The sequence below is a fragment of the Saccostrea cucullata genome, unplaced genomic scaffold (genome assembly GCF_032062105.1).
Source record: "Saccostrea cucullata isolate Sc308-1 unplaced genomic scaffold, CSIRO_AGI_Scuc_v1 ctg282, whole genome shotgun sequence".
NCBI lineage: Eukaryota > Metazoa > Mollusca > Bivalvia > Ostreida > Ostreidae > Saccostrea > Saccostrea cuccullata.
This window is the reverse complement of record NW_026933043.1, coordinates 353,570-497,748: the sequence shown is the minus strand read 5'-3', so window position 1 is coordinate 497,748 and position 144,179 is coordinate 353,570. Positions and strand designations below refer to the sequence as shown.

The 144,179-nt window shown below is 33.2% G+C and overlaps 8 protein-coding genes across 15 annotated transcripts; 4 read left to right on the top strand and 4 right to left on the bottom strand.

Annotated features, from left to right (window-relative positions):
* Positions 1–23,023: 23,023 nt before the first annotated feature.
* LOC134237097 (mannose-P-dolichol utilization defect 1 protein-like) lies at positions 23,024–26,821 on the bottom strand. The gene is made up of 5 exons (XM_062719199.1): positions 26,702–26,821; positions 26,139–26,204; positions 25,084–25,216; positions 24,048–24,252; positions 23,024–23,279 (listed from the first exon to the last, which is right to left on the bottom strand). The coding sequence occupies exons 1-5, from the start codon at positions 26,802–26,804 to the stop codon at positions 23,058–23,060; spliced, it is 729 nt and encodes a 242-aa protein (XP_062575183.1). The 5' UTR covers positions 26,805–26,821; the 3' UTR covers positions 23,024–23,057.
* A 1,783-nt stretch (positions 26,822–28,604) lies between these two features.
* On the bottom strand, positions 28,605–30,908 carry LOC134237082 (uncharacterized). Its single transcript, XM_062719168.1, has 3 exons — positions 30,736–30,908; positions 29,374–29,501; positions 28,605–28,940 (listed from the first exon to the last, which is right to left on the bottom strand). The coding sequence occupies exons 2-3, from the start codon at positions 29,435–29,437 to the stop codon at positions 28,690–28,692; spliced, it is 315 nt and encodes a 104-aa protein (XP_062575152.1). The 5' UTR covers positions 29,438–29,501; positions 30,736–30,908; the 3' UTR covers positions 28,605–28,689.
* A 3,284-nt stretch (positions 30,909–34,192) lies between these two features.
* Positions 34,193–36,015, bottom strand: LOC134237096 (uncharacterized). The gene is made up of 3 exons (XM_062719198.1): positions 35,779–36,015; positions 35,395–35,488; positions 34,193–34,825 (listed from the first exon to the last, which is right to left on the bottom strand). Exons 1-3 carry the CDS (start codon positions 36,013–36,015, stop codon positions 34,443–34,445), a joined length of 714 nt encoding a protein of 237 aa, XP_062575182.1. The 3' UTR covers positions 34,193–34,442.
* Positions 36,016–38,134: 2,119 nt separating this feature from the next.
* Positions 38,135–42,940, top strand: LOC134237070 (renin receptor-like). Its single transcript, XM_062719152.1, is given in 8 exon segments — positions 38,135–38,173; positions 38,732–38,872; positions 39,035–39,133; positions 39,679–39,867; positions 40,192–40,293; positions 40,296–40,343; positions 40,856–40,966; positions 41,481–42,940. Coding segments are annotated over 8 exon segments (921 nt in total). The 3' UTR covers positions 41,673–42,940.
* A 3,973-nt stretch (positions 42,941–46,913) lies between these two features.
* Positions 46,914–59,100, bottom strand: LOC134237095 (growth hormone-regulated TBC protein 1-A-like). The gene is made up of 10 exons (XM_062719197.1): positions 58,958–59,100; positions 58,480–58,634; positions 55,723–55,769; positions 55,380–55,491; positions 52,628–52,746; positions 50,899–50,995; positions 50,621–50,684; positions 50,302–50,410; positions 49,659–49,844; positions 46,914–47,105 (listed from the first exon to the last, which is right to left on the bottom strand). Exons 1-10 carry the CDS (start codon positions 58,993–58,995, stop codon positions 47,022–47,024), a joined length of 1,011 nt encoding a protein of 336 aa, XP_062575181.1. The 5' UTR covers positions 58,996–59,100; the 3' UTR covers positions 46,914–47,021.
* Positions 59,101–60,070: 970 nt separating this feature from the next.
* Positions 60,071–64,765, top strand: LOC134237069 (E3 ubiquitin-protein ligase TRIM71-like). Its single transcript, XM_062719151.1, has 7 exons — positions 60,071–60,076; positions 61,175–61,267; positions 61,587–61,982; positions 62,156–63,590; positions 63,753–63,785; positions 63,887–64,015; positions 64,110–64,765. The coding sequence occupies exons 1-7, from the start codon at positions 60,071–60,073 to the stop codon at positions 64,763–64,765; spliced, it is 2,748 nt and encodes a 915-aa protein (XP_062575135.1).
* A 4,473-nt stretch (positions 64,766–69,238) lies between these two features.
* LOC134237087 (cell death abnormality protein 1-like) lies at positions 69,239–82,547 on the top strand. The gene is made up of 8 exons (XM_062719181.1): positions 69,239–69,308; positions 75,744–75,947; positions 77,789–78,040; positions 78,159–78,296; positions 80,297–80,434; positions 81,006–81,158; positions 81,410–81,524; positions 82,398–82,547. The coding sequence occupies exons 1-8, from the start codon at positions 69,245–69,247 to the stop codon at positions 82,507–82,509; spliced, it is 1,176 nt and encodes a 391-aa protein (XP_062575165.1). The 5' UTR covers positions 69,239–69,244; the 3' UTR covers positions 82,510–82,547.
* Positions 82,548–84,638: 2,091 nt separating this feature from the next.
* LOC134237084 (multiple epidermal growth factor-like domains protein 11) lies at positions 84,639–143,859 on the top strand. 8 transcript variants are annotated; one of them, XM_062719172.1, is made up of 13 exons: positions 84,639–84,759; positions 87,048–87,248; positions 88,791–89,039; positions 89,168–89,305; positions 134,457–134,591; positions 136,358–136,498; positions 138,153–138,293; positions 140,415–140,552; positions 140,787–140,927; positions 141,065–141,193; positions 142,788–142,940; positions 143,135–143,249; positions 143,444–143,859. In XM_062719172.1, the coding sequence occupies exons 1-13, from the start codon at positions 84,663–84,665 to the stop codon at positions 143,628–143,630; spliced, it is 1,965 nt and encodes a 654-aa protein (XP_062575156.1). In that variant the 5' UTR covers positions 84,639–84,662; the 3' UTR covers positions 143,631–143,859. The 8 variants fall into 8 exon arrangements, with proteins under 8 accessions (XP_062575156.1, XP_062575155.1, XP_062575159.1 ...); XM_062719171.1 differs by having other exon boundaries at positions 143,132–143,249; XM_062719175.1 differs by lacking the exons at positions 88,791–89,039; positions 89,168–89,305; positions 134,457–134,591; ... (6 more) ...; positions 143,135–143,249; positions 143,444–143,859 and adding exons at positions 108,283–108,528; positions 108,626–108,763; positions 109,662–109,796; ... (6 more) ...; positions 122,327–122,447; positions 122,883–123,865.
* The last annotated feature ends 320 nt before the right edge of the window (positions 143,860–144,179 follow it).

Below are 144,179 nucleotides of genomic sequence, written 5' to 3'. Positions count from 1 at the left end.
TTTTAATGAGTCTTACTTAGCTGTTTATGTTTTTACAAGATGGATTTCGTTTACAATGATTGTAAATATACTGAAAGGAAAAAGAAACGCAGGGTAAACTTTTAAGGTGAATTAAATTTGTTTTTCGTAAAATATGTTTTATTTTTTATATCTAACTATTAAAATCATCTTTCAAAAAGATATAACCAAATTCCCATTTGATTTTGTCTGATAATTCATGAGTTACTGAAGCTCAAATGACGATACCCCCCAAAAGTGAAAATCGAAAGTTCTTATTATCTTTAATGTCTCTCCCGTGCATCTGTCAGAGCCTTATTTTTCCTTTGCATGGAATTTCATTAGGGTGTTAATTTTTCAGACCCGGGCTATATTTGGCATGGGTAACCACGCAAAAAATTAGTCAAACTGCGCGCGCATGCGCCAGTGAGAGGAATAAAACAATAAGTTGACTTGCTCAAACAATCAAATTGAGGAATCGTTTTCTTTCAAATTTTGTTTGAATGTAATGATTATAATCATCTACTGTATAAATGGCTGTTTTTGTGGTATTACGGTGGCGATAAAAGAGATGGCAGGACAAATAACCCGCTCGTAACATGGCTCTGTTTCACATTTACGTCATCGTCACGGTTGATTGAAACCATTCCAGGCCCTCTCTGACAACGGGTAATAAGTTTTATGTGGGAAAATTTAGAAGAAACTGCTTAGATACCCGTTGTTGCCTTCTTCATTAATTAGGCAATTCAAAAACCAGACCCCATGGAACTTTCGCAAACTGTACCAAGATTGCAAGAAATTCATAACGTCTCTAAATATTGAAAAACAATGTGCATACCTCAGGTGCATCAAATGGTGCAACAAGATTTGTTGACAAACTCGTCGTTAAAAAAATGCACGTGTTTTGGGCTTCTTAGCGTTTTCCCTACGTGACGTCATAAATTTTACGGTTGAGTAATTCTGTACACTGATATAGGTGCACAGTAACTAAATTTCTCTTCTGACCAATTTTGGTAATTTTCGGTCATGTGGTCAATTATTTTTCGAACATTATGCTACCCTGCGTTTCTTTTTCCTTTCAGTATAATAATAAAGTTGGACATGAGTCATTTTGATTATTGGGAAAAATGAATATCTTAAAATATTAGGGTTTTCATACAGAATAATTTTTAAAAGTAGATTTCTTTTACTTTTTAGTCCATATATATTGTATATATAGATAGACGTTCAGTTTTTTTTACCATATCTTCCAGATTTACAAATTATGTGAACATTTGTCTAACGAAAGAATAACAACAAAATATAGATGAAAACAGCGCAACCTCGAGTGGTAAAAACAAATTCATGCATTTACATTTAACACCTGCCACAATAGACCCTTTCCTAGAAATAAAAATCCTTTATAATGATATAATTATTCACAGTTATTAAAGGTCACGAGTCGCAGATAACTAGCCTTTAATCTGAATATCATTTATTTTATCTAAAGCGATTCATTTTAAATTTAAAAAGAAGAAAGTATATTAAAAAATAATTTTTTTTTCAAAATCACACTTTTTTGAATATTTTTAATTAATAAATAAATTTACGTTTATATTTATAAAACATAAACAACAGTTTTGTTACAATGCACATAAATAATTGTTATCGTAAATATACAAATATGACTAATCATTAAAAAAAAAATCAAAAAAAATGTTTCAGTTATCACTCTGCTAGAAGTACACTAAGCGTATAATTATAAATTTTTCGTACATCCAAAAAAAAAAAAAAAAAAAAAAAGAATATCATAGGAACATAATTTCTTATGTCTTTGTTTGTTTACTTCAGATGAAAAACTCATCTAAACAGTACTTAAAACTGTGAGAGTAATAGGACATTTTCTAGTCTTCTAGCCAAAACAAATGCAGTTACTTTAAAATCACAGTTTGTAAGGCCTATGGGTCTTTAGTTTTTTTTTTTTTAAATTACCTTTATCACCCTTTTTGTAAATAAAACTGATAACAGTTAATTTCTGAGATAATGATAATTCACCATATTCAAAAAATTTTAAAAGTGAATCATGAAAGTAATTTTTTGTATCATTCCAAAATATTTTGTGAAACTCGACTGGTATGCCATCTAGACCAGGTGATTTATTGCTATCCATGTTTTAATTGCCTCTTCACACTCTCTGACCGTAAGAAATTCCTCTTATTTTTGTTGTTCTGTACCAAGTTATGTTTTTAATTTGGTACTCTTAAAATAATTTCTTACGTTTTCAGTTTTGGGGTTTGTGATGTGTACATTTTTTTTTTATAGAAATTACATAATTGTCACAAGATATCATTACTACTAAAGAAAGTTTGGTTATCTTGGTCAATTTTTTCAATATCATTACCTTGTTGATGTTTATTTTCTAGTTTTAAGAAGTAAGAAAATTATTTCTCTCCACACTTAACCCAGTTTGCTAAAGATTTAAGATATACTCATTTTTATCATTTATTCGTTGAAATTCTCTTTCTGACTAATATATTTCTTGATTATTAATTTCATTATAAGGTCTACTTTCAATATTTGTAATTCTGTTTTCAATTTCTTTTACAGTCTGTTTAAGTGTTTGGAGTAGATTGTAGAAAAAATCTTTAACAGTAAGCTTAACCATATTCATCTTTCTTGTGGACATTTTATATTTCTAAATTCAACATATATTTTTTAAATTGTCTTTTAATTGCTTACAGTCTTCATTTACTAAATATGAATGCTCATTTTCCAGTATCCATAACCTCTCTTGTTTTTCTGGAGAATAAAATCTATTTTTTAGCCCAAGATGATCACTCAATCTACCAATATTAACTCTGGGACATTTTCTTGAACAAAAGCAATCTATAGATAATGGAAAATTTTCTGTAAAACCAGGTTTATTTTCATGCATTTTTCCCCAGCCATCTATCACTTTTAATTGTTTAATTAAAGAGGTTTATTGCGTTTTGTTTGAATCGGTACTCTGATTATAGATGTCAATATTACAATTTAAATCTCCACATACAATCAAGTTCTCAAGACTCTTAGAATTTTTTTTTTTTTAGGGAAGACTGTTGTGCTGTAAAAGCCCTTCCATCGGCTACATTATTTGGTGCATAGAGATATGCTTTTGAAAACGTTATATCATTAATTTTAAGATTTATCAAAATTTTCTTTCCGTCAGAAGATCTGTGATAATTTATCAATTTATAACAAAAATTTCTTCTGATTAATATAGAAACACCCATACTAAAAGCTGAGCTCGAAAAGCAGTGAAAACTTGAGTCCATCCATATGGCATTATATTGATACTTTATTGACTCTATATAATTTGTTTCTTGTAATAATACAATATCTATGGTTAAATTTTGAGCCAATCATATAAAACCATTCTTTTTTGTATGAACTCAATCCCCTCGCATTTAATGAGAAAACACTTAATAATGGGTTAAGCATAATAAAATTTGTTTATAGAAAAATGAATGAGAGAAGAAAAGTTAATCATAGATAGATTCCGAGAAACAAATGATATTAACCTTGCTCACTAGTGTCTGTGTCATGACCACTTGTATCGTTGACATTTTCTGGAGATCTCTGATGATCCTTCCTTAAGCTAGCCTACGACATCTGTGATTTTCTTCTGTGACGTCCGAGCAGCTACGGTATTTGGTTGCCTCGGGAGAGACCAGCTTCTTGGTTTGTGACGGTAGTTTTTCGCTACATACTGTAAACCAACTTTTATTCGCAACGACTTTATTTCGCAACTTGACGGGGGTTACCATGTTCGCAATGATTAATTTTAGCGATCAAGCCTATTTTAAATTTGTTGTAAATAGACACATAGACGTTAAGTACCGGTTCGCGGCGAGAAATATTTGTGATGACTAGGCTCACGCAAATTTCGCGAAAATTTCTCTCACGCGAATAAAAGTTGGTTTACAGTATTTGATTATAATACCAAGCATGTTTTTACCTGGCCAAGCTTCATGATTTGTAATCACAGTAGTTGATACAAGTCCCCCAGTTATCATCGTACGCGGCTTCCGCTATGATAAATTTTGGGCCACATTTTTGTAGAGCTTCCCGAAGTTAAAAAAGTTTGTGTTATACTTTATAGCGCTGTTTCCAAAAGTTAGGATATTCAAGTTTTGAAACCTTTGAAAGGTTTCTCTTAAGAAAAAATATTCAGTTTGTGTCATGTTGCAAGCTGCAAGCTCTGTGCTTTAAAACTTGGTCCATGTTTGTATCTCTCGATCAGCGGTATTTTCACCCGTTGCTTGCACATATTCACAATTTAGAAAATCATTTCAAGAAATTTATTCTTAAAAGGTAAGAGCTTGTTCTTTTTTTAATATCTACAGAATATGATTATACTATCAGTTAACGTTTTACTTCATTCCCTGTAGTATGAGTCGTGCTCTTTAAATAAACAAATAGCTTTTTGCATGTGAAAGCGAAGCCATTAGCAGTGAGGAGAGGATGGAGCTATTACTGTCACTATCACAGTATTAAAAGTACTGAATCGAGGTGACGTCCTCAGTAACTGGTATATAAAAAAAAACTTTAATATAGGAGAAACCCCAATGAAATTCATTGGAAAGCAAAAAGTGAGCAACACGACAAATGCATTTTGTAACTTTATATTTGATATATATAAAAAAAATTTAAGTAGCTCTTCCGAGTACCCAAATTCAGTCACCATAAGCGGAAGACACCCCGCATTTCTCTTCCAATTGTATTTTGATTTGTTTCTTGTTACATAGTAATAAAGATGAACATTATATTTAATGATATGTACAAAAAGTGCAGTTCCTGGTCTTATATAAAACAACTAAAATGTGTATCCTGCCAGTGTCATTTTGTCCAATGTACCCTAACTCAGGCACCAGGGTCCTCTAAAATATGACAACGTATTATAAAAATTTCCCTGATTAAACTTTTCATAACTTTTTCTCAACTTTTGAGCACAATTTTTTTTAAGATAAGAGATAGTATAATTTAAATTGCATTTTCATAATGGCATCAGAAATATGTACAAATAACGTTATTATAAAGTATTTTATATGTAAAACAAAATGTCGCGCTAACGTTTTCATAACGCGTGGTACATTCTTGCAATTGTATACAAAAAATCTTTTTTGATAATTTCGTTTTTCTTTATTTAATAATTTCGTTTTTTTTTTTTATTTAATCATTTCATTTTTCATTATTTAATAATTTCATTTTTTTTCTTTTTTTTTATTTTTGGTTTGCACTATTGGATATATTTTATGAAATTCCAGCCCATAAAACTTAGATGAGATCACTCTTTATTTCTCCTCACTTTAATTTTCAACTAAAACTAGTAATTCCTTAGGTAAATGTGAAATTAAATTAAAAGTGAGCTCTTCAAATTTTATTGCTCGGTAGGCATGAGACATTTATCATTTATGCAGGTAGCTTTAATACGATCAAAAACCCTCTCTTTGGTATTTTACTGTCAAAAGCGGGCCCATATAGACATTTTTTAAAAAAGATGAAACTGCATTCTAAAATTTGACTTCCCAAATAGTAGATTAGGGAATTTGTAATTTTTATTAGTGATGGATTTCGTCCAGCAATTCAAAATCTATTTAGCTCTAAGGTTTTAAATGTGACTATCAAAATACTTACCATAAGTGTAAAGAGTGGACAAAAACGTATGTAATAATTATTTCACATTTATTTTAATTTTACGGAAACGACATGTGAAATGCAACATTCTGTTTTAATGCCTGTCATTCATTTTTTTTTTTTTTTTTTTTGAAGATTTCACCTTTTGTTGAAATGTTTGCTTCTTCCTCGACTGAAGATTAATATTTTTTAGAAATATAGGGGAAAAAAAAATAATTTACAAGTTTGGTAGACCGATTTATGAATACACACAAATGTGTTATCTCAAGGACCAAATTTCGGGAGACGCCACTTAGAAGGTTTTAAATTCAAGGGAATCTTCTATAGTGCTCAGTGGTCATCAATTAAACATTAAAAATTAAATACGGTCAATATATTCAACTTAAGTAAATTTACACTTAAGATACCTCTCCATATCCTTCTTCTGAAAGAGACAGAAAGGTATATTTATTTTTTTTTAATTTTCGGATTTCCAATTAAAAGACATAAAATTATAAATGTATAGCTAGAAAATAAATTATTCGTTATTCTACCACGATTATTGAAAACATCAAAGGAAACCGCCGGACATTATTCTCCAATAAATCACGAACGTCATCAAAAAATTATTAGATCAGAAACACGTTTCAAATCTAAACAATTTAAATGCATGTTTGGCTGTTGAATGAAATACTTGTTTATACCGCATCGATGTGTCGTCTTTCCCAGTATAAACACTGTAAATTGCATCAAATTGCTGATGAATGTCGGTTTTTATAGCTAAGCGGGGCTATTCAACGGACCTCCCTACACATTAAAAAACGTGTTTTAGCAGTAAAACAGGAACATGATTTTGTTATTGTATATTCATTTTAACTGATCATTTGGAATGAATTGAATTGTTGATCAAATAAGTGGCTTCTTATATTCAATTCATCCCAAACTATGGTTGTTTATTTCAGGAAAAATATTTTGGTTATGTTAAAATTGTTTTTTTAAAAGCGATAGACTTGAGGGCGTCCCAGTTCATCGCCTTTTGGGTTTACTATTATCACAAAATCTTACTTGGTCAGAATATATACATGTATATTGACTAAGTTGAAAACAGTTCAAATAAAAAACTAGACTTCTTAAAGATAATGGAGTTCAAAATGTGTAAAAAAAAAAAAATTAACAAAATTGTATATAACATTTATCAGACCTATGCTTGAATATGCTTCGATTGTTTGGGATGGCTACTCGAAAGAAGATTCAGGAAAACTTGAAAAAGTACAATTAACTGCCGCTAGGATTGTAAATGGACATCCTATTTTTGTGTCTAGAGAAGCACTTCATTCTGAAAATGGGTGGGAAACTTTAAAAATCAGACGATATATTGCTTAAAAAAGACTACTCTGTTCAAAATACACACGGGAAGAGTACCGGAATATTTGAACGATATTGTTCAAAATAAGTGTTAACATATATACATATATACATGTAATACCCGTAACAAACAAGTTTTATCGTGCTAGGGTGTAGATTACAACTATTTAGAACCTCATTTGAAATCGTATCTAATGTTAGAAAACAACGGGACTTATTAAAAAACCGAGATCAGAGAAGCCATCTCAATCATAACATCCCCAAAAAGTTGATAACAGAAATTAATAATCCAGCATCATATATTTTTTTCGGTAAACGATGCACAAATATCATTCATATCAAGTTAAGACATTACTCTATATATTCTGTATATATACGAGGGCCGTTCAAAAATTACGCGGACTTGTTGCACAGAAAAAATATTTGACGACATAATCGGGCAAAATGTCATACATAATATAAAAGAATCTTTACTTATATAGTCTTCAAAATTTCATATCAAAATGTTGTAAATTGGTATCAATTTTGACTGATTTTCTGATTTTTCAGGACATATCATTAAGTCACGGAGCAGCAAAATCTTCGACGTCAAAGGCATTATAAAAAAATATGTGATTGAGTTTTCATTTCCTCAACATTTTCCCAACAGTACCTGTACAGTTTGAATTACCTTATCTACTCCACATCCAAACAACATTTCTTGTCAAGCTTCAAATCTATTAAACAAGTAAAGAATATTCTTTTTTGTTTTAAAACCAAAAACTGCATGTTTTCATGAGATATAGTGTGATATTTGTGACTCTCAATCACCTTCTTTACAGTCCGGATCAAGTTTTCGTCGATAATCTTCTTCCCGTCCTCCCGTATAGCCTTTTTACAGAGGTATAATGGTCTAAAATTTCAATTTGCTATTTGTGGACGAATGTCACGAATATACCCTAGTTTACTACATGTTTTATTGTGCATATTGGATCGATGGTGGCGATATCTCGAGCATTACACATAATTTAACAAAAGTGTGGTCTCCGTCAGTTCAGATGACGTCATTTTCCCAGTCGTTTTCAAAGGAATCGCATCAGAGAAAAATCACTATATTTCTTTTAGTACTTCAAATATCACGCCAGAAATCTAAATACATAATAATAGAACAATTTAAAGATACATTTGAGAAAATTGTCGAAAAATATCGCGAATTATAGAAAATAGATGAGTTAAATTTTGGATTCCGCATGCTTTTGCTTCAAAATTTTTGTCGTGCTCCGTACCTCTCCATCAGCGACATCAACATACCGATAATTTTAGCAAAAATTTTTAAAAATACAGATATTTTGCCCAAAATTTATTGGAATCTTTAAGATACATATTTCTGTGAAATTTCATAACTATATGACGTCTATAAGAGTAAATTATAGCACAGTCCGCGTAATTTTTAAACGGCCCTCGTATTACACTTTTTAATCCCTTTTTTATGCCTGATTTGGTTTTTACCAAATTATGACTATAAACGAGACTGCTAATATTCTTGTTTCATCCACTTGTTTGTCAATAATTTAACTCGTTTTAGAAATTGTTCATACGTAGAGCACGCTCTTGCGTATCGAACCATCTGAGAGATATAAACTCCATGCGCAGTCGATGAAATTATTATGCTGCACAAGTAGGGGAAATGATATTGACGATAGAAAAGTTAAAGTCACTCGTTCTTTGAATTTTGGTATACTTTTAAAATGAGTTAAATGGAGATAGTGAACATGAATAAAACTCTCTCGGAATTCTATTGCCAAACCTGTGGTGAAAAACCTGATCTCTTTGCAAGGGGAAGCATGTGAAAGACTTAGACATCAAACACCACGATGTAGTGATTGACTGCTTAAAGAATAGCGACCATGTTATACCTGAGTGTTGTGGGAGGCATTCAAACAGGAAATATATGCAATGGTGTCGGTCATGTCAGTGTCCAATCTGTATCAGATGTAGTGGTCACTGGAGTCATCAAAAAATGGTTTTAGAAAAAACCTTCAAGACTTACAAAGAAGAGCTGAGAGACAGAATTATCCACATCAGAAGTGGGACTGTACAGTACAATGGTGCTCTACTGACACAGATTAAGTCTGATTTTACAAATTGTCACTCAAAAGTATGTAACCTTCAATTGGAGATGAATTTTAAAGTCCAGAGCCTGAAGAATTATGTTGCTTGATATACATTTCTTAAACATAAATATATACAAAGTTATGAAAAGCTAGGAAACAGGCTAGTTCATTTCCTTTTCTTCATAAAGAAAGTCCCTTTTCCCAAGATGAAATGCATTCCAGGTACATTAGTGTTATCTCTTTTCGACGAAATAAAGATAGAAAATATTGCATTGTTGTTTGGAAAGATTCAGATCAATGATTCAGGAAAGAGAAAAGTAGAAAAGGAGGATTTGTTTGAAGTGATGTCTAGCCCCGTTTTACAGAGATCTTTTACTGAAGAGGTGATATAAGTTACATTTCCTTTGTTTTGCCATACCGAATCTGGGTCAATGATAATAAAAATCTTATCTTGACCAATACAGTAGGAGAATCCCTTTCCTTACTGCTTACTGAAAGATATATCCAATACTCATGGCATTCATGCAGTTACAAAAGACGGTGATCTAATTTATATAGATAAAAATTCAAATGTTGTTGTAATGTCTGCCAAGAACAAAACAAAGACCCCGTTGTGTTTTCTGCTCCCCGTCTAATGGAGATACTCTTGTAGGAGCGATTTGGTATAACAAAATCAAACAGAGATATTCAAAGGCTAGTATCACCCGATACAATAGCGAAGAACAAAAACTCCAAATTATCCAGCACAACAACATGGTTGGGAATCTTTATAGCGATCCCATATATACCACGAAAAATAGAAATGGAGATGTTATCGTGTCTGACATGTTCCGTCGTACAATAGTAGAGACAGACAGAGGAGGAAGATATCGCCTTTCCTACAATGGATCCCCATCAAATCCAGGATTCTTCGTACCGTATGGAATTTGTACAGACGCCCTGTCAAAAATCAAGGTGTGTGATGGATACTCCAAAACCATATAGGTGATTGACAAAGATGACTGCTTTCTGTCACTGCTATTGACAGAACAAAATGGGATAAACAGACCAGGAGGATTATGCTATGATGATAAAACTCACCTACTCTGGGTCGGGTCTTGGTAGGACAACACAATGTGTGTATATAGATAAATGCAGTCAAAAGATTTCCTCAATAGTTCTGATTAGTTAATTAAATACTTCATACATACGTGTCCATACATATCTGTGAAATTATAAGATTTTTTTTATAATACCCGGTATATACTTGGCTTTGTAAGGTGTGACAATTTCTCCCAATCACGAATTTTTAGCTCAGGCTGAATTTAAGCAGGATTTTTTGTAAATAGCTGGAATGGATACACGGTAATAGCCACCGGCTATTGTCATTCAGTTTCTAACATTTAAACTTTTAGGTTGTGTATTGTTGCTGAATGGTTCATCTAACTCGATTAGGTTTTGCAAACTCCCGATGATATGAACAGGGTAGCAGCTTTTAGACGACATGGCACTTTTTTTCTTACATGTGCTGATGAAATCCGCTCAAGTTAAGTACTCAGAACTTTCCAAGAGTGTAGTAACCTTAGTTCATAACAAATTATCCCCGTTATAATCCCAAACCACATTGCTTTGATTTTTGTCTCACTAAAATTACCCCCACTGCCTAATTTAGCGTCTCCGTAATCTTTGTTAAATGTATATCGTGATTCATTGTTGAACAGTCTGAGTTTTTATTTTCAGAAAGACTGGCATCAACGTTTCATTTTTCAAATCAATAGATACCTCATGAAACATGGGAAAAAATAATCCTTTCATTTTGAAGCAGTGTAAACTCTTTGATTTCCAGTTCCTTTGTCTATATCTCACCGCGTCAATGTCATACCATCTAATTTGGTTAATTTCTTGTTTGCGTGTCAATTAACATCTGAAAAAATGTTTCATGCATATGGAGGCACCATACTTGCAGGTGTAGAGCTGCAGATTTTGTCCTATACTCATCACTTACTGTCATTGAGCAGTGAGGGGTCTTTTTCCTGCCAGCACCTACTGCGACACGGGACCTCCGTTTATACGTTGAGTACTACATTTTACTGATTTCTTTCTGGGTGTCTAACCTACGCAGCTAGGAAATAATTCATCGTTGCAACATTTGCTCTGTTTAATATTTTTTTCTATATCAGTTTTCAGAAAGCTGTACATATTTGATGAGATTAAGCAGTTTGACTTCCATGCATAAAGCACGCATGTCTAACAAATACAGTTTTAGCTATTAGATAATGAAATCTAAATAGATTCACGGCACTTTTCACGAAGTACAATTTACAAATAGCGTTGAAAAGAATAATGAATTAAACGAAGATATTTAACTTAGTTATGCCCTTGTAATATTAAAATTTACAGATGACCTCAAAAGTGCAAGCATATTTGCTCAAATCACGTGATACCGACATCATGTGACAAGTCTAAATAAAAAATTTAAATGTCCCCAGTGATGTAGATTTGAACTACATTACATTTTCCCGATATCAGTAAGTTCTTAAACAGAATCGCCCATTCTTGTAAAGGATGTATTTTTATGCGCCCGAATTTATAGATTGGGGACGCATACTGTTTTTGTTAACTCTTTGGTTGGGAAAATTATCGTATCAGCAAATAAAATATACCATGAATTTTAATGTGGACTGGCGATTCTTATAGAAATTAGCTGGCTATTATTTTCACAGTGAATTGTAGGCGGATTTTTTAGATGTTTGCCCGATCATACGGTAACTGGTCAATATTACCTATTCCCTTTTTAAAAATCATTTGCTATTATTGAAAAGAATTTTTCAGATTTTTCCTACATGTTTCTATATAAAACTTGGATTGCATGTTGTGCCCCCGCCCTACCTCTAGGGGTCATGGTTTGAACAAAATTGAATGTCCACTACCAGAGGATGCTTCCATATAAATATGATCATTCATGCCTGCGCTTTTCTTGAGAATTTTTAAAAAGAATTCTCCTATACATTTTTATGTAAAACTTTGATCGGCCATGCATTGTGGCCCCGCCCTATCCCCAGGGGATCACATTTTCAACAAACCTGAATCTACACTACCTGAGGATGCTTCCTTATAAGTTTCATCTTTCCTGGCACTGTGGTTTTTGTGCAAAAGATTTTAAAAAATTTTCCTTTATATTTCTATGTAAAACTTTGATCGGCCATTGTGGTCCCGCCCTATCCCCCGGGAGTCATGATTTAAACAAACTTGAATCTACACTACTTAGCTGGGAATGCTTTCTTATAAGTTTCATCTTTCCAGGTACACTGGTTCTTGAGAAGAAGATTTCCTATCTATTCTTATGTAAAACTTTGATCGGCCATTGTGGCCCCACCCTATCCCCCGGGGTCATTATTTGAACAAATTTGAATCTACACCACCTGTGGATGCTTCCTTATAAGTTTCATCTTTCTTGGCACAGTGGTTCTTAAAAAGAAGATTTTTAAAGAATTTTCCTATATATTTCTATGTAAAATTTTGATCGGCCATTGTGGCCCCGCCCTATCCCCCGGGGTCATGATTTTAACAAATTTGAATCTACACTTCCTGAGAATGCTACCTTATAAGTTTCATCTTTCCTGGCCCAGTGGTTCTTGAGAAGAAGATTTTTAAAGAATTTTCCTATATATTCTATTTAAAACTTTGATCGGCCATTGTGGCCCCGCCCTATCCCCCGGGGTCATGATTTGAACAAATCTGAATCTACACTACCTGAGGACGCTTCCTTTTAAGTTTCATTTTTCCGGGCACAGTGGTTCTTGAGAACAAGATTTTTAAAGAATTATCCTTTATATTTCTTTGTAAAACTTTGATCGGCCATTGTGGCCCCGCTCTACCCCCGGGGTTCATGATTTGAACAAACTTGAATCTACACTACCTGAGGATGCTTCCTTATAAGTTTCATCTTTCATGGGACAGTGGTTCTTGAGAAAAAGCTTTTTTTTAACATACCATCAATTTTTTCATTATTTCTTAATTATCTCCCCTCGAATTCCCTTCACCTAAGGATACTTTGTGCTAGGTTTGGTTGAAGTTGGTCCAGTGGTTCTTGAGAAGATATCGAAAATGTGAAAAGTTGACGACAACGACGACGACAACAAAGACGACAGACAACGGACAAATTGTGATCAGAAAAGCTAACTTGAGCCTTTGGCTCAGGTGAGCTAAAAATGGAAAATTCCCAAAACTTCAAAATCCTATTTCGTGGGCAATTTTTTCTATGCTAATTTTATTTATTTATTTATTTATTTATTTATTTATTTATTTATTTATTTATTTATTTATTTTTGGCATACATTACTACATTTCCTTGACATCACTTTACTTCAGTAACCAGTGGGAGGCCAACCAGCCTTTCATTGATCATTTTCAATAGGAAAAGTAATGTTGAGAAGAAAGTGGAGGGGGACAGGATCCCTCTGCCCCCCCCCTCCCCTGTTGCTACGGTCCTGAATCGTCACTATTTTTCTTGTATTACATTAAAAAACAGCGTACATTTCAAATGTCCAGGAAAATTATGCCATAAATTATGGAAAAGCAGTGAAATCTTTAAATAACTCTATGATAAATGGTGATTTAACTTCAAACATATTCATTTTTGATTAAACATTTTCTAAGCACTTGTCTACTCTCTGACAGTTTGTATACCGTAGGACCATATTTAAGGATAATAAAATCCGTTTTCATCGCTACTATGAATAGTATATTTTACCACAGGAAATTAAGTTTTACTCAGATACATGTATATTAGATTGAGACTTTGTGTTTTGTTTAGCTAAATCTGTCCATTATTTTCATTTAAAAGGTTACATGTTAAAGTTACATGTATTCACGATTTTTCAGGTCAACCGTTACATACAAAGTTCACAAGTAAATAAAAAATAAATCCATTTTTCAAAATTTCTTGAAAATCATAGACTTATTTTCAAAAAAAAAAATTGAAGAATGGCATATACTGGTGACTTTTATTCCATTACCGTATATGTATTATTTTTATACAAACGTCAACGTTTAACGATGTTGAAGCATATTTTACTTATATTAAAAAACCAGACAATTACAATTTCCATTAAACTGGAATTTCTGGTAAAAAAATTTGTTATTTATAGCCAAGTCTTTTCAATCCACTTACTAGTAATTAGAAGAAGTTTATTGAGAACAGGTTGATTATAAAGACGACACGGTAAATTTTGAAAATTAAAGCTTGGAAGAAAGGGTAGGGTTTTATTGTCGATTGAATGAAAAAATAATGAAAGCGGAGGTATGTCTCTTTGAATAACGATCGATATTTCCATACACTACATTTAATTAGAATATCACTATCTGCCAGGTATTTAAACACGTGACCTGATATCAGGTAAAAATGTATAAAACAAGACCAATAAGTTGATTTTCAGTATCCATGGACGCTAAGTGGGGAGGCCATCTTGGATATCATTTCAGGTAATTTTAGACATTTGTAGAAATGGTAATTCTATCGATCTACACGCACATGTGCAAACGTTGACAAATGAAATTGACAGATGAAAAAAACGTCAAATTTAATGGTTCAAATTTCTGTTTAACAGCAGTGTGAAATATTACATTGGAATTGGTCGATACAATGGCGTTGTCAGCAAGTACAATTTGTTGTTGACTCAAGTGCTGACTAACATTTTTCATACTGTGTGTTAGTCCATTATTTATTTACAAAATTGACTACTTTGCCGTTATTTCCAAATCAGGGCAGGAAGTGCGCGGCGGGTGTGACCGGTCGGTAGGGGATTCTCACTCCTCAATGGCACCTGATCCCACCTATGATGTTTTCGAGGTCCTTGTTTGCTCTGTTCCTATTTTGTATTATTTTGCGGATTTTTTTTATCTTGAAAACTGTTCATTATCTCCTTGTGTTTCATACAAAAGTTGTCAAACTTTCAGCCTTCTCATATAATCATTTCTACAGCTATATTTAGTAATATTATGGTGTTTATGATTATTTTGATTATTATTATAACATAATTCCATTAATATCTCAACTTCAAATCTCAATTGTATGACTACTGATTTGCCAAAAATGCTGAGTGAAAGAAAGATGTCATAAGAACTTTTAAAAGCATTATTCACTCAAAAATAAATTCCACGGAACTTTTGGACAATTTGAAATCAGGTTTTACCACAATAATCGACTTAGAAACATATACGACTTTTCAACTTTATACACAAGTATTCCCCATGATAAATTTAAGTTCAGGCCATTTAATACCATTGCTGCTTTTTCAATAAAAATGGAACTAGTAAAGTTACTAACCTTTTCGGGTCATTTGAAAAATCATTGTGTTAAAAATCGCTCTGATTGCATACACAAGTACTTTGAGGTTGACATATCTATGTGGATTTTGGAGAGGATGTCTTCCAGCAATCTATTGGAATTTCCATGGGTATTAGCAGACCTATTTTTGTATTGTTTTGAAGCAGACTTTGTCCAATATCTTACATGCGTGAAATGTCATCGACTCTTTTCATACTGATTGTTAGGCTATTTTGTACACAATGAATTGTCGACACCTTCCTATTTGGGTTTAACAATATTCAAATATTTCTTTTACAGTATCATCTTCAACATGTGACATTGATATCTGATATGCATTCCCTGGACAGAGCTCAGGTACTTCTCTTCTGTGACCTGTGTCAAAGAGATGCATTACAGAGTCATTGTGAACTTTGTCAGATTAACCTGTGTAAGGCCTGTGTAGGGGAGCATCTCTCCGATTCATCTCAAACACACAAGGTTGTGCCATACAAACAAAGAACTTCTACTCCTGACTACCCTAAATGTTCACACCATTATCAGAAAAATTGTGAACTTTACTGTGATAAATGTGATTTTCCTGTTTGTTCTACCTGCATCTCTTCTGGTCAACACAAAGGGCATGATTTCTCAGATGCCCTGCAGACACTTAGTTTTAAAACAAAAAATTTAGAAAAAGATTTAAAAGAACTAGAGAAACGAATTTATCCTGCATATAAGGAAATTGCATCCCATATACAGTGTGAAAAAGAAAACTTGGAAAAACACTATGAGAAACTGACGACAGCTGTAACTAAACAAGCAGAAAACTGGCACAAAGAAATTGACATCATTGTCAATAAACAGAAATCTGAAATTGAAAAGATGAAAACTAAACATCTGGTTGCTCATAATGAACAGAAGAATGAAATCGAGCAAAGAATTTCAAAATTAAGACAGAGTATCCGCAAAGTAAAGAAAACATTGGACTCCAATGATGTCTCCCTCACTATGGCATACAAATCCAGAAATAACGAATTCAGAAAATTACCTACAAAAGTCAATGTTTCATTCCCAAGTTTCTCTGTTCCTCAGATCAACACAAAACAGCTACATCAAATGTTTGGCACTCTGTCAGCATTATCAATAACAACCGAAAAACATGGATTCACAATGGATTTACTAGAAGCTGTATCCTGTCCTCTGGTCAAACCACTGCTTAACGAACCAGAGCTCATCGCCACCATAGACACGGGGTATGTACCACTGTGTAGTGTAACCTGTCTCACCGATGAAAAAATCTGGACATGTGGAGATAACAATAGTATTAGACTCTACAAACTACAGGGCATAGATAAACAACTGAAGTTAGTAAAAACCAAGTCAGGGGAAAAACCACATAACATTGCCATGACAAGAAGCGGAGACTTAGTTTATACCGATTCTGGTAAAAGAACTGTAAACATAGTGAAGAGTGAACAGATACATGAAGTAATTAGACTGCAGGGGTGGGTACCTTACTATATCTGTAGTACCTCCTCTGGGGACCTTCTGGTTACCATGGTCAGCGACGATGATAAACAATCAAAGGTTGTCCGTTACTCTGGGTCTACGGAAGCACAAACAATTCAGTTTGATAGTAACAATAAACCTCTATATTCACCTGGTTTCTTTAAATGTATCAGTGAAAACAGGAATCATGATATCTGTGTGACTGACAACAGAGCCAAAGAAGTGGTGGTGGTCAGTCAGACAGGAGTGCTCCGATTTAGATACACTGGTCATCTTTCAACTAAAATGGGGCCTTTTGATCCATTCGGCATTACAACAGACAGCCAGAGCCAGATCCTGATATCAGACTATAACAACGACTGTATCCACATCTTAGATCTGGATGGACAGTTCCTCTGTTACATCGGACGGTACTACCATTACAATGACAGCTGTGGTTGTTATCAAGGGTGGGGGCTTCATTTAAATCACCCAGGAGATTTGTGTATATCCACAAAAGACAACCTCTTTGTCACTGAAAATATCACTGGTAATGTAAAGAAAATCAGATACATGTGGTAGATCCTTTAATATTGTCAACGATTCTCTGGCTGTTTGTAGCTACTTATAGTGATGAAAGTGATGAAACTCACCATTTCACTCATCCGAGCCTAAGAAGGAAACGTCACCAAGTACCATAGCAAAACCGCTACAACACAAATTTCGCATTATCTCACTCAACTAACAAAGCATACGTGCAAAAATGCGAGCTTCAGGTTATGTCGTCAAAGATAGGAGGGATCGTGAAGATGGTTATGAAGGTGTCATAATCATAACAAATGCAAATATACCATGCGATGTACTCCACATCTCTAAAACATCAGAGTGAGGGACACACACCACTGAATACCAGGTATATCGGGACTATACAGACCGCCCGGTAGCAACCAAGAGGAAACGGAACGAATATGTGACGAGCTCCATAGCATCATACAAGCACGAAAAAACCTCCCCATTTGGCTGTCTTGTGTCTTCAATCTACCGAATATCTCTTAGTCAACAAACTCCATCAGTGGGAATCAAAATCTAAAAGGGTTGAACAACGTTTTCCTTAACTTCTTTGCTGATACTGTCCTACTGCAAAAGGTGGAGATCCCCAAAAAAAAAAATAATTCGACCCTCGACCTAGTCCTTACAAACAGACCACTAATAGTAATTCGTCTGAGACCACTCGCAGGCATGAGCGACCACGAAGCATTATTTTTCGACAGTGATGTCCAGGTTAAACTTCAAAGACCCTTAGTCAGAAGTTGTACCTGTGGAACAAAGCAGACCTGGAGGGCCTTAGAAACAACATAACTGCCTTTAGTCAACTATTCACAGCTAGCTATGACACCTTACACCCAATCGAGAATCTGTGATCCAGCTCTAAGAACGGATGTCTTGATGCTCTGAATAGGAATGTTCCATCAAAGATGACAACGACAGGCTTCAACTAGCCCTGGATCACAGGAGATCTTAAGCACCTGTCAAGAAGAAAAGATCGTGCCTATAGGCAATAAATAAAAACCAGATCTACCCAGGATCAGTCACGGTATAAGCACTTTAAGAATTCTGTACATGTTCAGTACAAACTGAGATATCATGATGCTTGCAGAAAGGGACCACTAAACCGCGATGGGTTAACATACAGTGATGCCAAGGTGAAGGCAGATATCCTTAACCAACAATTCTCATCTGTTTTCACTACTGAGAATTCCAGCAACCCAATTCCAGACATGGGACCCAGCCCACATCCAACAGTTCCAAGCATCAACGTTCATCAAAATGGGGTGGAGAAACTACTGCAGCAGCTCAACTCCCATAAGACCACAGGACCAGATGAAGTCTCCACACGATTACTAAAAGAAACTTCACAACAGATAGCACCAGCCCTGACCCTATTATATCAAGCTACATTAGACTAGGGCAGGGTGCCAGATGAATGGAAGTCGGCTAACATTACACCACTTTTTAAGAGGGGAGATAGGAGTGCAGCAGTCAACTACCGCCCAGTGTCCCTGATTTCTGCTTGTGGCAAGGTCATGGAGCACATAGTCCACAGCCATATCATGGGTCACTTAGACAAGCATGGGCTCTTGACTGATAGCCAGCATGGTTTCAGGAAACATCGATCTACTGAGCCACAGCTCATCCTACCAGTCAATGACCTTGCACAGAGCATAGGCATCGGAGAAGAAATGGATTGCCTACTCCTGAATTTCTCCAATGCCTTTGACAAGGTCCCCAACAATCGACTTCGGATGAAACTACACTATAATGCCATTTTAGGTCAAACACACCGTTGGATCTCGAGTTTCCTTACCGGACGTAACCAGCGTGTTGTACTCGATGGTCAATCATCAGCAGCCACAATCATTTCATCGGAGTCCCCCAGGGAATTGTCTTAGGCCCATTATTTTTCTTGATCTTTATCAATGACTTTCCATCAACAGTGTCATCTACCACCCGCCTCTTTGCCGATGACCGCTTGTCATATAGAAGGAAAAGGACAACAAAAGACCAAGCCATTTTACAGAGCGACTTAAATAAACTTCAGGAGTGGGAAGACAGATGGTCCATACAGTTCAACCCGGATAAGTGTGAAGTACTGCGGGTTACAAACCGGAAATCCCCATTTCGCGCCGACTATACCATACCCAGCCAAGTCCTAAACACTGTCGACTCTACCAAGTATCTTGGTCTCACAATCCACAAGAACCTTAGCTGGGATACACACATAGATAAAATCACTAAGAAGGCCAATTCCACCCTGGCCTTCATCGGCAGAAACATCAGTTGATGTCCAACTAACATCAAGGCACAATGCTATTCCACACTGGTATGACCCATGATTGAGTACTAGTATGCCTCCAGTGTGGGGAGCTTAGCTAAGAAGGAGAGTATCAAGAAGACCGAGGCAGTACAACGAAAGGCAGCTAGATTTGCCATTGGAGACTACCAGTACACAAGCAGTGTAACATCAATGCTACAGCAGCTCCAATGGCAGTCACTTCAGATCTGTCGGGAAAGGGCCCAAGTTATCATGAGATATAGGATAGTTTACCATCTTGTAGACATACGGTGGAGAGCTTCTTACACCCAGCATCTTGAAGGACCAGTAGCCACATCCTGCGATTCCTAGTACTACACACAAGGACAGAATTGTAATCGACCTCCTTCGTCCCTCAAGCCATCCGGCTGTGGAATTCCTTACCAGGAGGAATGGTGAAGGCCAAGACCCTGGACAGCTTCAAGACCCAGCTTCTCAGTGCCAGCCACTAGATTTCACATCTCTCCGCTTTTAATCTTTTAATTTTATGAGCACAGTATATATAGACACTCATCCCCTCAGGCAGAATGCAATAATACTTAAGTGGTTTTGCACTGCATGGGAAGAAGAAGAAGAGAACTATGTAGTAAATTAGTGAATTGTTTTTTATTGATAAACTGTTGCATCAATCTTGAAGACACAAGGGAACAATCAAAGTAATGAGAGTTTTCATGGGAGTTGAACATTGTTATCTGAAAGATCTCATAGGAAGTATAGGAACAGTTTCATGCTTTCAGATTCAAGTCAGCTAGAACTGATTTGTTAGAGATACAACACGAAACATTAAAAATAATTTCTATTGCATTTGAATAGCCAAGATCATGGGACTGCTATTAAATTAGCTGCAGAACTGTAGCTCCTCGAAAAAAGAATTTGAACGACCGCAGAGCTACAGTGCCATCCATAGAAAAAACTGTATATTTATAGTGCACGAACAGTTAAGTTTAGTTCTGGATTTATTCTTTCTAATTCTTACCTCAACAATTTGACCAAACCAAACAAACAACCCACCACCACCAAAAAAAAAATTTCCAAACTCTATTTTGTGGGTAGGTTTCAAACTTCTTTCGGTACCATTTATTACTCAAACTCAAACACAACCCTTATATTTCTGACGCATTTGAATCAAAACGCCCCCTACTCTCTTTAGAATGTGTACATGATATTTGGTCCCAAGAAACAAACAAACAAACACTCTTTATATTCGATGTTACCATCACCAGACACTGATTGTCATTTTTCTTCCTCTGATTAAAACATGTATTTGCTATTCTCTTTTGGGTATGAATGTTTCTTTTCGGACACAATAAATTTTTTTATAGAACTCCGTGCTTATCTATTTTATCAAATGTATCTATCTTTATAACTTAATCAAGTTTTGTTATTCCATAATTTTAAATTTCATTTCAAGTAATTTCTATATAGAAGTAAATATCTGAATACTTTACATTTTGTTTGTTTGACGTTCGATAATTTTTCAATCATATTGAGACACTACCACTTGTCGATGGAGCCAGCTACATGTTTACCTATACACGACACTCAAAACCATGAGTAGTGAGGGATTGTTTTGTGCAAGCACGTGTTACTGCGACATGGGATTTCGGTTTATATGGTCTCATCAAAAGAATCTCCAAATGCAACCCACAGGATTCGAACCTGAATCTCTAGAGCAAACTATTTTAACAACTACGCTTCGCGAATGACACTTAAAGTTTGTGATTTTGATTTGATTCAAATGTAATTAAAAATCAGACATAGTTTAACGAGCTACTACAAGAAAAAAACAGTTGTAATCATGAGGAACGATCTTTCTCACAGTTCGATCATTGGGATTATTAAACCATTGTGTCCGTGCATACGCATGTATTCATTGATTTTAACTGTTTTGATTATATAATAATAAAATCAAATGATACATTTTATAAGGAAATACTGTAATGCAAGTACATACACATTTTTCAAGTTCAGATTTGGTGTTGTACACGTGACCAGCTGAATGCTGATAAATTCATGAAATTAAGGATGCAAAATTAATGTCATTTGAAATTGTGAGATCGAATATCAACAAACTTTAATGCTATTATTATTTCCCTATACCAACGTAAAACAAAATGAGTTGCATTTATCTGGTCTGACAAAAAATTTCCAGTCTAACAGATCATTTTACTTGTCAGAGCAAATAAATGTCTGACTGTGATATTTTCCATAGTATTTTTTTTTTAAGAAACGTTGTTCTGTCTCTTTATTGCTGAAACAAATTGAAAAAGTTGGGTTAAACCATAGGGTTCCTTTGACCTTACATCTTTGTTTACATCTCTATATTAAGACAATCCCGTCATTGTCAAACCAGTTAGACCAGTTGTTGCTCCTTGGATGACCTCGCACTTTTTGTAATGGAGCGTAGCGGAGTCAGCCGAGGATTGCCGAATGATAAATGACGGAAAACTGGGACTTTTTTCATACAGAAATCAAAATTTACGTGTCATTTCTTAAGAGAGATGACGAAAATATGCTATTCAAATTAAGTTAAATAAAATTCTATTTCATTTACTTTCAAATCATTTATGAAAATTAGATTACTTCAGAAAAATGAGATGGACTATTTTTATTGCGGAAGTTTCTTCGAGTTTATATAGACTGGTTCGAGTTTGTATTTAATATCACAGGGGAGTAAATTGGCCGACACAGAAATACCACGACGGCCGCTATATAATTCATTGTAAAAGTACTGCGCTAGAAACCGCGTGGCGACCTAGGGAGTCTGAACATAGTTCAACTCCCAAAAAGGGATCTTAGCTTATCTAGTCCTTTTATGTGACACACCGTGATGTACAAGAACAACTCAATGATATTTTATCAGAATCTGTAATGTTATAATTGTCTTGCTACTTTTTACAATAATATAAAATTGTTTTCAACAATTCAGTAATTACTATACATTAAATCAACATGAATCATATTCAAAAAATTGAATATAGATAACTGTTAACAAATAACTGTTAACAAATAAATCAAATGCAACAAGTGTGATACAAAAATAAACCCTTGAACTATTGAATCTGTTTAGTCTATTTTTGGATTATCAACAACAGAACAGTATCTGGTTAAAGCATGGCTTTATACACCAATTATGGTTTACATTAATTTTATTGCTTACATGCTGCAGTTACTTGACTGTAATATAACATATGAATCTTACTCTTTTAAAAGAATACAGAACCCACTACTTCAAAGACTAACAAAACAGTTTTACATGAAAATTCCATGGATTATTTTTTTCATACTGCTGTATTTCAGAAATGGATTGATTTGCGTTTTATTCCCTCTTGGGTTTGGCATTCCAGTAATATAAAATCTGAGCAAATATCAGTCCATTGAAGACCGTTGATACGATGAATGTGATGATAATTAGATTGTCTCCGGTCTCCTGGATGGACGTGAAGACTCGGGCTAGTGACCCTGCAAACAACAGGAAGACCGTCACCACAGACAGCTGACCCGTACCGCCATTACGATAATTAGTCACGGCCTGCAGCATCTGGAGGGAGAGAATCAATAAATCAATAGAGGATACAAGTGTCCGTCTTAGGTACAATATTAATGTTCCTCTGATAAGAGAGATAACTCTTTTTGGGGGTAAATGACTATCATTCTGTAATAGGCTTAAAAAAAAAATATGTTTGTTTCCTGTAACATTCCAAAAAAATTAAGGGTCGGTAGGTCGGGAATTCTTTTTTTTTTTTTTTTTTTTGGCTTATGAATGGTTAAACATCCCCGGACTGAATATACCAGGTGTCATATTTACAGTGGACACCCAACATGGCATCCAAAATGGCTGCCAAGGGGCAGAAAACGAACTTCAGAAAGTTGTAGGGGAAATTGTTGTTACAATAATAATTATTACTCTTTATAACTAAGGTAAATGTAAACTAGGTTGACATATTTTATGTCTCAAGTTAAGCTACAAGCGAATTTTTTTTTAATAAATGGAATCAGCTAATTGATCAAACGAAGTTTTGCCATTTGTCAGAAAAAAAAAAATCCACCCGGGGGTAATTTGAATGGGTCAGTCGGGTTACAGGAAACAAACATATTTTTTTTTTAGGCCATAACGTTGTCAATTTAAAATTACCTTTTCAGTCAAATTGTTAGCAAAATGGTTTGTCCAAATTTTTGCCAATCCTTATTATAATGGTCAATTTAATGAATTTTTTTTTTTAAACTTGCATGCATCCTTTTAGAGTCAATATGGAGCAAAAATAATTAAGGTTTCCACTCCAGTATATATATTTGTTCCATCACTTACCTTACTAAGTATCACTATTGGTATATTAATGCTCTGTAATGCCCCTAAAATTGGCAGCGGACACAGTCCTGACAGTAGATAAGCCATGATTCCTATATAGGAGGCTGCAAATAGCAACGCCGCAACAGCATTACTACCCAGGAATAGGATTAGGAAGGCAATTGTACTGGTCTGTATTGTCAGGAATAGACCCTCACCATAGGCACTGAAAAATAGAGATCATTTTTGATAATTATATATATCAGGAACAGACATGCGAAATAGAGATAGTTAGAGACATTGAACATGCAAAGACCTTCTCCAAGCAAAGACCACAAAGCTAACCTCATCATTTTAACATAAATACAAAATTATATATCAATAACTAGAGGAGACAAAAGGAGTTTTCTCATCAATGTTACTTTAGTTTTCTCTTTTACAAAAATACATAATTTCTGGAACTGAACTTGTAAAATAGTCAGAGAACATTTCAAAAATAATGTATTTATAATTTAACAATAATTAAAAGCCAATACTTTTTGCAAAATGAAGAAATAAAAAATCCTCCAGTATAATTAGTAATTTACAGTAATTTTATGAAACACTCACACTCTATATTTCATACCTAGCCAATTGCTAATGTGAAAGCCCTGAACTTATTTGTTGTGCTTGAGACAGGCTCACAACCCCTTCCCACCTACATTAGCTCATATCTAATGGTTTGTGAGTTTAAGATAGACTTGCAATCTATTCAAACTAAAATGGCTAAAAAGGTTGAGACAGACTTAAAGTTAATTCTAACCTAAATTCGGAAGCCCAAGGCTAGTGAGTTTGAGACAGATTCATAGTTTATTCACACCTGAATGGAAATTCACGACTTGCATGTTTGAGACAGATTCTCTGTCTTTTCACACTTGAATGGGAAGCTCAATCTATACTAGTGAGATCTAGATAGAAGCTCAATACTAGCAATTTTGAGAAGACTCACGGTTCATACACACTTAAATTGGTAGCTCATGACTAGCGAGTTTGAGACAGACTCATAGTCTATTCACACCTGAATGGGAAGCTCATGGCGAATGCGTATGTGGTGGTGGCTGAGATGGCAAAGAGTTCACACAGGACAGCGGCCAGACTGATTCCTTCCCCACTACCTGCCTTCAGAATCTTCACAATCTGGGGAAGCTTCACTGAAAGAAATCAATTTTCATTAATCAATACAGTAAAACTCGGTTATAACGAAGTCGCTGGGACCTATGAAATTACTTCGCTATATCCGTAATTCATTATATCCGTATAAGAAATTAGTTCAATTTACAGCGAGCGCAGCAAGGCAGCGCGAAGCGCCGCTCGCGTAGCAAGCTCAATAGACTAACGTGTACGAACGGAGGAAATTCGGGTTGAAATCTGCACATTGTTCCAAGAAATTTTTATCTCACCGCGTGAAAAAATTCCAAACTCTCAATAATCCTTTGCGGTGCATAGCAACATGGTGGCTATCTCCATGCCACAAAACTATCATTTGCGTTCAGAGTCAACAGGACTTTTTATTTGACGTCATACTTTCGTCACTGAAACGGCTTGGGTATTTCTGATTTTGTCAGAAACTTCTGAGAAGTTCGGAATCTTGATCCCGATGCCTGGGAAGTGATTTTGGTTTTTTTTTTCTTCTTTTTTAATGAACTGAGGATAGGCAGTGGAAGTCAAAGCTGTGTAAATGTTTTTGATAGTAAATAACTGCGCTCGCCCCAACGGTCGCATCGTAGAACATATTATAGTTTGGGAACCAAGATAACTTCGCTATATCCATGAATTCACAATATGCGTGTTCGTACTAAACGAGTTTTGCTGTATTACAGTACATTTACTAGATATTAATAATTTTACATTAACATTTTTTTTTCTGTAATTTCAATGTTAATGAGATTCATTCCTCAGAAATCATGAAATTCTTGTGGATCAATCTCATAAAGGAGAATAACAGAACATAATGATTGCTTTTTAAGAAAGCAATGAAAAAATATGATATGTCAGTTAATCAACAAAATTGAACATGCATTTCCTTTAGGCAATGGGCCCCAACCTGCTTTAAACTGCATTTGAGTTACATACCCATAACAGCTCCTAAGATAATACTGTATCCTAGTGCTTTGCTAAGCACTATGTTGAAACATTGGGCTGAAAAAAGAAGGAAAACTATTTAAACATCATGATGATTAATACTGAGGAAAAATAATGAGTGTAAAAATGCAAGTGCATTAATTTCTATAAATGTTGTCAAAATATTCACTGACATCGTCCTACATGTAATGTGTTTTAGGAAAAGTAAATCCTAGCTGTATGTCCATAATTATGTTCCACTTCTTGAAACCTTAGATCTCAAAATGAAACATGAGAAAATTTCATATAACTAAGTTACTAACTAACTAACTAGCATATCTCTTTTCAATATTTGACAAAATTTTAAACTCTGTCAACATTGGTCAATCAGGGACCTTTAAAAATAGGTTCTTGGGCCAATGTATATCTATCAGTCGGAAGTTTGTCTACTTGCAAAAATGGATCCGAGGAAATTCGAGTGCAGAGGACTTTGATCACTGTCGGTTTTTTGTCTTTTGTAACTAAATAAAGCATAGTGTCATTCAAATATGCATAGAATAAAATAAAAGTCGTACCGTGAAAGAAATTAAATTTCACAAAATACTCATCATAGCATGGCTGAGGGAAAATGAAGTGCAAATAATTTTCCAAACCGGTGGATGTGTTGTCACCCGCCATGTTTATTTCTGTGAACTGGTCCTCTATGTTGACAGAAGGCCACCAGTTTAAGGTGTTTGCTAAATCTTTCAGATATTTTTCGTGATGTTTGTTAAAATATTTTCGGTTAGTTCTATCAATTTATATGTAGAAGTTGCTTCCTCTTATGCTTAGAAAGGTATAACACTTCTTATGTAGATTTACCTCTAAATAATTTAGGTAAACATTCGATCTAGGCAAAAGAAAACTTTTCATGATTTTAGAACATTGTTCCAAGATGTCAAAAACGATATTTGAGAAATTGTTTACACAAAATGTTAAGAAGTCCCATATTTACTTAATCACTGATAATTTTGCTGAAAATAGTAACTCACAAGGGGAGGGGGGGGGGGGGATTAGAGTGATTTTCCCAAAATACAAAATAATTTTCCACCAGATAGGCCTCACCCTATTTCAATTTCTACTTGTTTTCTTAGTCTGTGTTAACTATTTGAAACTTATAGTATACTTGATTTGTTGATAAGACCGCAAAACATTTACTGGAAAGATTGGAAGTATGAAGCTTTCGTAATTTCTATCTGTTACAACGAAAACATTAAATGATAGACTATGAAATGGGCGGGACGTACAATTCGACGCGGACGAGGGGAAAACATTGGATTGAAATTCTCATAGGCGTCGGAACCGGGGGGGGGGGGGGGGGGGGGGGGAGGGGGCTTAGCCCCCCACTTTTTTTCTAAATATATAATTAGTATAGACATTGAACATATCTTCGTAAGTTTAGCCCCCCCCCCACCCACACTTTCCACAGATACGTCTTAGTAAAGGTTAAAAATGGGGAAAGTGGTGGTGTTTGGAAGAAATTTTTTGGTACTGGAGTTCGAACCTAACCACACACTTAACGCACACATAACACGTACGCACATGCATAAATTTTACCATTATATCAAACAGAAATCATATATTAGTCCCTTCATATATTCCTTTAAAACGCTGGGCAGAAAATTCCCATTTACAATATTGTATATATTATTTTCAAATTATACCGAAATTGAAATTATTTGTTCTCTGGTTCAATCGGTAATACTATGTAATGTGCCTTCTAGCGTAGCTGAGGTGGATTGAAAATGAATTTCAAACTAGAATTTCAATCCAATGTTTTCCCTGCGTCCGCGTCGAATTATACCCTTCCATTTCATTCTTTGTCATTGAATGTTTTGATTGTAACAGGTAGAAATGACGTAAGCTGCATATTTCCAATCTTATGTTCCGCGGTCTTAATTTAACCAAAATGTAAATTTCGCCTACAAATAGGTCAGGCCTCGTGTTATTTAAATCTATAATACATGTGTAGTCTACATTTTTAAAATCTAAATTTAAAATATTTTATTCCATAATTTTTAACGAAAGGGAAATAAATTATAAGGAATCAGCAATTGCCGCCTGTTCTGTAAATTATCCCTCGTTTCCAACTATCGTTGATGCCCTTGCATATTCTATTAACTAGACAGTGATCCCTTAAATATATACATGTAGTACTATTCATCCTTTTGTCATTTAGTTTTCATGTTGTAAATTTTGTATTTACCGCCACCCGGTCATTAAATTCAAAATTTACAACATGACACTTTAATACAGAGGAAATGCAGAGTATATAAATAATTTATCATAATGAATATAATAGATACTCGTATAACTTATAAATATATATATTATTTTTATAATTTATCAGAAATTTTTTCAATTACATAAAATAAAACAAATTGTGTTTCCAAAAAAGGATCTCCTGCTAAATCAATATAATTAAAGCACTCTGAAAATTGATCTCAGTGCCAAGATTTCATCAAGTTTTTTAAAAATTGCCCCCACAAATGAATCCCTCCATAAACTCCAGTCCCACGCAGAATCAGTAACGCTCTTCCGACATTACGGTTTCTTCTCTCTCCTTGTAAGTGGGCGGGGGAGACATCGGGGGGAGGTTCTCCTCGTATTCCGGCGGGGGACATCCGTGGTGTTTGGGAAATGTCTCTGCGTCAACGTCACCGTGCCGGAAGTCTCCCTGGAGATGACTCGGAGAGACTGGAGAGTTAAAAGGTTCACTTCCGGTTTGATATGGATGCATATCACCCATAACCTCTAATTCGTATCCAAACTCATCTGTTAAGAAAAAAAATCAAAGTCCAATCATCAAATACTAGTTATCAATGTTGCTCCTGTCTCCCAAATGATTTGATAAGAAGAGCAATATTATGTTTTGAGTACAGTCAAATGTAAATCTAAAATCCATCAAAGTAAGTGACAAACAAGTTGATGTTACAGATTTTCTAACAATTTCGCTTTTAATTAAAATTTATCCCTCTAATATGGCATCTTTTTAGTATCAAATGTGTGCAACAATAAAGATACATGCTTTAGTTTCACAACACAATATCCCCATTTTTAAATCGAATAAACATCTATTTCAGCTTTTCAAAAGGAAATCATGAAGCTGGGTTGCAAGTTCAATGTAATTAACCCATAAAGATACTTTTTTTTTCTCCTGTAAGGTACATTTTGTACACTGTCTATATATTGATTTGTGTATACACACCGATTTCGGGTTCCACGTCGACAAGCTGTTTGGATTTCTTGTTGCTTTGCCAACATATGAACATGACCACGGAGACAATGAGGAAGAAAACCAGAGCCCCAACCACACCCCCGACAATGGCGCCCGTACTGTCAAAGAGAATGCACAGGTGTTATTGACAAGACTAGTATATATCTAGATCTTCCTTGCTTTATAGTATAATTAAAGCAAAAAAATATTATAATTCATTCTTCAACAAGAGGCCTTTTTGCCATATTGCTCACCTGCATGAGCACTCTGGCTAGGAGATAAATTGAATCTATAAAAATTATTCCGAAACAAGTGCCTGTGCTATAAAAAATCCGAACCTACAACCTTAGAGGGAGGGGTTAGTTTGAACAATTGAAAGTGAAATTAAATCTATCCTTGATGAGGATGTTTTTGTATTCAATTCTTTGACTAATTATCTTTTGTACGTTTCTTTGCAAATGTTTGATCTTCTATTGTAGCCCTGTGCTACCTCCAGGAGACAAGATCTGAATAAACTTGACTCTACAATACGTAGTCTTTTTTTGAGTTTGCTCCAATTTTGATATATGACTAAGCTCTTGAGAAGTATATTCTGTTTAAAAGATGAATCCTATATACATGTACATGTAGTTTCATTTGTAAAACTACCGGAATGTCATGATTTATACACTATTTATTAGCAAGCCTTCACTAAAGTTTCATTTTTCCAGTGTTTTTTTTAAGAAGAATACTAACTTGCAATGACTCCACCAAATTTTCACTATTCCATGATGTATAGTCTGTAAATTCGTTTTTTATTTTTAGTTTGTCTATCACCTCTAACTTTATTTTTACAGCACTACATAGAATAGATTTTACTAACTGTCTTTTCATCACTTTATTTCTTTTATTATTTTTAATTTTTACGTCTTTTAAAAACACCTTCTAGGGTGCTCCTTATACATAGGAGGGAACTCCATAACTGAACTGAACTGATAATTAACCCCCCCCCCAACACAGTTGCCATTAATTTGACCAAATTTGAATGCCCTTTAGCAATTATTAATACTCTGTGCCAAGTTTGATCAAATGATTCTGGGAGAAAGGAATGAAAGTATGAAAAGTTTACAACTACGACGGACTTCTGAAGGCGAACAAATTTTTTACCAGAAAAGCACTAACAGCCTTTGGCTTTGCATCCTCACATTGTCAAGGTTTTGTGACTTCGGAACTCCACAAGCGGTTACCGTTATGTTGAGTTCCGAAATTACAAAACCTTGACATTGTGAGGATGTTGGCTTTGGTGAGCTCATAAAACACAATAGTTAAAGCACTTTTAAAAGCAATAAGTCTCAATACATTACTCAGACTTACTTATCCGCGGAGCAGCATTTCCGACTTCGTTCTGATCCACAGCAGCCCACCGAGCAATACTCGTAGTAAAACAGGGAACTATTGGAGGAGTAGAAAGTCTTACACGTGATTGTCAGGGCCCCTATAACAAAGGAGGGAAATTAAAATGTGAGGGACTCGTAGTAAAACAGGGAGCTATTGGAGGAGTAGAAAGTCTTACATGTGATTGTCAGGGCCCCTATAACAAAGGAGGGAAATTAAAATGTGAGGGACTCGTAGTAAAAGAGAACTATTGGAGGAGTAGAACGTCTTACAGGTGATTGTCAGGGCCCATATAACAAAGGAGGGAAATTAAAATGTGAGGGATTTATAAAACAGGGAGCTATTGGAGGAGTAGAACGTCTTACAGGTGATTGTCAGGGCCCCTATAACAAAGGAGGGAAATTAAAATGTGAGGGACTCGTAGTAAAACAGGGAGCTATTGGAGGAGTAGAACGTCTTACAGGTGATTGTCAGGGCCCCTATAACAAAGGAGGGAAATTAAAATGTGAGGGACTCGTAGTAAAACAGGGAGCTATTGGAGGAGTAGAACGTCTTACAGGTGATTGTCAGGGCCCCTATAACAAAGGAGGGAAATTAAAATTTGAGGGACTCGTAGTAAAACAGGGAACTATTGGAGGAGTAGAAAGTCTTACACGTGATTGTCAGGGCCCCTATAACAAAGGAGGGAAATTAAAATGTGAGGGACTCGTAGTAAAAGAGAACTATTGGAGGAGTAGAACGTCTTACAGGTGATGGTCAGAGTCCCTATAACAATGGAAGGGAATTAAAATGTGAGGGACTCATAGTAAAACAGGAACTATTGGAGGAGTAGAAGGTCGTACAGGTGATTGTCAGGGCCCCTATAACAAAGGAGGGGAATTAAATGTGAGGGACTCATAGTAAAATAGAGAACTATTGGAGGAGTAGATCGTCTTACACGTGATTGTCAGGGCCCCTATAACAAAGGAGGGGAATTAAATGTGAGGGACTCATAGTAAAATAGAGAACTATTGGAGGAGTAGATCGTCTTACACGTGATTGTCAGGGCCCCTATAACAAAGGAGGGACTCATAGTAAAACAGGGAACTATTGGAGGAGTAAAACGTCTTACACGTGATGGTCAGAGTCCCTATAACAAAGGAGGAGAATTAAAATGTTAGGGACTCGTAGTAAAACAGGGAACTGTTGGAGGAGTAGAAGGTCTTACAGGTGATGGTCAGGAACATGCACAAAATTATGATAAATCAATTTTTATATTGAAAAAAATGTAAGTTATAATACCTCAAAAATATAAAATTTCCCCGTCGAACACATCTATATGTCGTTATATGCAAGCAAATTGAACTTTTTCTCACGTTTAAAGAATGGCCCTATTCGGTATAATAAATACCGAATAGCTAGGGCCATTCTTTAAACGTGAGAAAAAGTACAATCTGCTTGTATATAACTACATATAGTTGTGTTTGACGGGGAAATTTTATATTTTCGAGGTATTATACACTGTTACATTTTTTTTTCAATATAAAAAAAAAGGGGGGGTATTATCCATACTTCAGGTGCCTGTGGGTCAGGGCCCCTATAACAAAGGAGGGAAATTAAAATGTGAGGGACGCGTAGTAAAAGAGAACTATTGGAGGAGTAGAAAGTCTTACACGTGATGGTCAGGGCCCCTATAACAAAGGAGGGAAATTAAAATGTGAGGGACCTCCTCAAGAGTAAAACACACATCTGTTAAAATAATAGAATTGTACAGGTGATTGTCAGGGCCCCTATAACAAAGGAGGGAAATTAAAATGTGTCAATATTTTTCTATTGGAGGAGTAGAACCTTACAGGTGATTGTCAGGGCCCCTACACACACACACAATTAAAATGTGAGGGACTGTAGTAAAACAGGGAACTATTGGAGGAGTAGAAAGTCTCTGGTGATTGTCAGGGCCCCTATAACAAAGGAGGGAAATTAAAATGTGAGGGACTTTTTTAAAAACAGGGAGCTATTGGAGGAGTTTTTTCTTACAGGTGATTGTATCACTATTACAAAGGAGAGGAAAGGGAATTAAAATGTGAGAGATTCGTACATATAGAGAGAAGGCAAATTTAAGGACCAACAGCCCTCGCAAAGAGCCAGACCAGTTCCTGGGGCCAGAAAACATAGACCAGATCTTTTTTGATCTCGTTCTCCTTTTCACTATCATTCCTCGGTTAAAATAGAATTGAGATTTAAAGTTAGTTTATCTAAGTTTCATGGCCCCGGAGCCAGAGAAAGGACATTTGGGATACGAACTTCAAAATTCCACCCCAACCCATTGCGCCTCAAAATATGATTATCATACCCCCTATTAAAATACTAGTAATAAGAGTTGTAATCGTTTTAGTCAAGAATTTTCCTTGTCAATATTTTTCTAATAATTGACCCTTCCACCGACACCCCCCCCCCCCACACACACACACAATCTTAGATCCATACAAGAAGGTACGTATGATAGTAAAATAGATGTATATTCAAAATAGTATCAATTTTTAAGTGAATTCAAGGGTTCAGAAGGTAAAAGGTAGTGAATTTAAAAGCCAAATATGAAATGTATCGATACCGTGGAATTATATGCAGGAAAACTACGAGTTTGTTGTAGTTTCGAAAGATGTGTATCTCACAAAAGTTTGTACATCAAAAATTTTGTGCAATTCACGCTCAATTTATATTAAAACTTACCTTCAAAAGAAGTCAGTATAAAAATCAGCTGTAGCAGACAAAATCTACATGACCACAGCCCCATTGTTGGTGCCTACACATAAAGCTTGTGTCCTGATAAATTACCGTATTCTTTATACTTATTTACTTCATAGAGAATATAACTTCAACTGGCAATTTAATTATTTTCTTTTAAGTTCGTTACAAATTTTTCTGTTTTCTTTTTGGATTTATTTAAATGTCAGAGTTCTCTCGTTTTCAACTTTAAGTCTGTTCATTCTTTGGTCATGCTCGTCAATACATTTAACAGTTTAAGATTATTACAGTACACCCCTTTAGGAACCACAGACGGACTATATGTTGAAAGCACGGGCACTTGCTAAAATAAGACTCCTAAACCTCACATATAAAACTACGGTTCAACACCCCTTAACTCATAAAATTGTAATTTAATACTGATCTCCCATTTCAATTTTTTTTTTAATTCTGCATCCCCAGCGGTTAATGAGAGATCTCTGATCACACGGCTTTTAATTTTAAACAAATTCTGATTTCAGCTGAATCCATTTTTTTCTTTTTAAATTTGTAGACATTGTTTCCTTAATAAGATTCATCTGTCTTGATTTTCCCTCAAGTCAATTTATATGTTTTTCTCGTTTTTCTTTTTTTAGAAGAATATCATTTTAATTTATATGAATAATAAATACAAATTAAAAGTGCTTGACTGTGATTCATGCAATTCAAAATTTATTCCATCGATCATATCATATACTTCTATAAGCCACTTAAGATATACATGCATGAAGTTTGAACAAAAGTCAGATAGGATCAAAGATGGGCTTATACAATTGCATATAATGTGATAATGTGTATTGTTATCCCTATACATGTAACAAAAAGCATAAATAATGTATGAAAAACTATATTTTTGAAAAAAGTTTGCTAATGACTTATATAGAAGATTGTTAACAAAGGCTTTTGCACTACAATTAGATATGCTATCTAATTAGTCGAATAACAAAAGCATTTTCTGTCGGGTTGCCGTGGATAAGGGATTTCGTGGACTTTGGTGCCAGCGTCACGCCGATTCTCTCCCCTTTCTCTAACCACCTGGACAGCACTAAGACTTCGCTATGCCCCGCCCATCCCTTCTTCTGCCTCATTCGGTTACAGCCTAGGGTAATTCCTGATGACGTCACAATGCAGCTGTAAATCGTGACATCGCCCATGCCTGTCTTGAGTTGCGTCTCGATGCTCAGTGTCGAGTGAAGGTCATAAAAGCCACTCTTGGGGATGATAAAGAATCCCTCGGAGTACACAAACCCGCCTCTGGTGTAAGTCTGGTTTTTGAAATTTTTCCATCTTAGAATCTCATGGCCATCTACGGTTATAAGAGAAGTAATTCCCCAATTAATTAATTCGTTTTTAAAAATGAATGGAAAATACCCAATGCCTTTAAATACCTACTTTAATGAAAAATTTTAAATATCTACAATAAAACTCTTTGAAGTGACTGGGGTACAAATGAAGTGCCATTTAAATCACAATCCGATTAAATTAATTCAAAAACGCTATAAAAAGTTTATAAAAGATATGCGGGTGGCTTTTAAATTAGCTGTTTAAAAATGAATACAGGAAATCCCCGCCACCACCCAGATATTGATATGTGTATATTTTGAGAAACTTCTTACACAGCTAAGATATGTATAACACAAATTATAATTTATCTTCTCTGATAAAACATTCTACATAGTTCTAGCTCAGAAAAATTATTCACAAACTTACATCATCAATTTTTAAAAGGTCTGCATTGTGTTTGTTTTTCAAACTTCATTTGCATAATCAATTAATCGATGTATATTATATACATAATTATATATATATAATTATGTTGAAAAATCAGTTATATGATATATATGTTAAAATAATTCTATATATAGATTTACTGACCTGTTAATGAATCAGTGTCCAGAACCATGTACGCTACAGGAAAATTTCCGTGGAACGATTCGTTCCGAGAATAAGCTGGCGGGGTGATGTCTGTCTATAAAAAAATATATCATGTATAAATATTTATAATTCAGCATAAAATTTTATGTGATCGGAAAATACAATGAATTTTGCAAAATCTTGTTGCATGTCCGTCTATTAAAAAAACATCATGGTTAAATGCAAATGAAAAAAATTTAGGGTTCTTTTTGGTTTTTAACGAAATGTTACATGTTTTTAAAAATTATATAAAATTGAATCTAAGTGTTTTAAAAATTAATTATAACTTAATTAATTTAACTCATCATATTTTCCATTTCAAACAGGAAAATAAAGAACACTTACCAATTTCCAATATTCTTCCAGAGGGGTTTTAAAAACATTTCGGGCGTAGACAAAAACTCCCACAAAAGCAAGAAACGTAACCATAGAAACTGCCGCTGACGTGCCAGACACAAGGATGGACTTTCGGCATCTTCTTGAAGTTCTTCGTCGTGGTTTTAGTTGTTCTAAATCTGGAAGAGTTTCTTTTAATCTTTCGTCATTTGATAACGCTAACTCCTCGTCAACTAGGAGAGTCATGTTAGGTTGTACTGTAGAGGTCCCACAAGTCGAATTTTATATACCGGTATATGTTTTTAAAACGTGCAGGAGTTATAACAAGAGCGCGATCTATATTTAAAGTTCTAAAAATTTCAGTAGCAGTAAAGAATTAACCAATCAGTTTTCAAAACTTATTTTTGGTGTATTGGAATTTCCAAATCTAAAAATACGCACACATAAATGGGGGTTTTATAACGTGTACATATGAGTTCGCATGGTTGTTTTTCGAGGAATTTTATTTAAAATTTTTATTTGCTGCGAAAGTTGTCAATGACATTAAAATTTATTTTTGAATAGAATTTAGTTGGAGGACAATATTTTCATGCGAACGTTTTTTCTAAATATTATATTATACAATTGTAAAGTTGTCTATGTATAGAAAGACAAAAGGTCAAAATGTTTGCATTTCTAGATCTGTGCATGTACCAGCGCAACATGTAAGAAACTAAATTGATATTCAAAATGTCTTGAATTAATCATCATTATCGTTAATTACAGGATATGATTTAAAAAATAAGCAATATTTTCCTATTTTCCCCTTTTTATTAAAATAAGATGTGCTTTGAACAAATTTGTGAACATTGGTATTTAATTCAGAGTCCAAGTACATGCATGTATATTTATATAGCTATAACTTTGGCCACACATGCAGGTATATATGCCTTGGCAGAAAATATATAACTTCAAATGGATGTCTTTTTCGAAATGTACGCAAAGTTCAGGGCAGAGAATTTCCTAATTATAGCCCATGAACCTCTACATATTAATGTTTATATTATAAGCATTTTTATAAGCATTATGTAATAAAAATCATATATTAAAAAAAACTATACTTATTATCGAATCAGATTATTAGATAAACCGGGGGGGGGGGGGGGGTCCCCATCACGTTTTTGATTTAGTTTGAAAATGTATATTGAAGAGCATCTATACAATCCCACCCCACCAGATCCATACATCCCCGCTTTTTTTTTTTTTTTTTTTTATTTTTTTGTCATTTTGTAAAAGACCCTCAAAATTATTGTTGTCTGAAAAGTTTTTAAGCTTATGAAGCATTAGAAGTGAAAAGTCACCCCCACCCCACCCCAAACAAAATAGGTTTTTGAATATTTCTAGTTTGGATTTTTGTTTTGTTGTTTTTTGTTTAAAACAAATTTTAGTTGTTTGTTGTTGTTTTTTTGGAGGTTTTTTTTTTCTCTCTCCACTTATTTTTTTTTAATTTAGGCTGAATATGTACATTAAAAGGTCGCCATTCAATCCCACCAATCCGACCCAATACTTTGTTGCAATACTTTTAAATTTGTTTTTATCGAAAAAAAATTACTTTACCCCCAGCCTGCATCCCTACACCCCAACCACCACCTCACTCCTTAAATATTTCTAGTTTGGATTTTTTTTTAATTATAGATGTATACATGATTAAATTCTTTCGTTAAAAGATACTTTGATATCTGAGAGGTAAAAACTTTTAAAGAAAAAAATTAGAAGAACAGAAACATGAAACGTACGAGTTATCATAAATTAATGACATTTGGTCACATGACACACATTCACAGTCAAAATGGCGGACAGGGAAAGAGGACTATTAGTATTGCAATTTTACATATTGATTTTTATAGGTAAGATTTGCATGGTTTTACGATAATTATTTAAGGGCGTTGTAAATAAATATTCTTGGTATTTTTTCCAAGAAAAAAAAATTGTCGATGGAATACTTTTTTTGATGAAAATTTTGAGATGTAGATCACATATTTTGGTTGTCACGATGGCATCACCTGACCCGGTTCTTACTGAAACATGTGTTTTAGCATTGCTAGGTTGTAAAGACTTTTGATTTTAGTCAAGTTAGAAAATAAATTTCTGATGTTGCATTGCTGTTTTCCTGAATGGTCCGTTTTCCATTGATTTGTTTTCCCATGTGTATTTGTTTACAATAGCAGGTTATATTTTCCTGGTTTATTTAAGGAGTGTGTTATGGACAAGAGTTAGTGTTTACACATGCATAGGTTAATTTTCTTCTTGATTTATTTAAGGAGTTTGCTGTCCACCAGCAGTGTTCCTGGTAACACACACACTCGGTGTTATGTAACATTCCAGGATGCAGAAGGAGCCTCGCTTTATTGATCATGTTGATATTGTCAGTGCTTTTCACTCATATTATAAAAGGGGTACAAGTCAAAACGGCACCTGGTGAAAACGGCACTGATGAAAGACAAAAGTGCATTACTGATATTGTCAATGCTTTTCACTCATATTATACATGATTATAAAAGCAATGATTTTACTCTTTAATGGAAAGAAATTTGTAGGGAGAAATCTTTTTCCTGTCACAACAAGTTATTGTAAACAAGTTTTTGAACATGATCTCAAAATAAATTTTAGAAAATATTAAGTATTTTGAGGGTAAAGAGACCACATTTCTGATGGGTCATGAAAAACACTGTAAATTGAAACAGACATGAGATTTACAAAAGAACAAAGTACATAGATGGAAATTCTTTAAGATTATGGTACATTATTAAAATATATTCAAATCTTTGAGAAAATATTTTTTTTTTTCATTCACCAAAATATATTGTTGCTAATCGGTGAAGTTAGAATGTAAGTTATTGATTAATTGCAGATGGCTTGTATGTACAATGACTTTATCATTCTGATTTCCCACTATTTACATGATTTATGTTTTCTATATTAGGATGTCAACTGGAATGGACTTACCCAGAATTCCTTCTTCAAAAGACCGAAGGCCAATATACTTGTATCAATTCTTGGACACAATGACTTAAAAAAGAAGCCGCTAACTGTTAAAAACATGGCCCGATTTCCTGTAAACACAGTAAGTCTTTGGTGAAAAATAGAAATTATCTAACAGTCATATAATGCTAATTCATATATAATGCACAACTTCTATGTTTAACCTTACTAAATTTTACAAAGATATTTGAAACATCATGTAGATTGATTTTCTGACCAATAAAAGTTCTTCCTTTATTTGTAGGATATTCCAATGGTGGACATTGCCTCTCTGATGAACACACTCCAGGGAGCTTTCTTTGATCAGAGTCCACTGTTACTTGATGCTGGCATGGATAACAATGTAAATACATAAAGCTGTTTACTCTGTATTTATGATAATGTAATAATTTTGAGTATGGGTCGAAGTTGCCATAAGAGCATACAGTCCAAATCAATTCAATTCCATTGAATATAGTAATATTACTATGATTTGTATTCGTATTAAAAAACATACATTTAGAACGAATACATTACAAGAAAAATTCAACAGAATAAGATTCAATTGAAATGATATGCAATTATTTTTGCAGTGGTTTCATATACATATTGAAAATAAATATAATTGACCTGCAGTTTCACTTTTGATTCTCTACTATGAAACATACATGTGCATACAAACTTCAAGCATCTTTTATGGTTTACTGCTTAAATAATTGACCTCCATGTTTACTTTTAGTTTTTTGATGTGCACTCTGACTTTGATGTTTTTGATTGAGGTCTATGTTTATTTTAGTTTTTGATGTCCACTCTGACTTTGACGTTTTTGATTGAGGTCTATGTTTATTTTATTTTTTTGATGTGCAGGGCGACTTTGAAGTTTTTGATTGAGGTCTATGTTTATTTTAGTTTTTTGATGTCCACTCTGACTTTGATGTTTTCCGTAAACTTCCCGACACGCTCAGGAAGATGTCTGACCGACTGCTGGACTCAGACTCCGTGTTACAGAGACACTCCGTGGGGTCACTAAATGCCAGCAAACCCAGCCATCTCAGACTGATGGGGGAGTTGCAACTCATACAGGATGTCATTAACACGGTAAAGGAATAGTGTAATTAAGTTTAATTGATTAATGCCGGAATAAAAAATATTTTTCACATAATCTTGACAGTTGACCAGTCTTTTATATGCTTATTCTATTTGTTTAAAAAGTTGTAAAAAATGAATATGTAAGTTTGCAGTTTATTTTTTTAATGAAATATAGAAATGTTTAAGTTATAGCACATGAAGTTTAAAATGAAATATTAAGGGTAAATGAAAAGTTGGCTAACCATTCATATTAATATTTTTTGTAAAGGTACTGTAAACATACAGTACAGATGTCTAGATAAATAAAACTTAAATCTTTGATTATATTTAAAGGTGAGTGACCGTCCAGAAATGCTGAAGAGTAAGACCCCCGACCTCTTTTCCTTCACCATCACCGGTCTACATGACATCGTTAACAAACATGGAGGGAAATCTTCCCTCAGACAGAGGACGCTCACAGATTGATATCAGACTTCATAACAAAGGTAAGACATAGAACACACAGACTTAACAGGCTTTTCATAATCATACAGGGTGTACTGTACATACTCAAGTGTAACTAGAATTAAACTAATAGCAGATGAATAGTTAATCAAAAACAGAAGTTTAGTTGAACATTTCTTTGGTTGTTTTTTATACCTTGTCATTTTTTTACCAATTACACTGTTCAGATGAAGGATATGGAGACAACGAACAGTATTCAATATTGTAGTCCATTAAACAATACAAATTAGGAGCAGAGCAAACACGGACCTCTAAAACATCAGAGACACGCAAAAATTTTACTCTATTTTAAAATTTGCTTCGACACAGTTTAAGGGAGATAACTCTGTCTATTGATTTTTCCCCCGCTTTGAATTCACCAACTGACAACCATTATAGGTGGTAAAATAGATTGTGATAAAAATCTCTCATGTTAGGTTCAGACTGTCTGAATCAAAGAAAGTAAAAAAAAAATACCACTACAGATTTCTTAATGGAATAAATATGATTTCAGATGACAGAAGATTTCAAGAAGTTATACAAAGACAATGTGGTGGTGGAAGTTCTGTCAATTAATCCCGAGGAAAAATATGTCAGGAAAACAAGGAGTCTGATGGCCGTGGAGGTAAATAACAGGGGAGGGGGGACCTCACAGGGGGTGAAGGTCAAACTACTGTGTTGCTCTGATCATTCAGAGCACTTGTTGGATGGGGGCCACATTGAGGAGTGAAGGTCATACTGCTGTATTGATTTGATTATTCAGTGATGACAATATATGTTTGGAACAAGGGAGGGAGTATAAGATAAGTCACACTGCTGACATTATATGGTATTGAAGTTTGTAATGTACAAGGGAAGTACAAATGTAACTCGGTTGTTTATTAAAGTCACACAAGATGATTGATAAACAATTTTCATGTACATGGCTTTTATTTCATTTTGATCGGTGAGATGCAAAGAAAAAAAAGTTTTATATTTGAAAATATACAATGTATTCTATATTCATTGACAAAGGAAACGTTTTAGTATTTAGAGGGTTTGAAAATTATAAATCAGTCAATTGTTTATCAGGTCTGCTTTGCTGGCCTTGCTTCTGATTTCAATTTAAAGATTGTCTATAATTCTCTCTCTGATTTTAGGACTCTGATGTGGACATCAATCTCTCCAAGGACTACGATGAGAATTACCCCGCCATATTTAACATTATTCTGTGGTTTATGATTGCCATGTTTGTCATCCTCTTTGCGGTGTCGTACGGGATGTGGAACATTGACCCAGGGCGGGACAGTATCATCTACAGAATGACCACGACCCGACTCAAGAAGGACTAGTCATTTCCTGTCTCCAGCTAGCTCCTGTGATTTAACTATCAGATGTTTCTCTTTCTCTAAACATTGTGCTAATAACAGGGAAATTAAGAATTGAAAATTTGTATTTATGAAGTAAAGCAATATACTGTCAGAGCCTTTATCCACTTTATATTGAAACTAAGCAATGCAAAGGATTTTTTTAAATAAAAGGCTACAGCAGTGAAATAGAAGGAAAAAATAAATTGTAAAGCTTAGGTTCTAAGATGCTCTGTGCTATTACATGTAAATTGTGAAAATGATATGAACAAATCTGCTTATTCAGGGAGGGGGCTCAATAATGGGCCATTTTCTCAAGCTCCCCGTATACGATATTGAATCATGAATTCCACCATGTTAGTATGTTACAAAATTTACCATATTGTTTGTAGAATGTGTTTGTATAATCAATTTTTGAAAAGTTCTAGTCTAGCTACTAGTGAGGGTATTACATGTATTGTATGTTCTTGTAGTTAGTCAATATTCTTTTATAGATAAGGATTGATAACAATATTATTATTATGGATTGAAATTGGGGAAAATTGTGATAAATTTTGAACATTTTATTATATCTTAACTAGGTATACAGAAACTTGAATTTTTCAAATTTTGTCAGCTATTTTGCTTCAAACATTGGATAAATTGGTTTTATTTTAAGTAAACCATATCCAAATTCTAAAGCTTTCAAGGTACTTTTAAAATAGTCAGCTATTTTGCTTCAAACACTGGGAAGAATGATTAAGTTCTATCCTCAATATACAATATTTAAAAACTTTCAAGGTACATGTACTTGAATATATAAATTACAAGCAGAGTGCTAAAAATGAAATTGGTCAGTGGAGCTTAACATTCCATTCTATGATACGTATATAGTAGAAAATGATTGTAATGTGATCTTGTTCCTAAATTAATAGTATATGTTAGATTGAGTATGTATTAAGCATCTCATGGCATTGTCTAATTATGTATCACTGCTGTGGTATTTGTGTGTACATTAGAAAGTGGGAAATGTTAAAGTAGTATCATGAATTACATGTCTTGTCCACCAAAACTAACTTTTGCAGTTGGAAATCAGTGTGTGAGTGGGTGTAAATTTTGATAGAGAATATTTGTGTTTATTAGGGTTTGTGTGAAAGTTCTGGGTGTTTGAATGTTGTGGTAATTTGATTATCTGTTCAATGATGTAGATACTTCCTAAATATGTTATAAACAAGAGTATAAACAGAATAAATAAACACCTATGTAAACTTAAAGCTTGGATTTTAGTTGTCATTTCATTGGTCTAACTCACTGTACATTCCAGATTGTAAACTCAAACCTTTGATCTCTCTAGGTACTGCAGCAGACTTATTATCTGTATTGTATATATAATAAACCAACTTTTATTCGTGGGCGAGAAATATTTTGTAATTTTTGCGACCTACTTAATTTGTGAATATTAATTATCGCAAAGTACATGTATTTATTTTGCTTTATATTTCTAGAGAATGTTTCAACATTCATAGAAATTAATCCTTGTGGATTGATTTCAAACTGACGAATTTCAAATAAAAGATGATGCAAATAATAGTTGGTTTACAGCCAGTATACAGTAGAATATCTACTAGAGACTTTACACATAACCAAAATGAACTGAAACTCTAAGCCAGTCTCTCTCATCTGTAAACAACACACGAAACAAGATTTTTTCAATTCTTTATTGCTAATTAAGCTAGATGATGTGTATAATTACATAAAAAGTATTGCACTGACAAAAACCAATCATCTTAAACAAAAAAACTTTCTTAAAAAATAAATACTGAAATGATAAGTTTTGCATCTGGCATTAAGTACATCATTGTATATACATGTATATCTAATTAAAATTCTTTTATGATTGGTCCCATTTTCTGATATGGCACAAAAAATCTAGATATGCTATTAAAATAACGATGACAATTTTTGTGAAAAAAAAAGTTAGAATAGTACTGTTGCATCATATTATAATTTTGGTATCTTACACATTGATATCTCCAGCAACATAAAAATGTAGAAATAAGTTTTCTTCAAGTATTTTATTCTGAATATCTGAAATGCTTTGAAATATATCGGTTTTCTTCTCAATGGGACATAAGCTTTCACTGTGAATGTGTTTATATTTATTGATAACAAGACAAGAATCAATTTATTAAAAAAGTTTAGTAAAAATTATCCTTCTTATTTAATAAATCTTTATCAATTTCATTCATAATCATATGCCTTGCTATCTGACATAATGATTAGATCATCAAATAAGAAGTAATTAAAGCATGCTTCAGGAAAAGTGAGGTCATACCCCAGAATTTGCATGTAAATGTACTGGTGTTTTAATAGATCAATCAGATTATATCTGAACAGGAATCATAAAAGGAATTTGTTCACCATATTCGATTATTCAATAACTACATCCAAAAGCACCTACCTGTATATCTTAGTCACTGTTCAGTGTAATTAGTTGTTACCAGTGTAGATGAATGTATGCTTTACAGCATTCCATTACGACAAAAATAACCAAGTATAACTTCAATGCAGGAGAGTAAGAAACCAAAGAAATTTACAAGAGTTGCACAGGTCAGTTTAGTATACATATAAAAACAAAGACAGATACACGAAACTGCAATAAAATGTAAACAAAGATAATGCAAGCTACCGGTAACCAGCACGAACACGGGTTGCCATTCCACACCAATAACCATGACAATAAAGCAGTCAGGTGTAAATGAAGGGTTTACCTTGGTGCCAAAATCATAGATAGCACTATTGAAAATGGTTCTGTCTATTTACGGGTCGTATTCAGCTTTACTGTATGAGCTCTATCTTCATTTATAATCATGAGTAAATGCTGATTATACATAGAAAGTGAAATTCAATCAAAATTAAAAGATTAACAATGAATAACGGAATGTATCAGATTGAACAAAACAGAAGTATTAATCAAAAGTTAAACATGGGCATGACTTATAAATCTAGCATAATGAATATCAATTTATACAAAAACAAACAGGAGATGGATTTCAGAATTGAACAAACTGCAAAAAAAGTATTGTTAGAGGTGTAGTTATCTGTTAAATAAGCTGCATACAAATCTAATTCACTGAAAACATTTTGCAATAAAAAAATGCTTGGAGTACAAAATAAATTGTGTGATTTGATGAAGACAACAACATAACTTAAATTTTTTTTTTCAGGAAAATAAATGTATTTTGTGTGACATTTTTTTACTGCATGGGAGTACAGAATCTTCCATATAAATGTGTACATTCTTTATTTTAATTAATACTAGTCTGACTGATGGGGATGGGTATCGCCAAAAATTTCATATCGCGATATACTAGTATCACAATTTTTTCCAAAAATATAATAATACCATGATTTTTTTTTACAAACAATTTTTACAATGATTTTAAATGAATAGTCATTATTTTTCTTAAAAGTATGCAGCTAGAAAAACAAAATTTCACTATTTTGAAATTTTTATGTACATAAAATAAATCATGTTTGGAATATATTCTTTTTTTTTTAAAAAATGTGAAATATTTAATGAATATAAATACATGTACCAAAATCTTTTTGGTCTCAAAATTTTACAAAAAATTGTTACCGATATTAAAATCGCACATCCCTAGGACTTTTATAAGTACCATTTTTTAAAATTCATTCTATAGAAGATATTTGTTTTTAAAGTCTTTGTGAATTTTTATAGGTCTTTTTACAAAATGTTAAAGTTGATAAACTACTAGCGCTTTACAGTTGGTGATATAATTGACATTAACATAGAACAACTGTACATTGTCAAGAAACTTTTATCAATAGGGCCATTCCAAGTTTTTTCTATGTTTAGCGTCTGCGTGCGCCTTGGTTTTTGACACACCATGTCAGAAAAATCAAAAATTAATTATTCAAGTCAAAATTAATTATTTTCGGCAATATCTCTAAATATTTGTATAATATATCATTATTGGAGTAGTTTCAGTATTTAATACCTTGATTTTGCTGAAGAAAATAACTTTCTTTAAGAAAAATGGATAAATGAAATCATATCTTTTGAAATACATCATTCTTATTACTATAAAATATGTGTTTTATTTTTTTTTTGACTTGTGTGTTTTTTGAAATTTAGGTTTTTGAAAGATGTCAAACATTGGGACTATTCATAAACTACAAAAACTGCTGAATATGAGCTAAACTTTGTGTCCAAAGTACATAGTAGAAATGTAATTCTCTGCAACCTATGAATAAATTCCATATAACTATTAAAAGTTTTGTGTCAAACAAGATACATTCTAGAGTACTTTGCAGTAGTTGTGTTTGCTATAAATGTAATTCTGCTTCTTTTGTAAATTTACTGAATGCAGACATTTGCAGGTAGATAAGTTGTGTATATTAAGTAAGATATGGGCATTTATGGACTGGAATAACATTAAAGGATACCATAAATCAACATTCTGTTTGGATAGATTTGTGTAAGATATGTAAAATATTTCAAATTTTTTTAAATTACAAAAAAAAGGAACAAATATTTGGCCCTTTATAAATTCAGTACAATATTGAACTGAAATTAAGAAAAAGTATTCATTCATTGAAATAAATAAATAATGAGATCAGAAAAAAAAATTAAAATTGTAAATATAGTATATTCTTAATATATATACCCACATTTCAACAATTCTAAATGATTTTGTGTGATGAAATAGCAGGAAAATCATATATTGTTTTTCACGATACTTTGTTCAAATAGAAATGATACCCCAAACATATTAACTAGACCCCAAGGCCTTTCTGACAGCCAGCTGCATGAAACCCCTGATATATCCCTTTGCTAAAGGCAAAGTTTTCAAAATAAACTTACAATGACTGTCCATGACAGTCACCTGAGAATACTCAGATTATAGTGACTTTCATAAGAGGCTATGAAAAAAAAAGACATCTGGTGACTCCAGTGAAATGAAAATACTGAATAAAAAAATAATAATCATCCCTGCTGCAGATAAGTAGTATTAGTAGTATTAGAAACATGGGCTGACAGGAGTTTCATACACTGGAATTAGGCCTTCACTGAAATCGCCATAGTAACAAATTAATCAAGATTTTTTTTTGAAATAACTTTTTGAAATTTTCACGTTGATATCATGGGTTCTGTTTTTTTTTTTTTTCACTTCACAACAAAGATAATCAAAAAAATTCAACATGACATCAAAACCACTCAGTAATCTTTATATTAATTCCAATGCCTTTCTTGATTATTCCAGATGAGATGATATGAAGGCTTTTCTGAGAGACAGTGAGGGACGCCTGAGGTCTCTACTTCTGTAGACATCAGTCCCCGACTCTAGCCAAACACTCCAGCCGCATCTTCTCAATCCGAGAATGAGGAAACGAACCCAGTCTCTTAAAACAGTGCTGCAACAGAAGTTATTCTCATCAGTAAATAAAACTGAATTTGTGAATTCCATTTTACATTGGAGAAAAAAAGAACAAGAGTCCTATAACGGTCACCTGAGTAAATTTTATCATGCTGTTCTCCACAAGATTCCCCCGTGTAATACCTCTTGTGACCCCCCCCCCCCAACCCCAAAATCAAGTTTAAGTTTGAGATAACAAAGTTTGACTGTTCAGAAATCAGGTCTTCATTCATACAGTGTACACATGTACAAGTACAGTATCAATTAAATGAAACATCAGTGAATGAAATGAAGTAGTGTAATTATACAAATCATCTATGATCATTTCTATCTCACCAATTGGACTGCTGATTACTCCATTTACCTATTAAGTAACAGAGGACTCATGGTGTTTGTGACAAATCTACAAAAGATGCTTACTTATCCTTGGTACCTGATCCCACCTGGGAGTTGTCAGAAGTCTGTGCTTTGTTTTTTAATTTTGCCCTGTTCATGCTTTTGCATTTCTAAGTTCTTAACTGATTGATCACTGTTTGCTATCTTCACTTTAAAAGGTACTAGCATACATGTTAACCTATTGCGATGAAAATTAGGGAGATTCAGACCTCAAAAGCGGTAGCATTGTGCGTGCGTTGTTTTACGCTTGGATTACCGACATATTTCATGTAATATATACATGTATGTAGCCTTAAATGAAACCTACAATAATTAATCTTAAATATCAACTGCAAAGAAGAAGACAGAAACACCTTAAGTTTGACATAAATTGTACATGCTCATCTTTTTGCTAGAATTGGCTGTTTAACTCAGCCTTTTGAAAAGTGATCTTTGCCAGTATAGCCTAGAAGCAATAATTCTGAATGTTCATTCAGTTGTTAAACAAAACAAAAAATCTGTGAGCTAATGCTCACTAGGTATACCCCCGCTCTAGTGTGAATAAACACTATCATGTTAATATACACAAGTTCAATTATGGACAGATGCACAGAAAAATATGAAATTGACATCAGATTCATATCAAAATTAATCCCACCTTATGGCATACCTCAGAGAAGATTGTGTTATAATTTCAAGCATCTGCAATGAGTAGTTGCTGAGAAAACTGTGACAAAAATTTGTTATGTATGAAACGGACAGACACAAAGACAAACAGGAAGTTAACATTGGATGTGATCAAAAATGTATCCCATTGTATTGCATGCCTCAGAGAAGATTGTGTTAAAATTTCAAGCATCTGTGATGAGTAGTTGCTGAGAAAACTGCGACGAAAATTTGTTATGCATGAAACGGACAGATGCACAGACAAACAGGAAGTTGATATCGGATCGGATTTGACCAAAAATGTATCCCACCGTATGGCATACCTCAAAGAAGATTGTGTTAAAATTTCAAGCATCTACGATGAGTAGTTGCTGTGAAAACTGCGACGAAAATTTGTTACGGACAGACAGACGGACAGACAGCTAGACAGACACACAAGGGTAAAACAGTATACCCCCCTCTCCTTCGGAGCGGGGGTATAATGATGACATGGTTTAAACTATATCTAAAACAAGTTCCTATCTTTCGCTATATAAATCAGATTTCCCACGATGATCGAAAACGAAAGTAGAGATGTACCACATGGCTTGGTCAATCGAGTGATTTCTATTGACTTTATTGATAAAATTGGGAGCTCCTGTGCTTTTATAGACGATACCAAACGTTTTCATCTAATTATTAAAAGCTGTATCTCCTTTTTCATGGCAGTGATGTTGACTAAATTTATCATAACGAGTTTAATCACTGGTAATCTTGTGCTGTTTTTGTTGTCAAATTCGTGCTTGAAATCTATGTACACATCGGTACAAAAAAAGCATTTGTATGCTTCTGAGTCAAATCACGTGATATCTAACAAGATTTTATGAGAGTGGCTTCAAAAATGGATACCCAAGCGAACCAAAAATACTTTAGATGCAACTTTTGTAGAAAAGCGGTAGACTCCCGCCTAATTCGGTAGAGTTAACATGTATGGTACTAGTCAATCTAATTAAAATTATATGTTGGATCCCCTCGCATACTCGCTACACCAACATTGAACAACATCCCATAGAGGGTCACGTCAGGGGTCAAAATCTATCAACCAATCAAACTGTCGCTGGCAAAATCATCGGATATTTGTTGACGAAGTGATGGGAATAAGTCTAGAGTTGTTCCGAATTTGACCTCTGACGTGACCCTCTTTGGGATGTTGTTAGATGTTAGTGTAGCAAGTACTGTAGATCACTTAATTTTCGCGACACCTTATTTTCGCGAGATAGTCATTGACTCTTGATTAGCGAGACAAAATCTTCACGAATTATGGTTATTGCTCTATATAATCTTAAGGAATACTATTATACGCGAGAATTTAAATTTCGCGAGCACACTGTCTCGTGTAATTACGTGAAAATAAAGTCCTCGCGAATAAAATGTGATTTACAGTATGCGAGCGGATACTAACATCTAATTTTAATTAGATTGGGTACTAGTAACACCAAAATATTAACACACCATCTCTTAGTTGTCTTACCTTCATTAACTTGTGACAGTTCAGACTCTGTGGATTTTTGATGATGGACTGTAGCTCATTCACCATTGACGTGAAGTTATCACAGGCCATTAGGCGTTCTTTATTCTGAAGGATTAACATGGCTGACACCCGTAGTAGAACTTTACTGCCCTCATAAAACATACAGTCCCAAATACGTAGAACAGTCTAAAAAAGACAATTACTCACAAATACAGCTATTAAAGAGAAGATAATAAATGAAGTTTGAAGAAAGCCAAATTTGCTAATCTAAAGTAGAAAGGTACTGATGAAACCCCCACCCTGACCTCAGGGGTCATGACTTGCACAAATCTACACTACCTGAGGATGCGTCTTGATCAATATGACTAATAATGGCTTTGCCTTAACAAGAGATCTATATCTACAATAATTTTGATCAAATTATAAGATTCAGATACTTTCCTTCTTTACTTGTAGTTGTACTCATTTTCATTTTACATTTATACTCTTCTGATAAAATCATCAAATGGATGAATATTCTTAATACTTCATAAATTATTTACAGATCTATAATGTCTCAGATCACATATGAAGGACCAACTTTTACATGCTTTTCTTTCACAAACTGAAGTTATTCATTCATTACCGAACCTACAATAAGTACCTCTGTGGGCAGCACATCAGCAAATAGACACATGAACCACTTTGTTCCCACAAGACACCAGTGGACTCCCACTGTCTCCATGTGTTGATATAAAGCAGGGTCCTTCCATCTGCAAACCAACAAAAAAATCTACATGTATACCTAAGAAACTCCTCAACCAAGTAGCTAGTTGTTCTCTCTTCATTTTGAGCATACTACATGTACATACATGTACTTATAATTCACTCTATTTTCTCTATATATTTAGCACAGAGTTTACATGTACAGATGTTAACCTGACTTCACTACAAACTTTTATTAAATGAGAGCACTGGCTTACTTAATGATTTCTCCTAACAACTCTTGTTCTGCCTTGACTGCTTCCATACCAGGGGAATAAAAATCTGTAAATACATTTTAAAATCATGCAGGTACACCTAAAACTCAGGAAGTATGCATAAATAAAAGTCTGACTCATAGTTGCTGTTAAAGAAGCCTGTTGTTTGCACCAAGTTGATAAATGAAGTTTCCACTATGATCTCTAATGTTACCCTCTAATCTCTGAGACATTGTATACTACATCAAGAAATTCCGCCTCATTATCATACATATACTGACCTGGTAATATTTTATTCATCAGGCAATCCATCAGCCAGAACACGCTCTCTTCATCCTTAACAATGAGGAGCAACAATCCAGCTATGAAATTAAGTCCCTGTAAAAAAAAAAAAACAATTTGGCAATAGAATCAAGTCCCAGACAATGCCTTTTCAGTAAGCCTAGACCAGACAGTGACTTGTTCATCCAATGGTCAGCTTGAACCAGAACTTGACTTGATTGGTCTGTTTGAATCTTACAGAGACTTGATTGGTCAGTTTGAATCAGACAGTGACTGGATTGGTCTGTTTGAATCAGACAGTGACTGGATTGGTCTGTTTGAATCTGACAGTGACTGGATTGGTCAGTTTTAATCAGATAGTGAATTGATTGGTCAGTCTGATGGACAGTGACTTGATTGGTCATTTTGATTAAGACAGTGACTTGATTGGTCAGTTTGACAGACAGTAACTTGATTGGTCAGTTTGATAGACAATGACTTGATTGGTCAGTTTGATTAAGACAGTGACTTGATTGGTCAGTTTGATAGACAGTGACTTGATTGGTCAGTTTGATAGACAGTAACTTGATTGGTCAGTTTGATTAAGACAGTGACTTGATTGGTCAGTTTAAATCAGACAGTGACATGATTGGTCAGTTTGAATCAGACAGTGACATGATTGGTCAGTTTTCAGTGATTTTTTTAGGGCCAATTGACTTGAGTCCCAATTGTAAATATGCCTGTTTTTTCCCAAAATGTAGTGGAAGTTTTCCCAAAGAAAAACTTACAAAATATTTGATCAAATTCAGTTTGTTTATTGCATGTTTTTCAATGAAGTTCAAGCAGGTTTTGTTGTTCAGCCATGTTCGATTTCTTCACAATTAGATAATTCATACCCCAATTGTTCTTGATGCAAGTAATTAGATAACTCATACCAAGAATAGTCTTGATTTGTTATAACAATTGCCTGTTAAAGGTGCATTACACAGTTTCGGTTATAATTTCAACTTTTATTTTTCCATTTTTAGAAACATTTAACTTAAAAAAGGGTCTTTCTAATAATCATCAAAAATTTTAACATCAGATGTCGAGATACAACAACGATTTATAGCTATAAACCTTTTGTTGTGTAAACAAAGTCCGTGTAATGTTTTTGTTTTCATAGGTTAAAGTACTAATATATGTTCGTTCGAAGTAGATAATTTCAATAAAAAGTTATTTTTAAATACGATTCTACAGTTTCAGTAGATTTGCTGAATTTCATTTTGTTATAAATATGATATTTTCTATTTGTAAACAAAAACAAGGCACGAGCCTTGTTTACATTATGAAGAACTTTAAGTTCTGTATCTAGTTTGTTAACCAACAAATCATTAGATGATGCCTTAGGTAGGAATAGTAAACATTAAAATTGGTTTAAAAAATTCAGTGGAAACTGTGTCCATGCCCCTTTAAAGTCATACAAAGACAAAAACAATGCTTTTTGACAATGCTTTTTAAGTAACAGGGTTTTCTTGGAGATTCCCAATTTAGCCATATTGACGCTGACATTCCCAATTCTGAGGGCCCCAGCCCCAAGTCCCAAAGTACTGAAAAAAAAACACTGGTTTTAAAAAGACAGCAACTTGACTTCTAAGTTTTAACCACTGACATGATTGGTCAGTTTGATTCAGACAGTGACATGATTGGTCATTTTGATTAAGACAGTGACATGATTGGTCATTTTAAACTAGTGAATAGATTGGTTACCTGACAATACCCTTTGTCTGGGTTATGATGTGATACAGCTATCAGGACGTTACTGAGGGAGTTACGTAGACCATCCTTGGTAGAGAAGTATATATTCTCAGGAAACGTCCTGTGTAAATCTAAAACAGAACAGACAACAATTCATCCATTGTATTAAAATATAAACAGAGAGGACTAAAAACTTCGCTGGGAAATATTTCCTTCAATAAATCAGGTGTAGTTAGTTTGTATGATGCCCTTAAATTATTACGTACAATAAATTGTAGGTTCCAATCAACTTAAACTCAATATAATGGTCTACTTTATGTTCTAATCTTATAACTTCCTTATCTTTTTTATGATTGAAAGGCATACATTGTGTTTGCACTTGGTGTATATAATTTTATTGAGTAAATTTACAATTTATTACAATTCAACACTTAGATCAAAGCTTCTATTTATAATAGGGCTGGGTATTGGCCGAGATTTTGTATTGCGATATTTTAAATGTATTGGGCCAAAATAAAATATACCTTTGTTTCCCCTAACGCGACCGACCCAACTAAAACGCGCCGACTGAAAAGATTTTTTAAATAAGATGATTCAACTTTTTTTTTAATTGTCAACCAAGTTTTATAAAATACAATGTCATCAAAATCATTTTTTTTTAGAACGGCCGACATTGTTCTACTTTGATTTTCAAGTATTTGATGGAAACAAAATAGTGCCAAGAAGTGATTACATGCACAGAGAAGTAGTTTTTCACAAAACTACGGCGATGTCTCAATCTTATGCCTTTAGCTGACTAGAATTCTTCACTCTTGAAACAATTTGAGAATAAAATTTATCATGACTAATTAAGAGTGTTTCGGAGGTGTCTTGTAGTCTCCATGTGAGTGAATAAATTTTCGAAAGGGACGGTAAACAACGAACAATCAAATCTGCCTGTTGAATTTCAGGTACGTAATACATGGAAAAGCCAGCCTCATGAGCAGATCTAGATGAGGGGCCCAGCTGATGAACACATCATTCAGTTTCACTGCATTTTATTTTATTTGAGTTTTGACCTACTAAAACAATTCATCTATGTTCCTATGTTAACTATATGCCATTATGGAATCATAGGAGTTGTTGTAAATATGTCTGCATATTCATCCTGATAAATATAATTCAGTTGTACTTTTTCATGCCTTCATTTACTTCGTGACTATGACATTGTTTTATATAGCATTTTTATCATTTTGTATAGATTCGGTTTGGTTCATTTAAATATTGTTTAAATACTCTTTCCAAATAGTTTTGAAATTATAATTCAGCTTCCTGAGACGTCCAGTGTTATTTTCTTTAATTAGGTCCTTGAATATGGGTTGTTTCTTTGCTCTTAATCCCTTCGAGATTTGTTGGGACGACATTTGAACATTTCCCCATTGCCCCAAATTTAGACATACTACGCACTTTTTTGCCATTAAGGAGTGTGATCTTTTTTGAGCCAGCATCTTTTGCGACACTGGACAAAAGTTTTTATGGTCCCTTTTGAAGGACCGTTTTCGACATTCCTCATTGGTATTTAAACCTGCGACTTAAAATTAGCCACTTACGCCTTAACTCCAAAGCAAAATGCTCTAGAACCACTGCAAATATCATGGCCTTCAAAAAAGTACATTGACTGTCTATACATAAGCACTGGAGGTTGATTGAAGGTTTGAAAAATATATTCGGTTGTCCAGTATTTGCGTGTTTGAGAATCTTGTCTTTTTTATTCGATTTATATAAATGTACTCTGGCGTGAGATATTTCACAAGTTCATCTAAATCACAGTTGTGAATTAATTAATCATGAATTTTGCTTTTGTTCACAAATAACTTTATTTGGTACTTTTCATAGTTATAAATGTAACTTTCCATTAAATGTTAGAATGTCTTTTCAAGGCTGCTGTCAAAAAATAAAATTGTTTACCTACCTACCGACCCAACTTGAGAATTTAGGGTCGGGTTAGGGGAAACAAAGATATTTTTAATTCCGGCCTTGCGATATGCAATATTTTCTATGTAATTTAAATGGCATTTTCTCACTATATTTACTTTAATTTACATGCAGAATGTACATAACTATGATAAATAACCAACACAGAAAAAAAAAATCTTGTGTTCATTTCAATTAAATTATTCTCTGAAATGTTCCCACAAAACAACTTCTGTCTTACTGTTTGGATTAATAACAATCTTTCAAAAGTGCATTTTTATATTTAATGACAAAATTCCTTAATCTTAGCATATTGCGAAATATCGATATTACAAAATCATTTTGCGATATGATATTTTTTGTCACTGTATTGCAATATATTGAAATATCGATATTATTGCCCAGCCCTAATTTATAAGCATTGCCAAATATTTTCATTTAATTTTAACAATTGTATTTTATTTTCCTTTCTGATTTATTTCAGAATCAAAGGTTTTGTTTCAATATTAATTAATCCAATATCTTATGTTACTGTAATTTAGTTATACAGTGAAACATGTCTTATCCAAATGTTGTGTATTCTGAAATCTTGCCTTATATACCGGTAGTCTAGACAAGAACTCCTTTCAAAAAATTTCATAGTTTAAAATTTTGTCTAATCCATACTAAGTATTGTTTAGTTTGGCCAATTCCTCTGGTTTTTGAATGAGTATAAACATGGTAAAGTTCAAAAGAATTTTTAAAAAACCCAGATTATTGATTAGAATGAATTTTAACATTAACATAAAGATGATTAAAAAAACAAACAAACCTAGAGCTATAGTTTCTACTACAGTTGTGTCCTTTTCACCCAGTAGCAGTAATTTATATGTTTTAGGGTTCATCCTCTTTTTTTCCTCTGCTCCACTCAGAAACATCCAGACCTTTTATAAAATTTATAAATTCTCAGAATAATCATTAGTATTGACAATTGTGGCATAACAATAATACATGACATTGACCTAATACCGGTATATATATTGTAAAGGTTTGACAAGTATTTCTGTCCTACTTTGAAAATAAATATATCTATGAACTGAAATACAAAGATTCTAATAAAAGATTAACTTTGAACAATCATTATCAAACTCTGAAAATAATTCAAAAAGACTTACATATTTTCTATGTTCATTTGGAATTCCCTTCCTACAAAACCTCTTAACTGAAATGGAAAGGTATATAAAATACATGTAAACTCATCTACCGGTATATGAACTTTTTAAAACTAGATTTGAAAAGTTTTTTCTAAACTGAAGAACATAAGATCAAATGTGTTCATATTGTAAATGACCTCCCCCCCCCCCATTCCCTACATCAGCTACACATAGATCAGATAAAATTAAAAAAAAAAAAAAAACATTTGTGGAATAAAAAAAATAAAGGTATCCAAATTCAGGAAGAATTTTATTGTTCCACTCCTTAATGGATAAAGAATACTCTGAAAAATATAGTTATGTTGAGATTGCAAATTAAGCAGATCATTTTTTTTCTTCAATTTATGGAAAATCTGTCAATGAAACATTATATATACAAGCCACAACAGTACACCTATCCCTAACCTGTATTGTTACATGTGGATCCCATGTAGATGCCTAACAATATGGGGATATTGATCTGACTATCTATTTTGATCATTTCTGAAAACTCTGTTTTCAAGCTGTTGTCTGAATAGAAATGACAAACTTATAGCAGATACCAAATATATTTTTATGATGAGATTTTAACCATTTTTATGACATTGAGTCAAGATTTAAGCACTAATTTTTTTTTTTTTAATTTCTAAACAGTTCCACAACAGGAAATAATTTTAAAAACATATGGCTTATTTATTACATGGCATTCCTCTCTCATTCAGAAACCCTGTCCACTTCCTAGTATTTATGAAAAATTAAGCAGCGATAAGGAAGCAGTATTTAATACTTCTAGTTAAAAATAGCAGCCATACAAAATTTAACATTTAATTGCAGAATTAACAAATTTATACATTTGTCAAATCTGAGTTGAAATTTCATGTGCCTATGGGTAGTAACTGTTAATGCAATAATTATGATCAACATTGGTGCCAGGCACAAGAAGAATTAACTGTCTTGGGGCAGGTCCTCAAAAATTGCATTCCTAGGCTGTTAGTGTGAAATCACTTAATTTTTTTTTTTTTTTTTTTGGAAGTTGAATTTTCACTGTTTTTGAGGCTGGAGAGACCTAAAAATTATGACCACCAAGAAATTAAAAATTCCATACGAATTCTATTAAAAATTCTCCAACCCATGAAATCAAGTCCCCACAAACCAACAATTTTTCCTCAAACCTTGAGCATTTTACACCATGAAAATATGTGATTTTACAGTACTTTTATAAAATGTCAAGGAATATAATACCTAAACTAATTGGGATAAAAAGAAAGTCACCTATTGGAGCATTGCAGATAAAAATTAAATGTCCATTTCTGGAGTTTGTATGAATCAGATTTAATTATTAGAGTGTACAAATTAAACTCACAGGATTTATTCTGTTCATGATTTCATTGGTACAATACAAACAGTACAAATTTTAAATTTGCTTTGCTCCACTGGCTTTGGAGTTTGCAGAAAAAGGTTATTTAGTATCCATACATCCCCCCGCTCTCTTTCTCTCTCTCTTACAAGTTTGAAACTTAATGTATAAGTTTACATTTTTATCATGCCATGCTTCATGGTGCTTCATGTCTTTATACTAAATACAACTGCACTTCTAAAAGAAGGGGAAAATGTGACAGACTCAAACTAAGAATACAACCTAAGTCCCCTGCTTATTCTGAAATAAATTCCAAATATAGCTGTGGCAGTCACAGGGTTCCAAATTAACTCATGTCCTTAAGTCCGAGACTAGTAAAAATTGTGTCGGACTAGCAGACTTTGTAAGGTATTAGTCCGTACGGACTAGTGCAAATCCAGATATAAGTCTTGAATTGGTTCACATTTTATTAATTTTATTTCTGAGTCTCTTAGATGTTTGAAAATAAATGAGAAACGCAACCGCGATAAAGCGTTTTCTACATTGTGATCAATAGACAAAGACGTGACCATGTGGAGATTTCTGAAAGTTGAAAACCCTCTTTCTTCACCACATGCTTCTAACTGATGTATGGACACATATTTCATTGAATTAATTGATAAAATTTTAAGATTTATATTATTCTTTTTACATACTATAGGGCGGACTAGAGGAATAGGTTGCGGACTAGTGGAAGCTAGAAGTCACTAGTCCGTGCGTTAAAAAAGTTAATTTCAAACCCTGAGTCAGCCAGGTTCGATTGCCTTTGGCCAGTAGAGCACTTGACCAGAGATTCAGGGGGCCCAGGCTTGAATCCCGGTCTGGTCCACTTCATTGCCTCCTCTCCCTTTACATTTGTTGCCATATCATGCCATGGAACTTACAGGTGAGAGGCCTGCCAGGGATGTGCCTGGGTTGGGGTCTTTGGAGACCAAAGAACAAAAAGGAGGGTGGAATGTTGCTGTAAGCCAGGTTCAATCGCCGGTGGCCAGATAGCTCAGTTGATAGAACACATGGCCGGTCTGGTCAACTGTATTTTCTCCTCTCCCGTTACATAGCAAAGGAAGCTGATTGACCATTTTTATTTTCATTACATGTTATACTGTATACAGGGGTGTTTTTGCCCTGTGTTATATTTGCCCTTTTGCACGTCTTGCCAACAATTTGCCCCATTTTAAAATCATGCACCAGTAACAGTTTTGTTTTAGAAATAAGACAATGTAAATTGAATTCACCCTGTTTTAAATTCTCCTCATGTGATAAGGTCAAAAGGGGCGAAAATAAAACAGGAGCAAAATTTTTCCTGTATACAGTAGCTGTCAGGGACCATTTTGTAAACTCACCTTTCCTATTCTTAGCGATATCCCCTCCCTTGGACACTAATGACTTCCAGCGTGACTCTCTCCGAGCCAGTACAGGGAGATAACTTGCCATGAAATCATCGTAAGCATCTGAGTTAGGGTCGTGACTCCTGTCAAAACCGTACCCGTCCACCTGGCTTTTAAACAGAAATAATAAGGGGAGTCATGTTGTACTACATGGTACACATGGTCAGCTGCATATAACAGTGTATAAAGTTAGTTACAGACACAACAAATAGAAGGGACATCTATATAAATATAGGTCCCTGCAAATAGTAATAAAGGTGTAAGATAAAATATGCTGCTTCTAAAATTACTTTGAAAATTTTACCTGTTGTTAACTTGCGATATTATAGATCAAGTAATAAATTATTAAAGCCCTCCACCCCTTTTCAAAGACAAGTCTCTGCTTCTACTCAACTACAGACATCAAAAAATAAAAATTCGCTGGAACACGAACCTTCTGAGGGTGTTGTCAACGTCTTTTCTCTCCCCCATGTCATCCCAGACCCGGTGTTAAGTCTCCTATCGATTTTATCATCTTCTCTACCTACTCTCACAACGATCTTCGAACCATCATCTGCTAGAAATGAACAGGAAATACGCTAGCGACACCTGCCAAGGACGATAACTCCTAGTGCCCAACACTGTTTGGCGGATCAAACATTCAGGGTTGGAGAGCTTTAAAACAATCATTAAAATAATCATTTTTTTTTTTATGTTAGAAAAACCAAAGGCTAAAGAGTAAAACAAACTTATATACATACATTATCATGATTATATGGGAACAGTAAAGAAAATAAACGAATGACACAAAAAATAATTAAATATTTAATACGTCAGTCTAGTAAATGAATGACTAAATAAATAAATATTTTAAATAAATAAATAATAATAAATAAATAAAATAATTCGATTGATTTGTAATAAATAAATAAATTATCCAAAGAAATGAATGAATAAATGAATGATGAATAAATAAACTAATTAATAAATAAATATCCTGACTGATTAAAAAAAAACAACAAATGAAAAAATTGATTAATAAATACTAAAATAAATAAGCAAAGAAATAGAAATAAAAAAAAAATGACTTAAAATCAAAATCTTATTTGATTCAATGTTCATAGTTAGTTGATTTAGCTGAGTAGCTCTTCGACAAAAATTTCTCTATATATCAAACTCAATAGCTGCACAGTAGAAATACTATAAATCCTAACAGATAATTACTCTGATCATTACACTGTACAACATGTACGGTCTACTAGAACCGCTAAAATCTTATCTTTTCTCCTGAATACACACGGGTATATACGAAGGGAAAGGAATTTAATGCCTTAGAAACAACAAGCCCTATCTTTATAATGGAGGCATTGGTTCGGATGATCAGACAGGTGCGCGCTTTTTAATTTTTTCCAATAAACACTTTCCGTTTGTTCATTAGTGATTATTGGGCGATTGTCTCTGAGCCCTCGTATCTATCAACAAACAAAGAGACACACACAGTAAACGCCATTCCCACCTCTTCAAATTTTCGACCAAAAGTTTTGGATAAGAGAGAATATCATTTAAAATGCAGGTACGTTGTTAAATGTATCAGGTTCTATTTAAGTATATGTAACAGATTCCATTATGCTTATACATTATGCATCATCCTTCCTTCATTCATGAAAAAATTCCATCGAAGTTCTAATTGTATCGAATATTTTTGTTTGTTACTTTCTGAACTATTTTATAGGTTACATTTCAAATTATGCAAATATAGCAAACACACACCCGACATTTTCTTTTTCAATGCATACAGATAAGATGTAAAATGCGTTTTCTTTAATTAAAGTTAGATTATATAAAACAAATTTGTTCATTAGATTAAATTCTACAATATTTATTAACACTCTTTAATCACTTTACATATATGCATTGCACTGAACATTTCAAGATAGCCAGGGAGTTTTATGACGTTATTGTTTCAAGAGTGTCATAAATCAACGACGAAGAGTAATATATACCCGGTACATTTAAAAACAAACTTGATAGTCTTGGTGACCCCTCAAACACTTATATACGTTTTGAAATATAGGACCTAGCAACGAACAATGGGTCCTTTTCACCAAATTATAACACCCCCCCCCCCCCATTTCCAGGCTGATGCTTCAGTACATGTAGAATACCCTAGGGTGCGAGTCAAAGAAAACTTTGATGGTTTGTAACATAAAATTACTGATAATTGATGTATATAAACTTATTTTGTATTATCTTGCTCTGTTGTGCCTTGATTTTCTTCTGCTTTTTTCTAACCATTTTCAACTGCAACAAAATTTCTAAGAACGCCTCCCTGCTTAGTGAGTAGTAAATTGTAATGACTAGCGACTAAAATAGTTAAAATTTTATTCTCTTTGATAGCATAAAAAAACAATACACTTAAATTTCAATAAATCGGATCCTTTAGCAAAAAGCTTAGCTATATCAATTCATTACAGTAAGGTATACATGTATACCTGTGTTTGTTTCAGTCAGAGCTTTTATTTGGTCCAATAAGAAAAAAATGCATGTTGTTAATACAGTTTCAAAGTGTATTGCTCAGTTATTGCTGAAACCATATCGGAATATCTATATTTTAGCGTAAATTCACTTACAGTTGTATAATCATCGATGTTATATATGTTACTATTTTTAGGCTGGATACCTGGTCCAGCAACGCACAGACACCCGGGATTTAACCGGACTTCCGGGGTACGCCAGGGTGATGCAGGCTACAGGACTAGAGAAGGTACATGTAAGACTCGTACAAAGATGTGTATCACAGTGTTGGTTTACTGGTTGGCAAAGATTAACTGTTCAATTTGACAAGCACAAGCTACTATCATGCATGGCATGGAGCACACGGCGAATGTGACCGGTCAGCAGGGGATGCTCACTCCTCTATGGCACCTGATACCACTTCTGATTTTTTTGGAGGTCCTTGTTTGCTCTGCTCCAATTTTGCATTGCTTATATTAGACTTTTGAGCGTGAATACAGTTCGTTATCTCATGTTTTTCTTTTTCTTTTTTACGAATTTCAAAATTTTAATTTGTATTTTATTTAAAGACTCAAATTATTCATACAAGAAAATCACGTGAATCCCGAGACGAAGGCTATCACAGCAGTGAACGACCTAAGACGTACACGAAGGAGAGAGAACCAAAGACATTCCGAGAACCAATCAGTTACAGAATTCCGGAACCCAGATCCCGAGTTATAATGACAAACAAAGGCAAAAAACCACTCACAAACGGTCTGATTCCTTTACCGGAAACAGATCGGTCAATTGAGGCACCCAAAGATGTCGAAAAAGTAGATTTCAGAGCAAAGGAACCCAAGGAAAAGAAAGAAAGAGAGCCGATTAGTTTCAGGGAACCAATCAAAAAGAAGGCAGCTGAGAAGCCCAATCAAATGGAAGGGAAAACACCACGTGACGCGCCTCCAGCAGCAGAAGTAGCTAGGGCAAGTAATGCATGTATCCGAAACAAATTTATAACGTCTGTTGCAAAATCATTTGATCATAGAAATTTTCAAAATTGAATCTTTATATTGACTTTATAAATTCTGATCAAAAAGGTTAAGAAAACAGAACGGGAAAATAGGGCTTTGAAAGTTAATGCCATATTACATTGTAGAATATTCCGGATTTGCCAATTCTTCCCAGAGCTTCTCTTAGGATTGATGACCTTAAAGATGACTTCTTAACTTGTGAAGTGTGCAAGTCTGAATATGACGAAAAGGAACACACGCCACGAGTATTGCCATGTCTGCACACGTTCTGTAACCGTTGCCTCGAAAAACATGTCAGGGATTGGTTCATATATTGTCCAAGCTGCAAGTCACAACACACCTTGCCAAATGACAGCGTTAAAAACTTCCCTAAAGAAAATACACGCCGAACACTACGAGATTTTGTTCAGCTGAAGAAGAAAACGAAAATTCCTTGTAGGGATTGTCCGGATGGCGGAATTGCTGGATTCTTTTGCAAAGACTGTTATTCCTTTATGTGTTTTGAATGTCGAAAAGCTCACTTAAGGAATTTCATGTCCCGCAGCCATACCATTACCCCAGTCGATCAGTTGACCAATTCAGGCATCGAGCCTTTCCTTCGACAGCAGACCTGCGATATGCCTGGACACGAAGGGCAGCAGCTTGTGTACTACTGCACAAGAAAGGGATGCGAAAAGCCTGTCTGCAAGATGTGCACCGTCCTAGACCACGATGAGACATGTGGACATAACACCCGACGCCTGGCTGATGTTTACGAGGACCACAAGGCAGTCATAAGCAATCTGACGAAGGACATGGAAGATCGAATCACCTTCACGAAGAACGTGATGTTTGACACAGAGGAAGAAATGAAGAACCTGGACAAGAAGTACCTGGATATAACGAAAGACATCGACAAAGAAATTGACGAGAGCATACAGATGCTGGAAGTCAGACGACGAGAACTCAAAGACACCTTGAAAGGAAAATGCAAAGATAAACGTGCCATATTACAGAAACAACGAGAGGGGTTGAAGTACACCCTGGTGCTGATGAATGCTGGGAAAGAATTTTCCAGCCATATTATGGCTCACGCGATGCCTGCAGAATTTGTCATCCTGACGGATACAATTTCAGCAAGACTCTCCATGTTAAAAGACAAGCAAATTGAATCCTGTCCTCTAGAAAACTCATTTTTAGCTTTTGATAAGAATCATATGGGATCTGAATTTAAAGTTTTTGCAGTGGGAATGGGGAAAATCAGATCTACCGCCATTTATCCTCCTAAAACGATGGCGGAGGCATTCGATGTCCCAGTCGACAACGAGGCAGAGGTGATGAAGCTCTTCTTATATGACAGCAAGGGTGTCCCCCAGAAGGACTCCTTTGATTGTGTCCAAGTAGAGATCAGAGATCCAAAGGGTCGGATGAACTTGGCTTCTGTTGAAGACGCAAGGACAGTGGATGGTTGCTATAGAGTTTACTATACAGCTAGTCAGCTGGGACAACATCGGGCCTTAGTCAAGGTGTTAGATCGCTTGGTCAAGGAGGATGGTTATTCATTCATTGCCAGGACTCCAGGTATAATCAAAATACCAACACGTTTTGTACAGATTGCAGAGTTGAACATCATTTCATTAAACTTTTGTAGTAAATTGATTTGAATTTGTTTTCCTGAAATTTTTATGTCAAAGTTTCTGATACAACGATGGTGTCCAAAAAACCTTTCATTTTTCATTTTAGGTGAAATTGATAAAAGATATGGGGACATAACTTGTAAGTATCATGTTTTGAATTTCAATTCATATGCATGTATGATACATGTTTTATCCAAAACCCATGGACAAAATTTGATTTATTTTTTCATTAATTTATAGGCCCTGGCTTTACCTTTGACATTGAAACTGCTCATGCAGAACGTGATGTAGCACCTGATGGAAGGATTCTTCGCTCTGACGTGACTACACTAAAACGGAAAACAATACGCGGGTTAAAGAAACCCAGAGGTATGAACGTAATTTCTTTCGAATAATTCATCCTCTAAGAAGTTTTGCAACCTTTTTTTGGAAATATTCTTGATGAAATACATTTTCTTTTCAGTTCGATCTTTCCCTTGGGATGATAATGGACCTATCAAACAGGACACCGCAAAAGCACAAGGTAGACCGGAAGCCCTGTCACTGGACGCGCATTTAGACATCGTGACTAATGACAAGACGTTTGAAGGGAAGAGGTTAAAGAAATACTGTGGTGTGGTTGGCACTAAGCCCTTCCGAACTCCGGGGCGCTATTATTACGAAGTAAATGTGTCCTATCGCATCCACGTGAATCTCGTGCGTAATGCCCTGATATTTGAGATCGGGATCGGGCGATGGGAAAGCATACATAACAGTTTCTATGTAGGTGCGCAAATGTTCGCTTGGTCTTTCTCTGCAGAAAGATGCAATGAACACAAGCAACTTTGCCACAAGTTCCGCCACAAGAGGACACTCTTGTTGCACAGTCCGATTTCTGCTGATGTTGCTGGTACTAATATGTCGATGTCCTACGGGTTTCTTCTAGACACTGACAATCGACAGTGGACGGTGATTGATTGCTCTAGCCAGAAGGTCCTCTACACCTTCCGGAACTTGGACTTTACGGAACCCCTCTGGCCCGTGTTCGGAACCTACAACCCATACTCTGCGCACGTGGAAATGCATCTGAGATCCGGAAGTTCAATAGCAAAGATTCCCGCTATTGCAACTCTAGTGTGATGGAAGCTCCAGATGGGTTGCCTATATAATTTTGAACATGATTTTTTCATTTTTACTGTAGCAGTCTTCCTGATAAATCACTATCTTACATGTAATTCAAATGGTAAAAAAATTGAGATTATGGTAAATTGGATGTTAAAAAATTATAAAGCCCCAGTAATATTCAGATTAAGTGTGGCAAGTGTTTGGTTTTTAATCTTCTAGAAATTTTCGTTTTCCTTTATTGTATAGATAGGCAGATAAATTTATTATGTTTGGAACTTAAACCTCTCCTCAATACTTCACGGAGTTAGTCACTTTGAATTTAACCGGCAACAAGTTTGTTTTTGATTTGAACTTTTATGACGTTTACATATGCCTATATTGATAGATAATTTGTTGGCATATGTAACCAGTTATCACTAATTTATATACAAACATTGTAGAATGGTCTTCCAGTGACTTACCAAAGACATTTGGAGGAAGCATATTATTTTTGGAAATATTTTTGAAATGACACTTTGGAGTGAAGTGGTGAAGGTACATGTTCTTAATAAATTGTTGATATAGTTTCTAAGAAGTTTTTTTTTTACATAAAGACTGCTATATTATAACTGAATATTTTTAAAAAACCTGGCGTTGCTTTTGGGAGGAGGAATAAGCAAGAGGGTATTAAACATATATCTTGACAAATGATAAAAAGATTTTTTTTAAAAAAAAAATTCCTACATGTTCTCATGTGAAAATTTGTATCCGCTTTTGTGACCTCATCCTTCTTTTGAGGACAATGATTTGAACAAATTTGAGACTGCATGCAATTCTTGCATATTCGAATCACTATTTTCTGCTGTTATTGAGAAGTTAATCATATACGGTACAAATTGTGATGCATCAAATGCACATTTTGACAAATTTTGTCTCTTTAGTGCTGCTCATACCGTCGAAATATTTAAATGAAAAAAAATAAAAGTTTGTAGAATGAAATATCGTAACCAAATACGTCGAAGGGTAAGAACTACATGTATCAAGTATGCATGATGGATATCTAAATTATACATGCACCGCAGCAATTAAATAAAATTCCGTATTTTCAAGCTAGTATTGGGCAGTAGAGATTTTCAATTTTTATATATATCAACAGTGAAACGATATAAATTAGTCAAAATAGTAAAGTAAATTAATATTTTTCAAACTACGAAATGATATTAATAGTGTGACAAATCTCGAAATTTCCTTTCCTTTCTGCATTGTTCAGAAAATGTTTAAAAATCTGTACTCCTAAATAATGCATGTATTTAACTCTTCTCTTCGGGGGTGATTTATACATGTTATAAACTAGGACTTGATTTCAATTGATATACCAGTATATTCTGTTTTTATTATTAAAAATGCATGTTGATCTAGAAATCTTTTGTAAATTGAGGAAAATGTTCAAATATTGCCATTCATCATAGGTGACCGATTTACAGTCATAATATCAAAATTGATCAAAACCAACCCCTTCGATAATTTAGATAAGCATTTCATTCAAATCCGACAAATAAATTGTTTTTACCAAGCAAGCTTTAGAGGACATTGTTAGCTTAAAAAAACTTACCTAAAAATAAAATCGATATTCATGAACGCACATGACTGGAGAAACAAGCTTACAAGATGTATCTTTTTTTCAAATGTTTATTTGTCAAATTTGTGGTCATGGATATTTCTCTAGGATACGGTTTGTATAACTCTTTTTTAGACGTTAAACAGAATATCAGTATAGTTCTGCTTGCTTGTTTCATTTATTCTTAAACATTTGGTTCCGGACCAGGAAGTGTATTTCTCAGGAGAACGACATTCAAAGGGCTGGGGGAAACAGAATACTGATCAGCGTTCTTTTTTTTCTTCTCAAAATGCAGATATAAATATTTAATAATAAAATACTTTTGAAAACTCATTAAAAATAATATGTATCAATAAGAATAATGTTACATAAAAAAAAAAACTGTTGTGAATTTAATGGAATAAGGACTGTAAAATTACAAGTTTACTACAGCCATATTTATTAATTAGTCCCCAACCGACGAAACCATTAATTTATTTTCTTACATCAAACAAAATAGCAGATCAAGTTTGCATTTCGTTCCGCTTTTATGACCTCTGACGAGATCACGACCTTTCAAAATTTCAGGATTTTCAGCAATTATTTTCTAAACGCTTGAATATGGAACGCCATGGCTGTCTTTGGTGAGTGTTCTACTATATGCTGTACATAGGTCTATTAACTATATACTTTGGACCTTCATGTATTAATATTTTCTGTGGATTCATAATTATTTGATGTGTGTTCATAATAATGTACTATGGTTTCATTTTTTATAACTTGTGGTTTTATAATTATTTGCTGTTAATTATAAATGTCCCTGATATGAAAATATGATATTTTATGCAAATTATCTGCACATGAATTCCACCAAGAAAAAAAAAACTTGACCCCAAATAAAAAAACAACAACAACAACAACAACACCCCCCCCCCCCCCCCCAACTGACGAGCAAATGAAAAAAAAGAAACTTTTTCAAACCTGTCGCCTGAGAATTACAATGTTCGATATTTACTACTAGGATAATTCTACTACGATTTTCTGTTTCATTTCATTGAATAGATAGGCGGGAAAAAGTATTGTGTTTTGAACTTAAACCTCTCCTCAATGCTACGTGCAGTTACTTAATTCAATTTAGACGACAACATGTTTTTGATAATACAATTATGACCTTTACATGTACGTATGCCTAAATAGTAAATACTATCAGAGAAAACTAGTTGGCATATGTTATTATGCAATTAATTATCAATGGTTTATAAAGAAATATTGTAGAATAGTCTTCCATTGAAGTTACCAAAGACATATTGTTTGTGGAAATACTTCGAGTGAGGTGGTGAAGGGTCATGTTCTTAATAAAGTGATAAAAAATCTCAGTGACCTTTTTTAACTTAAAATTGCTATATTATTACTGAATGTTTTTATAAAATTGGGTATTGCTTTTGAAAGAATGGACATGCAAGAGAAAGCTAAATTTCAAATGCATAATAATATAATTTACATATGTATTAAAACAAATGATAACTTGCTGTTCTTGGGAATTCGAAGATATTTCAAAAAAAAAAAAGATTTTCCTACATTTTCTCATGTTAAAATGTGTATTTTTGTGGTGGTCTCCTCTTTTAAATGACAATGATTTGAATAAATTTGAAACTACAATACTTGGATATTTAAATGACTAAGCTCGGCTGTTCTTGAGATGAAAATCGTATGCGGAATCAATTTTGATGCATCAAATGCGCATTTCGACACATTATGTCTCTTCAATGATGCTCATGCCGAAACGTTGGAAATCCGAAATATTCAAATCAAAAATGTAAAACATTGAAGAGCGGAATATTGAAACTAAATACGTCAAAGAGTAATTAAGACCTATCAGGTGAGCATGATGGATATCTAAATTATACATGTACCACAGCAATTAAATATATTTCCGTATTGGGCTGTAATATTTATTTATATCAGCAATAAAATGATATGAATTAGTCAAAATAATAAAATAAATTGATATTTTTCACACTACGAAATGGTATCAAAAGTTGTAATATTATGATAGAAAGCTAGTTTTGACAAATGTTGAAATTTCCTTTCCCTTTGAATGTTAGAAAAACTGTACCCCTAAATTATAGTCTGTTGTAAGATAATAGGAGTTTATAGAAGGATATGGAGATAACGAACAGTATTTAGTCTCAAAGTCCATAAAACAATACAAAATAAGAGCAGAGCAAACACGGACCCCAGAAACATCAGAGGTGGGATCAGGTGCCATGGAGAAGTGAGCATCCCCTGCCGACTGGTCACACCCGCCGTGTGCTCCTTGTCATGATCAGGAAATAACGGAAAAAAATCCGTCGTCAATTCAGTGTATAGAGTATACATGTAGATAATGTGAGGCCAATGAAAAGGTAAACAGAATAGAGTTTAGATGACAAAATCCTTCTTCATGCTCCTCATATCTCACATTGTCTATCCAATCTCTGCCATTAATAGAAAAAAAAATCACATGATAATTAAAACCTGTCAAAAAGTAAATAATTCATTTAACTCCTCTCTACGGGGGTTACTCAGTATATGTCTACATGTAATAAACTAGGACTTTATTTCAACTGATATTCCAGTATATTCTTTTTAATTAAAAAAATGCATGTTCATATAGAAATCTTTTGTAAATTGAGGAAAATGTTCAAATATTGTCATTCATCAAAGCTGACCGATTTGCAGTCGATATATCAAAATTAGATAAAACCCACCCCTTCGACAATTTAAATAAGGATTTTATTCAAGTCCGTCAAATATATTTCTGTACCAAGCACGCTTTAAAGGACATTGTTAGCTTAAAAAAACTAACCTAAAAATAAAATCGATATTCATGAATGCACATGAATAATAATTGATAACTGGAGAAAGAAGCTTTCAAGATGTGTCTTTTTTTCATATGTTTATTTATCCAATTTGTGGCCGTGGGTATTTCTTTAGGATACGGTTTGTATCAATCACTTTTCATCATAGAATATCAGTACCCAAACAAAAACTTTTCTTAACAAATCATGCCAAAATCACATACAAACCATATCAAACTCACAAATTCATGATTTTGAACTATGATTTAGACATGATCCATTAAATGGATCATACTGAAATCATAGATGACAAATAAGGAAGTATGATCCTGATGTGGTTTGTTTCTGGGGAATGAGTCTGCTGTGATTTTCTTGCGATTCTGACATGTGCCGTTAACTTAGAAAACAAAGAAACATGAGTTTGAAATGATTCGTTAACTTTAACTGCTAAAAGTTTGTGATTTTGATATGGTTTCTTAACTTAGTCTTTAAACTCCATACGAGTTACGCATGATCTGTTAACTTCTCTGTTGAGAATCATGAGTTTTATATGATTTGTTAACTTTGTCAGAATTGGTTGTATGATCCTGATATGTTTGTTAACTTTGTCATCTATGATAGGTGAAAATGCAATGGAGAATCAAACAACATGCATACATCAATAAAATTCTTATTTAAAAGAGAACAGGAAAATTAAGTTTTAATAATTAAAATGCACACAGCATGTACAGGTATAGTTACAAAGACAATATTTTTTTTGAAGTTGAATGAAATGACAAACAAATTTAATACAAAAATTCATATTAAAATTAGCACACATGCATTTTGTTTAAATAACACAGCTAGGATTTTATAATTAAAACTCTTTCTCTTCATGTAATATTTGTGATCCACTCCCAATCTAACTTTGAGGCATTAGATTAGGATTGGCTCACCGGTCAGTTTCAGAGTCATAGTAACCTTGTTATGCAATTCTCCTGCTGGGCAGCACGCTGTAGTACAGTGGTTTGCAGCTGATCTAGGTCAGAATTTGAATTCTGATAAACAAGATGTGCGCGTTTTCTTGTTGCCGATTTAAAAGAAAAGCCTTTGCATCATATAAGCAATAAAAATTAGGTCTGGACTATTAACTTCATACTCGGTGAGTATAGTTCATTAATTGTTTTATTGACCTTTTTTAATATCTATAGTTTCTACCAGCAAGTGCATGATTTATTTTCTCTCTGTAAATGTGTAGAAGAGACATAGCAAAGCTTTACATGGATTTGAATTGAAAACTAAATTTAAGCATCAAATTGACCTCGTTGATTCAAATATTTGTTGTACATGTACATGTTAATCGTTATATAAAATGTTTAATTATAAAAATGAAATTCTTTTACAGCTACCGACATTTCCATCTTCATGATTAACATCTGAGTTGCATTCAAATTACCAAATTCAAAAGACCCGCCTTTGGTGAAGACAAAATTTTTGTACGTAAATAATATTACATTTCAACAATAGTATTCTTTTGGTGATTTATCTAATTCTTTTCACTAATGCAATGGGGAAAGTACTTAAATATTTCATATTTTCATGATCTAAAGATAATGTTATGTTGATCGATGAATAAATACCACTTTCTCTACGTTTCTTTTCAGGGTGCTTATATACACATATAAAGAGACTATATCAGAGGATAGACTACTTCATTTGGAGCCCTCTCGGTGTTTGTGATTCTGAATAAAAGATCCACCACTCTGCTGATTCTGTAGTGAACAAATGTTGTAATTATATGCTTTTGCAGAATCATAAATAAGCAGTGATATCAGAGAGTTCCGGTTTATTTTTTAAGAAGAATGGATTTCTGTGATTCTGTTCTTATAAAATTCAGTGAATAGTTTGGATAATGTTTTATATTTAAATCTTCATCTTATTAACGGAGATCATTTGTTGGGACTATATTTATATGACGTCATGGTTCATGTGACATATGTGTATAATATTTTTCTTAATTTTTGGTAACTGAAATTATTTATCAAATATTAAAGAGAACTTTATTGCAAATATCAAAGTGTTTATAGTTAAATTGTATAAGAAGTAGAATTTTCTTATGAGTTGTTCAATTTAACAGATCATACCAGGATCATGATTTTGATACGAGTTGTTAGCTACAACAGATCATACCAGGATCATGGTTTTAATGCGAGTTGTGAGCTACTACAGATCATACCAGGATCATGGTTTTAATACGAGTTGTTAGCTACAACAGATCATACCAGGATCATGGTTTTAATACGAGTTGTTAGCTACAACAGATCATACCAGGATCATGGTTTTAATACGAGTTGTTAGCTACAACAGATCATTCCAGGATCATGGTTTTAATATGAGTTATTAGCTCTACAACAGATCATACCAGGATCATGGTTTTCTTGCTAGTTGTTTAGTTTGACAGATCATCTCAGAACCATGATCCATTAGCTCATTTGCATGTGAAATTTTCCTATACCGAAATCATATCAAAACCATGATTTACACATGAGTTGTTAGCATGATCCGATAGGCTGTTTTTTCTGTTTGGGTAGTTCTGCTTGTTTGTTTCATTTATTCTTAATCATTTGGTTACGGACCAGGAAGTGGTTTTCATGAGAACGACATTCAAAGGGCTGGAAAAACAGAAAACTGATCAGCGTTCTGTTTTTTTTTTTTTCAAAATTCAGATATAAATATTTAATAATAAAATACTTTTGAAACTCGTTGAAAATAATATGTATCAATTAGAATAATGTTACATAAAAAAACTGTTGTGAAAAACAACATTGTTTTTAATGGAATAAGGTCTGTAAAATTACAAGTTTACTACAGCCATATTTATTAATTAGTCCCCAACCGACAAAACCATTAATTTATTTTCTTACATCAAACAAGATAGCAGATCAAGTTTGCGTTTCGTTAATTCCGTTTTAATGACTTTTGACGAAATTTCGACCTTTCAAAATTTCAGGATTTTCAGCAATTATTTTCTAAACGCCTGAATATGGAAATTTCTCAAGGTTGATTAGAAAAGTATTTGAAGGTATAAATTTACACGTTATATGGGGGGGGGGGGTCAGTACGATTGTTGAAAAAAAAAATTCTGCATGATCCGTTTTTGATTATACCGCAAGAACAGGGGGAGGGACAGCCTTCAATAGTATAAAGATATGTGTGCAAATACCTGATGCTACGTGTTTACGAATAAAAGTGATTGGATTGGAATGGATGAAAAAATAAATGTGAAACAATGTGGAACCGTAAAGCTTTAAAGGAGTGTTTTAAATATAGAACTGTAAAGCCTTAAAGGATTGTTTAAAATATAGAACTGTAAAGTCGAAAAAGAGTGTTTTAAATAAAGAAATGTAAAGCGTTAAAGGAGTGTTTTAAATATAGAACTGTAAAGCCTTAAAAGAGTGTTTTAAATATATGGAAATGTAAAGTCTTAAAGGAGTGTTTTTAATATGGAACAGTAAAGCCTTAAAAGAGTGTTTTAAATATAGAACTGTAAAGCCAAAAAGGAGTGTTTAAAATATGGAACTGTAAAGCCTTAAAGGAGTGTTTTAAATATAGAACTGTAGAGCCTTAAAGAAATGTTTTTAATTTGGAACAGTAAAGCCAAAAAGGAGTGTTTAAAATATGGAAATGTAAAGCCAAAAAGGGTAATACTATACAATAATGGACTCGGACTCTTTTGGTGTTGAATATGATTTTTCATTCACCAGAAAAATATTCATATTGACCGAGGCGAATTCAACACCAAAAGAGTCCATACTTGTTTTATTATATATTATATATATTGTTTTATTATAGAGTGTGAATAAACAAGACATAATCGAAGGCTGCAGGACGACACCATTTGGCATTTCATTTGCAAACATCCGTCGTTGAAAAAAATGTCCACTTTACAGTTTGTCACCTCCGTGTTTTCCTCCCCGATTTTCGCTATGTGTAAGACGTCCAAATGTTTAAAATTAATACTGCAATAGGTTTGTATAATATTTTTCTTGCTCAGATACGTAGCTCGCTGCGACCGTTGCAACCATTGTTTACAACGTTGCTATATGTGTTGATTGTGACGTCACAATGCAGCTGCACGCGCAATGACCCTCCGGTGAATACGGCCTCAAATCCAGTGAATATTTAAGAAATAAGGTGCCAACCCGTTTTACATCCCAATAAAACTCAAAAATGATACCTTATTACTTATCTTTACATTTGTGACTTATTCATACTGTAAATTTGCCTGATTGTGACTTTTAACGTGTGAAATGCATTATTTTTCAAACCCAACGGCATGTATATGTATATAATTCCAACCTTAATTTTATTTATCGATTCCTTGTGTTTTGATTGGACGAGAACAAATTCAAGAAAAAGTTTACACATCGATGAATTTTTCAACCAGAACTACTTTCTTGACTGTTGTAAAACAATGAAAACAGATCTTTCTAGTTCGTTATTACAAGAAACTTATAATAAAAAATGAATGAATTAATTAATGAATGAAAAGGAGATAAACAGGACTGACAGACGGGAATATTATATTTATGTCACTGTCGGATCACGAGTGTGAATTTTTGAAATCGCTGATCATGCTGTCATTTTTTCGACGTTCCATATCAACGCAGTTGGTATCGTAATGTGATGTGATAAAAGAAACGTACCTCAGAATCTTGCCTTTTCACCATCAAATTCATATATTTAGCCTACATCCTACAGATCCCATATTCTCTCTAAATCTTTGAACGAACCAGAGCAATTCGAGGACGTCGTCGATCTTCAACTTTCGTCATGACGTCAACATGGCCATGGTCAAGGACGAATTAATTATTGATCGTTTTGACAAATAAAGTTGGATTTTATCTATATTCATCTTGTATACGTTTCTTTGCGGCATAATGTATTCCTACGCCGTACAAAATAACGGATTGTATGGCGGCCTCAAAGAGAAATAATTTTAATAATTAAAAAAATTCGTAATTTTCGCACTTTTATTCAGTTTGTGAGTAAAAAGGCAGAGTTTACACATCGATCAATTCTGAAAAAAGAACGTTTAATCCTACAGTAATCCACTGAACGCGCGTTGACCCTTGATGACGTCACTGAGAAATTATGTCGAACGTTTTTCCATACGAACATCTATGACCTCTTGACCCCGTACCTGTATTTATACAGTTATAAAAACGCTTGCTTTCAGTCGTGTTATATAAAGGAAAACATTTGCAAATGTAAATATGTAGTGTTATGAACGGTTTGCATTTGTATAGATTATATAGGGAATATAAATAGACTATATAATTAAGCATATTATTATGAATACCATATAAAGAATAGACACACAGCATATTATATTTGACACAGAGCATATAATAATAAACCCACATCATAGAAATATAACCCCAATTCATAAAGCAATGAAGCCACTGCACTATGCACCACAGTATAAACTATAATTATTATATTACAGCATATAATAATGGAACCACAGCATATAATAAAAACCACAGCATATAATAAAAACCAACCACAACTAATAAAAGAAAAACAGCATATAATAATAAAACCACATCATATAATAAAAGAACTACATTATATAATAAAAAACATAGCATATAATGATTGAAGCACGGCATATAATTAAAAAAGCCCACATCATATGATAAAAGAATCACAACATTAAATGATAATACAACCACAACATATAATGATAGAAGGACAGCGTATAATAATACAACCACAGCACATAATGATAGAACCACAACATATAATGATAGAACCACAGCATATAATAAAAGAAGCACGACATATAATCATATAGAACCACACCAAATTATTATAGAACCACAAAATATAATAATACATGTATAACTTACCACAACATATAATGATATAATCAAAGCTGATGATTATGACCCAGAGTATATAATTATAGAACCACAGCATATAGTAATAGAACCACAGCATATAATAAAATCCTATAACATAAGGCAGTCATGTCATATTATACCTGTAGATATCGAGCTGTTTTTTGGTATATTACTATATATATTTTAGTTATAGATGAAATTTGAATTTCGTCCCGCTTCATTGATTTTTAAAGGAATTATGACGTTTTCAGTTTTTAACGGGAACCAGATTACACTAGTCAGTATATTTATTCTGCAAAACTCTCAGAATGCCTGTTAGTCCCCTACCGGAAAAACCGGAGAGGACTCTATGTTTCCTTTGGGTCTGACCGTCTGTCCGTCTAGCTGCCCCTCTGTCTGTCAGTGTGTCCTATTCGGTTTTCCGCACTTTTTTTCTAAACGCATGCAGATACTGATCTGCTGCTGATTTTTAGCATGTGAGTGAATCTTGATGAGTTTATATTTCGGTCTGCTTCAGTGATTCATGAAGTTTCCACGACCTTTCAATTTGATGTTTTGGAGGTCCGTGTTTGCCCCGCTCCTTTTTTTATGCTTCAAAGCTAGGAAAATAATTGCAGATATTCAGACTTTTGAGCTCGATTGCTGTATTTCATCATGTATCAAATCTTTTTGTATGTGTATATTTTCAGATGATATATCGGCATATAAACCAACAGGACAAAGGACATACTTGGGTAAAAAGGGTTCTCCTCAGAAAGCTGTAGATAGATCTTTATCCACATGTTCCACCAAACATTTCACTATACCGGAATGGTGGTATGTGGATCTCGGAAAAGTAAAAAGTATTTACGACATACAGATTTACTTCAGGCTATATAGAGCCTTTGCTATTGGTAAGTAACAATTAAACGCACACATTCATTCAGTATTATAGTAAAAAAAAATACGTTTGCCATAGCCATTTCAACTCTTTGAAAACCACGAACATGACACTTGTAAAAACAATTTTTTCTGTATCTCTATAAAAAGTGAACAGATTTTGGAGAAGGAAAGCTACATGTATTATTTCAAGTTCTTTTGCTGACAGAAGTTTCCTATGTATAATCAGGTGTCATTTTTATTCTCAGGTGTCGTAGGACTTTTAACGACGTTCGATCCTGATATTTAAAGTCTTAAACTTTTTTTGCCAAGTGTATTTTTAGTTTCTACATACATAGCTTAATTAAAATTCAAATCAAAAAATGGGGTCAATACGCTTCTTTTGGCGCTACAGTACATTTAATATGACCTTTCTGCACTGAAATTTGTGTCTTAATTAAAAATTAAACTTTTGAGGTTTTCCTTCCAATATTTTTATCCAATTAAAGCATGAAACAAAATGAACTCTAAGTTTGTTTATAAAAAAGACACTTAAAAATTGTGACTAAGAAAAAGTTTCAAATTGCTTCGCATAATCAATTATTTGACCTTTCTGCACTGATAAAAAGTGATTTTTCTGGCATTGAAAATTTAATAAGCAAGAAAATTATTTTAAAGTCTTAAACTTTTTCTGATCTTAAGCAAAAAGGTCAAATTTATCTTGAATATTTAGAAAAGAACATCAAAAGTGGGGGTATATGATGTAAATTCTTAGATATTACGAAAAAACTGTCAATTTTACGTTAAAATTGGCTCAATTTTTTCCCAGATTTTCTGAATATATTTACCATATTTGTCACACTTTGTTGATAGAATTCATAAGAAATGATTAAATAGACATTTCAGAACCAGCATAACACATTTCACTGCAAAATACAGTTTTGTGTACAACCAGGATGGAAAAATAGGAATTTAAAATTAACAGTACTGTTATAGTTCAAAATGGAAAAAACTGATCATTTTCGTCTAAAAAACCTTCCGCCACAAAATATAGTCCCTAGCTGAATTCTACTTGACTGGAATTTACTCGCGGTTTTTTCATTGAATATAGTTAAATTTGCACTGTAGAATTCAAATTTAATGTTAGAACTTATAAATGATGCAAAATTTTATAAATAAAGGACCTGACCAAAATACGCTCAAAATCTCAGGATCGAACGTCCTTAATTCAATATCTTCTAATTATAACACATCGTTGAAGGTGAAAATAACGAACAGTGATGTATCTTATGAATCGAACTAAAAAAAACCAAAGCTAGCAAAATCTTGCATTATCGGACTTAGAGCACTCTATTCGCACAGAATCAGTTGAGCATTATAAATATGATAACACCTATGTAGATTACAAACTTGCTACATGAAAAAGAACCTGATGATGGAAAAGCTGAAGTCATTCCTGTTTTCAGCCAGTGAAGTTGGGAGTTGAACTTTATTGTCTTCAATCTGTTAAACATCAAAATATGATAAAAGAGTGTTAGACTATACAATGAGTCAGTGTTTATACTTTTTTCGAGTTCACTCGGTGTGTGTCAAAAAACCTTTTGAGTTAATGATGAATAAAAAAGATTACTTGTTTTGTTAATTCATAAAACATCTTTTTTTCATATATCTAAATGTTGAATTTAAGCCATATACAATTGTGTCTCCTATATCATACCTAATTTCTAAAAAAGTAAATTCAGATCTGCTTAATTAAAAAAATAAAATATAGTACCTTATCTATTAATAAAGGCACGATTTCTACTCTTTGGAATTCAAAATAAATGTAACGGTAGTAATCTGTGTTAAATGTATGAAGTCTTCTTATGTTATATAGACTTGGTAGAGGGACAGCAGCGTGTATATGGATACGAACTCTTCATTTCTAACAGCACTGATATCAGTTTGTTACACGAGGCTTATCAATGTTACAACCAAACAAGGCCGGAAGAAATCGTACCTGATGTAACTCATATATGTGTTTCGTTTGGTCGATACGTGATTTTCTACAACAAAAGACTCCGTGGCGAAAATTATCCATATTTTCATTCAGGACCGTACATACAGCTATGTGAAGTAATTGTGCAAGGTAATGTCATATCTCTCTAACAGATCCTTCTTGAAATAGACAACTATAAGTTTTTAATTTATTAAAATCGTTAAAAAAAGGCAGGTAAAAAACGAGACATTTTGCAAATGTTTCAAAGGTTGTGAAGAGGATGGTGTTTACGGAAATAACTGCAATAAAACCTGTCCTACTAATTGTCAAGAGAGAAGATGTTACATAACTAATGGAACTTGTGATGGATGTAAAGACGGTTGGACTGGGGAAAAGTGTCTTTTTGGTAAGATATTTTACATGTATATTTGGCATTCTAAGTTATTATTGTCTATTTTTTCTATCCATGCTTCTTTTTACATTTTACTTTCCAATTGGTACTTCTTAAACTCATCTGCCGGGCAATACAATGACCTTGTCAGCAAATACAATTCATCTTTGAGTCAAATGCTGCCTGACGTTTTTCAAACTATTTCTTAGTCCATTTTTTATACACTGAACTGACCACGCATTTTCCGTTATTTCCCGATCTTGACAAGGAACACACGGCGGGTGTGACAGTGTCAGCAGGGGATGCTCACTCCTCCATGGCACCTGATCCCAACTCCGATGCTTTGGAGGTCTGTGTTTGTTCTGCTCCTATTTTGTATTGTTTAAAGGAATTTTGACCTTAAATAATGTTCATTATCTCCATATGTTTGATCAAATCAGTCTCCTTAAGTTAACACACCTCTGCAATGGATCGCATTCAAGAGACCAAGTGAACGACCATAAAACACATATTGGAAACGTTAATTTGGAACATGATACTGATGAAATTATCAACTATTTGTATCATTGCATATACCCGTATATTTAGTAATTCAGATTGAATTTAATATATACTGTGTACAAATTAAAAAAAATTGCATTTTATTTCTCATTCGTCAGTCGCCCGCGTGGCGCAGTGGTTTCACCGTGTCAGCCCTAGAGTCGCAAAATAAGTAGGATATGGAGATAACGAACAGTATTCAAGATCAAAGTCCATAAAACAATACAAAATAGCAGCAGAGCAAACATGGACCTCCGAAACATCAGAGGTGTGATCAAGTGCCATGAAGGAGTGAGCATCCCCTGCTGACACTTGTTCTCTTTGTCATGATCAGGTAATAACGGAAAAATCCGTTGTCAATTCGGTGCATAAATAATGGACTAACAATTAGTATGAAAAACGTCAGTCAGCATTTGACTCAATGATAAATTGTATTTGCTGACAAGGCCATTGTATCGACCATAGAACTAACGAAACGATGACTTTAAAAGAGTCTGCTGATATTCTTGTTTCATCAACTTGCTTGTCAATAATTTACCTCGGTTAAGAAATTGTTCATACGTAGAGCATGCTCTTGCGTATCGAATCAGATGAGATATATATACTTCATTATGCAGGTGATGAAGGTATATTGCTGCTTAAGTAAGGGAAGTTGACGATAGAAAAGTTAAAGTAATCACGTTTATCATATAGCTTTGTTGTTAGATTCCCATTAACGTCTTTTCAAGTAAAATATCCAAGTATGAAACAGATGTGTCAGACTCTGTGGTATCTTTTATCTCAAGCTCATAGGATATATCGTATCGACGTACGAATGGAAATTACCATTGTTAATTGACAATACGTCGTCGATATATCTAAAAGTCGAGTTGAAGGCTACAGCAAGTGTTTTCTTCTTTTCACGCATAAGATTTTGCACAAATTCTGCTTCATATGAATATAAAAATAGGTCTGTTAATAACGAACGCAGTTGGTACCCATGGGAATTCCAATAGATTGTTGGAATACCTGGTCTCCAAAAACCAAATGGATATTGTCAATCAGAAACTCATTCATCTCTTTGATGTCAACTTATTAGTACTTGTGTGTGCAATCAGAATGTGTTTTAACAAAATAATTTTGCAAATGACCAATGACCAGATAAGTAAATTTACGAGTTCCATTTTTATTAAAAAAAGCAGTTCGAATTTCACTGTGGGCCGTAGAGACAGGTCCTCCGGATGAGACCGTATAAATCGAGGTTCCTTGTCGCAGTAGTTTTTGACAATAAAAAGACTCCTCACTGCTCAATGGCCGTAAGTGCCTAATATCGGACAGAATTTGCAGCTCTCCACAACTGGTGGTGTCTCAATATAATTGAAATAAATATTCTCGATAGGGACAACATTCAATCAATAAATATCATTCATTTTTTCACAAGCTGTAATTAAATACAGAAATATTTTAGCAATGTTTTCCGTTAAAGCCTTTTTAAGCCTGTCCAGCTGGAAAATATGGAGCCGAATGCAAGAATTCATGTACAGACCATTGTGGAAATAATACTTCTTGTAATCACGTGACTGGTCAGTGTGAGGGCTGTTTATCTGGATGGATGGGATATGATTGCAATGAAAGTAAGATGTGTGTTAAGAATATCCTTGAGTTAATTTGACACAAAGATAAGAATTTTTCATTATACCAGACGATGAGAGTTTGATGATAATATTTTAAGTTCATAAGCATTAAACTAAGAACACTAAATCACTGCACATTTTAAATTGATTGTCAATAAAAATGAACTTATATTATGTACAGGAAAAGGTAAATCATGTAATTTTCTAATAAATGTATCTATAACCATATATGAACATATTTTCACAATTAGAAAAAGATCATGTTTATATCGTTTTTGTTATTTTTATATTTTTACAGCCCTTAATTTTAAATGTATAATATACAATGCATAAAACGAGAATCTGTTTTGCATTCAAGCAATTGTAGAAATATTATACTTCTGTGCATAATAAAAAGTTTATATTGTGAAATATGCATTTTGAGGAGTTTCATAGTTTCATGGCATAACAAAGGACCAAACTATGAGCCATTTTAAGTTATAACGTGGAACGTGAACATACATAAGCAATAACTACGTACTAGTTTGCCATTTAGCACAGACTGCTTGTTTTTTTTTTATCCCATATTTAGGGGACCCCCCTTGCACGTATTTAGCAGACCACGAGAAATTATGTAGTGTAAACTGCATTAACAATGACACCTGCTACAATGTCGATGGTTATTGTCCTCGGAGTTGCCGTAATGGATTTCGAGGAAACCGCTGCGATGAACAAGGCATTGATGGTATGTGTGTTATAGTAAGCCGTTTCCGTATGTAATTCACACAAATGTACATCATATGCAGTTAACCATCATCCAAAAAAGAAATTCCTTCATGTCAGAACATTTATTCATCAATTTGTACACGTTCCTCAAAACATTTTTGATATTCTAACAGTACTTTTGAAAGAGGATTTTAAATACGTTGTCCAAAATACAAATATTACGATTTTTTCAGTGTAAATGACAATTAATTATTTCAAACTCAAAAATAGATTTTAAGGGCTCCTGTCAAGACCAAAGAAACAACGTTGCCGGATTAGTAGCGATTTTGGTTATTTCTCTCTTGATCGATGTTGGACTTTTCTTTATAGTGCTTTACTTCATCAGGTATGTTTATTTTTACAAATGAAATCTCAAATTCATATATTTATATCCGCTGAGTAATTTTTGTTTTATTTCTTAAGAAGACATTTCCCTTTACTTTTTGTAGCAATACCGGTATATCCTTATCACTTTCATAAGAGTTATTGTCTTAATAATTCCAATGACTCGATACGCAAGAACATGCTCTTTGTTCGTTTTTCTCAATGAGGCAAGCTATTGATGAAACATGGAAAACAAGATTTGCTTGAAGTTATCATTTTAAAAGTTCTATTGTCGATAATATAGCCTTGTCAGCAAATACAATCTATCGTTGGGTCAAGTGCTGAATAATTAAGGCCATTTTGTACACAACACAATTTCTACAAATTTTCTCGCTTACCCCATTCTTACAAGAAGCACACAGCGAGTGTATAGATTGTAAGGAGATTTTTACTCCTCCATGACACCTGATCCCGCCTCTGCCCGTGATTGCTCTGCACCTGAAATGTATTTTTATTTAGACCTTGAGTATGAGTATTATTCGTTATCATCATATTCATTAACACATTATTGCATAAAAGAAATTTGTTTTGATTTACGCGATTTCTTGTTAAATCATTATATTCACAAGAATGAAAAAAAAAGAAATATACGTCTACTTTAATTTTGAGTGCAACATTTTCATAACTGAGGCCTAACCAAGAAAAGTTTATTATGAAATTACTGCTCATTTTCATTGGCAATTTTTTACTTACTTAGACATACCGTGAATGCATTCTTGAAAAAAATATAAATAGGATATATATCAGTTCTTTTTTTTTTGTTTGGTTTTATATAATTTAAGTCAAAATACGAGTTTATTATATGAAAGTAAAATAAAGAAATTACTCGCTGTAGGAAGAAAGACAACAAGAAAGAAAATGATCAGCCTTCTTACAAGGTCAGCGACAGAGGGCGTTCTCAACAAAGATCAACATCTGGCGGCCATCTTGAAAATCATAAATCATAGGATCTGAATGCCGTACGAACCACAGTTATTTATGTTTTTCAAAATATCTCGCTCAAGGACACAACAACAATGTCTTCATAGCAAAATTAGATTTAATTGGCTAATAAAAGAATATCATATCTAGAAGCCTATGATTTTGTCTGATGCACTCCACTTCTAGTGCTGGGCTTGGCGAAGGAACAGACACTGCCTTTCTTTAAATTCTAAGGTTTAACTTTGACTCGAATATGAATCGAACTTGGTACCTCCTAGTAATAGACAGAGCAACCTTAAAATATATACCGGAAGAGCATTGAGACATTTGCGCTGTTTTAACAGAAACATGTATATACTCGCCGGTTGTAAAGTTGAAGTCATCATGAAATTGGAGCTTAACGTCTGTTATTGCAGTGACTGTTTATTCTCATTAATAGACATGCTTTATGTAAGAAATGCTCGTATGATTGCGTAATCGGACAATGCATAAATAATTCAAAGTAAAATCCAGATATCTTTTTCTGAAATGATTTCAATGAATGCAGCAATTGACGTATTTCCTCTGTAAATAACAATGGGAATGCTATGAGGGCATATACCCCTTTATTGTATTTCTGTTTGAAAATTTGACTACAAAATGAGTATTTTTTAAGGCATTTAGTAAGAAAAACTTGCAGAAAATACTTCATCAATAGTGGTACACAATTCTAGAAACGAGTTTTGAATTTTTTTGTATTAAGGCTATTACGTGTGCAAAAAGGGGAACAAATAACCACGAGATATGAATAATTCTGAATTCGGCTTTAATTGACGAAGCAAATGTCTTTGAAATCAAAAAGCCTAGTAGCTATTTAAACGATAATAATAAGTCAGATGACACACACACACACACACCCACACAAACACACACACAACAACAACAACTGCAGTATCAACAGTCTCGTATCATTTGACAAGTTCTATGGATGATATAGTGAACTTGTCAGCAAGTACAATGTATCATTTAGTGAAATGCAATGCGGACTGACGTTTTTTTTTTATAGTAATTGCTTATATGGATTTCACCGTTGTTTCCCATCATGTCCTTGCCCTATGTGCAAGCGGGCATAACAAGGACTAGGTGAGGTGAGGTTCCCGATCATGACAATGAGCACACGGTGGTTGTGACTGGTCGGCAGGAGAGGCTCACTCCTCCACAGCACCTGATCTATGACGTCCGATGCTTGCTCTGTTCCTGATTTGTATAGTTTAAATTGAGTTTTGGGGCCCTGAATACTGTTTGTTATCTCTACATATCTCATGTTCCCATGTTAAACTTTTTTTATATCTTTGTGACCCCACTGTACTCCTGGGGACCATGGCGAACAAAGTCGAGACTGAAATAATTGCAAAAATATTCAAATGATTTAGGCCTTCTGTTCTTGAGATAGTTTTGATTTTTCATATATACATATTATACAAATATCAATAGTGAAATATTGTTATTTATTTAACAACATACACACTATTAAAAAACATCAAACGTAGAGATTCCATTAAGTTATAATTCTTAGAATCTTTAGAAAAACTGCAATCCAATTTGTAGATGATAATAGTTTATATATAAAGTTAGTAAAGTCTTGTAAACTACTCAGGCTAGTGAATTAGTAAACCGTAAACAGCTGCATAAATACATGTATAATTATATGATTATATTGGTCTATAGTAGGTTTTTTCACCTTAATGATTATAAATTACATAACGTTTGTTTGCTGCCACATATCTTACAGTTTGGTTATGAATACCTGGAAAAGAAATTGTTACATTTGATGTAAACCACTCGGAATAAATCAATAATGCAATTAATCCTTCTCTGAATTTAATACAGTTAAAACATGCTTTTTATTAGGACTTGATTTCAACTGAATAATGCATTTCTTTTTTATAAACAGAAAATGTATCTTCATACGGAAATCTATCATAAATAAAGAGAAAAAATAATTTCTTTATTTCAAAACCCTCATCATTTATGATCCATTTGCAGTCAACAGCATAGACCAAACGCTTATCCCTTTCGACAAGATAACTTAACGATTAATTTTGAGTCAAATAGTTTTTACCATGCAAGAGTTAAAGAACCTTGTTATCTTTAAATACGACCCTAAAAATAAACAGATATTCATGAAAGCACATGAGCAATGCATATGATAACAGTAAAAGAAGCTTTAAAGATGCGTATTCTTTTCAACTGTTTACTTATCCAATTTGTCTGCATGGATATTTCTCTAGGATACGGTTTGTATAACTCATTCTCATACGTAAAAATAGAATACCCCGTTGTTCTGCTCTTTTCGATTTATTTATATTTTAATCAAGCAGATCTGGACCAGGAAGTGTATTTCATGGGAACAACATTAAAAGCGCTGAGTTAAACAGTGCTAGTCAGTGCTGTTTATTTTCAAATTCAAAAATTTATTTTAATTATAGATTACTTTTGAAATTCATTAATAATAATATGCACCATTTAAAAAATGTAATATTTAATGGAAGAAGGGCTGTGAAATTACTTAGTACAATCAAAGTTCCTGCTAATATTATTATTATTATGATTATTTGCCAATTCAGGGTACTTGAAAATACAGACAATTACACAAATCACAAGCATTACATTTTTTAATATATATTAACCGATGGATAAGATATCATTAACAAACGTGAAATGTTATATTCACCACTCATATTTTAATATAAACAATGACTCGGAAACCGTACGATATGTACCGACGATAATTTTAGTTTGAAACAAGATGTGTTTGTGAAACATTATGCCCCCGGCGGCAAAAACAATTTCAAAAAGCTATTTTTAGCAGATAAGTCACAGACAAGGTCACAAGGCCATTGACCTTGATGTCATTTGAAAGAACTTGATTAGTAAAGTATGGATACCAAATATGAAGTCTCTTTCTCTTATGGTTCAAAAGTTATAGCAAAGGTACAAAAAAACTATTTTTACCATACAGGTCACAGTCAAGGTCACAAGGTCATTGACTTTGGTGTCATTTGAAAGAGCTTAATTAGTGGAGTATGCATACTAAACATAAAGTCTCTATCTTTCGTGGTTCAAAATTTATGGAAAGGTTAAAGTTTGCAGATAAAAAGCTACTTTTAGCATATAGATCACGATCAAGGTCACAAGGTCATTAACCTTGGTCATTTGAAAGAGCTCAATTAGTGGAGTATGCATACCAAATACGAAGTCTCTATCTTTCGTGGTTCAAAAGTTATGGCGAAGGTTAAAGTTTGCAGACAAACAAACAAACAAACAGAAAAATAGAGAGACAGGACAAAAACAATATACGCCCCGGATCTATCTATCCGGGCGCATAAAAAAAATGTAGTTATCACTAAGAATTCAGTTCAATTTCTGTATAAACTTTTGTTTTATCTACACCAATTCTGCATTTTTAAATGCGTTTTTGGGCTTCTTCAAGTGGTTTATCTACATTATCTTGAAATTAAAGCAGCAATTAGCCAGCAAAACTGAGAAGCTTACTAGAGAGAACAATATTTGAGCTTTTTTATATCACTGTGTTAACATTTATACACACTTGCATTGTTGACTTACAGTATATTACATAGTTTGTAAAGAATAACCAGTTATAAGCAAATTTTTCAAGATATGAAATGAGGACTGTATAGATTAGTATTTCTTAAATCCATTTTCAAGTTATCATCAGTGCTGGTGCAAAATTTTAAGCAGAAGATTATAGTTCTACCGATATTTTAGAATATTACCAGGTATTTATCTGACATAATAATTGAATTAGCACACTTCTGAACGTTATATTTACATATGTATACATTAATAAAATATCATATTAAATTTCATTTCGCGATGATGTATATCGCTTATAAGTGAAGGGTATTTTTCACAACTTTCTCTGCAATTAGATCAATCACCTTTAAAATTTCATTTTGCACACCAAAGTCCATATTTATCATTCATAGTGGATACAAAGATTTGCATTATCTGCAAACGGAGTTTATGTATCTCAATTTATTCGACACACAAGAGAATGCTCTACGTACGAACAGTTTTCAAAACGAGGTAAATTATTGACAAACAAGTAGATGAAACAAGAATATCAGCAGTCTCGTTTAAAGTCATCATTTCGTAAGTTCTGTGGTCGATACAGTGACCTTGTCAGCAAATACCGTTTATCATTGGGTCAAAAGCTGACTGACGGTTTTCATACTAATTATTAGTTCATTACTTATACACTGAATTGACGACAGATTTTTCCGTTATTTTCCGATCATGACAATGAGCACCCAGAGGGTGTGACCGGGCGGCAGGGGATGCTTACTCCTCCATAACACCTGATCCCACCTGTGATGTTCTGAAAGTCATGTTTACTCTGCTCCAAATTTGTATTGTTTAATGCACTTTTGATCTTGATTACTGTTCGTTATCCCCATATATTTTATTATTGAGTGCCTTTGATATTGTTAAGAAATATTCAAAATGCGCTGCTAATTTGATTTTTTGCCAAAACATTCTTAATTTTTTGTTTCTTTTTCAGACGATATATCGGCATATAAACCAACAAAACAAGGCCACGATAGGCAAATATTAGATGTAGCTGCGAATGTTGTTGATAGATCTTTCTCCACATGTTCAACTACTGGTGCCTCTAATCCTTCATGGTGGTATGTGGATCTTCAAAAAGTCAAAAGTATTTACGACGTAGAGATTTATTTCAGGCTTTATGATACCTACCTTGGTAAGTAATGAATATAATTAACACATATTCTCAATAAAACGAAAAACAAGATGTGTGTAAAACACTGATGTTCCAGTATAGCATCTTATAGCAAAAACTAGAGAATTTTTAAAATGCAAGAAAAGCTTTAAAGTCAAAAGGTCAGTCTTTTGGTGTCTTGAGGAAAGTGTTGTCACAGAAAATATATGTACACGTGAAATAAAATTTAAACCCCTTGTACTAACTCTTCAAAAGGTATGGCCAGTATTAAAGTTATTACAATAGTAGGTCAAACTCTATAGGGCTAAGGACAAAAGGTCTTGTCACAAGGAATACACCTATTAAATATGAAAGTCACATCCCCATACACTCAAAAGATATTAGTAAAGTTAAAGCGTTTTAGGCAAACAGACAGCTACAGTGTAGCCAGGGATATAAGGGGCATGAAAATTTCAAAATCTCCGTTTCCGCTATATACTTTGAGAAAATGCGAAAATAAATTCATTGAAAATATAATTTAAGTAAAAGTTAATAGATTTTCGCTCAGATCAAAAGTATATTTTGGAGAAAGATATCTAGCATATTGACGTTCTCTTATTGACCGAACGCAACCACAGCTGTATATTTTTAGTCTTAGGCTGTATGAGTTGTACGTCTATGCAATACATTGTATAAGTGAAAAAGACGAACAATGATTAATTTCCCGAACCCAGTAAGCAAAACGAATCATGAACAGCGCAAACACACAGACTCTTGGAATTACCTGAGTGAAAATCAAGTGGCTTGGAGGAGTAAACACCCACTGCTAGCTTTATGTATTGATCAAAGAGACAGAGCAATTTACTTACTAAATCTTTTTGTACAAACAATGACCCAAAAATTAGTATGACATATGTCAGAATTAATACGACTCAACGACAGGTTGTATTTATAAACAATGGTCATTAAAACTACTGTAGAAAATTGCGTAAATTAAACGTGACTTGGTGATGAAATCTTTTAATCATCAACTTATTTGTCAGAAGCTTATATCAACCTAAAATTTGCGTATTCAGGATATTGCGTATTGCAAATATGGAACCAGCTGGTACATATAAGCACATAATTTTAAATGTACGTGGCGTAAGAATGTTAGAAAGTTTTATATATGGAAATATATGGAAAGTTAACGTAAGAAAAGCTAATTAAAGTCTTCTCATTTGTCTGACTGCTTAGTCGTTAGTTTGTAATTGCTTTCATATAAAAAAACCCATCTAAATATGACACAAATGGTAGACACAGTAACGTTTTTTATGTCTGGGTTTAACTGAGTCAATATATCGATGAAAATAATTATTGGTAATTAATAAAACGTCTGTATTATCTAATTATTTTGTTGTAGTCACTTTAATGTTTTCTTGCTCATAAAAAAATTCAAATACATTCTTCAAATGAAATTAAAAAAAGAAAAGGTTAGCAAATTAAAAAAGAGTTACAATGCCTGCCCATCGGAAATTCATTATATGTAAAATATAACTGTATATGTAAAACTCTCTTATCACCTTTTTTAATTCTAATAAACAGAACAACGACAGAGAGAGCGTATGTACGGATACAAACTCTACATCTCTAACAGTACTGATTTCAGTTTGTTACACCAGGCTTATCTGTGTTACAATCATACAGGGCCGGAGTTACCCGAGCTCAACGTTACTCATGTATGTGTTTCTTTTGGTCGATATGTAATCTTCTACAATGAAAGAATTCCCGGAGTGACGTATCCCAACAATAAACGTTATACATACACACAACTTTGTGAAGTGATTGTGCAAGGTAATTACATTTCTCTTGTACATCACCTTTATTGATCTTAATTGAATAGACATATATCAGCTCTGAAAGCTTGAATAAAAAAAATAAAGGTAGCGACATTTTGCAAGAAAAATACATATAATTCAAAGGCTGTGACAGAGATGATGTTTATGGACCTTTCTGTAATAACACCTGTCCTATAAACTGCCAAGAGAGAAGGTGTTACATAACTAATGGAACTTGTGCTGGATGTAAAGACGGCTGGACTGGGGAAAAGTGCCATAATGGTAAGATTCAGAAACTAATTACATTTAAGGCATTTTACAATAGTCTATATTCATCATTTTATAAACCCCTTTACGGAGAGAGGGTTAGAGAGAGTTCAATGTGCAAAAGAGTAAACAAAAATCATCCGTAATTAAACTGAATTTCAAGACTGTCAGGCAGGGATATATATTGAAATCTCGAAACACTTCCTCTAAGTGCATAATTATGAGGGTAAAACACAAATTGCGAACACTTTACTAATGATACTGAGAATAAAATCTGCTCATTGCATCAAAGCATATACAAAAATTATTTTTAATACAAATTATAATGATTAAATTTTATCGTAAAAAGAAAAAAATATATGTGCAAATAAATGAGGAAAAATGAAAATCTTCAAAGATTATTATTTATGCCAAATCGTATATTATTTTAAAAGGCTGTATTATTAAATTCAAAAGTCTAAAACAATTTCAATTCATGTTTTAAGCTTGTCCAGCTGGAAAATATGGAGCTGAATGCCAGAAAACATGTACAGACCGTTGTGGAAATAATACTTCTTGTAATCACGTGACTGGTCAGTGTAAAGGGTGTTTATCTGGATGGATGGGATATGATTGCAATGAAAGTAAGATATGTAAATAGTATTCTTGAACTTACTGTGACCGCGCAAAATATGAATATTGTGTTAAAACAAAACCTACCACTGTAGCTTTTAATAAATTACTGCTCGTATTAGACTAGTTGTGTATGTCATTACGTCACCACAATAATTTATTGTCCAATAAAAAAAGGGGGGTTAATTTTGAATATATGAACATATTTTCACATAATTAAGAACATAATGTATTCATCTTTCATAATTCTTTCAAACAATAAATTTTAATTTATAAAACATATTAAATGATATCTTGTATGTATTCAAGAAATTAAGTTTGCAGAAATACACACGCGCATAAAATACAAAGTGTTTAATGTGACTTGAGCGACGAATAACATGTAAGAGGAAAGATTTGTGGTTTTATATATACCAAAGAAATAAAAAAAAAAGGACCAAACAATGAGGAAAGTTATATTAATTCTAAGAACTCGCATTGTACATACAGAAACAATAACCACGTACGTGTTCATTATTTAGCACACATTTTCAGAGTGTCCATCTGGCACGTATGGCAAAGGCTGTGAACAGAACTGTAGTGGAAACTGTTTTAACAACGATACCTGCTACCATGTCGATGGACATTGTCCTCTGGGTTGTCGTGATGGATTTCGAGGAAATCGTTGCGATGAACAAAGTGTTGATGGTATGGGTACCATAGTACATCATTGTAGATAGTTCAATGTTATTCAGACAAATGTATATTTTTACAGGCAATTGCAAATTAGCTAAATACGAAAAATAACTTTTTTTTATAGTATGTCAGGATCAATTTGTATTTGGTATTTCAAACAACAATTTATATGCTCAAACAATTTTTCTGAAAGTGGAATATAATTAAATTGTCCCCAAGAGAGAAACAGGGATGTTTTCCCCTTTAGTAACTGATAAAAAAAATTTACTGTATTACATGTTTTTTCTTTGCTTATTTACACAGTAGATTCGAAAAGCCTCTGCAGTGCCCAAAGAGCCAACGTTGCCGGAATGACAGCCGGTTTGGTTATTTCCCTACTGATCAATGTTGGATTTTGCTTTCTAATAGTGCTTTCCTTCATCAGGTATGTTTATTTGTACCAGTGGAAAATAGAGGAGCATATTTAAAGCAGTGACAGCTGAATAACAAATGAAAAAATTCCATGTGGAATATATACTTGCTTGGTCACGTGATCAAATCCCGTGAAGCCACATATTGATATATCACACGGACGATCTAATGTATCATCAGGTGTCACGCGCGTGTACCCCCTGTCCTTGAACTCATTAGCTTCGAAATTTGAAAAGCAGTTTTTTTTGTACAAAATGATATGAAGAATGATAGTAATGGTGATTTTTAGGAATAGTTTACTATATTATGATTTCCTTAACGCGTGAAGTCGAAACGTTTGTATTTCAGTTTACATGCCATCAAATTATTCTGTGCAAAAAAAAGTATTTCCATCCTCCCATGATGTCACAAGTTTTTGCAAAAATTGTTATGAATTCAAATTCATACCCAATAGAACAATATATATTTTTTGAAGAATGCTTTCCAACAAGTGTAATGATAGATATTGTTTAGTAAAAGTAGGAAAAGATGTATATTTTCTTTATTAAATCAATTATTCAATCTTTAGAAAATGTTGACAATGGCAATAACTCCTTCTGATCAGTTATCTTCATTCAGGCATTTTCTTTATTTAACTTGTAATGTAAAATAATATCCCTGATATTTACAATTCAAAAGTTCTAATAAGTAGCAAGTATTTCGGAACTTTCTGCATCAGAATTATGCATTTGAATAAGTTTTTACATAATTGTTGAATACTGTTAACAAAAATAAACATTTTTATTATGTCATATACTTCTGTTTATCTATGTCTCCCATCTTCAATAATATGGCAACCTATACATTTTTTGCAATAATTGGTAAATTTAAACTAAATGTATATCAAATGAAAATTAAGCCAGCATTTGCACTTTGAACCATTAAAATTGTGAGGGTGGAAAGAAGTTAATCGAGGTTTAACATGTAAATGGTGAAATAAACGGTATCGTTTATATATTATTGAGTCATATATTCTGCTTGCAAATGTATATAAAGAACAATATTAGTACACTGTATGTTGGAATTTGAGATCATTTCAAATGTATTAATTGTGTTTATAAAAGGCAGTAAAATCAAATGATAAGCCAGAGGACACCTATTGAAAGGGCGTATCGTTTTCTCTAGCTTTTACATTTCATATAAAATATATCATCAAAAAAGTTAAGTCTATAATAAATTTAAAATAACTGCTTATTTCCATTTGTATGTTTTATACTTATGTAGGCATACAGTAAAAACATATTTAAAAAAAGATACGAATATGCTTTTTATTTGTTTTTCAAATTATTAAAGTTAAAAAAAATCATTATAAGAAAACGAAGACATTATTCACTGTAGGAAGAAAGACATTATTCAACGTAGGAAGAAAGAGAACAAGAAAGAAAATGATCAGTCCTCCTACGAGGTCAGTGACAGAGGGCGTTCTCAACAAAGATCAACATATGACGACCATCTTGAAAATCATGCATATGAGGACCTGAATGAAAGGCGGACAACAGAAGCCTCTCAAATTTATCGTAATCTTACTCTCAGTGACACCAGAACATTAAGCTCTTCATAGCAAAAATATGTATTAATTATCAATAGCAAGTTAAACACATATTAACTGGTTTTAAATAAAAGAAAATCTAGAAGGCGAAATATGTCCGATACATTCCACTTCTAGTGCTTGGCTTGGCGAGGGAACAGTCACTATCTATTTTAAAGTTGACTTGAAAAGAGCAGCCTTGAAATATATAGATCATTGAGACCTTTGTGCTGTTTTAACAGATTAAATACTTGCCACAAGTTGCGCCACAAAAGGACGTTCGTGTTGCACAAGAACTTTCACTTTCCGGAACTTAGACTTTACGAAACCCCTTTGGTCTGAATTCGGAACCTCTAACCAATACTCTGCGTACGTAGAAATGCATCTAAAATCTGGAAGTTCAACAGCAAAAATGCCCGTTATTGCAACTTATTGCAAGTGTGATGAATGCTCTGGATGGATATCCTTTTATGACAATAATTTTTATTAAAACACATAATTTGCACTAGTGGTCTTCTGTTAAGTCACAATCTGTACAAGAATGCTAAAATTGAACTGATGACAAAGATTTAAAATAAGTACCAAGTCCAAACAAAGAGAATTTTGCTTCGATTAAAAGATTGATATTTTATTTATATGGATGTTCCTTTATTGTATAGAGAAATAGAAAAAAAATTACTTTACTAGCTGTGATTGGAAAATAAATCCCTCCTGAATACAAGTCATAACTGTACTTTCTTATAATCAGAATTTTATGTCGAATGGTTATTTCTAAATAATCAGTCATTAAATAAATGTGAAAAATTCATGGCATATGTAAAGACTTGTCAACATATTTTGTTTCAGACCTTGAGTAAAGTCGTGAAGGTGCATTTTTTAAATGTTGAAAAAGTTTCTGTTAACTTTTTTGTTTAAAGATTGCTTTATTATAAATAAATGTTTTCATCGTACCCTGTATTGCTTTTTACAGAAGGTGATCTGACAAAGAGTAGTCAAAATTCAAAAGGATAATAATGTATCTTGATAAATTATAACCTAACTTCTGTTCTTTAGAAGATTTTAAAAAGATTTCTTTCTGTAATGGTGTTAAGCCAAAAACTGTCCATTATGTCTGATATTAGACGAACTGAGGCGCGTAAGCCTTTTAAGGACAGATAATAAAAATAATTTTTTTTTCTCTGGAGGAGACTAAATATCTAGGCACAGGTTAAGAAAAGTGGAAAATTCTTAGATTTTTTTTCTCCTACACATGTAAGAACTGGAAAATGAAATAGACTTGGAAAATATTGATAATATTTGAATGAAAATGAAAAATTGACAAATCACGTTCAGTAAAGGTTTACAGGTGAAAAAAAAAACCAGAATATGTTTGCTTAGTGCTAAAAGTGTAATATAAACTTTAAAAAAATATCCAAGTCGGGTTAATTTTGTAAGGAAAAGCAAATTGGTAAAAATCAGCCTATGTGATACTGCTGATTTTTTGTCATTTTGTTTTTCCTCATAAAATTCACCTTACTTGGTATATTTTTCTACAGTTTATATTACACTTTTAGCACCAAGGTAACATATTCTGAAATTTGTTTTCACGAAAATTGTAAACCTTTACTGAGATTGTTTTGTCCATATTTTCAATTTCATTGAAACATTAATAATATTTTCTGAGTCTATTTCATTTTCCAGTTCTCAAGAGAAAAAATTCTAAGAATTATCCACTTTTCCAAACTTGTGACTTGATTTTAAGTCTCCTCCAAAAAAAAAATGTTTGTCATCTGTCTCTAAGTGACATTTTTCACAATATGAAAAAAAATAATATCAAAAAGCTACAAATTTGAGAATAAATAAATTCTTTCCCTTCACCAAGATTGTTATTGAAAAATACCCCCATTTATAGCCTGTTGTGAGATAACAGGATAAAGAAATCAGCTATATCATGTAATTAGATAAGTAAAATATGAGATAAAATAAACACATCAGGATAAAGTATTGCCTGAAATATATTTATATCAGTTTATAAGTTGCCGTAAAGTTTTTTTTAGACATTTAAGGAGACAAAAAAAAACCTGTATGCTACTAAATACTTCAGCTTTTCACTCTTAATTACTGGAAAAGAAATTGTTACATGGAATTGTAACATGATTACAACTAAACCTAAAAATGTAAATGATGCAATTATAATTTTCCTGCAAAAGGAACAAGAGTCTCATGGGCCACATCGCTCGCCTGAACATTGTGGCTTGGAAAAAGCAGAATTCAGAACAATATTGAAAAGTTTAAATTCATAAGAGGTCCCAATTGCAACCTACCTTTAAAGGGGAGGGGTTATATTTTGAACAAACTTGAATACTTAAATCTATAATAAGTACTGATGTTAGCATATGGTTTTGACTAATTGCGACTTTGTTACCCTTTAAAGTTTGAACTTTCATTGTGGTACCTAACCGCCCCTGGTCATGATATGAAGAAATCTTTACATACACTACTTGAAAATACTTCCATATGAATATGACTGAGATAGCTTTGCTGAATTTGTGAAGAAGACTTTAAAAGAAATAATTGTCCTATGTAAAACTTTGCTCATCAATTGTGACCCCACCCTTCCCGTGCGGTCATGATTTTAACAAATTTGAACATACACTGCCTGGGGATAATTCCATAAAAATATGATAAATCATAGCTTTGCTGTTCCTGAGAAGATTTTTAAATTTTTTTCCCTATATACTCAGAAGGAAAACTTTAATCGTCGCTTGTGGCTTCGTCCTACCGTCCGGTGTCATGATTTGATCAATCTTGAATCTACACAAATTAAGGATGATTCCATATAAATATTACAAATTATGGTTTTGCTGTTCTTTAGAAGAAAACATTTTATAGAGTTTCCACATATAGATGTATAAATGTATTTACCCTTTGTTGAGAAGACGATTTTTCAAATATAATTACGAAAATCAAATTTTAACCATTTCTTAATTATTTCTCCTTGAATGAGGGTGTGACTCTTATTTTGAACAGACTTGAATTGGGTGCTTTGTGGCAAGTTTGGCTGAATTGACCAAGTAGTTCTTCTGGAGTTTAAAGACGGATGGACAGACGGGCGATGAAAAAAATCTGACCAAAAAAGCTCAATTGAGCTTTCAGCTCAGGTGAGCTAAAATAATTATGTACGTATATGTTATGCATTTGGACTTGATTTCTCGTGCTATTAATAAAAAAATGTAAATTGAGTAAAAAAAACGTCACATACTCGTACAAGTACATATAATTGTATTTCTTTGTTTTAGCTTCATCCTATATATTCGATTGAGCCATGCAGATTTGAAAATGAAATACGCCTATTTGTTCCGACAATTTAACTCAACGATTTAAAGTTCCCTTTTTTAAAACCAAAATTTAAATGCCCTTTTTATCCTTGCCTTGAAATACGAACCTAAAAATATAACACATATTCATGAATGCACATAACTAATATACATGTACGTAATAAGTGGAAAATCAAGCTTTCAAGATGCGTTTTATTTTCAACTGTTTACTTGTTCAATTTGTCAGCATGGATATTTCTGCAGGAAACGGTTTGTATGACACGTTTTCATTTCAAATAAAACATCAAATAGTTTGCTTCTTTCCTTTCACTATTTTTTATGATCATCAATGAACAGGCGTGTGCACAAATACCAGGAAGTTTATTTAATGGAGATAGCATTCAAAAGGTATGGAAAATCGAATTTCAACGGATACAATATTGATAATTAAAAAATACTGAATTACCTTTGAGATTCATCAACATTCATTAACATTCTGTATTCGTGAAAATTGTGTTGAACATTGTTGTTGGAGGAGGAATTTAAGTAGCGGATTTAAAAAATAAAATAAAAAATCATTGTTTTACAGAGATTCTTAAATGTGCAGAATATTACACAAAAATTTGCATTGCTTATTACTGGATTAATTCTATTACAAAGGTATATTAATTGCTTCATTATATTTCGTTCTGCATATTGTCATGCATATAGAGTGGCAGAAATCATTGTGCAAATAATTATCTCACTTTCAGTATTTGTCATTATAATCATAGAGTTAAATTATTCATGCCTAAATTGTTATGCTGCTGAAGAGGCTTGATTTTAATTCAAAGCTCTGTAAAAAATAAAATTTATATCTTAAAGTTTTTGTATGTTATCTTTAGACAATATATCGTCATATAAACCAACAAAACAAAGTTCAGATACTTATATTATTGATGTTTCTGAGAACGCTGTAGACGGTTCCATATCCACATGTTCTTCTACTGACGCCTCAAATCCAGCATGGTGGTATGTGGATCTTCAAGAAGTCAAAAGTATTTATGACGTTGAGATTTATTTTAGGCTTTATGAATCCAGATTTGGTAAGTATCACATATATCCTAAATTAGACAAAAAATCAAAACTAATCGAACACGTTCCGTACTCAAAAAACGCCAAAACATATCCTAAATCATCGTATTTTTGTCTATAGATTTTCGAAAGCTAGCATCTTGGCATTCTCTTATTGAAATATTAAATCAGCTGTATTTTTTAGTCTAGGGTTTTGTGAAGTTTCTATGCAGCAAAGAATCAGTTGCCATATCTTTGTTCTGAACTTCCTTTTTCTACGATGAATCAAAATAAATCTACAATCATTCTTGTGTTCAGCCCTAACTCATGAAATGGTATGTGTAAATCTCCTGAACCGAACAAAATAAAAAAAATCAGTGGGTTTAAAAATTCAATTCAATTTTTTATATCCAGTCATTTACAATTGTATGGAATTAATAAAAGTTATTATGTCCAATTTTCCAAAAAAAAAACGCACATTTTCCAAAGTAATTTTAGGAAGCAATTTTTAGAAAATCAAATTCTTTGCCCGGGATTAGCATATGATTATTTCTTCAACATGCCATGTTGTGCAACAAAGTCATCAGAGTTTTATTTGTTTTTTATTTGACCTTTCAAAATGTTACGCTAAAGCAAATTATGATTCTGCCATGCTGATCTACCTTCCATTAACCACAGGTAAACTTCCCTTCACAAAAGGATGCATTAAATCATTGGTCCATGATTGGTTCTCGAGAATAAGTTGAATGTGTAAAAAGTTTACAGACGAACAGACAGCCAGACGGCTAATTGGACAAACGGACGACAGAAAAGCTCACATAGACTTATGAAAAAAGGACATCAAGTTAGTACGCATAATTTTATTGTTGGAAATTAATATTAATTCATTTAATATAGTATGTATATTGCATATGTTAACCCTCGTAATTTTTTTTCTTTTTAATTATAATTTAGAACAACGACAGAGAGAGCGCATGTATGGATACATACTCTACATCTCTAACAGTACAGATTTAAGTCTGTTACAAAAGGCTTACGTATGTTACAATCATACAGGACCGGAGTTATCCGATCTTCACGTTACACATATATGTGTTTCATTTGGTCGATATGTAACGATATGTAATTTTCTACAACGAAAGAGTTCCTGAAGTGTCGTATCCTGGCAATCAACAATATACATATACACAATTGTGTGAGGTAGTAGTACAAGGTTTTTTTTTCATTTACAGATTGCAATTGAAATATGCACTTTCAAATTTTTGAATTTATTTAAAAATAAGATTATAATTAATATAACTCTAAATGACAAGACACTTTGAAAGACATGCATACGTTTCAAAGGTTGTGACAGAGATGGTGTTTATGAAAGTAACTGCAATGAAACCTGTCCTACAAACTGTCAAGAGAGAAGGTGTTACGTAAGTAATGGAACTTGTGTTGATTGTACTGACGGCTGGACTGGAGAAAAGTGCCCTAATGGTAAGATTCAGAAACTCATTCCATCTAAGGCATTTCATTATAGTCTATGTTCATCATTTTATAAAAACCCTTTACTATTTAAATCGAATTTCAAGTAGTTCTTACCCAGCTTTAAAGATTTTCTCCAAATTGTCCTACAAGAAATTATTTTTATTAAAAAAAAAACTAGATTGTCAGGCAGGGATATTTAAATCTCGAACACTTCGTTTAAGTGCACAATTATGAGGGTAAAACACAAATTGCGAACACCTGACTAATGATACTGAGAATAACATCTGTTCATAGTATCAATGCACAAACCAAAAATAATTTTTCCAACTACTACAAATAATAATGATTAATTTTATCTTTAAAAGAAAAAAAATATTACGTGCACATAATTGAGGAAAAATGAGAATCTTCACAGATTATTATTTATGCCAAATTTTATATCATTTTAACGGGTTGTATTATTTTATACAAAAGTCTAAAACAATTTCAATTTATGTTATTAGCTTGTCCAGCTGGAAAATACGGAGCGGAATGCAAGAAAAGATGTACAGACCATTGTGGAAATAACACTTCCTGTAATCACGTGACTGGGCAGTGTGAGGGTTGTTTATCTGGATGGATGGGATATGATTCCAATGAAAGTAAGTTATATTAATATGGTATTCTTGAGTTTACTGTGAATGCGCAAAAGAATAAGAACTTCTTTTAACACACAATTATGAAGTACTTAATATTATTAGATTTGTATGAATATTGAATTACAACAAAACCTACCACTGTAGCTTTTAATAAATTACTGCTCTTAATAGACTCATTGTGCATGTCATGACGTCATCACAGTAATAAAATGTCCAATTAAAGAGGGGGGATATTTTTTTAATATATGAACATATTTTTACAATTAAAAAAAAACAATATGTATTTTATAATTAAAATGCGTATATTTTATTTTGTGTGAGCTGGGCTCTCGCTTGGCTAGTGAGGGATGGCTATATAACCTGACTTCAGCCTCTGTAATTGCTGGCATTAAAAGAAGACAAGTTGTATAAAAGTTAAGATGTTTTATTAGTAAGAAACCGCAACTCAACATAATAATTTTTTTTTTTTTTTTTTTTTTTTTTTACAAAATTCTGTTTCATAATAATATAACAAAGCAGTTTCAAGTAAACAAATTTTAGCATTACATAGATTTTGAAATAATGAATATACTTAGATAGATATTTATACAATTAAGACATACGTACCTTAAAAGAAGACAAGTTGTATAAAAGTTAAGATGTTTTATTAATAAAAAACCGCAACTGAGGTTGTTAGGGCACGCGCGGCCGTTTAATACCTCAGAACCGGTTTCCATGGCATTTTCACAACTTGTCGACCTTTTTGGCACTTATGCGATGACAATTCATTCGGACCACACGCGACCATTGTTTTATGAGTAAATTAATTAAAGTCTTATTTTCTGACATATCTAAGTCTTTATGCCTTAACCAGCTATATTCATTTGATACGAAATATCTTATATGTCCGAAGGAATGAATGTGTTTATGGTTACCGTGCTTGATCTATGTGTTACAGTTTATAAGCAAAAGGAATACATGTCCATGTTGACCCTCTTTACAATTAAACAAATTACTCTACAACCTAACTTTGCACTTAAACCACAAACACATACGTGTAGTACAAAATAATGATAGAAATAGAAATAATCAGTAATATTAATGATCAAGGTAAATAAATAAAAATAATATAAAAAATTCTATATCATGTATTTCTCTTCTATAATTCTTTCAATCTTTAAATTCTAATTTATAAAACATATTAAATGATATCCTCTATGTATTCAAGCAATTACGTTTGCAGATACACATATGTGCATAATATACAAAGTGTTTAATGTGATTTGAGCAACGAATAACATGTAAGAGGAAAATAATCGTGATTTCATTGCAGAATATATCAAAGAAATAAAAAAGGACCAAACGATGAGCAATGTAATATAATTTCTAAGAACTTGCATTGCACGTACAGAAACGATGTTCACGTACGTGTTCATTGTTTAGCACATATTTTCAGTGTGTCCATCTGGCACGTATGGCAAAGGCTGTGAACAGAACTGTAGTGGAAACTGTTTTAACAACGATACCTGCTACCATGTCGATGGAAATTGTCCTCGGGGTTGCCGTGTCGGATTTCAAGGAAATCGCTGCGATGAACAAAGCATTGTTGGTATGGGTATCATAGTACATGTGTACATCACTTTAGATACTTCAATGTTATTTAGACAAATGTATATTTTTACAGGCAATTGCAAATTAGCTAAATACGAAAAAACTGGTTCTTTTTATGGAATGTCAGGATCAATTTGTTTTTTGTATTTCAAACATTAATTTTTATACTATAAAAATTTTTCTGAAAGTGGATTATGATTAAATTCTCCCCCAAAAAGAAAAAGGTATGTATCCTCCCCTAGTAACAAATATTAAAATCAAAAATTGATTTTCATGTTATTTCTTTTGTTATTTACATAGTAGATATGAAAAGCCTTTGCAGTGACCAAATAGACAACGTTGCAGGATTGACGACGGGTTTGGTTATTTCCCTACTGATCAATGTTGGATTTTGCTCTTTACTAGTGCTTTACTTCATCAGGTATGCTTATTTGTACCACTGGAGTGTAGATGAGTATTTTCTTGTGAAATATACTTGCTTGGTCAAGTGATCAAATCCCGTGAAGCCACATATTGATGTATCACACGGAAGATCCAATGTATCATCAGGTTGTAACGCGTGTGTATATTGTACCCCCTGTCCTTGAACTTATTTAGCTTCAAAATTTGAAAAGCATTTGTTTTGTAAAAAATTATATAAAGAATGATAGTTATGGTGATATTTAGGAATAGTTTACTATATTATGATTTCCTTAAGGCGTGAAGTCGAAGCGTTTGTACTTCAGTTTACATGCCATCAAATTATTTTTGCAAAAATAGTTATGAATTTAAATTCATACCCAATAGAACAATTTTTTTGGAAGAATGCTTTCTAACAAGTGTAATAAAAAATATTGTTTTGTAAAAGTATTTAAAAGATGTATATTTTCTTTAGTACTCAGTAAATCAATTATACAATCTTTAGAAAATGTTGCCAAGGGCAATAACCCCTTCTCAGGTATCTTCATCCAGGCATTTTCTTTATTGAACTTCTAACGTAAAATAATTTCCCTGATATTCACAATTCAAAAGTTTCTGATAAGTAGCAAGTATTTCGAAACTTTCTGCATCAGAATTATGCATTTGAACCAGTTTTTACATAATTATTGTAATACTGTTAACATAAATGTATATTTTTTATTTTTATCTATGTCCCCCATCTTAAATAATATGGCAATGTATACAGTTTTTGCAATAATTGGTATATTTAAACTATATCAAATGAAAATTAAGCCAGCATTTACACTTTAAACCATTAAAATTGTGAGGGTGGCGGTTGCAAATGGATATAAACAACAATATTAGCATAAAGCAGTACATCATTTAAAATGTGTCAATTTTTTTTAAAAGGCAGTAAAATAAAATGATAAGTCAGAGTACAGTTATTGAAAGGGATATTTCGTTTTCTCCAGCTTTTACATTCCATATAAAATATTTCATCATCAAGTTTAGTCTATAATAAAATCACTGCTTATTTCCTTTTGCATGTTTTATAAGTACTTACTAAGGCATACTGTAAAAACATATTTAAAAATAATACGAATATGTTTTTTTATTTGTTTTTTAAACTATTAACATGATTAAAGTTTTAAAAATATAAGAAAGTAAAACGAAGACATTATTCATTGTAGGAAGAAAGACGTTTCTCACTGTAGGAAGAAAGAGAACAAGAAAGAAAATGACCAGCCTTCCTACGAGGTCAGTGATAGAGGGTCTTCTCATCAAAGTTCAACATCTGGCGGCCATCTTGAAAATCATACATATGAGGACCTGAGTGCCACTCGAACAACAGATGCCCCTCAAGTGTATCGTAATCTCTCGCTCATTGATACCAGAACAAACTCTTTATAGCAAATGCATGCATTAACTTTCAATTTAGAATAAACCTTATAATATGTAGTTGCTTATAAATAAAGAAAAAAAAAAATTTGAAGTCTATGACTATGACCTACGTCCTTCATTCCAGTCCCGGGGTCTTTGTAAAGAAACAATCATTACATATTTTAACAGCTTAGGTTTGGCTTTCACTTGAACGAAGATCGAACTTGATGCTCCCTAATCACAAACTGAGGAAACGTAGCGTCATTGAGCAGTTAGGAATCTTTCTCTTTAAACACAGCTACTGCCAAACATGACCTCGTTTATGCAGTCTAATCCATGAACTTATCTCCATATCCCGTAGTGAATTCTTACCGCGATGTAAGGATCAGCTTCTTACTCTACGACTCTATAGCACACACTATGACACTATCATCACTGCCCCACGCCGGGGACTTTTTTGCTGTGAAATCAACCTCTGCATTATCAAGCAAGTGAGATAAGGCAAAATTTTGTTTTCTAACACAAACTTGGTACCCACGACTGGTACTATCTCTATATAAAAGATATACATCTTATGAATTTTTGTTACATGCAGGTCATTGACATAGAAACGTCTATACCTAACCATAACTCACTTGCGTAGCGGGAATAGAAAATTGTGTCCTCATATATGATGAACTATTCCTTATTTTCGTATACTAAATTATGAATTGATTTCAAAACAAATTTATTTACTCCATATAAAATCTCAGTTATGATACATATTGTATTAGCTTGATTTTGATTATGTTCTGTGCGATATCACGGCTTTTAAACTATGTTCATATCTTACACTGACTTGATATCTCAATGTTTTAAAAAAAATGTTTATTGATTTTAATGGATACAAAAATCTGAGAGTGTTATCTTGACAGCTGATCTAAAAATATTATGTTGTCCTTGAAAGCACTTTGTTATCAATGTAAAATTCCGAAAGACAAGTTAAAGATATGCGACTTATTTTTATTTCTTTATTTCTTAAATTTTCTAGTGTGAATATCTCATCTGGATACGGTTTGTATCAACTATTTCTTTAATACATTTTTACATGTGCAGTAGAATATCGCTAGTTTTACTGCTTTCGTTTCATTTTGATAATTTTAACCAGAACAAGGAAGAAATTTGATGTTCAAGTACATCTTTCTTACCAAGGAAGTTACTTGTGTTTCCATTGAGGTGGAGTCCAGGGCAGTACCGACTTTAACTACAGACTTGGGTCTCATTATTACCTAACCAACCTTCAGGCGGTTTTTCTTCACGCGGTTAGGTTATGGACAATAGTAATCCTCATAATCACAGGTTATTGCAGCCCGAAGGACCGGGCTGCTCTATACATATAAGTTTAAATATTGGTGCATGGGGATTGAGCTGGGAGAAGTTATTCAGAATTAAAGGTTTTGTAAACTTTAAAAAGATTGTTAATCACAATGTTCCTTCCTTTTATGAATTACGAGATACAAAATATATTTACTTCCATAAAGTAAATCTGTAAAAATATATATGTTTTTAACATTTAATATATAAAGTTGCTTATAATTAAGGTCCCTTTTTTGAACATTGAATTTTACATGTCGCATAAAAAACTACTATACACAGTTCGTGTTTTATATTCTTAAAGTGAAATACATTTTTTAATATCCAGGTGATGCATGTGTCTGGTTTCAATTTATATTCATGCACCCAACATTTACTTGAGGGATTGGTAAAGTTTAAAAGGGTATCATTTTTGTTTGATTTTCATCCCACTATAGTTTTTCAAAATATTCTCGACTATTGCTTCCATTATTTAGACGCATGCCATGCCTTTTTCACATAAATTGAAGCGGTTTGATGATCAAGATTCATTTCCATTGTTTACTTTATTTATTTCCCGGGCGACAATTGATGGTAACATCAATGTTTTCTTGTGTATCGTTTAGTTTGACTTTGTAAGCAGTTATCCAGGTTCGGACGCACGCAATGATATTGACTTCGCAGTGTTCTGTACACCCAGGTGGCTGTTCACTTCAGTCTCAGCTGCGAATCCATGACGATCTATGGCATATTGATCGATGACGTACCTGAATGGAAGAAGGTACAACAGGAAGAGAAAGGGATGGAGGGCAGACCCATGGGGTACTGTAGTAGATAGTGACACATCCTCGGACAATGACGTTAATCTTCTCTGCTTGGATGCGGTAACTAAGATATTACTGTACCTTGCACTCAGGACAAGAAGAACTAGGAACATGACGTCACCTTCATCAAGAACAGCTTTTACGCGTGCTTTTTATCGCACTGCTGGTACCTGTCTTATAGAGTAGACTTTCCCTTCTAAAATCCTCCCGGTTAACTGGCTCTTGAGTGGATATTCCCTTTGGAAACCCCACACCATATCAAATTTTCCGGGGGAAATCCTACCCTACGTAGTAGTTTTTAAGTGTGATTTCCCCTTGAGGCAATCCCCCAATAAAACAGAATGGTTGTTCCTATGTTATTAAGGGGAAGGGGGCAACACATTGTTATAAGTGTCCCTTTTTTAAAATGTTGACCAGATGTATTGAATCATACAAGAAATGAAAATATTAAATAAAGCATTTTCATCTGGTTAAACTAGTCAAACTGGTTTATGAAAATAAAAAATGTAGTAATCGGTCGGACAAATTGTCACTGTATCCGTAAAAACAAAAAAGGAACCATTCTAGAGAACCACTTGATCTTATCCAGGAATTCGAATAAAAAGCGTGTAATTACGAGCAAGTGATTCGTTGTAACAACATGTGGAACTTGATTTCTGTGTAATTCACTCAAAGGAAATAAATAACATTTTCGAATAACATATACATTAATTGATATTGATGTCTCCAAACTTCTTATGTTGAAATACTCGAATTAACTACAATTGCCATTGTCATGAAACTAAAGATTTGTCATTTATTTTCAAATATTTGAAATTTTGCAAATTCATTAATAGAGGATAATGATACTCAGTCTTCTCTCTGATTTCAAATCAATTATTATATTGCTGAGGTCGAGAGAACGGCTTGCGAAAATGATGTTTCTTGTATATATTTAATTCAAAACAAAAACAAAATAATACATGTATAAATATTATTTATACATGTTTTGTTTTGTTTTTTTCATTGAAGAACTATTTGACTCAAATACTTACAGAATGGTATGTGGAATTCATCAATTGCTTGTACCTGACCACAGAAATTTCTCACTTTCTCTCTGAATATAACTGATTTCTAGATGAAATACTAGGCCTTTAGAAAGCAAACAAATTATCAAAGCTATAAGTGTGCCTTGATGAACATTTAGAATCGGTTGGCACATACGTAAAATTAGATTGTTTTATATATTGACTCTATAACTGGGGGATCATCAGAAAAAGAAAGAGGGGGAAATTTGGCTCTTGTGTGATATTTCCCTTTAGTGGGAATTCTACTCTTGTGTACAGTTTCTGGAGGGGGATCCTACTCTATAACATCGGTCTTATAAGCTGACTGCAAATCAGCATCCAGGCAATCTCTCTGAGATGTCTCTTAAGCTTCTGCACAACAACACGTTCACCACGTTTGCTGATAAATGGAATATTTGAAACTGGTTTATAGATACTATAACTATTCACGTTTCAGCCCCAGCTAAAAGTAATGTATTCATCAGTTAACATAATTCCTAAACATACAGTTTATCAAACATACCTTTGGAAATGTTAACACGTGCTTCCGAATTTAAGCATTAAAATGATTTTCTTTAGCAGACGATATATCGGCACGTAAACCAACTAAACAAGGTCGTCAAATAACGGATGTGGCAGAAAATGCTGTAGACAGATCTCTGTCCACCTGTTCCTCTACTGACGCCTCTGATACTGATAAAAATAGATATAATCCAGCGTGGTGGTATGTAGATCTTCAAAAGATAAAAAGTATATACGACGTAGAGATTTACTTCAGACTTTATAGTACCAGCTATGGTAAGTAATAAAATTCATCCGATCAAGCGATACTTAAATGTTCTTCTATTTGCATAAACCATTTAGGGTATATAAGATGCTTTTACCAAACTAACATAAATAGATCAACGAAATGGACTTTGGCTAATCCGAGTTTTCTCTATATTTCTTAATTTTTTTGTATATATTAGTAATTTTTTTTATGCGTCCTAGCTGTATTTACTTTTTTTTCTTATTTTCACATGTGGTAAATAGTCAAATTGAGGTACAGAATTATACAAAACAAAAATAAATTTTGATGTTTTAATATTAGAGAAAAAAAAAATAAATGGATGTTTTGCTCAGATCTGTACTTTAATTGGAAACCTTTGACAGTTTACATGATTGTAGTTTGTTTGGAAAACCACAATTATTTGATACATTTTAAAACTTTACTCCCTTATTATTAATCATGTCGCCCCGAACGAAGTCGGGCGACATATTGCGATTGTACGTAGGTTTTTTTTGTCCAGATTGTTTCTCGGAGATGGCTGAGACAATTTTCCTGAAACATTCCTCAAAGGACGATCACTGGTTGTAGTTGTGCCATGTGGTCATTCAGTTTCAAAATGGCTACCGTTGTCATGGAAACCTGCAAAAAGCGACGAATTTTATCCGCAGGTGTTCTCTCTGGTCCCTTGATCATTCGTCATGAAACTTTTTTTTATTTTATTGATTAGTAGTTGTAGTTGTGCGATTCGCATTTAAAATTTTCAAATAATCGATTATTGCCATGTAAACCAAAGGAAAGTGAAAATTCTTTAACTCTGATTGTTAAATCAAAGTACTGAAAGTACTGATAGGATTTGATGGTGGTCCAAGCTTAGGTTATGGGTATTGTTATAGTGATACAAAAAAATGAAAGTCTTGTCCGAAATTATCAATAGCTGCCATGGAAATAGGGGAACAGTTCGGGGCGACATACGCTATTGCTTGCAATAGCAGACTCTCTACTTTTACTTACTTTTGAAAATTCTTTCATGTCTTCGATAGTGTAGACAAATCATAAATTATTTTCATTGTTCTATTATTATGCATGTAATTTTGAGAATCAGAATCAGAAAACTAGAGAGTCTGCTATTGCAAGCAATAGTGTATGTCTTATATCTAAATGAAAAAGATACTTTGCATATCAGCGAATGTACATTGACTATATGAAAAAAATCTGATTGATTTACATACATTGGCCACGTTAGCCAAATGAACATTATAAATCAGATTACTTATAATGACCAGAAGGTGTTTTTGCTTTGCAGAATAAGCATGTAAGAAAGCATGCATGGATCTAGAGGGGAGGGGGGGAGGTCAGGACCCCCTTGGAATAAGCAAGGTTATTAACTTTATATGCTAAAGCAAGAAAAAAGTTACCTTGGACCCACCTTGGAAAATGCAGACCCCCCCCCCCCCCCCCCGGTAAACGCGAATTTGTGTGAAATGGGTATATGCCTATATGGGTATGAAAAATGATAGATTTGAGGCAATAGAAGTCATAGACTACGACCCCATACAACGATTGGAATTTTTTTTGACTGGGTGGACCCCCCTGGAAAAAATTTCTGGAAAGGTTATTCATATGCATGGTTGGCTAATTTAAAAATACGTCTTTTGATGTTAGTCAACATATCATGTTCATATTTTAGTAAAAAAAGATTTTAAAAAGAAATTTTATTTCTGTTTTACTTGCATGGCCGAAATCAAACTGCTGAAATTCTTTGCCTTTTATCTTTATCGTTTCATTAAACTTGTAGGAAAAATAATATTAAATTGTGGTGTAAAGGATTATCTGATAAACATTACTTTAACGTCTTAATTATCATTAAATGTGGGATGTGTAGATATTTTTCTTTATTGTAAAACAGAACAACGACAAAGAGAACGTATGTATGGATACAAACTGTACATCTCTAACAGTACAGCCTTCAGTCTCCTACACGAGGCTTACCTGTGTTACAATCATACAGGACCAGATCTACCTGATCTTAATGTTACTCATATATGTGTTTCTTTTGGACGATACGTAATTTTCTACAACGAAAGAGTTCATGGTGTGCATTATCCGGGCGATAAGATTACATATACACAGTTGTGTGAAGTTATAGTACAAGGTATTTTTTTCTCTTCTGTATACCATATTAATTGTTGCCCTTAAAATAGTCAAAAGTGAAAAAAACCTTCTGAAAGACAAATATATTTGTTTTAAAGGTTGTGAACTGGATTATGTTTATGGGAGTTTCTGTAATGAAACCTGTCCATCAAATTGCCAGGAAAGAAGGTGTTACGTAACTAATGGAACGTGTGTTGGATGTACTGATGGTTGGATCGGAGAACAGTGTCTTGATGGTAAGACTTAGATAGTGAGGTTTTGAGTCTGCCAAAATGATAAAACTAGTATTTATCCTTTGACACTGAAGAAAAAGCACAGAGTGTATTCTAAAGTAAAAAGAAAATGGTAAATTTGTAGCTTATGTATGTTGAAACATTAAACAATTTATAATTTGCATTCTTATTTTGCGGACGAGTTATATCATTATTCTGATAAAACGTTTGAAATGACAAGCATGGAGACAGCGAACAGTATTAAAGCTCATAAGTCCATTTAACAATACAAAATTATAGTAGAGCAAACACAGACCTCCAGAAAACCAAAAGTGGGATCAGGTGCCATAGAAAAGTGAGCATACCCTACCGACCTGTTACACCCGGCGTGTGCTCTTTGTCATGATCGGGAATTAACGGGAAAATTCATCGGCAATTATGTTAGTATATAATGGCCGAACAATTAGCATGAAAAAAGTCAGCATGTAACTAAATAATGAAACATATGGAGATAACGAACAATATTCAAGATTGAAAGTTCATAAGACAATACAAAAAGGGAGCAGAGCAAACACGGACCTCCAAAACACTAGAGTTAGGATCAGTTGCCATAGAGGAGTGAGCATTCACAGTCGATCCGCCGTGTGCTCCTTGTCATGATCGGGAAATAATGGCAAAAATCCGTCGTCAATTCAGTGTATAAATAAATAATGGACTAACAATAAATATGAAAAACGTCAGTCAGCGATGACAGAATGTTAAATTGTATTTTTTGATAGGGTTATTTTATAGACCATAGAGCGCATAAATGATGACTATAAACGAGACTGCTGATACTCTTGTTTCAGCAATCACATTTAAAATATGTTAGGTAGTTGTTAGATTACCATTGGTGTTTAAACAGTTATAATGTCTCTTTAAGCTTGTGTAGCTGGATTTTATGGAGCTGAATGTAAAAGAAAATGTTCAGACCGATGCAGAAATTCTTATTGTGATCATGTAACTGGTTATTGTGAGGGATGTCGAATAGGATGGATGGGACGTGACTGCAATAAATGTAAGATATAGGAAAGTATATACGATGAAGAACATACCAAAATGATTACAAAATTTGATTAAAATATATATATTTCCCCGAAAACTAAGGAGAGATAGGTTATTTACCAATGCTACTTTTCTTGGCCTTTTTGCACTCACACAGGTTTTAATTATTAAATGAAGGTTTAGGGTTACAATTGTATATATTTATCAGAAATTGCAATCGTTTAATTCAAAAAGATAGTATTTTAGGAAAACATTATAAATGCACATGAGTAATTGACAAATAATTATGAAAGAAAATGCACAGTATTTCATGATAGACATCATACAATTTACACACAATCTTTTACACATGTTTGACTCGTAAAATGCTTTATTTTCTATATAAATTTATTGAAACTGAAAAGTATGGGAATAGGTAACATTAAGTTAATTTTTACTTTATAATGGATCTAGCACCAAGAAGACAGACCAAACACATATACAAGATATGATGTCATACGACGTAGGTTCTACGTTAAGTTTTAACTCAATAATCTAATTCCTAAGGGAAAGCAGGGGAAGTTCATTATTTTTAGTAACTATTTTATATCATTTATTTGGCAAAACAGGCAAGTTACTTAATGTTTGATGTTTTGATTGTGGTTATGATTTTTTCTAAACAAAAAAAAAAAAAAAAAAAAAAAAAAAAACTATACATGAAATATATGGAGATGACGTACAATTATCAGACTCAAAAGTAAATTCAAGCAATACACATCGGGAGCAAAGCAAACACGGACCTAAAACATCAAAGGTGGGATCGGGTGCAAGGGAGGATTGAACATACCTTGCCGACCAGTCACATCAGCTTTGTGTTCTTTATAAATCTCGTATGGAGGTGATGAAGAAATATTGCTTCATAAACTAGAGCCGAGCTCGTTGCAAAGCAACGAGTAGGTCTTCCGTCCTGTTTGACCGGAAGTAACTTTCATTTGTAAAAAAAAAGAGTAATGAAGTCGAAAAATGGTTTAATCCTCCAAATCTATGTTCATTGTTGCAAAATCAAGCCATTTTTGGCAACTTCCGGTTTAACCGGAAGTACTGTCAACGGACGGGAAATTAAGATTTAAGCTTCCAGTGACATATGATATCCAAAAACCTGTCAAGAACAACAAAAATATGCAATTTTTGACTACTTCCGGTTTGACCAGAAGTGACGTCCTCGGACGTATTTTGACAACCTCATTAAATAAAGCTTGACATTTTGAACAACTTTGCTTATTTGATGTATTATAAATTCTCAATACTTTTTGAGATATTAAACAAAAACTTTCAAGGGCCCTAGATCCCTAATTTTAGGGGCCAGCCCCTTTTTAATGATTTCAAGTGAAAGCGCTTGTAATTATGCACAACTTTTATTCAACATGTCTTAACAAAATATTTTTAGTTTTCAAGATAAAAAGGAAAATATCTGTAAATTTTCGCTCTTTTAGGCGTTCTAATTTATGACCCCAATATAGCGCCATTTTGAATGCAGAAATCAAAAAACAAAAACCAATGTGCACAACTTCAATCCTTCTGTTATCTAAAACAAGTAAAATGTCTGCTCCAGCTTTTGTGGTCTCTGAGCCTTTATCCGGAAACGAAAGCCTATGATTTTTCGTTTAAAGGGGAATAACTCAAAACCGGAAGTGACTTTTTGAAATTTTAGTCATTATTCTGATAGAGTTTATAAACGTCTATAACCTCTGAAAATTTGAGAGAAATCCGTTGAGAAATGAGTGAGATATGAGGCCTCAAAGTTGGCGTTCTAGGAAGTAGAAGAAAAAAAAAGAATAATAATCTTTACCAACAGAATCAGTAGAAGGTCTTCCGTTGGAAACGGAAGACCTTAATAAGGAAAGTTGACCTTTTATGGCAAGTTTATTATACATTAGGGACAAACACTTATGTGCCGGTTTTACTCTCCTTTCACAATATCTAGTAACATATTATGAATTCACTGAATTTGAATTCATTATATTCTTTATATGAATTGTATACACGTGTATTAGTACTTGTACTAAAATTTGGTGTTCAAAGGGAAAACATGTGATAATTCATCCACATTAATGCATAAAAATAAATGCCAAAATAATCATAAAATAGCAATGTTGTCTTTATTTTAAAAATCTAGTGTTTAAAAAACCATTTTACATTTTTGAAAACAGAATTTTGATTTAAAACTTGTATATACTGTTGGACAAAATTCGAGTACATGAGAATTTATTATTTAACAGCATGCAATTATGGGACATACGGAGAAAATTGTGAAAAGAATTGTAGTGTGAACTGTGCAAAGAAGGAAAATTGCGACAGAGAAAGCGGAGCTTGCGATGACGGATGTGTACCGGGTTTTAAACGCTCAAAATGTGAAGAAGGTAAAAGAACGATTTTTTTTTTATATAAACAGGGGATCTTTTGCTGATGTATTACAAGTAAACGATGTACATATACATTACTCATTTATATCAACTATTGCTTGAAATTAAGTGTAGTAATTCTTCGAAATTAAAGAATTTTATGACAAAGGACAATATTGAAAAAAAGGTGTGTGTGTGTGTGTGTGTGTTTTTTTTTTTCGCAAACTGAAGTATAGAGAAATATAGAGTTAATGATGATCGTAATCTGGTTTGTGACACGTGAGAATTCGTGGTATTGCCTTTTTTTTTTTTTTTTATTATTTTCTTGTACACATGTTTTACCTTATAAACATTCCAACATTTGTATTAAATGTTAAATATATCATCATTAGTGTGATAAATAAACATATATTTGATATAATTGAATACGTTTAGAGTCATGAAATATAAAGATAACTAAAATGAGCATGCTCAGAAATCTACAACAAAAGCAAATTGATAACAGAGCGAATTTTGACCTCTGAAAATTAAGTAGGATCAAGTGCAATTAAATAGGATATCCCCTATTTAGTGATTTGCCTAGATTTATATAAAAATGTTTTCGTATACTTTTTTAACTCTATATAACTACAACATGTATCTGTATAAAAATTGATAATCTATTTGCATGTTTTCGAAGAAAGAGGGTGGGAAAAAGACTACAATTAGCCTATAAATATTCATTTTTATATAAACGATATGTACATATTCTATTTTTTCGAGTTTATTATTTATTGATTTATTTTTTATTTATTTTTTTTTTGCAGAATGTGATTTTGGTTCATATAGCGTAAATTGTTTAAAACTATGCAGTGGAAACTGCTTTGAAAATACAACCTGTAATAAGGTTAATGGGGAATGTATGGATGGATGTAGAGAAGGCTTTCAGGGAATTATGTGCAATGAAAGTAAGTATCAGCAAAATTTGTCATGCTATACTTCTTGTAAAAAATACCAAGGCAGGTAAACATCTGCTATCAACCTTCTGCGTCATTAAAAGTCACTTACTGGTATCCTTAAAGCAAGCGCAGATAAGCGAGCTCAATAGACTAACGTGTACGAACAAACGAAATTCGAAATATTTGTACACACGTCAAACAAATTTTTGTGTGAAACCTTCCCAGAATTCCTTTGCTACCAGGATTGCATGCGATAATGGCAAATAAAGAAATTACACAAGAGAGGCTTTCAGTTTGAAAAAAATTTAAAACCAAAAGAAATACTCTAAAATGTATTTCGTCAAAAGTTACAATACGTCTATAGTTTCAACTAGAAGCTCGGCTATCTCCGTAAAAGCGCATATTTTCATCGGGTCGAATTTTTGTGGTTTAAGGAAAATATATAGGTTCAAGGGGATTTGATTTCGTGGTTAGAGAATTGTTTAGTAGTAATATACAGAACAATTTTTTTTACTTGTTCTGTTGTGGACTTTTGCGAGGAGCGCTTACTAGTACTTTCACAGTGGACGGCTTACATTTACACGAGGACAATGTACGGAAACTCTTCTACAATCTTAATATTTAGCTCAACATTTAAAAAAACGAAAACAAGGGGCTATTTCAAAGCATTAATAAGTTGTCCATGAAGAAAAGACAACCGCCCTATCCTCAACTCCAGGCCATTATATATTAATGTCCCTAACACCATAACCTATCACCACTAGAAAGGTCTCTTAGCTATTATCAATTTTGTACCTCCGTACATGATACAATTTTAACGGAGTTGACTGTAGTTTTCATTGCGCAATATATCGCGCATCATATTAAAATGAAGCGTATTTAGTGTTTTAATGCAACTTTTTACACTTTATTGATAAAAGTAAACAACATTACGAATTTACAGTTTTAAAAATGTAATTAAAATTTCACATAAATAATTTTTAAACCGATTTTGCAACTGATAGGTAGGTCGACATCGTCTCAGCGTGTTTTTGACATTATGATAAACTGAAGCTCTCAAAGAAAGGGGTAATAAAAATGTTATTACAGAAAAATATAACAAACATATGTTCTTGAAATTTTTTACAGAAATTTGAGAATATCATTATTTTTATTGTGTTTTCATATAAATCCTTTGCACCCGTCATATTTTGTAGTACTCAATAAAAAAAGGAAAATTCGTTAATTTTTGGAATTTTGAGATTCCCCTTCTGGTAACAAGACGGTAGAAGTTTGTGTTTCTTACATATAATGTACAATATAGTATTAGTCATCAAATATTATAATCTGAACAAAATATTTATTGTAGTATTTATATAATTAGCTTTAAAGTGCTGAAATTTGACGTTTTCCTATATAATCTTGTAGTAAACGCACCTGTATTATGAGACGGTCCCTCAAAAATAGCTAGAGTTATGTATGGTATAAAAATGAAGAGTTCACACGATAAAACCCCAGTCGGCCCCCTTAAATATCAAAGTAAGCCGTCAGCTGTAAAAGTCAGTGCTTCCAATGGGAAAGGCAAGCTAAATTTTATGATATTTGAAATTTTTTTCCCCCAATTTTCTCCTTTCACTTATAGGTAGATTTCGATAAAATACAGCGACCAGACAATTGCAGAGTGGAAAAATGTATCTCCTTGCGCTCACATATTTCAAGGGCATCACAGAATGGGGCAAGGTCAAAGTTTTTAATGGAAATTGGATGTAACCATATATATGTAAACATAAATAGTAACTTCTCCTAAATGAGAGATTTATATCTTTCAAATTACTCTTTTGGTAGAAGTAGTATTTTATTAGGGTACACACATCAGTGACTAGTTGCATGCTAAAATTAGAGCAAAATTTGGACAACTATTTTGTCAATTTTCCGGAGGACATACATGCATGGCACATAATCATTCAAGGGGGTCGACTATAGTTTCCATTGCGCAATATTTCGCGCATCATAGTAAACTGAAGCGTGTTTATTGTTTTAATGCAACTTTTTTCGCTTAATTATTAAAATTAAACAAAATTAAGCAATTATAGGTATAAAATGTAATTACAATTTGATATAACTAATTATTTAACCGATTTTGCAATTGATAGGTAGGTTGACGTCGCTGCAGTGTCTTTTTGACGTTATGGTAATCTGAAGCTCTTAAAGAAAGGGGTGATAAAAATATTATTACAGAAAAAGTAATAAACATACGCTCTTGAATTTTAAAACATAGAAATTTTAGAATATCTCCAATATTTTTATTATGTTTTCTTGTGAATCCATTGTTTACGTCATATTTTGTAGTACTCTATAAAAAGAGTAAAATTTGCTAATTTTTTGCATTTTGAGATGCCCCCTCTCTAACAAGATGGTAGAATTTTGTGTTTCTTACATATTGTATCATATAGTATTACTCATAAAATATTATAGTTTGAACAAAATGTCTATTGTATTATTTGTATAATTTGCTTTGAAGTGCATGCTAAAAATTGGCATTTTCCTATATAATCCTATAGTAAATGTACCTGTATTTTGAGACGGTCCCTCAAAAATACCTGGTCGGTAGATTTTCCCCAAACTTTGCATGTACACTGAAATTAATGTAAGTTATATATGGTATAAAAATGAAGAGTTTTGCTATTTTAGTTTTCACACAATAAAAATATAGTCGGCCCCCTTAAGCATAATGGGAAGTTGCTAGAAAACGAAATACAAAAATGCAAGCCGTGTTTAACCATCCACATTTCCTTTTATCATTTGAAAATTCCCGAAATGAAATGTATTTTTTATAATCATTTTTATTATTGTAATTTATTACACAGCGAATCCCGATCCCGATCAAAGAAAGAATTGATAATTGATAAAATATTGTGTGTCATTGTTGTGTTTTAAAGTTTTCTTACCAGCCAATCAAATTCGAGTTTTATCAATAGAGGTATAATAAATTACAATAATTGCACATTGTAATTAAAAGAAACCGAGAATGATACACAGCATACTCTATCTTAAAGTAGACTACAAGTGTATTACAAGCTTTATTGAGATTAAACCCTCCTCTATCTAAGGATCCATCCACAAGAAATGTATTTGAAAAGAGTTAAAATAATTTATAATGAATAAATGAATATATATTCTTTTTGAATACTAAGGTTTTCATGGAAATGTTGCTTTATGCAATGTAAAAGAAAAATCTTAAAAGCTACATTTATACTCATTGTCAATACTTTGTCTAATTTCTTCCTTGAAATGAAAAAAAAGATGTAAAATATTAACATACTGTTAAAATCATATTTTTATTAGATGCATTTTTAATGTGATATGTCATATGGATTCTTTTTATGTTTTAGATTATATCTGACATAGGCTATGATTTTATTAATATTTAGTGTTTCTTATTTAACAAAAGAGAAAGAAAAATACAGAAACTTAGGTCTTTGAGATACAAAGTTAATGTTATCTTTGCCTATTATCTTTTATCAAGCTTGTGACCTTGGTACATTTGGACTAAACTGTTCTAAAATATGCAGCAGCCATTGTGTAAACAACTCCTGCCATCACGTGACTGGCTCCTGTGATAGTGGTTGCATGCCCGGATGGAAGACTGACAAATGCTTCGAAAGTAATTATAAACATGATAAAGTTATAAAAATATCTCGATATTATAAGCATAAATGTACATGATGTTTGTGTGTGTGTGTGTGTGTGTGTGTGTGTGTGAGTGTGTGTGTGTGTGTGTGTGTGTGTGTTACTATAACATATCTTATCTATGTGTGATTTTTTTGTTTCTAATTACACCCTAACAAAATACTATAGTTAACTATAGTTTACCATAGTTAACTATAGTGATAACTTTAACACTAATAAAAAACAAATGAATTACTATAGTGACCACTTTGACACTTTCATTAACTATGGTGGACACTTTGACACTGTGATTTACTATAGTGATAACTATGAAAACTTTGATTTACTATAGTGATTACTATGAAAACTTTTACTATGGTAAAGCTTTGATTCACTTTAGTGAACACTTTGAAAATTTTGATTTACTTTAATGATAACTTTGACGCTTTAATGGTCACTAGGAAAATTTTGATTTACCATAGTGATTACTTTGACACTGCGATTGACTATAGTTAACTATAGTTAACTATACTAAACTAAAGTTAATTATAGTGATTTTTAAGGAAGGAAATACTGATTTATGCTGAGATTTTAATCTAACATTTATGTTTTGTTTTCTATGTTTTGAAAAAAGAAATTTAATTGATTTTTTACACAACATTACATGTACTTTATATTCATCTTATCCAAGAATGTAGTAATGGAACATATGGTATTATGTGTAAAGAGAAATGCAGTGGAAATTGTTTGAACATTAAAACATGTCACTATGTCAGCGGTTATTGTAATCACGGATGTCAGGCAGGATATAAAGGCGAGAAATGTGATGCACGTAAGTTTTCTGATGAATCGGAACGCAGCCTTCAAATATGACGCATTCCTTCTTTTTTGCAAAAGAAATGTTTCATTTCATAACATATCAACATTGTTGTTTATACATTTATGAATTCACTGATTCATTTGTTATTGAATTTTTTAGCATGTGACTCGGGAACCTTTGGCGAAAATTGTTCGCGGATGTGTTCTCTAAACTGCTATGATATATGTGATAAAGTCAATGGTCTCTGTAAATGCAAAAAAGGATGGGTTGGCATTAATTGTTCCGAAGGTATGTCTAATTACATTAAACGAGAATTATTTTGAATTTGAGTAAACTAGACAAAAGTTTCGTTGGAAGACATTTTACTTATAAAATGATGTTCTTTCTTTTTATTTTGGGTAGGGGTTACTTGTAAATATTATAACACGGACAAAATTTAAAGATACTGTAACTTTAAAAAATCAAAGTACTGAAAGTACTGACAAGCGGTTAGCATGCTTTTATGGAATATGACTGTACAAAGTAGAATAACAAAAGATGCATTAAGTGATGATATTAAAGTAAGCATGCATATCTTTGTCCAATATCATCAGCGAAGAAGCAGACACACTGACTTTTGTTGTACTTAACTTAATGGTAAAACCAATAACATCCCAGACTGATGTCACAAATGTATGTTTCAAAATATCAACCTGAGATTTTCAGTTTGAAAGACAGGAAGTTCAATGTCAAAATTTTCTTCCTAATTGTCTCCATTGGTGGCGTCCAAAAGTGCTCAGAACGAGAAAAAAAATGTTGATGTTGCAAATTTAATTGTCGTTCATGCTCTATTGATTTTGAAAGAAGAAGGTATGGTTTTAGCTTTATTGCGCCCTAAAAATGTTATGAAATCAAAAAGTTTTGAAACTGGCTTAAATATTAGTTAAATAAATGACTGATAAATCAGGAAAGAATATGCCATGAACGTTTACCATTCTGCAAATATGACGTCATTAAAGTGAAGCATTTCTCTATTTTGAACAGAAAAAGCCTCAAAATGGCAAATTTCAAGGGTGATTTCCTTTAGAAAACAGTGTCCACAGCCGTCGCCCACGTTATTTTTTTTTATATTTTGTGCAAAATTAAGTAACAAATCACATATCTCAAGTTCTTTGTGGGCGATGCCTGTGGACAATGTTATCTGAAAGAAAACTCCATTGAAAATTGGTGTCTTCTGGAACTTTTAAAAAAAATACAGGAAAATGCAAATGTTTATGACGTCATAATTAACAATTAAAAACACAATCGTGAGAAAAAAAAAAGACTTGTACGATTTTTCTGCATTGAATTTCAATTATTTTAAAAGCATGGGTTTTTAACTTTTACACCAGTTTTATTTTTTAGAAAATTAAAGGGCAAAATTTGTCTGGAAACCGATACCATCTTCTTAGGTAACTATAAAGGCTACTATAGCAAACAACTCAAAAAGAATATTAAATGATAATTCAAATTCTTTAGATTAATTTATTTGGAGTGTACATAGATCTTTAGCTGGCTAGTCTGAGAAAAACGGAAGGACGAGCAGAGAATTTGTAAATTAATTAATTTCAGAGAGCTTCAGTTTCTTTGGCTCACTGCAGGTCAGCAAGTGTGACCTGTTATTGGGAATGTTTACTTCTCCTAGGCACCGGAACTTTCAAGGATCCGTTTTTATTTTGACACCTATCACTGTTTATTCTGTATTTTGATACAGATACTGAGTACATCTGTTTATTAATATTATATACTATTTCTCTCACAGGAAGATAGACAAGTAAACAAGATAATAAAGTTTTAAGAAATGTACATTATTAACTTTTCATACAATTAAATGTTCGAATAAGTAAATGGTATATGACAATTATTTTAAAAAAGTCGGCAAATATTTAAATAAAAATGTGATCGTTTATAATCGTTTGTAATAATTAGACTGAGGACAGAATTTTTCCCTTGAATCAAAGCTTTCAAATAATTTCAATTGAGAAAAAAAGGAGAAGAAAACAAATGTTTCATTATGGAAGTAATCCATAACTGTACATCTTACAGATGTATTCAGTTTGTTTTTTTTTTTGTATAAAGGCTTCCTTCATTTACTAGTATTAAGGGAAGCCTTAATTTTTCAGCAAAGAAAAAGGAAACTCGATCGAGAGATTCTCCGATGTTTTGCAGTCGGTAATAACCTTCAACCCCTTTAGCCAGTAATTAACCCGTCCTCCCTGTGTCAGTAGCATAATTCCGTCAAATATTTATTGTTCATGAGGGGTGCCTTATAATTTATCACAGGCACCTGAATTTTTATCAGCAAGTCTCTAAATTAGCCAAATATCGAAACAGTCTATCCCCTCTATATAAAGTATAAATACTCGACGTGTGCAACGCCATTTTGACCCCTTGTTCGATTCAGGCTTCAATTCAACATATAAATCGGATATGCCTACAGGTTTTCGTGTAGCATTGGGTTCAAATATGATATTTCTCGCTATATATTTCTTCCTTAAGCTTAAATCCAACGCGTTGATAATGTTATCAGCTAAACTTCATGCTGACTTCGAATTTCGTCACAGGGCCCGATCGCCATCAGCTGACGTCACGGAAATTTAATCTCGACACCAAATGCTCCTATACATAAACGTTTTTAATACAAAAATTATAAATTTATTTCATTGACAAACAAAATCAGAGAAAAAAGAAAAACCGAAAGATTATGTTGTTTTGATAGTCTTGATTTTAATTAGCATATGTTATATGGGTTAGAAAAAATTATAGGTAGAGGCTTTGTCGATAGGTAGCGCCTTATGGAAGTTTCCGTTGTCGATACATGCCATAAAGCGGTTAGCGAAGCTAACCGCTTAAAAATAGATGTAAACTCAAAATATTTTTATTAATATTGGAGATATACAAAAATCTGATAAGAATAAAACTTTTTAAAAATAATATAGATGTTCCTTCTTATACATTTAAAACTTTGAGAGAGAGAGAGAGGGGGGGGAGAGAGAGATTGTTTCACTGTATTTTTATATGAATATAATAATATGAGATGTGGAGTTAAAAGACGAATGTTAAGAATGTAACGTTTTAAAAATACACATTTTAGCAAGAATATTTGGAAACCATTCCTTTTATTCATAGCGTAAACCTATCGGTTCAAATTTGGAAAAAGGTATTCATAACAATTAAAAATTACAATTATATGATGAATATATGAATAACAAAAAAGGGAGAAGAAAATTAAACAAGAGGTGAAATAGAACAGGAACAAAGTCCAAATAAAATAAAATGATACATGTATTGACATCATACGTATTGGCGAAGTATTCAAATACACTCGTTATTTTCTATCCTTTGCACACATTTACACAAACATATTTGTTCTGACAATTTATGGTCGTAGAAACCAATTAAGGGTTAGAGGGAGGGTAAGAAAATATGGTTACTTTATATACTTGTTTCCATAAATAAAAACCATTATATATATAATTGTTGCTTTTTTAACCCTGGATAAGTTTTATTCAAATCTGAGACTATGCATGCCAGACCTATCAGAATTACTTTGGTGATTACAGAGAATCGCTCTTAAAAGGATAAAATGCAGCACATGTTGATACTTTTATATTTTTGTATTATTATAACCTCAGTGTGTCCACCTGGTACGTATGGAGAAGACTGTGGAGAGGAGTGTAGTGGAAACTGTGTTAACAACGATACCTGCTACCACATCAATGGACATTGTCTCTGGGGCTGCATTGAAGGATTCCGAGGGAAACGCTGTGATCAACAATACAAATTAGGTACGAGAAGCACACCAAAACAGTGAATATGTCCTCTTAATCTTAAAAATAAAGAAGGTGAAGATAACGATCAGTGATAAATCTAAAAGAAACTATAAACAATACAAATATATTAGAAGTGCAGAAAAAAAAAAAGAAAAGAAAGAAAAGAAAAGAAATTGACAATGCTTGATGAAACCAGTGAATGAGTCCCAATAAATAGCATACTAATTAAATGCTTTGAATTGAGACTATGAAATGAATGATATAATTAGTTATTATTTTGTTAAGAAGGAATCTGAGTTCCTGATTTTTTGTTTCTCAAAGATATTTACATAGTGCAAAATTTTAAATGTGTTACACGAAGAAAATTTAAATTGTTACCGCGTTGTTACAGTTCATGGAGAACCCGCGCATAACTAATTAAAAAAAATTGAGATAACAAACAGCTAGCACCCAAGATCAAAAGTCCATAAACAATCAAACATAAGAGCAGAGTGAACATTGAGCTCCAAAACATCTGAGGTAGGATCAGGTGCCATGGAGAAGTGAGCCGCCTCTCCCCAACTGACCAGTCATCTATTCTAAAAATATATGCCGAAGAAAGTAAATAGCAGTCCTAGTTATACTGTGACACCTGGGTTGGGGCAATTTACTGTTTATAAACCGCTCCAACCCAGGTGTTTCCAGTAAAATGTACGTTGCTAATAAATAATGTATAATTCATTCCTTATAATTTTCAATTACTAAGTATCTAAATACAAAAAGCAAGACAATTTCTCTCTTAAAACGCCTTCAAATTGAGTCAAATTTTAAATGTAACGTCAAACAGATTGAAACTTTTTTGACGTTAATCATTATGACTTTGGCAACCCAGGCTATACAATATAGATTATTTTTTTATCCAAACAAATGACGCGTTACAACTAACATTCATGTATTTCTATATATTCTCCCATGTGCTTTAACAGTCGGTTTTCAAGGATCATATATGGAAGAAGGAGACAAAGCTGATGGACTTACAGCAGGATTAGTAATTTCATTAATGCTGAATGTCGGACTCTTATTCTTAATAGTACTTCGTATCTTCAGGTATGTTTATCTCTAAAAGAAAAACATACTAGGTTTCACAATAAGATTGAATATAGATTCTTCAGTGGATTGTAGAATATATATACCCGTATAATTGGAAATTTTAGCGAGACGCAAATTTAGCGATTTATCCTTAAAAAATGGTAATTTATTTTTAGCGAGAGGTAATTTTAGCGATTTTTAAATGCTTACTAAAGAAGCTTTTACAAATAAAATGTAATTATTTTTTAGCGATATTTAATTTTAGCGATCTCAGGACCCTCGCTAATAATGCCAAAATTAAATCCTCGCTAAAAATTCTCCTTATACGGTATGTAATTTGGGTCTTTTTAAAGAAATTCTTTATAATTCTTAAATTCAATTTTGTTTATATTTGTACAAGATTTCAAATCATATTATGATTTGAAACTAATAATAAAGTATTATTCACTTCAGAAAGAAGAAAACTGTAGAGAAAAATGACCAACCTTCTTATGAGATCAGTGACAGAGAGGGTACTCAACGAAGATCAACCTCTGATTGCCATGTTGAGAATCATGTTTACGAGGAGCTAAATCCGTCGACATTTATCGAAACCTCTCGTTAAATGATATGAGAACAAGTTCTGTATAATTCCTACTGAAAACATTAGAATTATTTTGTTAAAAGAAATTGAATGTACACACAGGTACCGTAATTCTGAAGATGATATTAAAAGATGTCCGAGTTTCTGTTTGACATTATCTATGTGGTTTTTGGAGACTATGTCTTCCAACAATCTTTTGGAATTCCCGTGGGGACCAATTGCGCCCCGTTATCAGCTGATGTATTTCTTTATCAAATGCAGAGGAATTTGTCGAAATCTTATACGTGAACAGAAAAACGTTGCTAAGGCATTAAACTCAATATTTAGATATATCACCGACGTATTGTTAACAATTGTTATTTCCATTCTGATATTGATACCATATATTCCTGTGAGCTTGAAATAATATATACCACAAAGTCTGACTCATCTGTTTCTTATTTAGATAATTCTTTTGAAAAATACCTCAATGGTGATCTGACTACCAAACTTAATGATAAACGTGATGACTTTAACTTTTCAATCGTCAACTCCCCTTACTTATACAGCAATATGCTTTTAGCACCAGCATACGTGATTAATCTCTCTCAGTTGACTCAATACGCTAGAACATGTTCTGTGTATGTACGCAAGAGCATGATTTTTGTATGTGCAATTTCTTACAAAACGAGGTAGATTACTAACAGAGATATTGATGAAACAAGAATATCAGAAACCGCTTTTAAAGTAATTCCGAAAGTTCTATGGTCGATAGAGAGACCTTGTCAGCAAATACAATTTATCATCGATTCGATTCCTGACTGACGTTTTACATATTAGTTGTTAGGTCTCCCATTAATTTGTTGATGAATTTTCCCGTATATTTCCCGATCATTTCAAGGTGCACATGGCTGGATGCTCATTCCTCCATTGCACCTCTGTTATTTAAGAGATTCATTTATGCTCTGCTCCTGATTTGTATAGCTTGACTGGACTTTTGAGCTTCAATACTGTTTGTTAATTACATATGATTTTAAAATGGCGTTTGATTTATCATAAATACTGTAGAAGCACAAATTTTCGTGGGCATAAAATATCGTTGTTCTGCCATCAAACATAATTTCGTGGGCATTTAATTTCGTTGTTTGAAAATTAACCCTATCCAATATAAAGTCAAATAAAATTTCGTGTGGGATTTAAATACACACTATGAGAAAAAAAATCAAAAGTGCTATAAGACTAAAGATTTTTTTTTTTGAAATCTAAGAATATGTTAGAAAAACTTCATTCCCTGTTGTAAGACAGCACTTATAGTAAATAAATCACCTAAAGGGAGTAAGAAAATTAGTAAACGTAGATATTTCTTTTCCTTTTTAAAAACCGTTCACGGTAGCTTAGTGGTAGAGCGTTCGCTTCGTGATCGGTAGGCCCGGATTCGATTCTCGTTCGCGGCGCCGCGTCAAACCTAAGGCGTAAAAATAGGTAGTGACTGTTCCTTCGCCAAGCGCCCGGCATCGGAAGTGAGAGTCACGGGTCTTTCGGATATGATCTTAAAACGTAGGTCCCGTATCACGGTAGGCGCTGGCACTATAAAGAACCCTCACTGCTCAATGGCCCTGAGTGCTGAGTATAGGTCTAAATTTGAAGCCCTTCACCGGCATACGGTGACGTCTCCATATGAGTGAAAAATTATCGAGAAGTACGTTAAACAATATATAATCAATCAATCCCCTTTTAAATACAACCCAGGGCATTAGTGCATATAAAATATATATTTGATTTTACTGGTCGATAATAAGATATTTGTACATTTTGAATGATACAAAACCTTTTTATGCTACCATATATCTTACATTCTCAGTGTGAATTACTGGAAACATGGAATGTTACATTTGATGTACAACCCGGAAAACATTAATGATGATGTTTATCCTTCTGAAATGAAAAGTATCAGTACATAAGTATATCTTATAAAACCAGGCCCCAGGGATCATGAAACATCTAAAGCTTAAGTCAAAATTTTTCTGTTGCATTAAAATATTGTAGAAGTCAAACAGGCCAAAATCAAACTTTTTAATATTATTGCTTTACAGAGGTGTTGTTATCTTCAAAGTAAGGGATTAATTGATAGAAAATAAGCATTCTACAGGCGATTGAAAATTTGACTTAAGTCTAAGTATTTTTCATGATCCTTGGACCAGGACTTTCTTTTTGATAACCAAAAATGTTTCTTCATACGGAAATCGTTAATGAATAACGAATAAAAATCAGACATTGCATTTCGTTGCTTTATTTCATACACTGAACTGACGACGTTTTTTTCGTTATTTTCTGATCATTACAAGGAGCATAGGGCGGGTGTGACCAGTCAACAGCGAATGCTCACTCCTCCTTGGCACCTGATCCCGCTGATGTTTTGGAGGTCCCTGTTGGCTCTGCTCCTATTTTGTATTGTTTTATGGACTTCGATCGTGAGAACTGTTCGTTATCTCCATATGTTTTATTTCAGAACTTTAATCATTGTTGACCAATTTGCAGTCATACAACACAGAAACTAAAGGAATCTTTACGCCTATCCTTGTCAACAATAGAACAAAATGATTAAAAGTCTGTCAAATTGTTTAACATGCAAAAGTTAACGGACCTTGAAATTTAATATACTACTCATAAAACATAATAGCACATAAACAATGTATATGATAACAAGATTTAAAGACGCAATTTTTTACTGTTAACTTATCCAATTTGTCAGTCTGGATATTTCTGCAGGATACGTTTTGTATGACACAATTTTATCCCAAATAGAATATGTCGTAGATTTGCTTCTTTCGTTTGACTTTTTTAAAACATCATTGATTAGTCATAGGGAGTTTTCCATTACCAAACAGGACACAGGAAAAGCGTAAGGAAGACCCGAAGCCCTGTCAGTGGACGCCAGTTTAGATACTGTGACTAACGACAAGACGTTTGAAGGAAAGAGGTTAAAGGAGTACTTTGGCGTTGTGGGCACCAAGCCTCTCCGAACTCCGGGACGCTAATATTACGACGTTGATGTTTCCTATCGCATCCAGACGTGAATCTCGTTCGATTGATTTATTGTATTTTGTTACACGTCCCTCTCGAGAATTTTTCACGTATGCCGGTGAATTTTCACCTTTACTAGGCACTCAGGGCCATTTAGCAGTGAGGAATCTTTAGAGTGCCATCGCCTGCCGCTGACATGGGGCCTCGGTTTTTAGGTCTCATCCGAAGGACCCGCAACTTTCACTTCAAAGTGGCGAGTGCATGGGGAAGGAACAGTTGCTACTCATTTTTTATCGACGTAGGTCGGTCGCGGCCGAGATTCGAACTCACGACCTCCAGATCACGGAGCGAGCGCTCTACCGACTGAGCTACCGTGAACGGTGAATCTCGTTCGAAATGCCCTGATATTTGAGAGAGGGAAAGGGGGATGGGAAAGCAAAAATAACATTAGGTGCGCTAATGAACGGTTGGCGAGTTTCTGCTGAAAGGTACTCAAACAGCTTCTCACAAGTTGACACTCTTGTTGCACATGTCGATGTCTTACGAGGTTCTGCTAGATGTGAACAATCGCCATTGAACGATGATTTATTCCTCAAGCCAAAAAAATTCTACACTTTCCGTAACTAAGACTTTACGGAACTTCTCTGACCTGTGTTCAGAACCCACAACCCATACTCTGCACAGGAAGAAATTTGCGCATTTAAAATCTGGAATCGATTTATAAATTTAAAAACTTATTACTTCGTGATTTTCCTTAGGAAGTTCCAATAAGGCCGCATTTTGCATCGATTAAATGTTTGATATTCAATCTGCATGGATATTCGGATTCATTTATTGTATAAAGAGGTTAAATAACTGTGTTTGGAATACAAACTCTCTTCAATACATGTGATAACTTCCTTTCAAATAGAATTTTATGTTTAATATGTTTAAATTATCAAAAGATAGATGGTATATATTACCAGTTTGTGTTAAGTATAGGTATATGATAGAACGGTTTTCCGGTTAAGTGATCATTTGCAACTTACCCAATACATTTGGATGCATATTTGTTTTGCATGACAGTTTTCTGAAAAGTCTTTATAGATGACACGTTGAGTTAAGTTGTGAAGGTGCAAGTTTTTAATAAATGTTAAAAGGGTTTCTGTGATAAATTTTTGTTTAAAGATCGTTCTATTATGAAATATATGGAGATAGCGATCAGTATTCAAGAACAATAGTCATACAGCAATACAAAATAGGAGCAGAGCAAACATGAACTACCAAAACACCAGAGGTGGGATCAGGTGCCATGGAGGAGTAAGCATTCGTTGCCGACCGGTCAAACGCACCGTGTGCTCCTTATCATTATCGGGAAATTACGGAAAAATCCGTTGTCAATTAAGTGTTTAAATAATGGACTGACATTTAAATTGTATTTGTTGACAAGAACATCGTATCGCGCAGCACAGTTAAGGTTACAAAAAGGAGGCGGAGCCTAATTTGTACGGGAAAACTTGACTATGACATCATACACAATATACGTCATACATCATTTCTTTAAAATACCACCAAATGAGTTTATCTGCTAATTTAACCAGTAAGAAATCATCAAACTACATAAAAACTTACTACAGTGTGTTGTTTTGTCGTTAGTTATATCCCCACATAACAAGTTATAAGCAAGTCACTGATCGCAATAATCTTGTCAATATGACGTCATGACAACGTGACGTTGTTTGTATGCAGTGAGAGACAGATCAAGTAATATTTTCTCAACAAAATATGTATTCTCTAATTAAATAAAATATTATTTACAAATATTCTATGAGCCAATAACTTGAAATTAATGTCCTCTTCACTATTTTATTAATATATTTTCTATACATTACGTATTTAATTGACACCGCCGTATATTTGTATGCAAGTACATCGGAGGGTAATGTGAGGGGTCTTAAAAAATCGATGTAGTGCAAGTATATACACTCTTTGGATGAAAGTAAGCTTTTACATTTCAACTATAGAACTATTAAGGTATCTGAAAAGTGCTGCGATCCTGATGAAATCTTAAAAACAATTTAATTATATGAATATTTCATGCCGCTGACCAGCAAAAAATAAAGCATTCGGTCATACAAGTATAATTTTAAAAATGAAATTGCAGAATTTTGACAGGATCGCAGCACTTTTTAGAAACTACAATGCGTGTTGAAAATATTTATTTACTAAAATTGGAAATTTAACTTGGTTGTGCCCTTGCACTAGTGATATTTATATGTAACATCAATACTCCAAGTCAATGTGCTAAAATCGCGTGACTGCCGCATCACGTGACTAGTCTAAATATAAAATATAATGGTCCTCGTAATGTAGTTATTAATCATAATTACAATTATCCAATATAAATAATGTACTAAAAATAATTGCCAATCCGATGACGAAAACATTTTTAAATACAAAATTTAGTCGATATTTCCATTGCGCACCTTAACTGTACTGCGCGACCACAGAACTTACGAAATGATGACTTTAAACAAGACTGCTGATACTCTTGTTTCATCCAATTGTCTGTCGGTAATTATATAAGTGTATTTAGAATTGTCTTGTCACGACAATCAAAAGTTTTAATATTGAAGTCCTATCTCTTCTCACTCAGAATTTATGACCAAGGTTTATATTTTTGAAAAGTAGGTCAAATTTTAAGGTCTATGTCACGCGGTCAAAAATCATAGTTTTTTCTTAGAAAGGTCTTCTCACGGGTCATACACATTTTACTATTAAAAGACCTATCTCTTCTCATTCAAAATTCATGGCCAATTCAAAGTAATGTTTAATTTTTCTTAAAAAGTATGTCAAGGTTGCAGCGCCGAAAATCATTGTGTATTTAGAAAGGCCTTGTTAAAGGTGATACACAAGGGTAATATGAAAGTCTATATCTTCTTATTCAAACGAAAAGACCAAGGTTAAAGTTTTTCAAACTTTATGGTGTATGTCACGAGGTCAAAAATCATAGTGTAACAGATATTAAGTAAGGTCTTGTCGCAGGTAATATACATCTCTATTATGAAGGCCGTATCTCTTCTCATTCAAAAGATATGACCAAGGTTAAAGTTTTTGTGACGGGTGGACAGTCTGACAGACGGAAAGACAAACAGGCGAATGAGATATTGTCCTTGCTTTCGCGAAAGGGAGGGACAATAACATTATTAATCGTAGCTCTTCTTTCTTGAGATGAATGTCTTACATTTTTAGCATATCAAATATACTTAAATTTATTTACAAAATAAAAAATGGTATTCTTCAAAATGAAATATGTGGAGAAACAAACACTAGTAGTATACAAGCTAAAAGGTCCATGAAACATTACAAAATAGGAAAAAAATATCAGAGGTCGGATCAGGTGGAAAAAATATCACAAGTGCGATATACATGACTGTACATGATTATGTATATACAGTTTTACCTGGTTTAAGCTAGATAGCAAACATGTAAAATAGGAATGGAATTATAATTTTGTTCTCATGTGATCAGCATTGTGGATTTATTTTCCCTTCTTATATTAAAAGCATGATGCATATATCAAACAAACATTTCAAATCGGGAGAAAATCTTCAGATATTATGCACATCTTGTCTCTACTTGGATCTATTTATACGAAATTGCAGGTACATTTGTATAATGAAACGTAACGATAATATCGACCACTTCATTGGCACAGTATGTAAACCTTTAACAATGATGTGTTTATTTAGTTTACAGGATTTTAAAAAGTCTTAGTTTGTTATTTTTAACTACTGTTTCTAAATATAACGTTGTTGTCCATGACTGAACATTTTTAGTTATGTAAAACCTGTAGGACAAGCTTAAGATAATGCGTCTTATTTACATTTGTTTGTTTTTAAGGTTTACAAGCGTGAAAATTACATCCGGATACGGTTGGTATTAATTGCTTCTATAATACGTTTTATATCTCCAATAGTAAATCACTAGTTTTACTTCTTTCGTTTCAATTAAATGTGAATCTCAGAACCCGGAAGAAACCGAAGGCCGTTATCGTATATTTTAAAAATCATTTACCGATGCTTAAACACAAAATTATATGATTTAATTATTTTCTTTAAAAATAAGAAATACAGAAACAGCTGGAGAAATTCCTACTCTGACTGTAACTCTTTCGGAATTCATCCTAGCTGAAATTGTAGGTATTATTGCGCATGAATATCTTTATCCTACCTATTTGATATACATACGCTTGTACATCATGTAATATTTATTGATTTTTCTTCTGCATGGGTGGAAAAACGTTGTAAATGGATTTTTCAATCAAAACTTTTTTAAAATACATTTCATAGTTGACTTCAATTCGTGGTTCTCTCCATACCTCGAAAACCATTAAAATTAAACCCCAGGAAAATTATATTAGTAATTTCACAGTAATTAAATATTAAGTTGATAAATGTAGGAAAAACAAGGTACCGTTTGAAGTTATACTTAATATGAATGAAACAATAATTATAATCCCCTGTCGACCGGTCACAACCATCGTACTCTCTGTGTCATGATCGGGAAATAAGCGAAAAATCCGTCGGCAATTCGGTGAGTAAATAATAAACTAACAATTGTTATGATAAATGTCAGTTAGTATTTGACTAAATTATAGATAATAGTTGCTGACAAGACAAATATATCGCCAAAACAACTAACGGAATGATGACTGCTGATATTCTTCTTTTATCATCTTGTTTGACAATAATTTACCTCGTTCTAAAATTTGTTCATGTGTAGAGCAATGTCTTGCATATCGAATCCACTGAAATATATAAACTCCATGTATGGTGATAAAGGCATATTGCTGCACAAGTAAGGGAAGTCATCACGTCTATCATTAAGCTTTGCTGTTAGATTACTACAAACGCCTTCTAGTAAAATATTCTAAAATGAAATAGATATATCAGAATCTGCAGCACCTTATATGTTAGGCGCCTCGGGATATATCGTGTCGACATAAGAGTGAAAATAACCATTGTTATTTAGCAATACGTCGTTGATATATCTTAAATTATAATACCAATATATAAGGTCTCAACAAGTGTTTTCTGCTATTAATGTATTAAGGACAGATGATACAAACAAAAAATGGATGCCTGAATTGGTATGTATTTTTTGGCCTAATTTCATTGCAAATGATGAAAATAATAAATTTCTAAAATATAAAAATATTGTAAACCTTCTGTGATGTTCAAAAGTCTGTCCGTCTGAAACGATCCTTATTAGTCTATACAAATATTTTTCATATTAAATTCAAATTTTGTGCAAATTCGAATAAAAAATTAAAAACTGCGCGGTGAAAGTTATTCATTTTACTCATTTAAACATGACCCAAGTTGTTATTTTTCAATTCTTTGACAAAAGTTTGTTTGTATCATCTGTCCTTTAAGATTTTGAGCAAATTGTATTAATACAAAAATAGGTCTACTTATAACTTGGGTGCAATTGAATGACAATAGATTGTTTGATTGTCTACATAGATATTCTCAATCAAAAACTCAAGCATCTTTTTTATATCAACTTCATAGTGCTTGTATCTGTAATCAGAATACTTGTATGTGTAATCAGAATGTTTGTAATCAAAATATTTTTTTTCAAATTCCAATTGCAAAGTAAGTAAACTTACAAGTTTAAGTTTTATTTCAAAAAGCAGTTGTCTAAGATTTCTGGACTTTAATTTATGGTGGGGAAGGGTTGTACATGTTTGTACAGGTTTCCCATGGCAATACATTTACACTGTCACGCTTTCTGTAATATTGAAGGGTACCAATTTCTTATCCGTAAATCCTCTTATATTACTGAATGAAATCTCAGGATACTTTCAGAGATTCTTTATTACAAATGCTATTGTGAACCTCCTATCTCATTTTTTACTCTAACACTTTGCCAATATAATGGACATTGGTATTGGAGGCAGAGGGATTATTAGTGAGATCAGTACTCACAATACCTCTAGTTTTCTTGCAAATCGAATAAGGAAAACAAGTCAACAAACCATCCAAAGCTTGCAAAATCTATTCAGCACTATTGTTATCTGATGACATATCTGAATTGTTTAGAACATTTAATAAAAAAGAATTTAGTTATCGAATGTGCTAGTAAATTTACCTTTTCTTTTTTCAGATGATATATCAGCTCATAAACCAACAAAACAACAAGGTACTCAAATAACGGATGGGCCAGAGAACGCTGTAGACAGATCTTTATCCACATGTTCTTCTACTGATCCCTCCAATCCAGCATGGTGGTACGTGGATCTCGGGAATGTCAAAAGTATTTATGACGTAGAGATTTTCTACAGGTCTTATAGTAGCATCTATGGTAAGAAATAAAATAGAGGAAAGCATGAAATCAAAGGAAACTATCTTTCTATTCAATCATTTATAATAGTTTTCCAAAGTTGTACCTCGATTTCAATGAATTTTGATCAAAATGAAAACTTAATTATGCATTTCCTTTGGATAACTCGGAAATGAATTACATATAGGTCTATCATTTAGTTTTATATCCAAATTCGACAATGAATGAAAGGGTTTTCCCCAACGACAAAGTTAACCTAAAGGTTCTCCATTGTTCTAAATTTTGAATTATAACGACATTTAAATATTAAAGTCATTTGGATTTTTAAAATAAATTTAAATACGTCTTTAATATTAAATACCACCTACGTAAAACTTCTTCAGAATTTTATAAAATTGATGAATAGATATTACGTTAACAAACCAAAAGATGCATTTTCCGCCGCTTTAATCGTCTTTTGTGAAGAGTGTTGCTATAGTATATGTATATTTTTCATTTTTTTTATTGAATCATAGAACAACGACAGAGACAGCGTATGTACGGATATAAACTCTACATCTATAACAGTTCAGACTTCAGTCTCCTACACCAGGCTTACTTGTGTTACAGTCATACAGGACCGGAGTTACCCGAGCTGAACGTTACTCATGTATGTGTTTCATTTGGTCGATATGTAATTTTCTACAACGAAAGAGTTCCTGGTGTTACGTATCCAAACGAAGTTAACCCCAAAGATACATACACACAACTGTGTGAAGTAATTGTGCAAGGTAATATCTATTTTGCTATTTCCTGCACTTCATAGTACATATCGCTCTATAAGCATCACTAAATTAATAAAAAAGACAATGATAAATATATAGCTTTAGGATTTTCAAAAGAGATATTAACACAACGATATGCCCCTTCATTTCTGATCATGATACGAAGCACACGGCAGTAGTGAACGGTCGGCAGCAGATCCTCACTCCTCCAGGGCACCTCATCCCACCTTTGATGTTTTTGAGGCCCAATGCAAGTTTGCTCTGCTCCTTGTTTGGGTTGTTTAAAAGATCTGTAAAATTGAATAATGTTCACTGACTCTTTATCTTTCATTTAAAGGTTGTACAAGAGATGATGCTTATGGACAACTCTGTAATGAAACCTGTCCTTCACACTGCCAAGAGAGAAGGTGTTGCAGTGTACAAGCAAAAATTGTTTTGTTTAAGGGATTCTCAAACTGAAGTCCGACTTGCTTGAGTTAAGTCGGGCGATCGCATTAGCGTGCCTAGTGGGTCACTTTTGTTATAGGGATATTTAATGTAAGATATAGAAAAAATCATTTTAAAGATAATTTGTCTATGGTGTAAAATGTCTTCTTTATCAATATTGCATAAAGCTCACAGCGGGTAAGACAGACCGACAGGGGATGCTTACTAGTACTCCTCTAATAGGCACCTAAACGCTCCTCTTGTTTGTTTGAATTGTGCTAGCTTAATCACGATTCGTTTTCTTTATCGAATTAATGAATTTGATCTATGATATGCTATACCTTTTACAAGGGTTGTTAAAAAATTCGCAGACACATAGATTATTGAAATCTATTGTGAATTGTGAAATGAGACGAATGTCTGAATAAATTCTTTCTTTTCGTTTACTGGTATCCAAAAAAAAAAAATCAGGTTTATTTACTGAATTTTTGAAAATTTACGTTTCATAGAAAAAGCGGTGTGCTCACAATAGAATTTGTCTGCGAAGTTTTCCAACAACCTTCGTACATTCATTTGATTTGAACAATTAAATGTACATGTAAAGCTGGCATCTTACAAAAGGATTAGTCACTAGCTGCAATTAACGTCTTAGTTATGATACGGCGCAGGGAATGAGGATTACCGAGATAAAGTTAAGATGACAAAAAAGTGAGAAATACACCAAAATAATTTTGGGATAAAACTTATAAGCATAAAAAAACAAATAAAAAATTAATTACACAAGTATGTTGAATTATTTTGTTTTGGGTGTTTATTAAAATTTTGAGAATGCAACAAATTATTATTTTTGTGATGGTTAATGTGGATCTGATGAATTCTGGTCAAAAATTTAAAAGTAATTTCAGTAAATAGGGTCTTTTTCAGCTTGTCCAGCCGGATTTTACGGAGCTGAATGTAGGAAAACATGTTCAGACAGATGCAGAGATAAAACGTGTCATCACGTGACTGGTCATTGCGATGGATGTCGTGCAGGATGGATGGGATTATATTGCAATGAAAGTAAGACTAGCTAACACAGACCAGAATAAGATTTCGTAGGACTAGGAAATTTGAATCAGGAATATTTCTATGAACTTTAAGAAAATGCAAAGGTAAAATAAACAAAGTTTCCCGGGGGTGTCGATGAGGCCACTTATACTTATTTTACTAAAATATATATTTCTATTTTTCAAAATTAGTTTATAAATCAGGATAAATACGTACATTTTTGTTAGTAACATTTCAAAAATTTATGAAAGATAAATTGACTCCATAGCTTATACAAAGTATATGTAATTGTATGGATTGCTGATGAATATTTGTTTCTTACATATGTAACCCCCTTCGAATACAGGACAGTTTGTAGAATGTTCCTCTGAAGGAAGGGGGTCGAGGGGAAAAGCATTTAAAAATGTGAACATCAGTATATAATTTCAATCTTTTTAAACTTGCCGTCTATATTTTATCAAAACGTTTTATGAATTAAATTCAACCTACTTAAGAAAACGTGAAAACGTATGCACTGTTAAAGGCATTTACATAAAGTATGTTGCTAAAATTTAGTAGAAACATCTTGAAATTGGTTAGTTGGTCTTTATTCACATTTATAGTTCTCAATTCCCTTTCTTAGGAAGAAATTCTTCAAACTCATATGTCACTTTCAATACCCAAAGAACCAAACCGAATTTGAACTACCATATATCTATATTGGATTCCGAAACTCCATAAAAACCCTTACAAGCAAAGATACACAGCGGGTTACTAAGATATTAACACAGTAGTGAAGTAGAACCTTCGAGAGTACTGTGCAACAATATACTCTAGAAGTGGTGTAAATCAGATGTAGATGTTTTTGGACAATTTGATTGATTAATTGATTGTATATTGATTTTTGTCTTTTGAAAATAGATATTGATAATAATCGTTAAAATATTTATAGGTTTAATATTTATAATATTTTTACTTTAAAGGTACTTGGACACAAATTTGAAGTTATCATTTTCTCTATAATATTACGACTTATATATTTTAATAGCATTTCACAAAAAAAATTAATTAAAAATCTTATTTCATATAAAAGATATTAAAATTTCAAATTTTTTGGCGGGTTTGATTGACATATCCTTGCACTCTCACAAATTTAATTTTATTTGTAATCCTTAGGAAAAGTGGCAATCTCGTTTTGTATAAATGAAAAATATTAATACTATAATCAAGAAAATTCAGAGTAGACGTGTTCGAAAGCAAAACAAACACACAATATATTGTCAGTCCGTGCAGTTGTGGTAAGCAGACTGTGACGATTGAACGCACCCGGTGAATTCTAAACATAAACAATAACAGAACTCGAGCCCTGTTTACAAAAACTGTACATAACACAAGTGTGCTCGATTTGCTTAACTCTGCACGCAACTCTTAGTTCGGAATGACGATACTTGTGAAGGTATTTTGCTTTCTAACATTTCTACTCTGAATAAAATTATTTTTCTTGATAAAAATTTTAATATTTCTCATTAATACACATCAAAATTGCCACTTTTCCTTAGTATTAAGAATAAGGTTTAAATTTGTGAAAGTGCAAGGATGTGTCAATCAAACCCGCCAAAAAATTTGAAGTTTTAATAGCTTTTAAATGAAATAAGATTTTTAATTAATTTTTGTGTGAAATGCTATGAAAATATATAAGTCGTAATATTAAAGAGAAAATATTGACTTCAAATCTGTGTCCAAGTACCTTTAAAACTTATGTAATACTGTAGGAATATGTTAGGGAAAATATATTACAGCATGTGGTTTAGGAGCATACGGCGAAAATTGTAAAAGAAATTGTAGTGGTCACTGTGCAAAGCAGACGGATTGCAACAAAGAAAGCGGGAAGTGTGATGACGGATGTGCACCGGGTTATAGGGGCTCTAAATGTGAAAAGGGTAATATGCACATATTGTCGTGCTTTCGACGTCATTCAAATCTAAATAACATTAAATTATATCATTTGATAAAGATAAAAGCTATATCAAGACAACGGATTTTATAAGAAAAAGATTAAAGTATAGAGTATGATATTATCAATAGCTTTGGTATCGATAACATGTATTACACAACATATTAGATTTTCAATGAACTTATCCCTCTCTTTGAAAGCTAAAAAAGAAAATTCTGTTTTATCATTTAACAATACACCATTTCTATATAAAACATCTTAACAGTGTTTCAAAAAATATCAGGTGTTATAAAAAGTTACTTGTTACTATTATGTCCATATATAATTCAAAATTTTCTACAAAGTGCTCTTCATCATCAATACAAATTTTATTTGTAATTTGACAAAAAAGACAGAAGCTGTTTCCTCTAGGAATACCCATAAATCGACCATGTTTAATTTCCAAACATGATGACTATATAGTAGTTCTTAATTAACAAAATGATTCTCTAAAGACATATTGTTTATAACATTTATGTATCTTTCTGGATCAAAACAAATTTTGAATGTACAATAAAAATCTAATTTACTACAATAGAAGCTCGATGAGGAATGTCATTCCTGCATAGAGTTATCCTGTACTCTTTGTACAAACTCCTTAAAAAATACAGATTATCACCTACCCCTTGATATAGCCATACCAAATGGAAACCATGTCTAAATAACATTGACTTCACTTCTGGTGTCTAGTTATCCCTAAATCTACCAACATACCGGTATATTGTTTAGCTGAAGTAAAAAATAAATTTACATCCTTTGGGATATTTATGACCTTTTATCCCATGTTCACCCCTTTATTCCGTGGATATAGCTCATGTGATATCGTCTTTGTATCCCATAGTTAAGTGTAGTTATGACGTCACAATGGTTTTTTGGTTAACGTGATAAAGTAAAATAAGGTGGAGTCCCATATAAAAACAGTGTAAAACATATGATGTGAAGTAACAAACATGGGATAAAAAGAATCTCCCATAATTGTAGTTGGATATGATTTTTATCAAACGCGTGTGTTTTTATCCCCTCACCATGCAAGGCTCGGGGATAAAAATCACACTACTCGATGGGTAAAAATCATATCCAACTACAAAGCATGGGAGATCATATATCTTTACAAATTATCTTTATCAAATATGCAATAAATATTTTACATTAGTGTATCATAAAAGAATATCGCCCTAGTTTTCTTAAGACAACAATTTCAGGTGTATTGTTCTTAAGTCTTAATAATCTTCTACAAAACTTTCTGAGAATAGTATTGTCCAATGACAAGCACAAAACACATGACTCTAAATAGCTTTACTTTAACTTAATTAATAAAACTTATTCGTCTATGTATTATTGACTAATTAGGTAAGCCTGGGTATATGGTAAATGTTACCAGGATAAATTTTATTGTGTTAAAATGACATCTTTGTGTTTCGTTGAGCTTCAAGAATGGTAAACTTAAACTTGATTACATGTGCTTATACAAAGGAAATCATATTTTGTTTTCACAAACATCTATAAGAAAAGAACAATCTTTGTTTTCTTTTATATATATATAGTAGAGCTAACCATAGTCATCTTTTAATCTTAGTTTCGATTTTTTTTTTATTTTGCAGAATGTGAATTTGGTACGTATGATGCAGGGTGTTTAAAACTGTGCAGTGGCAACTGTTTTGAAAATAAAACCTGTAATAAAGTTCATGGAGAATGTATGGATGGATGTAGAGAAGGCTTTAAGGGAACTTTATGTGATGAAAGTAAGTAAAGTAAGTAATATTATGTCATATTGTTTTTCTTGTAAATGAAGCATTGTTGCCAAAGCTGGCAAATAACTGTTTATTTTTCCCCTCCATATAAAGAATAAATATTAACCTATTTTATGTATTTATATCAAATTGCTATCAAATATATCTAATGTAATATATGAAGATAACAAATAGTATTCAAGATCAAAAGTCCATTAAACAGTGCAAAATAGTAACAGAGCAAAAACAGGCCTCCAAAACATCAGACTTGGGATCAGGTGCCATGGAGAAGTAAGTATCCCCTACTTCTAATGATCGGGAAATTGCGCAAAAATCCATCGTCAATTCAGTGTGTATACATGAAGACTAAAAAATCACTCAGCATTTAATTTAGTGATAAATTGTATTTTCTGACAAAGTCATTGTATTGACATGAAACATACGAAATAATGACTTTAAGCAAGACTGCTGATATTCACGTCTCCATTGTACTCTATGCCACCTCTGATGTTTTGAGGGTCATAGTTTTCTCTGTCTCAATTTTGTGAATGTTTAATGGACTATAGAGCTTAAATGCTGTTCGATATCTCCATATATTTTATTTGTATATGTGTATGTAAAATTGAAAAATCCTGAGTTTTTATGCTGTTGATTTTGGTACAATTTTGTGATTTAAGTTTTCCAAAAACACCTTGGAATTTTAATCTCTTTCATTAATGTTGATATTTTAGTGAGGATTAAAAAGAGGGTTGTTGGTACATTTACTAAAACCCGCTATGAATATGTGTTTTTAGGGACTTCTATGAAGTTTTGGAATTCAATGTAGATATGGTACATGTAATTCAAATTCATTCACATAAGCTTTTGAAGAATTTCCTCCTTAGAAAGGGAGCTATGGGCATAAGTTGGATTACCACTAGTAGAATCGAATCCAAGTTCCTCTTAAATAAATCTAAATGATGCGTTTTACAAACAAAGACAATGTTCTTACCTGCTTTGTTAAAAGGGAACAGTTTGTATTGATGTTGTAATCTATTTAGTTCTTTTTTCACTTCTGAATAACTGGTTGCCCGCGTGGCGCAGTGGTTAGAGTGTCTGCTCTAGAGTCGCGAAGTAAGGAGTCAATTCTTACGTCGCGGGTTCGAATCCCACTGCGGGACGTGGAGACCGGTCCTTCGGATGAGACCGAGGTCCCGTGTCGCAGTAGGTACTGGCACGAAAAAGATCCCTTCCTGCTCAATGGCCCTGAGTGCCGAGTAAAGGACAAAATATGCAGCTCTCCACCGGCAAATGGTGGCGTCTCCATATGAGTGAAAAATTCTCGAGAGGGACGTTAAACAAGATACAATCAATCAATCAATCAATCAATTAATCTGAATTACTGAACACAGAGGACTATTGGTTTTTATTTTGCCACTGAAAGACTCATATTGCAACTGTATTTCAGAATTCGAAGAATTCGGTTTTAAATCCATGGCTGGAAGTCCATCTTATATTTCAGTTTCTCATTCTAAAGATGTTTCTTAACATTCTATCGAACAGGTTTGGTCTGCCTTACCTATACTGGATTCCTAAACTTCATAAAATCCTTACAAACACAGATTTTTCTGCCGTGTCCAACAAATGCTCTACTTAGCACCTATCTTTACTCTTTAAAAACATTTAAATTGATTTTTCTGTAGAGAAACTTTAGGTGAACTGCGCTATAACTTATTCTAGAATGAACTATATGAAGATAACGAACAATATTCAAGCTCAAAATCCATGAAACATTTAGCTTGATAGATTAACGGATTGCATATTATATAACGTTTCTCTCCAGAATTTTTCACTCATATAGAGACGCCACTACTTGCCCTATTTTCTTTATTTTATTATAGCAAATATACTGTATCTCACAGAGGTATACAATTGTATCAAATATTTGGAAATCAGACGAAAAACATAAAACAGGTAATGCTTTGAAAAAAGAATTAAATCACAAAAATGTTCTCTTCAATAACTGCATGACTGCATAATTGGCAAATTTTAGAAGCCTCGGATAAGAATTATAGTCGTTTAAGAAAAACTGTAGGTCTTCAATATTACATGTAAGACTCAAACTTAGCAACTTTCTTTTATTCTCGTATCAAGCTTGTGAACATGGCACATTCGGACCAAACTGTTCTGGCATATGTAGCTCGCATTGTGTGAACAGATCATGTAATCACGTAACTGGATCCTGTGATAATGGTTGCAACCCAGGATGGAGGAATGACAAATGCTATGAAAGTAATTAATTCATAAAATTTACACAGAATGGCAAAGAAAAAAAAGTTAATTTAATATGCCATGTTTCAATTTCTTCGTGATACTTATTATTTTCTTAATATTTGATTTATAGTGAAAAAGACAACAACAATATTCATTTACCATGCTAACATTTTATAGTAACTTTTATTTCGTATTTTTTCTTGGAAGGATCAATGTTGTAAATTGAATTTATGTTTTTTTCATCTTATGAAGAATGTAGAGATGGTACATTTGGTATAATGTGCAAAGAGGAATGCAGTGGAAATTGTTTGAACAATGAAACTTGTTATCATGTGGACGGTCAGTGTATTCACGGATGTCAGACAGGATTTCAAGGCGAGAAATGTGACGGTCGTGAGTTTTTTTTTGTTTTGATTGCTTAAATACGAGATGCATTTTAGGTTAAAAAACATCTTGTGATATACTCTAATTATATGCATGTAGCTTCTACATGTACCTTTACTAATTGATTTAGTTGTTGGAATTTCTAGCTTGTGATTCGGGATACTTTGGAGAAAAATGTTTACAGCTATGCCCTGTAAATTGCTACGATAAATGCAATAATGTAAATGGACTATGCAAATGCAAAAACGGATGGATAGGAAGACATTGTACTGAAGGTATGTATATTTGAAATATTACGATTAAAAAGAGAAAGTTATGACTGTGCATATCATGTGGTTCATAATCTAACTGTACCACTTTTTAGCTCACCTGAGCCGAAGGCTCAAGTGAGCTTTTCTGATCACATTTTGTCCGTCGTCCGTCTATCTGTCTGTCTGTCTATCCGTCCGTCCGTAAACTTTTAACATTTTCGACTTTTTCTCAAGAACAAATGGGCCAATTTTTACCAAACTTAGTTCAAAGCATTCTTAGGTGAAGGGGAGTTTAAATTGTTAAAATGAAGGGCCAAGTCCCAGTACAAAGGGCGATAATCAAGAAAAGACAAAAATAGGGTGGGGTCACTAAAAAATCTTCTCAAGAACCACTGGGCCAGGAAAGCTGAAACTTATGTGGAAGCATCTTGGGATAGTGTAGATATTAAATTATTAAAATCGTGACCCCCCGGGGGTAGGGCGGGGCCACAATAGGGAATCCAAGTTTTACATAGAAATATATAGAACAAATATTTAAAAATCTTCCTTTCAAGAACCACTGGGCCAGGAAAGCTGAAACTTATGTGGAAGCATGGTTGGGTAGTGTAGAAATTGAATTGTTAAAATCATGACCCCTGGGGGTAGGGCGGGGCCACAATAGGGAATCCAAGTTTTACATAGTAATATATAGAACAAATATTTAAAAATCTTCTTCTCAAGAACTACTGGGCCAGGAAAGCTGAAAGTTTTGTGGAAGCATCCTTGGGTAGTGTAAATATTAAATTGTTAAAATCATGACCACCGGGGGTAGGGCGTGGCAACAATAGGGAATCCATGTTTTACATAGAAATATATAGAACAAATATTTAAAAATCTTCTCAAGAACCACTGGGCCAGGAAAGCTGAAACTTATGTGGAAGCATGGTTGGGTAGTGTAGATATTAAATTGTTAAAATCACGACCCCTGGGGGTAGGGCGGAGCCACAATCGGGAATCTAAGTTTAACATGGAAATATATAGAACAAATCTTTAAAAATGTTCTTCTCAAGAATGACTTGGCCAGGAAAGCTGAAACATATGTGGAAGCAACCTTGGGTATGTAGATTCTAAAGTTTTAAAATCATAAAAGGGAAAGGGGTAGTGGGGCATGATAGGTATATCAAGAGGGGGGATCTTGTAAAGAACAACATCACCCAAGCTACTCAGGTGAGCGATGTGGCCCATGGGCCCCTTGTTTCTTTACTCTACGTCGCGGGTTCGAATCCCATTTTGGGACGTGGAGACCGGTCCTTCGGATGAGACTGTTTAAACCGAGGTCTCGTATCGCAGTAGTTTTGGCACGAAAAAGATCCCTCAGTCACTACCTATGTTTACATCTAAGGTTTGACGCGGCACCGCGAACGAGAATCGAACCCGGACCTCCCGATCGAAATATTTGAAAGGCATTCCTTGTAACCTTATCTAGCCTTCTGACTAAATCTATCTAACAGTATTCACACTAAAATAATTGCCCCTCTATAATCTCATTTATATAAATGTGTGTGTTTTAATACTCCGTAATACAATTGTTTATCAGTTTAAATGAAGCACAAATTTTAGTTTTGTATTATAACCACAGTGTGTCCACGGGAAAGGTATGGAGAAGATTGTAAACAAAACTGTAGTGGAAACTGTATCAACAATGATACATGCCACAATATAAATGGATATTGTCTCTGGGGTTGTCGTGATGGATTTCGAGGGAAACGTTGTGATAGACAAAATGAACTTGGTATGGGTATTACAGCTTATCAGTAATTTTTTCTTTGTGGTCCTAATAAATGAATTTCATTAATATGTAATATCATTAATATACATTCTAGTAATTTGCACGGTCTTTGCAGTCTCAATTAAGTTTTCTTTACGCTATAGCATGCCTTCTATTCATGATATAATTCTTAATTTTGCATATTTCTCTAACAGTAGGTTTTGCAAGAACATGCATGGATGAAAAAAGCAGTGTTGGCGGACTTACAGCAGGATTGGTTATCTCCTTCCTGCTGAATGTGGGATTATTTTTTATTACACTTTATCTGATCTGGTAAGACAGCGGAAATCAGGAGTTACTAATATTAATATAGAATATGGCTTCTTCATACCAATATTTAGATTCTAGGTTTCACATCATTTTAAAAATTGTATATAATAGATTTTATATCATTTTGTGTAATTCTATAAGATCTGGTAAAACCCAGGTATGGTCTGAAACTAAAATGTAAGCATTTTTAACTTCAGGAAGAAGAAATTTAAAAAGAAAGCTGACCAGCCCTTCTACGAAATCAGTGACAGGGAGGATTCCCAACAGGGAACATTACCCTATGGCCATGTTGAAAATCATGCATACGAAGACCTAAATACAACACAGTCCGCCCACATTTATCGCAACCTGTCGCTAAATGACAACAGAACAAACATTGCTTAACTACATTTCTACGAGGGTTGACCTAAAACAAATGATGCAACTGCTAATCTAATGTTATCAACAAGGTTTTATTCCAAAATAAATGTTGTCCTTTGCTGCACGTCAAAAATATCACAGACTGTTAAGGACATACGCAAGGTACTTTACCTACTGATAATTTTTCAAGATATTCTAAATTTAAACTTATAATACCATCACATGTTCGTAGACAAAAAATCAACATGCGTTACCAGGGGTTTTGAAAAGATGTCAAGTTTTGAAAATCTTTGGTTATTCAAAGAAAAATGTATAAAAATTACAAAAGAAAAAATCCAGTTTCAAACTACGTTGCGTACGACCTTAATGTTTCATCTGAATCAACCCTCGTGCAACCGAAGACATTATATTTCAACTTTGTTTCTAAAATAATGAGAATAATTTTTAATAAATTAAAAATGATTCATGAACTTTGAGATTTTTAGCTCACCTGAGCCAAAGGCTCAAGTGAGCTTTTCTGATCACATTGCGTCCGTCGTCCGTCCGTCCGTAAACTTTTCGACTTCTTCTCAA

Bases quoted from the DNA above. Each gene is read 5' to 3' on its own strand.
- LOC134237097 (XM_062719199.1), bottom strand. From the start codon at position 26,804: ATGGCGGGTGACAACACATCCACCGGTTTGGAAAATTATTTGCACTTC. The intron at 26,205-26,701 runs GTACGACTTTTA...TTCTTTTTTCAG, and splicing joins GAAATTTAATTTCTTTCACG to CCCAATGTTTCAACATAGTG. The intron at 25,217-26,138 runs GTATGTAACTCA...GATTTCTTTCAG, and splicing joins TATCTTAGGAGCTGTTATGG to TGAAGCTTCCCCAGATTGTG.
- LOC134237087 (XM_062719181.1), top strand. From the start codon at position 69,245: ATGTGTCTTTTTTTCATATGTTTATTTATCCAATTTGTGGCCGTGGGT. The intron at 69,309-75,743 runs GTTTGTATCAAT...GTATATTTTCAG, and splicing joins GGGTATTTCTTTAGGATACG to ATGATATATCGGCATATAAA. The intron at 78,297-80,296 runs GTAAGATATTTT...AGCCTTTTTAAG, and splicing joins TGGGGAAAAGTGTCTTTTTG to CCTGTCCAGCTGGAAAATAT.
- LOC134237096 (XM_062719198.1), bottom strand. From the start codon at position 36,015: ATGACTCTCCTAGTTGACGAGGAGTTAGCGTTATCAAATGACGAAAGA. The intron at 35,489-35,778 runs GTAAGTGTTCTT...ATTTTTTTATAG, and splicing joins TGGAAGAATATTGGAAATTG to ACAGACATCACCCCGCCAGC. The intron at 34,826-35,394 runs GTCAGTAAATCT...TTATAACCGTAG, and splicing joins GGACACTGATTCATTAACAG to ATGGCCATGAGATTCTAAGA.
- LOC134237095 (XM_062719197.1), bottom strand. From the start codon at position 58,995: ATGGGGGAGAGAAAAGACGTTGACAACACCCTCAGAAG. The intron at 52,747-55,379 runs GTTTGTTTGTTT...GTTCTGTTTTAG, and splicing joins AGTAGAAACTATAGCTCTAG to ATTTACACAGGACGTTTCCT. The intron at 50,996-52,627 runs GTAACCAATCTA...TTTTTTTTACAG, and splicing joins CAGACAAAGGGTATTGTCAG to GGACTTAATTTCATAGCTGG.
- LOC134237084 (XM_062719171.1), top strand. From the start codon at position 84,663: ATGCATATGATAACAGTAAAAGAAGCTTTAAAGATGCGTATTCTTTTC. The intron at 141,194-142,787 runs GTATGTATATTT...TTATAACCACAG, and splicing joins AGGAAGACATTGTACTGAAG to TGTGTCCACGGGAAAGGTAT. The intron at 142,941-143,131 runs GTATGGGTATTA...TTTCTCTAACAG, and splicing joins TGATAGACAAAATGAACTTG to TAGGTTTTGCAAGAACATGC.
- LOC134237069 (XM_062719151.1), top strand. The intron at 61,268-61,586 runs GTACATGTAAGA...TTTTATTTAAAG, and splicing joins AGGCTACAGGACTAGAGAAG to ACTCAAATTATTCATACAAG. The intron at 63,591-63,752 runs GTATAATCAAAA...TTTTCATTTTAG, and splicing joins ATTCATTGCCAGGACTCCAG to GTGAAATTGATAAAAGATAT.
- LOC134237082 (XM_062719168.1), bottom strand. From the start codon at position 29,437: ATGTTCATATGTTGGCAAAGCAACAAGAAATCCAAACAGCTTGTCGAC. The intron at 28,941-29,373 runs GTGTGTATACAC...TTTTCTTAACAG, and splicing joins CGACGTGGAACCCGAAATCG to ATGAGTTTGGATACGAATTA.